General features: G+C 46.3%; 1 protein-coding gene across 1 annotated transcript; it reads right to left on the bottom strand.

Moving 5' to 3' along the window:
- Nucleotides 1-48,539: 48,539 nt before the first annotated feature.
- On the bottom strand, nucleotides 48,540-143,641 carry LOC143960266 (solute carrier organic anion transporter family member 1B3-like). The gene is made up of 15 exons (XM_077468673.1): nucleotides 143,482-143,641; nucleotides 131,029-131,156; nucleotides 119,572-119,713; nucleotides 119,353-119,485; nucleotides 119,149-119,258; nucleotides 104,238-104,381; nucleotides 103,328-103,426; nucleotides 101,309-101,518; nucleotides 79,507-79,671; nucleotides 67,413-67,608; nucleotides 59,788-59,953; nucleotides 59,523-59,707; nucleotides 59,312-59,376; nucleotides 59,092-59,209; nucleotides 48,540-49,682 (listed from the first exon to the last, which is right to left on the bottom strand). The coding sequence occupies exons 2-15, from the start codon at nucleotides 131,140-131,142 to the stop codon at nucleotides 49,469-49,471; spliced, it is 2,061 nt and encodes a 686-aa protein (XP_077324799.1). The 5' UTR covers nucleotides 131,143-131,156; nucleotides 143,482-143,641; the 3' UTR covers nucleotides 48,540-49,468.
- Nucleotides 143,642-144,179: the final 538 nt, after the last annotated feature.

The raw sequence follows: 144,179 nt of genomic DNA, 5'->3' as shown, positions 1-144,179 counted from the left end.
TCTGACTGTCTCTGACTGACTGTGGCTCTGAGGCTTCTTTATTACATCTTTTATAGACAGAAAAGAGCAAACATCAGCAAATGTAAAAAAAACAACATTTTCAAAGTAAAGACAATTCTCCGGGTGTTATCAGCTGATAAGACAATCTTCTGGGCGTAGACTGCTTTTTAGGGCTGATGCGGCCTCTTCTTGATGAGTATGTGACAATAGATGACGAATCCTTATTTTACAAAGAAGGATAGAAAAATACATGTATTTAGTAAGACATAAGGTCAACCATTTTGTTTTGACACCCCTTAATCCTTACAACAGCAAAGAGTCCACAACAGAATGAGACAATATAATATATATATATATATATATATATATATATATATATATATATATATATATATATATACACACACACACACACACACACAACATTCCAGTGTGAATGTACAGTGAGTCTGATTAGTAAAGATCATAGTGGAGTTCTCAGTCACCCTTTGCCCCTAATGGACACAGGGTGATTACACATAAGAGGGTCTGAGGAAGCTGACACGAAGTTTCCAGAGCTCTCCAAGGTAAGCTGAGTTGCACAAGCCTCCCACCCAAACTGACTCCAGTCACAATCACATATGGTGCTTAAGGGGCGTGATCACCCTTTGGATTCTTGGTTTGCACATATTGCAATACATGTTCAAGTTGACCAGTGTTAGGTGTGACCTCAACAAGTCACCTATTTGTCAGGTTATGTTACCGTTTCCCAATTGTTAGTTAGAGTTCTTATCCAAGCAAAGAGACACGGAGATATTATTCAGTATTTCTGCTCAGAAGTCCGTCGTTAACTCTGACTGTCTCTGACTGACTGTGGCTCTGAGCTCTTTATTACTTCTCTTTTATAGACAGAAAAGGGCAAACATCAGCAAATGTAAAAAAAACAACATTTTTGCAAAGGAAAGACAATTCTCCGGGTGTTATCAGCTGATAAGACAATCTTCTGGGCGTAGACTGCTTTTTAGGGCTGATGCGGCCTCTTCTTGATGAGTACGTGACAATAGATGACGAATCCTTATTTTAAAGAAGGATAGAAAAATACATGCATTTAGTAAGACATAAGGTCAACCATTTTGTTTTGACACCCCTTAATCCTTACATTTCCCCCTTTGACATCACCCCTCCCTCTTGCCCTGGGTCCACCTGAACAAGTTCTAGTCGGCCTATATCCAGAGTACTCTCCCTGACCGCGAGTTGTCAGAGGGGTATACACCCATCCCCCTGGACAGTACCAACATCTAAAATTCAGGAAGAGTGGCTTTTCTGACAGATGGGTGATGTCAAGAAACTAAATCTACCTATCTTCACAAAAGTTCCATCTTTTCCGCATCATTTACCTTGGCTTTCTTGCAAAAGCACATAAACAACTTAAAGCATGCATAAAAGAAAAATACGAATAAGAGCACCACTATAATCGTCATTGCTGCCTTCTTAACCCAAGAGAATAACCCTGAGAAACTAAAAGTTCCACCAAACGGATCCCAGTCGCGACCAATATTTCGGGCCTTCTCTTGTAAATTCTTTACTTCCGTACGGTGTTGTGCAATGATGTCATAATAGTCAGGTACCTCAATGCTGGTGTTATGTATCCAAGTACAGCACTCATAGTCCTCAGTAGTTTCACAGAGTCCTGTCAATGCTGCACTCATACTTTCAATTGCTAATTCATGTAATTCTAATTGTTGTCTGATGGCTCTGGTCTCCAGATTTAACTTAATAATATCATCAGAGTTTTTCTCCAAAACATCATTAATAATTCCTGTATAGTTATTTAGTCTTTTCATTAAGTCTATACCCCATCCTGTCCAGGACGGGAACCAAACCCATGCCATGTCCTTCTTCAGGAATATTTCTCTTTTACTACGATACCTGAGGGGATATCTAGGATGCATGCTAGCTTCTAATAGGTGATCACCTCGTTCATCACCTACTACTCCCATTACTGGTACTAAACTTGCGAGGTAGCACCATCCCTGAGCTCTTCTAGGTATCCAAGTATAACATTTATCCTCACAACAGATGTATATATTATTTCCTAGAGCTACTGATCTTGAACTGATATCATTTCTATAACGAGAGGTGTATCCATAGAGGGATAAGTTGGATACTAACCACCTAACATTATTATCCACAATGTTAGTGAGGAAGTCAGATAATGTCTGGTGTGTGCTGGAATTACTGGGATAGAAGCTTCCATTTAATACGACAATGGACAAATTAAACTTGCTGTCTTGGCATTCTCCATTTCCTCCCGTTGTGTTCCCTAAGTTGAAACACCAATCAGGGAAAAAGGCGATACCATTTGACTTAAACATTACTGTCTCACTGGTATTTGTTCTAATTATGTTAATGCTACTGTTAGCAAGATCAGTATAGTTTATAGGAACTGCCATCAGTGGTATACTTGCTGTGCTGGGGTGTAATTTGCTACAAATCCAACATTTCTCATATCCTGACTTCTGGGCATAAGCATATTTAAACTTCAGTAATAACATTTTTTTAGAAAATCCTTCATCCTTGTATATTTTATTCTGTGAGGTAACCAAACTATTAGCCAGAATTACTGAAACAATAAAAAGATACATGTTGTCATTTGCCAACTGGCTCCTTTTTACAATGAGAAGCGTGGATCCAGGTAGGTTTCCCTTCCAATTTCACTGAGGTTGCTGTAATCAATAGCACCTGGAAAGGACCTTCAAACCTTGGTTCCAGTGTCTTTCTGGTATGTTTCTTTACATACACATAGTCTCCTGGTTGTAGATCGTGAGTACCTGTGACAGAATTAGGGTCTGGAAGAGAAGAATACACACTCTTGTGGATTTTAGTCAGACGTTGTTGCAACTGTATTACATACGTAGTTAAACTATCACATTGTAATTGCATACTTTGAGGAAAATATAAACCTAATCTAGGTGCACTTCCAAACAGTATTTCATATGGGGATAACCCTGTTTTTCCTGTTGGGGTGTACCTAATAGAGAACAAAGCTAAGGGTAGGCACTCAGGCCATGGTTTATTTAATTCTTGCATAGCTTTTTGTATTTTCAGCTTGATTGTACCATTTACTCTTTCTACTGATCCTGAACTCTGTGGGTGGTAAGGAGTATGAAAACTTTGTTGAACCCCTAACATTGCCATCACATTTTGCATTATTTCTCCCGTGAAATGTGTCCCCCTATCTGATTCTATTGTTTCTGGGAGACCAAACCTAGGTATCAGCTCAGTAATCAGTTTCTTGGCGGTGGCTTTTGCCGTAGCTGATTTCACAGGATAACTTTCGGCCAGCCTGAAAAATAGGCAGATGCACACGAGAACAAATTCAAAGGGGCCGCTCTTAGGCATTTGTATGTAGTCAATCTGCAGTCTCTGAAAAGGATATTGGGCCCGGACCTGATGTTTACGTGGGGTTTTCACTCTCTGTCCTGGGTTATTAATCAGACAGATTTGGCATGCAGCACAGTAGTTCCTTGCAGTACTACTGAATCCAGGGGCTAGCCATCCTTGGCTTACAATCCTATACATAGAATTGGAGCTGACATGAGTGGGTAAGTGAACAGCCGCTGCCATTGCTGGGTATAGAGAAGCGGGTAGACATATTTTGTCTCCTTCTCTCCATACATTGTCAAGGCCTGGTGCAGCTCCCTCCTTAACCCAACGGTCCTTCTCAATAGCCCCTGCTTGTTCCTGTAGTTCCATTAGCTGCTGCCATGTGGTTTCGGGCATACTCACCTGTACCGTGGCTAAGGTCTCAGGGCTTACTTCCCCTAGAGCTGCCTTCTTTGCAGTTAAATCTGCAAATACGTTTCCTTTTGCCTCAGTTGTTTTTGCGCTCGTGTGTGCCGCTATCTTCATGATGGCTACTCTTATAACCTTTTGAAGATTGTTCAGGACTCTTTTGATTCCTTCACCATGTTTAACAGGTGTGCCTGCTGCTGTAAGGTAACCTCTAGCTTTCCATATGTGGCCATAATCATGTGCCACACCGTAGGCGTATGCGGAATCAGTGTAAATGTTCCCTTCTTGTCCCTCCAAGTGTTCTAGGGCTTTCTCTAGAGCGGTTAGTTCCGCTTCTTGTGCCGACATGTGTGCTGGTAGTGACTTTGCCTCAATTACCTGTGTGTCCGTTACCACAGCATAACCTGTGTGATATTTACCTTTGTCATCGGCAAATCTACTACCATCTATGTACAGTGTGTGTTCTGCATTTGCAATGGGTATGTCTGTGACATGTGGGAACCCCGTGGTTTCTTGTTCCATAAGTTGGAAACAATCGTGTTCATCAGATGTTATGTCATGAAATGAAAGTGTGTCAGAATCCTGAGTATCTTGTGCTGTGTCTACACCATTATCATCATTACTCCCCCCTGTCAAATCTGTCTGTAATGGTAAAAGCTGTGCTAAGTTAAAAGAAGTGCATCGCTGAAAGGTAACATTGGGGGGTAGGAGCAAAGTGCATTGTAGACGCAGCTGCCTTGCCATTGATATGTGTTTTGGTTGGACCTGTGATAAGATGGCGTGTATGTCATGTGTGGTATGTACCACTACAGGATTGTCTAAGACAATTTCTGAGGATTTGTCAATGATAATTGACACTGCTGCAACTGCTCGTACACAGGACGGTGATCCTCTAGAGACAGGATCGAGAGCCGCCGAGAAGTATGCTACCGGCCTTTGTTTGATGTGTTGTTGTGTCAACACCCCTGTTGCGTGTCCCGTGATTTCAGCAATGTACAAATGAAATGTTTTGGTATAATCAGGGATCCCGATCGCAGGTGCCGAAATTAGTAACCTTTTTAAGGTGCTAAAAGATTCATGACCTGCTTCTGTGAGTACATAGGGTACTATTTTCAAGCAATCATATAATGGCTGCATCAGAGAACTGGCATGTGGTATCCATTGTCTACAATATGATACCATTCCCAGAAACATACGAAGTTGCTTAAAGTTGCGTGGGATATTCATTTGTCTTATGGCCTGGACTCGGTCTTCAGTGAGGTGTCGAGTACCCTGGGATATACAGTGGCCCAAAAAGACAACCTTTTTCTGACATACCTGTAACTTAGTTCTATTCACCTTGCACCCTTTTTCAGCCAGGAATTGTAACAATGATAGAGTGGCTTTTAAACAAGTATCGTTATCCGGACAACATAACAATAGGTCATCTACATATTGCAACAATACACAAGTGTCAGGCGGTAGCCATTCTCCCTATTTTTACCTTTTAAGGTTTAGTCAGTGGGGCATCGGACAAAAGACCGTCATAACCACTTATGGGTATGGTGTCACGGGACGTCATGTGTGGAGGGACTACTGAATCAGACAACAGACTGCGTGACGCTCCTGTGTCAACCAAACAAGGAATATGTTTACCTTCCACCTTCATCAACATGTGGAGCATTTTGTTCTCTGATTCAGCTAGGACTGGGGCAAGTCATGCGGTCGGATCGTCCCTATCATTGGTACGCCTCTGTCTGTAGTCCCTCGTGTCTCTGTCCGTGTTTCCTTCCTGTTCGTCTTTTATCCTTTTCCTACAGTCTCTTTTTATATGTCCCACCTTGTTGCAGTAATAACAGGTAAGAGGTTTACGGGAGGAATTCCCTCCTTCATTGACCCGGGCAACAGTGTTAACTCCCGGTGTCCTTCTGGGTTTAGTTTCTGCTAAATCAGCCTCTATGCCTTGTGCTTTCTGCAACAATGTTCCTCTGTCCCGTATGGCTCTCCATTCGGGAGTACATGCCTTCAGTTTGTCACCTATTTGGGGTACTAGTCCTTCCATAAACTGTCGATTGAAAGCCCTAATGGTGACGGGTAAGGCTAAATCTAGACCTTCGTCAGCCATCATGCTTTCCATGTTGAGGTAAAATTCTGTAACAGTCTGACCTGGGGCCTGTTTTATGGGCGCTGTCGAACCCCTTTCCTGCTGTTTCCCTTGGCAAAATTCTCGTAACTGAGCTATAAACAGGGGTCTAGAGTCTATATGACGGGGATGTATTCCTGGTGGATCTGCCGCTGGATCCCCTTGTGGTCTATGTGGAGCAATTTCATTCATAAATTGATTAAACATCGTTAGTGTCATTTTATGTCTACATATATCTTCCCCATCTTGCCAAGTTGCTTCATGTGTGTCTAGTAATTGTGTCACGAATCTACAGAATGCGGCAGGTTTTGCTACGGGATCAGGAGCATTCTGTATTAATGCCATAAGAGTGTCAGCCGACCAAGGTGTCCATGTCCTCAGAACGACTTGTCGGGTCACTGTAGGTGGCTGTCCTGCTTGACCCGCATTTGGATTATTTACTTGTATTACCCTAGTCCGACTATGGACTGGAGCTACGGGCTCTGGTCTTTGAGCGCCGCAATGCACACATTCCTGTGCCCAGTCTGGGTTCTGGATACCGCATACTCGGCATACCCATCCTCTTCCTCTTAAGGAAGGATAAAGTTTTGGTCTTTCATTACCTGGTGTGGTAGTGTTATAAGGAGGTGGAGTATCTCCCGTATTAACCCTATCGCCGGGAGCAGAAAGAAGACTTTTGTGTCGGACCTTCATATCCCATCCACCCTTTTCCTGACAATACTCCCATCCCTCCTCTTCAGCCCTGTTGGAAACCTTAATTAAACATTGTATTTGTGATACCCATCCGTTCTGCAATATCTCTCCCTGTCTGTCTTTCTTTATTTCTTCCCAACCTTCTACACTTAATCCATTTTCTCCATCCATCCCCAATTTCTTGAGAATCCTATTTGTGCCCTGTGCCTTATCCTTCCCATACAACATTGTAATTATGTCTTTAACAGCATAACATTTCTGAGATTCCTCCTGGGGTTTACCATGTGTCTGGCCCATTTTGACAGTCCTGCCTAGGTGGCGTTTGGATCACTTACTAAGTGTCTCGTTGCCTTCTCCTCCTAGGGTGCCAAAATACTAAAAACCTCTCCTAGATGAGATTTCTGAAATCGAATTACCTTATATGCTAGCCAACTGACAAATATTATGACCAGACTGACAGCTACAACATATACAAGCATTCCCTTTTGGTGGCCAAACACATATGACTAGGTCTCCGGGCTTTGTGGAGACCTTATTTCCCTTCCCATTACCATGGAATCTCTCAGCATTCGTTTCTTATTCCTGCTTTATTGAGGCAGTCAGGACTTATACTTTCAACCCGTTTTTAGGCTCATGAATCAAAAAGCGTATATCAAACTTAAGTGTCGGACCCCCAAAGTACTCTTACGAGTTAAGGGCGCATTCCGTTACCCATTGGGATGATATATGTTTCAATTCACACCATACAAACAGGGCTTATCTCATTCACAACAGACAGATGACAAGTAGACAGACAAGAAACAACGGTAACATAAGCCAAAATATTAAGTTCAAGACCCGCTTACTACAGAGGTTGGTGTTTACCTGAAGAACAATTCAGACAGATCAGGTGGGCACAAATCTAAGAAGCACAGAGTTTATAAGAAAATAAAGCTTTTCTTACCTGCGCAGGATTTGTCTGTGGTTCTTGATGTGCCCGACCATTTCGTTCCGTCCTTATGTTCGTTCGCCTCTTGTAGTTTCTTCAGCGAGTCCCTATTCGCGGCGCCAGAAATGTTAGGTGTGACCTCAACAAGTCACCTATTTGTCAGGTTATGTTACCGTTTCCCAATTGTTAGTTAGAGTTCTTATCCAAGCAAAGAGACACGGAGATATTATTCAGTATTTCTGCTCAGAAGTCCGTCGTTAACTCTGACTGTCTCTGACTGACTGTGGCTCTGAGCTCTTTATTACTTCTCTTTTATAGACAGAAAAGGGCAAACATCAGCAAATGTAAAAAAAACAACATTTTTGCAAAGGAAAGACAATTCTCCGGGTGTTATCAGCTGATAAGACAATCTTCTGGGCGTAGACTGCTTTTTAGGGCTGATGCGGCCTCTTCTTGATGAGTACGTGACAATAGATGACGAATCCTTATTTTAAAGAAGGATAGAAAAATACATGCATTTAGTAAGACATAAGGTCAACCATTTTGTTTTGACACCCCTTAATCCTTACACCAGCAAGGGCAAAGTGATCCTTCTCTGGCCACTTCCTAGTCTACTGTGCAAAATGCCAAATACTTGCTTATAGAATACTTTAATGGACATAAAGTGCCCTATGAAGAAGAGGGGAGTCACAGGTCAATGACCTGCACTATGCATTAGAAATTAAGTGATATCTGCGCTCCCCTATCTGCGTATGTCTGCCCCTTATTGGCACTATATATTATGCTTATATTTTATAAGTAAGTAAGCATTTGACAACTTTACCTCCTGTAAACTTTATTTGACAGCTACTAGAGTCTGTCATGCCCTTTAATCCAGCTTTGCCTCTTGTAATTTCAGTTCCTGGCTTGAGAGTAGATGGAATAGCAGCAAACTCGCTGGGCGAGACATCAGATTTCATGTTAGGTCCAACCAAATTCCAACTTTTTAGTACCTTGAGACAAAGTTCCTTCACAGGATTGGCTCATTCCTGCTGGAAAAAATTACCTCCAGCAGGGAAGCGTGAGCCTAGGCCTAGGGTTGCCAATTCACCTGGACAGTCTGGGTTTTGAATCACACTTCCGGGTTTCAGTTTGCCTGAAATCCAGACACATTATTCAGACTGGGCTGTGGCTCCCTAATTAACTGAGATAGTCACACACAAATATGTTGCCATCCAGGTGCAGTGGGCGGCTGTCTGGGGGCAGATTCAGCATCACTGGGGGCAGGGTGATAATGTCAGCAAGAACAGTTTGGTCACACCCACTGTTTACTGCAGTGCGCATTGTTACTACTCTCCTTGTGGCACCTAAATGTCTCCCACGTCTTTTATAAATCTATTTGTGTATACTACGAATAAAAAAATTGGCCCTGTGAAGCTAGCGTGTTCAGGTTTGGCTTGAAGAAAAGGTGGAAACCCTACCTAGGCCTCAGACTTTGACCTACTGTCTCAAGCACATGGGTGTCCTTTCTAGGCAGGAAGATGAACCATTGAACAGTAGGAATATAGTCCCAAATGTACTTGTACTAACTAGTAGCTAGTGGTGTCCCAGAAAAGCTAAGGAAAGTCTTTAGATAAATAGTATGCATGTTTATGGACAATGAATCATTGTAATATGGACTTACCCAGCATAATTGCATTAACCACTTGTCAACCACGCTATAGCCGAATGACAGCTACAGCACAGCCGGCGAGTTCTGGGATGCCATCATATGACGACATCCCGTGATCATGCCCGTCAAGTGGCATGCTTTGTGATCAACAGTGTCCTCTGGACACTGCTGATCACATATTGCGATAAAGAGCCAATTAGTGTCTCTTTTCCATGTGATCAGCTGTGTCTAATCACAGCTGATCACGATTTAAACAGAAGCCAGTTATTGGCACTCCTTTCCTTATGTTGACAGTGCGAGGATAGGAGAGGCTTGTCTAAAATGGACATGTATACTGATAATCAGGGCACTGGTTATCATTGCAGTCCCAACAGTACCCCCCAGTGCTGCCAATCTGTGCCCACCAGTGCTGCCAATCCGTGCCCACCAGCAGAGGCGGCTCTCTAATTAGGCAAATTAGGCGACCGCTTAAGGCCTCGCACTCACAGGGGCCTCGCGGCCGCTTAATTTGCCTGCGATCAATACTACTGCCACCAGCGGCTCTGCCTCTCTTCCCCCGCCGCCGGGACTCCATGGCCCCGGGGCGGACTGACCAATCAGGCACTGCCTGAAGGCCCCCTGGGCCAATCATGGAGCATCCGGGACTGGTGGCAACAAAGACCTCTAGACGTCAGCACCAGACTCCAGGTGCGATCTCAGCAAGGCATGCGGGGGTAGCCATAGGTCTGTGCCGCTCACCCGTGACCTGACCGCCAATTCAGCTCAGCAGCTCAGCCAGGGACAGAAGTTACACAGCAACGCAGCCCCCATGACTGTGAAGGGGAAGGATCCGATCTTCTGATGCCGCCTGGAGAGAAAGTAAAATGCCGGACCATGCAGCCCTCCTGCGCTCTTGGATAGGAGGAGCGGCGGAGCCGCTGCATATAGAAGAATTGCTCTTTCCATATTCCTCCTAAAGCCACTAAATGTTTGCGGGGGAGAGCTGAAACGAGCGTTCACCGGCTGCAGGAGGAATATGGAAACAACAATTCTTCTATATGCAGCGGCGCCGCCGCTCCTCCTATCCAGCTTTTTTTTTGCTGCCCCCTGGCTCCACCCCCCACGACCTCCTCCGGCCCGACTCTGTGCTCTCCACCCCCACACTCTCGGCCCCCCCATCCAATGCTCTTTGTCCCCCCATGTGCTCCCTTGTTCTGCCCCATGATCTTCCCATGCTCTCAGTCCCCCCATCTGCACCCCACCCCACCATGCTCTCAGTCCCCCATCTGCTCTCAATCATGCTCTCAGTCCCCCCATCTGCACCCCACCCCACCATGCTCTCAGTCCCCCATCTGCTCTCAATCATGCTCTCAGTCCCCCCATCTGCTAACCACCCCACCATGCTCTCAGTCCCCCCCATCTGCTCCCCACCCCACCATGCTCTCAGTCCCCCCATCTGCTCCCCACCCCACCATGCTCTCGGTCCCCCATCTGCTCTCAATCATGCTCTCAGTCCCCCCATCTGCTAACCACCCCACCATGCTCTCAGTCCCCCCCATCTGCTCCCCACCCCACCATGCTCTCAGTCCCCCCATCTGCTCCCCACCATGCTCTCAGTCCCCACATCTGCTCCCCACCATGCTCTCAGTCCCCCCATCTGCTCCCCACCATGCTCTCAGTCCCCACATCTGCTCCCCATCATGCTCTCAGTCCCCCATCTGCTCCTCACCCACCATGCTCTCAGTCCCCCATCTGCTCCCCACCCCACCATGCTCTCATTCCCCCCATCTGCTCCCCACCCCACCATGCTCTCAGTCCCCCCATCTGCTCCCCACCCCACCATGCTCTCAGTCCCCACATCTGCTCCCCACCCCACCATGCTCTCAGTCCCCCATCTGCTCCCCACCCCACCATGCTCTCAGTCCCCCTTCTGCTAACCACCCCACCATGTTCTCAGTCCCCCCATCTGCTCCCCACCCCACCATGCTCTCAGTCCCCCATCTGCTCCCCACCCCACCATACTCTCAGTCCCCCCATCTTCTCCCCACCCCACCATGTCCTCAGTCCCCCATCTGCTCCCCTCCCCACCATGCTCTCAGTTTCTCCATCTGCTCTCCAACCCACCCCACCATGCCCTCAGTCCCCCCATCTGCTTTCCACCCCACCCCACCCTGCCCTCAGTCTCTCCATCTGCTCTCCACCCCACCCCATGCTCTCAGTATCCCCATCTGCTCCCCACCCCACCATGCTCTCAGTCCCCCCATCTGCTCTCCACCCCACTCCACCATGCTCTCAGTCCCCCCATCTGCTCTCCACCCCACCATGCTCTCAGTCCCCCCATCTGCTCACCACCCCACTATGCTCTCAGTCCCCCCATCTGCTCCCCACCCCACCATGCTCTCAGTCCCCCCATCTGCTCCACATCCCACCATGACCTCAGTCCCCCCATCTGCTCCCCACCCCACCATGCTCTCAGTTTCTCCATCTGCTCTCCACCCCCACCCCACCATGCCCTCAGTCTCCCCTTCTGCTCTCGACCCCACCCCATGCTCTCAGTCCCCCCATCTGCTCCCCACCCCACCATGCTCTCCGTCCCCCCATCTGCTCTCCACCCCACCATGCTCTCCGTCCCCCCATCTGTTCCCCACCCCACCATGCTCTCAGTCCCCCATCTGCTCTAAACCCCACCCCACCATGCTCTCAGTCCCCCCACCTGCTTTCCACCCCACCATGCTCTCAGTCCCCCCATCTGCTCTCCACCCCACCCAATGCTCAGTCCCCCCACCTGCTTTCCACCCCACCATGCTCTCAGTTCCCCCCATCTGCTCCCCACCCCACCATGCTCTCAATCCCCCCATCTGCTCCCCCCCACCATGCTCTCAGCCCCCCCCCCCACCATGCTCTCAGTCCCCCCACCTGCTCCCCATCCCACCATGCTCTCAGTCCACCCCACCATGTTCTCAGCCCCCATCTGCTCTCTGCCCCCCCATGCTCACCACTTCACTTTGCTTTCCAGCTCCCCCAGTGCTCTCTGCCCCTCCCTAGTGCTCTCCACCACACCGTGCTCTCCAGTTCCCCTGGCTCCGCCCCCATGATCTCCTCCACCCTCTCTGTGCTCTCCACCCCACCATTCTCTCTGTCCCCCCATGTGCTCCCTTGCTCCACCCTCTCTGTGCTCTCCACCCCACCATGCTCTTGGTTCCCCCATGTGCTCCCTTGCTCCACCCCCTATGATCTCCTCTGGCCCGCTGTGATTTCCACCCCACCATGCTCTCAACCCCCAACTGCTCTCCACCTCACCTTGCTTTCCAGCTCCCCAAACAGTGCTCTTCAGCTCCCCCAGTGATTTTTGCCCCCTCCCATGTGTTCCCTGGCTCCCCCAGTGCTTTTCACCGCACTGTGATCTCTGGTCCCCCCACAGTACTCTCTGCCTACCTCCCATGCTCTCCACCCCACCATGCTTTTTAGTTCCCCCCCCATGCTCTCCGCCCCTCCATGCACTCCACCCCACCATGCTTTCCAGCTCCCCCTCACAGTGCTCTTCAGCTCCCCCAGTGCTCTCTGCCCCCCATGTGCTCCCTGGCTCCCCCCAGTGCTTTCCGCTGCACCGTACTCTCTGTCCCACCACGTGCTCCCTGGCTCCTCTCCCTAGTGCTCTCCACCCACCATGCTCCTCAGCTCCTGTTCTCTCCATTCCCATTCTCTTTGCCCCCCCCCCCCCAGTGCTCTCTGGCTCCCCCAGTGCTCTCTGCCCCCACACCAGTGCTCTCTGCCCCACCAGTGCTCTCTTGCTCCCCTAGTGCTCTCCAGCTCCCCCCTACTCTCTGCCCCCCCCGCTCTATACTCACCTAGTGCTCTCAGCCCACCTGCTCTCTACCCCCCCGAGTGTTCTCTGCCTCACTCCCATGCTATCCGATATCCCTGTGCTCTCTCTCGGCCCCCCTCACCCCCCCCCCCCCCCCCCCGCAGCTCTGCAAGGTTCCAGTCTCCTTTCTCCCACCGGCTGCTGCAGGGGATCTGTAAGGATGGAGAGTGAGGAGGGGACCAGTCTCATGGACTGCTCAGTCTAAAATACCTGGGCCCCTTTTTTTTGTCCCAGTCTGAGCCTGGTGGGGAAGGTGAGCAGCATTGGCAGCAAGGACCCATATCCCTGGAGGGAGAAGAGCTCTGAAGACCTCCCAGGACCGGAGGACAGGCTGACTGGGGTCCAGAAACCAAAGACGAGCAGAAGGTGCTGGTGACCAGGGACCACTCAATCACACAGCAAACATCCTCTGGAAGGAGAACACTGTCCCCACCCAGAACAAGAATGGACCCTGCATGCTGCTGGCCATCATGAACATCCAGCTGGCTTGGAAGGTACTGTAACAAGCATCACACCAACCTTCCCACAGACAGGGACTGCAGACTGGGACATGGGGCACAGGAGAAGCTGCAGACAGGGACAGGGCTAGGGATCTCTCTATCACCCCTCTCTCTTTCTCACCTTCCCTTCTCTCCCCCCCCCCCCCCCGGCATTGGCTGCATATGTCTGATGGGTGCCCTGGAAATGATGCTGATCACCTGTGTGCTAGATCTGTGCATCTTTTTGCAGACAATTTTTATTTTTCCCATTATGGGCGTGAGTGGGGCCTTATGTCCAAGTTTTGCCTAAGGCCTCACAAAGCCTAGAGCCGCCTCTGCCCACCAGTGCTGCCAATCAGTGCCCACCAGTGCTGCCAATCAGTGTTCATCAGTGCCTCCTCATAAGTGTCATCTATCAGTGCCGCCTACCATTGCCCATAAGTGCTGCATACCAGTGCTCATCAGTGGTACCTACCAGTGCCCATCATTGCCCCCCATCAGTGTGTCTATCAGTGCCCATCACTGCCACCTATCACTGCTCATCTGTGTGACCTATCAGTTCTAATCAGTGTTGCCTATCAGTGCAGCCTCATCAGTGCCTCCTCATCAGTGCCCATCAGTTCTGCCTCATCAGTGCCCATCTGTGCTGCCTCATCAATGCCCATCAGTGCAGCCTATCAGTGCCCATCAGTGCAGCCTCATCAGGGCACATTAGTGAAGGAGAAAAATTACCTGTTTTGGGCTGGGAAGCTACACTTTACCCTCCTCAGGGGATATGAAATAGTCGCCACACAAGCAGCAGCAGCAGCAGCAGCAGCAGCAGCAGCAGCTACCATTTCTTTAAAGCGGTTCTCCACCCTAAAGTGGAAGTTCCGCTAATCTGATCCCTCCCCCCCTCTGGTGCCACAATCGGCACCTTTTAGGGGGGAGGGGGGTGCAGTTACCTGGACAATCCAGGTATCTGCACCCACTTCCGGTGACAGACCGCTGCAGACCGCCGCATATGCCCCCCCCCCCCGTTGTGTTCTGGGAAAGACAGTTCCCAGGACACAGCGGGGACCAGCAGAGACGCGCAAGCGCGACTCGCGCATGCGCAGTAGGGAACCGGGCAGTGAAGCCGCAATGCTTCACTTCCCGATTCCCTGACAGAGGATGGCGGTGGGGGCAGCAGAGAGACGAGCGATCGCTGGTCATCTGCCACCGACATCGCTGGACCCTGGGACAGGAAAGTGTCAATTTATTAAAAGTCAGCAGCTGCAATATTAGTAGCTGCTGGCTTTTAATATTTTTTTTTTAGGTGCAGAACTGCTTTAAAGGAAACCACTTACTAAGAGTCATTTTACAAGGGCCAGTGACTCTTGCAACATCAGATTTGACTTAAAACCCAACTCCAGTAAAACTTAAACTCCTCCTTTGCATTAACTGCTTGTTCATGTCTAGGGAAAAGGAAGAGCATTTTACTTACCTAATTCTGCCCTCCTTTAGCAGACATCACTCCCCCATGCTCTACTTTTAGACTGTTCCTCAGTGTCCCCATGTCCAATGCAGTGCTATTGACCCAACATTAGTGTTTAAGGCTTCAGGGGGGGCCTTATACTACCTAAGCATAGGGGAGCAAAGTGGGGAAGAGTCTGTAGAGACTGAGATCTAGCAGCATGGAGGGGCCTGCTTTTCCAAATCCCCTAGACCTAAGGGAGCAGTTATTCCTTAAAAGAGAAGTTTTTTTTGTTAAATCAAAAAGAGTTTTATTGGATTCTTACAAATTATTTACAGACAATAGGGACATATAATCACTTTCTCCACAATAGAAAGGCACGGAATGACATTGCAAGTGATAATGGAGGGCGGGGCATGACAGTGTGACTAAGGGACACTGAGGGTTAATATTCTGGGCAAGGAAGAGAGGAAGTCAGGTGGCTGGATATCAGTTAACTTTGTGGAGGAAGGGGAGGAGCCTTATAAAGGGAGTGGGAGGAGTAAAATTCAGTCCGTGTTGAGAATCTGGAAGAGGAGGCAGCTTTTCCCACCCTCCCTCCCTATAGATGTTTATTTAAGGTTTTTACTGGTCTTTGGTATGGTGTTTTCGCTCTGTTTGTTTCTTTCAGGTGTCGTTTGATGGACGTCATGACAGCAAGCTGTGGTCTTTTGAAGTGGCGGTGTTCTTGGTGGTCTTTGACGGTTGACGGTAAATCAGAGGTGATCTGATGGGGTGGGGGGCTCATCAATAGTATCGGCCCCTCCGATGTATTCCAGAACGGTGGATGGAATACTGGTATGTGTCACTGCGGGAGGTTGTCTCCGACCAGCTACAGGTGGAGGCCTGGTAAAGTTAAATGGGTACCGCAGTGACTTTTGGTGTTTGGTGGAATTATAGGTCACCGTCAGAGATCACCAGGATGGGCAGGTTATGGTTGTTGGGTTAATGTTGTATATATATATATTTATTGATTATTTATATATATATAAATATATATATATATATATATATATATATATATGTATATATATATATATATATATATATATATATATATATATATATATATATTATATATATATATATATATATATATATATATATATATATATATATATATATATTTTGCTGGAGTGTTGATAAGTTGTTAATAAAGGCTGTTGTGGCCATTTTACTCCAAAGAGAAGGTGTGGTCTCATCTGTTAATGGGTTTAAAGGTAACGGAAGGTAAAAAGGGGTGGGGACTAATTAAGTTGGGGGTTACAAGGGAACATTTAGGCTACACTGGTCATGGGTTTATATGCAGAAATCAATAAAATAAAGCAGAAACAGAACATGTTATACAACAATATATATATATATATATATATATATATATATATATATATATATATATATATATATATATACCATGTAGTACTACCGGACAGTCCTTATTACCCAGTGTGCCAAGACTACTTTATACATTGCTTAATCTTTACCACGCCCCCTACACCAGCAGCCTGTCATGGATCTGCCACCTAGGGGTTAAAATAATGCAGACAAATTTCAGTGATTGGCAACAGGCTGCCTTATTTAAACACATCAGCAGCACTGTGTCTTTGCTGTCTGATCTGCAGCTCATACCTGTTCCTGTGACTTCCTGTTCCTGGGATCCGTTCTGTTTCCTGTGTTTGACCTGGCTTGTTTGACTACGATTGATCTCTGTTATGCTGACCCTGGCCTGCCTTGTAACCATGCTCAGCTCTACACTGCTTGATATCCTGTTGCCAAACTTTGCCTGCATCCTGACCATTCTCTGCCTGTCGTCTACATCTGATCATCTGTTACCAAACCCGGCTTGTCTGACTACGTATTCAGTGTCTCCCCAGCTTACCAGCCTGCTTCCTGTTTCCTGCTGCACCAGCTGAAATGACAAGGCCAAAGACGAACCAGACACCCATACACCGCCAGGCTCTTGCAGCCACTGTTGCAACATCGGTGGCCCTTCGAGCCGGGGTTGTATGAGACAGCCTTCCCACTGCACGTCAGGCTCATCCGGCAGGTATGTAACACAGCCGGTCCATAATGAGATCGGCCAAAGCCAACCCAGGGACGTTCAACCAAGGGGCCCAAATATTTTCAAACTTTCTCATGCTGCCCCTGTGTTGATATATATATTTCTCCAGTCTAATAGTGTCACCCATTTGTTGCAACCACTCTCTCACTGCGGGTGGTTCTTCTGATTTCCAGTGCCTCAGTATAAGCTTTCTGGCCTGGAATAGAGCCCTGGTTATCCCCAACCTAGAGGGGTCCTCCTCTGAAACCTCATCCATGATACCCAGTAAACAGAGTTTGGGGTGAGCCTTTAACTGTACCTGGAAGGCACTCTTAATAATGTCCAATACCTTCCTCCAATAGGTGTGTAGTTTGGGACATCTCCACAACATGTGGATCAGGTCACCATGGTCTCTCTTGCATCTACTACATGTGGGATCCTCTCTTACCCCCATTATTGCCAGCCTAGCTGGAGTATAGTGTACTTGAAGAAGAATGTAAAGTTGGGACAACCTTTGGGCCACATTGAGGGAGCACATGGGAATCGCCAAAAACTCTTCCTCCCACTGGTCCTCCTCAAAAGCACCCACATCCCTTTCCCATTTAGATATGATCCCTGCAGTGTTGTCATGGAGAACTAGTCCTGGAAATGTTGGCCGTACGCAGAGCACACCGCCAAATCTCCTGTTTCTAATAATAACATTTCCGTCTTAATGATATAATGCTTTAGCTTACCTTCCAACCCACTCATCCAAGTATTCAGACATCACCCGCATTCCTACATCCTCATCTCAGGCTGGCTGCTTCTCAGCAGCCCCCTCTGGTTCCCCATTAAAGAGACATCACCAGCATTCTTACATTCTCCAATTGGTCAGCATGTCTGACCTCTCTCACCTGAACAAATATTTTATTTACATTTGAACAGGAAGCCACGCCCCTGAGGGTTTGTCTCCGACAGCTAAACACCTCCTACAAAGCTTGTGACCTCACAGCAGCAACACAGGATGTGAACGACCATATAAGGACAATACATTGCAATACAATACAGGAGAAAGTGGTGTCTTCACAGACAGTCAATCAGACATTTTCCTTCAAAAGAACCAATCACAGACATGTATACATTCAAATAGTCAGTGACGCAAACTGACTAAATGCTTTCAATGATGCGAACCATACAAAACCAATAAATGATGACTACAATTCCGTTGATAGAAATCCTTAATATACATTGTTCCAGAGAACAATGTATACCTGGATTATTCTACGCCTCCTTGTGAATGGAAGGTTATCCACAGATGCACACTGCGATCTCCGCATGTGGTAATCAGACACTGCAGGGACAATGAGCGCACATCGGCCTACAACCAATCTTTGCAGAGCAAGCATATGCCCCCAGACGATCGTCTGTACAGTGTACAGGGGCCCTTTCGCTGGCGGACATACCCCCACTCCGCAAACACCTCTTTCCAGTCCCAGGAAGTTATCCACTACCTAATGGATCTCAACCAGCGCCAGTCTGCCCCAGTCAGCTCTTTTAGAGCGGGCTATGGGAGAATGAACAGAGGGGGACTCTTATCACAATACATATAAAAATACATCTAAAATTTTCCACAACAAACTTTGGTAAGGAGCATGGAGTAGCTGCATGAAATGAACCCCTTATTTGTAGATATTTGTAGATACTTCTCTTATATAATTAAAAATGGCTGTGGGATTCTGAATCCATGCATCCCCATTGGTTTGGGCCCCTACTGCATGTTGGAGCTGGAGATAGTAGAACTGCATGGAGGCTGGTAAATTTAATTCTGACTGTAATTCAGCAAATGAAAGCAGTTTCCCATCTCTAAATATTTGTGTCAGGTAATTGATGCCATATTGCTGCCACAAGGAGGAGTTTTAGTTTCAGCTTTAATCTTCAATAGATTCAAACTGCTCTGTACCAAAGACCAAGTGATCTCTCCATGAAAGCCTCTGGTGATCAGGGGTGGGAAGCAGAGGGTGAGTGGACACTCCATTTTCCCTGCAGCAGCAGTGCAGGCGCTGTTATGTAGTCAGTGCTGCACTGCCCCCGGGTATCCTCACTCTCAGTCTCATGCTTCGATCTATGTCAGTATGGTCTCCTGCTTGGAGGCGAATAACCAGAGGTGCTCTCTCTCTAAGGCCGCGTACACACGCGGGGACTGTTCGCTCAACTTTTTCCGCTGAACAGTGTTTCGGCGGACAGTCCGCTCGTGTGTGGGCTTTCAGCGGACAGTTTCAGCGGACAGTCTTGTAAGGATTAAGGGGTGTCAAAACAAAATGGTTGACCTTATGTCTTACTAAATACTTGTATTTTTCTATCCTTCTCTGTAAAATAAGGATTCGTCATCTATTGTCACGTACTCATCAAGAAGAGGCCGCATCAGCCCTAAAAAGCAGTCTACGCCCAGAAGATTGTCTTATCAGCTGATAACACTCGGAGAATTGTCTTTCCTTTGCAAAAATGTTGTTTTTTTTTACATTTGCTGATGTTTGCCCTTTTCTGTCTATAAAAGATGTAATAAAGAAGCCTCAGAGCCACAGTCAGTCAGAGACAGTCAGAGTTAACGACGGACTTCTGAGCAGAAATACTGAATAATATCTCCGTGTCTCTTTGCTCGGATAAGAACTCTAACTAACAATTGGGAAACGGTAACATAACCTGACAAATAGGTGACTTGTTGAGGTCACACCTAACATTTCTGGCGCCGCGAATAGGGACTCGCTGAAGAAACTACAAGAGGCGAACGAACATAAGGACGGAACGAAATGGTCGGGCACATCAAGAACCACAGACAAATCCTGCGCAGGTAAGAAAAGCTTTATTTTCTTATAAACTCTGTGCTTCTTAGATTTGTGCCCACCTGATCTGTCTGAATTGTTCTTCAGGTAAAAACCAACCTCTGTAGTAAGCGGGTCTTGAACTTAATATTTTGGCTTATGTTACCGTTGTTTCTTGTCTGTCTACTTGTCATCTGTCTGTTGTGAATGAGATAAGCCCTGTTTGTATGGTGTGAATTGAAACATATATCATCCCAATGGGTAACGGAATGCGCCCTTAACTCGTAAGAGTACTTTGGGGGTCCGACACTTAAGTTTGATATACGCTTTTTGATTCATGAGCCTAAAAACGGGTTGAAAGTATAAGTCCTGACTGCCTCAATAAAGCAGGAATAAGAAACGAATGCTGAGAGATTCCATGGTAATGGGACGGAAATAAGGTCTCCACAAAGTCCCGGAGACCTAGTCATATGTGTTTGGCCACCAAAAGGGAATGCTTGTATATGTTGTAGCCGTCAGTCTGGTCATAATATTTGTCAGTTGGCTAGCATATAAGGTAATTCGATTTCAGAAATCTCATCTAGGAGAGGTTTTTAGTATTTTGGCACCCTAGGAGGAGAAGGCAACGAGACACTTAGTAAGTGATCCAAACGCCACCTAGGCAGGACTGTCAAAATGGGCCAGACACATGGTAAACCCCAGGAGGAATCTCAGAAATGTTATGCTGTTAAAGACATAATTACAATGTTGTATGGGAAGGATAAGGCACAGGGCACAAATAGGATTCTCAAGAAATTGGGGATGGATGGAGAAAATGGATTAAGTGTAGAAGGTTGGGAAGAAATAAAGAGAGACAGACAGGGAGAGATATTGCAGAACAGATGGGTATCACAAATACAATGTTTAATTAAGGTTTCCAACAGGGCTGAAGAGGAGGGATGGGAGTATTGTCAGGAAAAGGGTGGATGGGATATGAAGGTCCGACACAAAAGTCTTCCTTCTGCTCCCGGCGATAGGGTTAATACGGGAGATACTCCACCTCCTTATAACACCACCACACCAGGTAATGAAAGACCAAAACTTTATCCTTCCTTAAGAGGAAGAGGATGGGTATGCCGAGTATGCGGTACCCAGAACCCAGACTGGGCACAGGAATGTGTGCATTGCGGCGCTCAAAGACCAGAGCCCGTAGCTCCAGTCCATAGTCGGACTAGGGTAATACAAGTAAATAATCCAAATGCGGGTCAAGCAGGACAGCCACCTACAGTGACCCGACAAGTCGTTCTGAGGACATGGACACCTTGGTCGGCTGACACTCTTATGGCATTAATACAGAATGCTCCTGATCCCGTAGCAAAACCTGCCGCATTCTGTAGATTCGTGACACAATTACTAGACACACATGAAGCAACTTGGCAAGATGGGGAAGATATATGTAGACATAAAATGACACTAACGATGTTTAATCAATTTATGAATGAAATTGCTCCACATAGACCACAAGGGGATCCAGCGGCAGATCCACCAGGAGTACATCCTCGTCATATAGACTCTAGACCCCTGTTTATTGCTCAGTTACGAGAATTTTGCCAAGGGAAACAGCAGGAAAGGGGTTCGACAGCGCCCATAAAACAGGCCCCAGGTCAGACTGTTACAGAATTTTACCTCAACATGGAAAGCATGATGGCTGACGAAGGTCTAGATTTAGCCTTACCCGTCACCATTAGGGCTTTCAATCGACAGTTTATGGAAGGACTAGTACCCCAAATAGGTGACAAACTGAAGGTATGTACTCCCGAATGGAGAGCCATACGGGACAGAGGAACATTGTTGCAGAAAGCACAAGGCATAGAGGCTGATTTAGCAGAAACTAAACCCAGAAGGACACCGGGAGTTAACACTGTTGCCCGGGTCAATGAAGGAGGGAATTCCTCCCGTAAACCTCTTACCTGTTATTACTGCAACAAGGTGGGACATATAAAAAGAGACTGTAGGAAAAGGATAAAAGACGAACAGGAAGGAAACACGGACAGAGACACGAGGGACTACAGACAGAGGCGTACCAATGATAGGGACGATCCGACCGCATGACTTGCCCCAGTCCTAGCTGAATCAGAGAACAAAATGCTCCACATGTTGATGAAGGTGGAAGGTAAACATATTCCTTGTTTGGTTGACACAGGAGCGTCACGCAGTCTGTTGTCTGATTCAGTAGTCCCTCCACACATGACGTCCCGTGACACCATACCCATAAGTGGTTATGACGGTCTTTTGTCCGATGCCCCACTGACTAAACCTTAAAAAGTAAAAATAGGAGAATGGCAACCGCCTGACACTTGTGTATTGTTGCAATATGTAGATGACCTATTGTTATGTTGTCCGGATAACGATACTTGTTTAAAAGCCACTCTATCATTGTTACAATTCCTGGCTGAAAAAGGGTGCAAGGTGAATAGAACTAAGTTACAGGTATGTCAGAAAAAGGTTGTCTTTTTGGGCCACTGTATATCCCAGGGTACTCGACACCTCACTGAAGACCGAGTCCAGGCCATAAGACAAATGAATATCCCACGCAACTTTAAGCAACTTCGTATGTTTCTGGGAATGGTATCATATTGTAGACAATGGATACCACATGCCAGTTCTCTGATGCAGCCATTATATGATTGCTTGAAAATAGTACCCTATGTACTCACAGAAGCAGGTCATGAATCTTTTAGCACCTTAAAAAGGTTACTAATTTCGGCACCTGCGATCGGGATCCCTGACTATACCAAAACATTTCATTTGTACATTGCTGAAATCACGGGACACGCAACAGGGGTGTTGACACAACAACACATCAAACAAAGGCCGGTAGCATACTTCTCGGCGGCCCTCGATCCTGTCTCTAGAGGATCACCGTCCTGTGTACGAGCAGTTGCAGCAGTGTCAATTATCATTGACAAATCCTCAGAAATTGTCTTAGACAATCCTGTAGTGGTACATACCACACATGACATACACGCCATCTTATCACAGGTCCAACCAAAACACATATCAATGGCAAGGCAGCTGCGTCTACAATGCACTTTGCTCCTACCCCCCAATGTTACCTTTCAGCGATGCACTTCTTTTAACTTAGCACAGCTTTTACCATTACAGACAGATTTGACAGGGGGGAGTAATGATGATAATGGTGTAGACACAGCACAAGATACTCAGGATTCTGACACACTTTCATTTCAGGACATAACATCTGATGAACACGATTGTTTCCAACTTATGGAACAAGAAACCACGGGGTTCCCACATGTCACAGACATACCCATTGCAAATGCAGAACACACACTGTACATAGATGGTAGTAGATTTGCCGATGACAAAGGTAAATATCACACAGGTTATGCTGTGGTAACGGACACACAGGTAATTGAGGCAAAGTCACTACCAGCACACATGTCGGCACAAGAAGCGGAACTAACCGCTCTAGAGAAAACCCTAGAACACTTGGAGGGACAAGAAGGGAACAATTACACTGATTCCGCATACGCCTACGGTGTTGCACATGATTATGGCCACATATGGAAAGCTAGAGGTTACCTTACAGCAGCAGGTACACCTGTTAAACATGGTGAAGGAATCAAAAGAGTCCTGAACAATCTTCAAAAGGTTATAAGAGTAGCCATCATGAAGATAGCGGCACACACGAGCGCAAAAACAACTGAGGCAAAAGGAAACGCATTTGCAGATTTAACTGCAAAGAAGGCAGCTCTAGGGGAAGTAAGCCCTGAGACCTTAGCCACGGTACAGGTGAGTATGCCCGAAACCACATGGCAGCAGCTAATGGAACTACAGGAACAAGCAGGGGCTATTGAGAAGGACCGTTGGGTTAAGGAGGGAGCTGCACTAGGCCTTGACAATGTATGGAGAGAAGGAGACAAAATATGTCTACCCGCTTCTCTATACCCAGCAATGGCAGCGGCTGTTCACTTACCCACTCATGTCAGCTCCAATTCTATGTATAGGATTGTAAGCCAAGGATGGCTAGCCCCTGGATTCAGTAGTACTGCAAGGAACTACTGTGCTGCATGCCAAATCTGTCTGATTAATAACCCAGGACAGAGAGTGAAAACCCCACGTAAACATCAGGTCCGGGCCCAATATCCCTTTCAGAGACTGCAGATTGACTACATACAAATGCCTAAGAGCGGCCCCTTTGAATTTGTTCTCGTGTGCATCTGCCTATTTTCAGGCTGGCCCGAAAGTTATCTTGTGAAATCAGCTACGGCAAAAGCCACCGCCAAGAAACTGATTACTGAGCTGATACCTAGGTTTGGTCTCCCAGAAACAATAGAATCAGATAGGGGGACACATTTCACGGGAGAAATAATGCAAAATGTGATGGCAATGTTAGGGGTTCAACAAAGTTTTCATACTCCTTACCACCCACAGAGTTCAGGATCAGTAGAAAGAGTAAATGGTACAATCAAGCTGAAAATACAAAAAGCTATGCAAGAGTTAAACAAACCATGGCCTGAGTGCCTAGCTTTAGCTTTGTTCTCTATTAGGTACACCCCAACAGGAAAAACAGGGTTATCCCCATATGAAATACTGTTTGGAAGTGCACCTAGATTAGGTTTATATTTTCCTCAAAGTATGCAATTACAATGTGATAGTTTAACTACGTATGTAATACAGTTGCAACAGTGTCTGACTAAAATCCACAAGAGTGTGTATTCTTCTCTTCCAGACCCTAATTCTGTCACAGGTACACACGATCTACAACCAGGAGACTATGTGTATGTAAAGAAACATACCAGAAAGACACTGGAACCAAGGTTTGAAGGTCCTTTCCAGGTGCTATTGATTACAGCAACCTCAGTGAAATTGGAAGGGAAACCTACCTGGATCCACGCTTCTCATTGTAAAAAGGAGCCAGTTGGCAAATGACAACATGTATCTTTTTATTGTTTCAGTAATTCTGGCTAATAGTTTGGTTACCTCACAGAATAAAATACACAAGGATGAAGGATTTTCTAAAAAAATGTTATTACTGAAGTTTAAATATGCTTATGCCCAGAAGTCAGGATATGAGAAATGTTGGATTTGTAGCAAATTACACCCCAGCACAGCAAGTATACCACTGATGGCAGTTCCTATAAACTATACTGATCTTGCTAACAGTAGCATTAACATAATTAGAACAAATACCAGCGAGACAGTAATGTTTAAGTCAAATGGTCTCGCCTTTTTCCCTGATTGGTGTTTCAACTTAGGGAACACAACGGGAGGAAATGGAGAATGCCAAGACAGCAAGTTTAATTTGTCCATTGTCGTATTAAATGGAAGCTTCTATCCCAGTAATTCCAGCACACACCAGACATTATCTGACTTCCTCACTAACATTGTGGATAATAATGTTAGGTGGTTAGTATCCAACTTATCCCTCTATGGATACACCTCTCGTTATAGAAATGATATCAGTTCAAGATCAGTAGCACTGGGAAACAATATATACATCTGTTGTGAGGATAAATGTTATACTTGGATACCTAGAAGAGCTCAGGGATGGTGCTACCTCGCAAGTTTAGTACCAGTAATGGGAGTAGTAGGTGATGAACGAGGTGATCACCTATTAGAAGCTAGCATGCATCCTAGATATCCCCTCAGGTATCGTAGTAAAAGAGAAATATTCCTGAAGAAGGACATGGCATGGGCTTGGTTCCCGTCCTGGACAGGATGGGGTATAGACTTAATGAAAAGACTAAATAACTATACAGGAATTATTAATGATGTTTTGGAGAAAAACTCTGATGATATTACTAAGTTAAATCTGGAGACCAGAGCCATCAGACAACAATTAGAATTACATGAATTAGCAATTGAAAGTATGAGTGCAGCACTGACAGGACTCTGTGAAACTACTGAGGACTATGAGTGCTGTACTTGGATACATAACACCAGCATTGAGGTACCTGACTATTATGACATCATTGCACAACACCGTACGGAAGTAAAGAATTTACAAGAGAAGGCCCGAAATATTGGTCGCGACTGGGATCCGTTTGGTGGAACTTTTAGTTTCTCAGGGTTATTCTCTTGGGTTAAGAAGGCAGCAATGACGATTATAGTGGTGCTCTTATTCGTATTTTTCTTTTATGTATGCTTTAAACTGCTCATGTGCTTTTGCAAGAAAGCCAAGGTAAATGATGCGGAAAAGATGGAACTTTTGTGAAGATAGGTAGATTTAGTTTCTTGACATCACCCATCTGTCAGAAAAGCCACTCTTCCTGAATTTTAGATGTTGGTACTGTCCAGGGGGATGGGTGTATACCCCTCTGACAACTCGCGGTCAGGGAGAGTACTCTGGATATAGGCTGACTAGAACTTGTTCAGGTGGACCCAGGGCAAGAGGGAGGGGTGATGTCAAAGGGGGAAATGTAAGGATTAAGGGGTGTCAAAACAAAATGGTTGACCTTATGTCTTACTAAATACTTGTATTTTTCTATCCTTCTCTGTAAAATAAGGATTCGTCATCTATTGTCACGTACTCATCAAGAAGAGGCCGCATCAGCCCTAAAAAGCAGTCTACGCCCAGAAGATTGTCTTATCAGCTGATAACACTCGGAGAATTGTCTTTCCTTTGCAAAAATTTTGTTTTTTTTTACATTTGCTGATGTTTGCCCTTTTCTGTCTATAAAAGATGTAATAAAGAAGCCTCAGAGCCACAGTCAGTCAGAGACAGTCAGAGTTAACGACGGACTTCTGAGCAGAAATACTGAATAATATCTCCGTGTCTCTTTGCTCAGATAAGAACTCTAACTAACAATTGGGAAACGGTAACATAACCTGACAAATAGGTGACTTGTTGAGGTCACACCTAACAGTCTGCTGAACAAAGTTTTTCGGAAATTCCGAAAAACTGTCCGCTGAAACTTTGTTTCAGCGAACAGTCCCCTCGTGTGTAGGCTTGTTCGTCAAACTAAGTTCCGCGCATGCTCAGAAAGGATTTACACGCCGAAGTTTGCATTGCAGTGTATAGGACGTCGTATTTTTCGTCCCGTCGTACGTGCCGTTCACGTCATCGCGCACGGTTTCAGCGGACTGTTCGTTTGTCGTGTGTGGGCAAGTCCGTCCATGCAAATTTTGAGCGGACTGTCCGCTGAAACTGTTTGACGGACAAAGTTGAGCGAACAGTCCCCGCGTGTGTACGCGGCCTAAGGCTTCATGCACACTGGCTTAAAAAACGTTTCTTCTATAGATGTTTTGTGTTCTGCATGTCGAAACAGTTCATCGTTATCCTATGTATCCATGCACATTTTGACGATTACAAGTATATTTTGAGCTCAATATTTAGAGGCAGGGAAAAATAACCCTTCTGGTTTGCGTTTCTGATTTGAGCTTACTGGCAGAAAAAAATGTAAAACTGGTCTAAACTTTGTACAAAAAATGTTCTATATGAGCGTTTTTTACTGCCAAGAGAAAATACTTTTTTTAAGCACAGTGTGCATGGACCCTAACTCCCTCAGTGCCAAAAGACAGAACTTTCCTGGTTAGTTTAAAAAAAGTCCTTCAACTCCTTCAACAGTGCATATTAAGATCTGTAGTTTAAGGAGTCTATCCATTCTATTATATGGCTGCCATTTCAAACTACAACTACCAGCATTCTCAGTGCTCTGCATAGAAGTCAGTTGGCTTGCTTGGCTTTACCTCTCTTCCTGTTGGCCGGAGGAGAATGTTGCAGCATAACATCAGTATCTCAGTAGAGAGAGAAGAATAAAACTGGAGAGTGCAGAATCTGGTGAAGCTGTGCATGGTAGTCAATCAGCTTCAAACTTCAGCTTGATCAATGAAGATTTTACAAAAAAACAAAACAGGAAGCTGATTGGTTTCTGTGCAGAGCTGCACTAGATTTTGCACTTTGCCGTTTTAGTAAAGCAACCCAATGTCACCTTCTGTATATTGCTGTAGCCCAGCATATGGCTTCATACCTTTCTGTAAATATTTTTTTTTTTCATTAAAAGATAGTTAAAAAAAAACATAAACGCGTAGGTACACCAACATATTTTTTTTTAAAAGTCAGCAGCTACAAATACTGCAGCTGCTGACTTTTAAAACATGGACACTTACCTGTCCAGGAGCCCGCAATGTCTGCACCCAAAGCCGATCTGTCGCTCGGCTCTCAAGTATTGCTGCCTCCATCTTCGGTAAGGGAATCAGGAAATGAAGCCTTGCAATCTGGATGGTCCCTGCTGTCTCTGGGACCCATGTGTTTCCCAGCAGACAGTGGGGGGGGGGGGGGGGGTCTGCTTTAAACGTGATCTCTGAATGCACTTACTAGAAATTAAGGAACTTTTCCGTAAAGTCAAATCTGTTACATTCCTTGTCTGGGCGTGGCAGCGAGACATAAAGTTCAGAATTACAACAGTGACTTGTTGGAAAGTGCTGAGCAGTGTATTCTAGTAGCATAGGGGTTCCCGCTGTCAGAATACAATAACACAGCAAGAAGGATTCCCCCATCCAACTCGCTTGTGTGGCTTGGGGAATAAGTTCAGTTTTTTTGATCAGCTGCTGGCTGATGGATAAAGGAAGATCTATGCATGGCCAGACTTAGCTACTCATTTTATCAACCCAGTGACAATCGATCTTATGCCGCGTACACACGATCAAACAAACCGGTGGAAAAGTCCGGCGTACTCAAGTCTGCCGGACAATCCCCCCGTGTGTGGGCTCCGGTGGAATTTTTTTACCCAAAAGTCCGGCGGACTAAAAAAGTCATTTTGCACCAAAATATGTCCGCCGGACTCGCAGTCCGGCGGACAATATGTGTGTGCTAGTCCGTCGTACTTTTGAAATTAATTCATTTTGAGCGCGGCTCCAGGTAGCCGGGACCAGTGAAGGAAGTGTCGCTGGCACCTGGTATGGAGTTAAAGGCATCCTCTGGGACTGTGACATCATAATGGGCGCGGACATCATCCGGCGATGTTTCTATATAAGTCACCGCACGCCATGTGCCTGTCATTGTGGCCAGAGACAGTGACGAGGCAACAGCTCAAGAAGAGAAGAACAGAAGAAGAGAAGAACAGAAGGCGGCGACAGCGGCGACAGAAGACCGGGCCACCGCTTGTAAAAGAGCTAGAAGAAGGCGCGGAGGCCTGGCAAGAAGAACCGAAGAGGGGTACAAGACCCCCGAAGAGGGGGACAAGACCCCCGAAGTCGGAAGAAGACCCCTGGACGGCGGCGAAGAAGAAAGGCGGGCTCCTTCGCTAGTAAAAGAGCTAGCAAGAGATGAAGATAGTGGAGGAGTCCGGCGAGAAGACCCCCGAAAACGGAAGAAGACCCCCGGAGCTGTGCAATAAACTATCTTAACCCTTGTGTGTTGTGTTTTTTTTTACATTTTCTTCACAGGTGAATGGGTAGGGGTACATTGTACCCCACACTCATTCACATAGGGTGGGGGGCCGGATTCTGGGTTCTGATAAGCCCCCCGCCCGCAGACCCCAACAACCAATGGCCAGGGTTGTCGGGAAGAGGCCCTTGTCCTCATCAACATGGGGACAAGTTGCTTTGGGGTGGGGGGGCCGCATGGCCCCCCTTCCCCAAATCGCCCCCCCCCCATGTTGAGGGCACGCGGCCTGGTTCGGCTCAGGAGGGGGGGGGGGCGCTCGCTCGTCCCCACCCCCTTTCCTGACCGGCCGGGTTGCGCGCTCAGATAAGGGTCTGATATGAACCTAGGGCGGGGACCCCCACGCCGTTTTTTTCGGTGTAGGGCTTCCCCTTTTACTCCATACCAGATGACGGGGCCAGCGACACTTCCTTCGCTGGTCCTGGCTACCTGGAGCCGCGCTCAAAATGAACGGACTTTCCTCCATGTGTGTGGGCGAGTCAGTTCATTTCAAAAGTACGGCGGATAATCCGGCGGACTAGGTCACGTGTGTGGGCAGGTCCGCTCGTTCGGACAGTCCGGCGGTCTATTGGTGCACCCCCCCCCCCCCAATATGTAATACGATTTTGTTCTTCTTCTTGCTTTTTTGCTTCTTTTGTCTCTGTTTTAATTTTTTTTTATTATTATTAAAAAAAAATATTTGAAAACCTTTTCAATAAAAATTATCTGGTTAAATAGAAATCTGTACTGCACAGACCAGTTTAGTTTACACAGTTACTATCATATAGATTCCTGGGGAATTTTGCATCAAATTCAGACCACAAAGATTTCCGCTTAGGTTATGAAATCTGTAAAATATTGTTAAAGCGGAGTTCTGCCTGGGAAAAAAAAAATGGAAAGTCAGCAGCTACAAATACTGCAGCTCCTGACTTTTAATATAAGGACACTTACCTGTCCTGGGAGCCCGTGATGTCCTCACCCAAAGCGCCCACCCCCCCGGCTCTGGGTGCAGGCGCCGACATCTTACTAAGGGAAACAGTAGGTGGAGCTTTGCGGCTTCATAGCCTGCTTCCTAATACGCATGCGCAATCTGAATGGTCCCTAGTGTCTTCTGGGACCTGTGGGTCTCCCAGAAGACAGCGGGGGTGGGGGTAGGAGGAGGGGCCGGACATTGCATAGATCTATGCCCAGAAGTGGGAGCAGATACCTGGATTTGACAGGTATCTACTCCATCCTCCCCCCTCAAAGGTGCCAAATCTGGCACCGGGGGGGGGGGGGGGAAGAATCATTTCAGTGGAATGTTCCATTTTTGGGTGGAACTCCACTTTAAAGTCTAACTAAAGGCACCACATGCAAAGATGACCCTGCCCACATGCATACCAGGTTTAGTTACCAGGGTGCAGGAAAAGGTAAGCTATAATGAGCAAGACCCTCATACCTTATGTTCCCTATATATATGCACACCAGGTGTGCTGGGTGTCGCTGGGCACACTCTAATCACCTAGTGCACATTAGCATTATCGCTCTTTGCTGGCGGGGAGATGGGAAAGATCTTCCTTTTACCCGCTCTAGCATACGCACTTCTCTTTCACATCAGGGAGATTGATGTACTGGGGCCATATACATGTAGACATATTTGAACTTTGGAGAGCACAGCCTAATGCAATAGGCTGAGCACACCTATGTCCCTATTAGATTTTACCATTTCCCAACCAGGCCATAGTCAAATGACGTCCTCGGTTGGAAGTGGAATACTGGGGTTATGGCTGCCATAACCCTAGTATTGTTTTTTTCAGCCGGCGATTCTCTAACCACTAAAAGGGATCTAAGCAGCTGATTAGCTGCTGGATCACTTTTATACTCTAGGGCCACTGCTAATAAAATATATATAATGTTTGGGGGTTCTAAGATAATTTTCGAGCAAAAATACACAGATTTTTACTAGGGCTGTTACTGATTACATTTTTTTTTTAATCGATTAATCGACTAATTTCGATTAATTATAACGCACATACAGATCCAACTACTTTTAGCTAGTCTCCTTGCAATGCAACTCTGCATAAGTCAGTGGTAACAGTGGTGTACACTATATACAATCATCTGACACTAGTTAGTTTCCACAATCCATGACTTAACTTCACAGTTCACACAAACGTTTTAAATTCAAACTGTAGCACTGACTTAATTTTTTTTTTTTCCACAGTAGCGTGACAATCCCTCCACCTCCGGTCTAACTAATCTCTCTCACCTTATGGCATGGACCCCTGTGCAAACAGGTGGTCATGCAAGCGGGTATCAAAAGAGTTAACACAGACCATAAACTTCTCTCACAATCTCAGGTCATGGGTAGAAAGAAAAGATCTAAGTGCTCACCGCTTAAGTATAAGATTTAATTTTTGTGTTCAAACACAAACTACTCTATATAAAAACACAGCATGTAAAGCCGACAATCGTGTTAGTTCCGTAGGGAAGCAGCGGGTGGCATCATACGTAGCTCCTCCCCCGTACACGTTGCGTTCAATCAGAAACTTCAATGTCACCGGACTCCTCCCCCCTTCCCTTTGTTAGCAGACGGATGCACTTGGGGAAGGGGGGAGGAGTCCGGGGACGTCACCGGATCTCCGGCGGAACTCCCTGAAGACCTGGAAAGTCGGCAGAGAGGTGAGTACCGGTCAAAATTATTTTGACCGATCAAAAAAAATTTGATCAATCAAAAAAATTAACGATTAATCGAGGAATTCATCTTTAATTTTCACAGCCCTAATTTTTACATATATGAGAGAAGTGTCAGAATTGGCTCAGTGGGCAATGAGCAAGACTCTTTATACCTCCCTCTAGCACACAATTCTGGGAAGAAAGGGAGAAGGTCACATGTCCCTTTATACCTAGAAGTACTGGAATTTTCCAAGGACTCTGTAAGACACACTGAGCAGTGGGGGGAGTGTGGGGAAGGTATGTGTCAGCAAAGCATTTTACTCCCCGTTAATAACCTTCCCAGAATTCTTGAACTTTTTAAAAAAAACACTGGCTGTAGAAGGCTAGTTCAAACATTCCTATTTTGTATTGTGTTGTAATGTTTGTATTACATGGTGTTTCCCTTCTGGGGTCAGTCACAAGGTCAGGAAGTGAGGGGACATCTAACAAGCGGCGGGGGGGGGGGGCACAGGCAGCAATTCTAGCTCTTCCGCACTCCATCTAAAGCAAAATAGAAACTTGACCTGGAGTTCTACTTTAAAGGGTTACTAAATCTAACAGAAAGAAGTATGATTTCCTAATAGTCTTTTTTTCTTGGCTTTTGTCCACCAATTACCCAATCAGGTTCCGGGAACATTTCTATTTTCTCTAGTTCCCCTTTACCCTCGTTGGGTATTTGCAGTGTACACAGGCCAGGGTATGAGTGACCCATTAGTAAATCATTTCCTATTATGGGAAAGAGCTGAACTCCTATTAACAGCTGTGTTTGTTTTCACAGGAGTACAGAAATTGACATCTATGTAACTTTTACTCATTACGATTCAGCCATTCCCCTATTACGCATGCCTGGCCTTTTAACAAATGTCAGAATTGTCAGATTGCTGCTCTATGCATACAGGAGTGATTTTAGGTTTGTACACAAAACATAACTACATAGTACCCCAGAGACAAGTGACAGCTCAAAGTGTTCCTCGTTGGCAATTTATAACAGCCAGAGATCTTAAAACTCAAAATTCATCAAAACTCCATGTAGGAAAGTCAAGCTAAATGCCCTTCCACACTGAGCCGCCAGGGGCATCGGCGGTAAAACAGTGCTATTTCTAGCGGCGCTTTACAGTTATTTTTGCGGCACTATTCGGCCACTATCGGGGAGCTTTAACCCAAAAAATGGTTATAACCACCTGCAAAGCGTTGCTACAGTGGCACTTTGCTGGCGGTTCGGTGGTGCTGCCCATTGATTTCAATGGGCGGGGATGCTTTAGGAGCGGTGAGTTCACTGCTCCTAATGCGCTCCAAAGAAGCTGCTGGCAGGACTTTTTCTGACGCCCTGCCAGCACACCGCTCCAGTGTGAAAGCCCTCGGGCCTGCACACTGGAGTGATTGGAGCCGCTGTTTCAGGGCGTTTTGTAGGCGCTATTTTTAAAGCTAAAAAGCACCTCAGTGTGAAAGGGGTCTAAAGGTGGAAGCTTTGCGCAGACAGAGTTAAATGTAAAACATGAGATTTCACTAACTTAAAACTCTGCAACAAGAAAAACCAAAACCCTAAACCTAATGCAGACCTTAACCCCAGCACTAGAGTTGCCACCTCATCCCTTTAAACCCTTTAACCTGTGTAATTCATATGTGTTCATGTTTAAAGGGATGAGGGGGCAACCCTACCCAGCACTGACATTTTGTTTAAAAAAAAAAGGTATGTGACCACCTTGCCAGCATTGACATGGTGGTTTTATGAGTATTGTCAGTAGCAGACAACAATAGCTGCTTGCAATCCAAGATGAATATACACATCCACAATAAGATTTTTTTAATGTAATATGACAGTGGCATATTGCAGCACTGTTGGGCACTGATGAGGCAGCACTAATGGGCACTGATAATGCGGCACTGAAGGGCAATGAAGGGGTGGCACTGATGAGGAGACACTAATATGCAGCACTGATGGGTACTGATGAGGTGTGGACTGTGTCAGTAGTTTTTTTTTTTATTATTTTTTTTTTTTATTTTAATAATTTTTTACAATTTGAATTTCTTTTTTACAATGCTTTCTTTTTTGGAGGAGGGGGGAGTGGACAGTGCCAGTGTTTTTTATTTATTTATTTATTTATTATTATTATTACAATTTAACCTTTAAATATTTATTCATTACAATTCTTTCTTCTTTTTTTTCAGCCTTGTTGGGGGGTGGCTTTGGTGAGCTATCAGGGGATCTAAACAGACCCCTGACATCTCCCTTTTGAGACAAGGAAATGACTAAGGACCCTTTCTCATCAGCCTCAGCTGCACTGAAGAGGAATAGCCAGGAGACAGAGGCTGATGTTCATTCATGAACTGAAGCATCAAAAACACATGCTCAGTTATGAATGGACAGAGTCAGTGATCAGTGCATTCAAAAAAGACAGGAGCAGGTAAATTACAGATTTACCGGCCCCTTCCTTCGCTCTCCATCCTGACAGATCCAGGATGAGTGGGGACCAGAAAGCTGGAGAAGGACCCAGGGAGCCGAAGGAGGGCCCGGGGAGCCTGAGGAGGACACAGGGGACCGTCGGGGATGATTTGTGTGGAGATGGGGGCAATTACAAGCACCGATCTCCCTGTAAAGTTTTCAATGAAGCTATACAGAGAGATCAGTGCTTGTAACTGCCCCCACCGCTGCACCAATCATCTGTGAGGCTGCCCGCCCCCCTGCTACACCGAGGACACTGGGTTCTGGAGAATTACTGAAAGACAGAGACGCCCTAGTGGAGGATGGTGGAATAGAAAGTTAAAGGCTGCCGATATGGTGTTGATGCTGCTGGTTATATACAGATTTCTGTGAGCTCATTTCCTACTGGATATACATTACAGATAGGACTGGAGTTTAGGATTTGACATATTGGAGAAGTGGTTAACTAATGTTGATATATTAACCTACATCTATGTATGGACTCCTGTCATTTATAAATTTAATTTTTTCAACCGTCTAGTTATTGGAGACTCACCGTTTCCTAGTTTTTGACCATTTTCCTGGACTTTATTAGTTACTATCACATTATCGTCAGCCTGTTTGTGTGCTAATACACCATTGCTTAAGATCACTATTTATTTCTTATTTTTGTTTTGTTTATTGTGTATTGTGAACACAAATAAGTTTTGCAGCAGGTCTATTTACATTAGCACTTTTAATTTGTAGTTTATACACTTTGAAAAATTTTTGTGTTTATTTCTGAATATACTTCACTTTGATTATCACTTGTTTATTCGTTTTTTCCTGCCTTTTTGTGACATTTTTTTGTAGTAGCGCGAAGGCTTTTTTCACTTATCATTCACAGGACTTAACAAAGTATGAATAGTCAGTTCCATGAGATCTAACTTTCAGGCAAGTCAATATTTCATTTGAGGGGAAGGACACAGCTTATTTTGTACACCTGGAAGGAGAGAGTTAGCATTAAGGTTGGTGTCACCACTGGTTTTGTTTATAAAGCTGTACCAATTTGATTTGTATCCAATAAGGTTGTCCCGATACCACTTTTTTAAGATCAAGTATAAGTACCGATACTTTTTTTCCAAGTACTCGTCGATACAGATTACCAATACTTTTTTTAATGTCATGTGACAGTGGCACATGTGTCAGTTGTTTTTCGTTTTTGTTTTTACAATTTTATTATTTACAATAATTTTTTTTAATTTTTTTTTACAATTTATTTTGTTTTTGTTTTTTTGCTTTCTTTTTTTTAAGGGGGGGGGGGGGGGCAGTGTCAATGTGTTTTTTATATTATGTATTATTATTTTTTTACATTTTTTTTTATTATTTATTGCAATTTATTTTTTTGGGTATTATTATTAGCCCTGTTGGGGTGCTTTGGTAAGATATCAGGGGTCTTAACAGACCCCTGACATCTCCCCTTTGAGACAGGGAAAGGGACTGAGGACACAGGTTTCCCAGTCCCCTTCTCAGCAGCCTCAGCTGCACTGAAAATGAATGGAGAGGGGACAGAGGCTTCCTCTTCATTTATAAACTGAAACATTGTAAACACAGGTTACGATGTTTCAGTTATGTGAATGGACAGAGTCAGTTAACACTGACTGTTTATTCGGAAAAGGAACGAGCCAGATTTACAGGCTCCTACCTCCACTCTCCATCCTGAAAGATCGAGGGGGCAAAGGAGGAGAACGGAGGGGGGCAGCAGCACGGAGGGCTACATGGAGGAGAATGGAGGGGGACAGCAGAACGGAGGGGGACACAGAGGAGAATGGAGGGGGACAGCAAAACAGAGGGGGACAAGGGAAGAGAACAGAGTGGGACAGCAGAAAGGAGGGGGACATGGAGAAGAACGGAGGGGGACAGCAAAATGGAGGGGGACAGAATGAAGGGGGACATGGAGGAGAACGGAGGGGGACAGCAGCACAGAGGGGGACATTGAGGGGGACAGCATCAGAACAGAGGGGGACTGGAGTAGGATGTAGGGACAGTCATCGGCGATCAGTGTGACTTTGGGGGCAGTTACAAGCACTGATCACCGCTGTGTAGATTTCACTAAAGTAGCTGAAAGTGGGGGGGGGGGGGGAAGCGGAGAAACGGCTGTCAGGCTTTATTGAAATCTAAACAGGGTGATTGGTGCTTGTAATGCCACGTACACACGATCGGACTATTCGGCAGACTTGGTCCGGCGGACTCTGACAATCCTCCCGTGTGTGGGCTCCGGGTGACTTCTTCTTCCCAAAAGTCTCAAAAAAACTACCGAGTCCAGCAGACAATCTGCCCATCTGTGTGCTAGTCCACCGGACTTTTGAAATGAACGGAATTGCCCACACCCGAGGAAAAGTCCGTTCACTTTGAACGTGGCTCCAGGTAGACGGGACTAGCGAAGGAAGTCAATCCATCGGTGAGATTGACATTTTGCTAGCCCCGTCACCTGGTATGGAATTAAAGGGGAAGCCCTACGCCGAAAAAACAGCGTTGGGGTCACCCCAAAGTCCATAGCAGACCCTTAAGCCCCCCGCCCGCAGACCCTGACAACCAACGGCCAGGGTTATCAGGAAGAGGCCCTTGTCCTCATCAACATGGGGAAAAGTTGCTTTGGGGTGGGGGGGCCGCAGGGCCCCCCTTTCCCAAAGCACCCCCCATGTTGAGGGCACACGGCCTGGTATGGCTCAGGAGGGGGGGTGCTCGTCCTCACCCCCTTTCCTGACTGGCCGGGCTGCGTGCTCGAATAAGGGTCTGCTATGGACTTTGGGCCCGCTGGAAAAGTCCGGTCGTGTGTGGGCAGGTCCGTTCGGAAAGTCCAGCGGACCTCAACTGCAAAGTCTGGTGGTTTGTCCGCTGGATTAAGTCCGCCGGATAGTCCGATCATGTGTACATGGCATAACTCTCCCTCCTCACCGATCACCCTGACTGTCCAGGTGTCAGGTGAAGCATCGGAGCATTTTCCCGAGTAGAAGTACTCGGGCAAATGCTTGGTATCGGTACTGATACCAGTATAGGGAGGCCTGGAAATAAGCTAAAAGCCAGCTGGGGGGCCGGGCATGACAGATGCTAGGGGAAAGAGCGTAGGGGGTTAAGAAGAAAAGAAAGTTTAGGGGTGTAGTGAAGAGATGAATGGAAGGGGGCAGAGCTGTATAAAGGGAAGGGGAGGGGCTTAGAAAGCAAGCGTGGAGCAGGCGTGAAGAGAGTTGCCCACCCACTCGCCCATTTTTGGTCGTATAGGGAATGATGGTATTTATGTGTTTGTTGTCGTTCTTGTTGTCTGTGTTTTGCTTTTCTTGTAGGTTTCGGTGATGAGGGTCGTCATAGCAGCTGTAGCGGCGGTGTCTTTTGGTCTTTGATGGGGCAAAAGAAAACAGATTATGGAAGTGTGGGGGGGGGGGAGCTCATAGGTATATGGGCCCCCTTTTGGTGTATCCCAGCGGAAGGGTAGGTTGGAATACGGGATTTGGTGGCACTGCGGGAAAGGTGGTTGTCTCCGGGCTGATAAACGGCCGGAGGCCTGGTATGGTAACTGTGGTCCTGCAGTGTAATGGTGGAGAGTGTTAAGTTTAAAAAGGTTGAACGTGGTACCGTCAAAAGACCAACTGACTGGGAGTTTTCAAATTGCCGTTGCTAAACAGTGGTTATATATATATATTTAATAAAGTTATTTAAGTTATTGGTTGAAGAGTTGTTAATAAAAGGCTGCTATGCCCATTTATACTCCAAAACTCTTGTGTGGCCTATTTATTGGGAGAAGGGGGGGAGTTATATAGAGTTAAAAGGTAATAGGGAAAATTAGAAGGTGAAGAGGTAAAGGTAAAGCCAAGGGTAAAAAGTACGGAGAGGTTATGTCCCGAAGGCATTGGTCATGGTATCGGGACAACACTAGTATCCAATCAGGCAGGTCTTTGCACTACATTGTTGTTGGTGAATCTAAAGAAAATTTTATAGTGAGATTGTAAAATGTGTGGTGAACTTAAAGCGTAACAAAAAACATTCCCCCTGATGATCTAGACACATTGCAAGGATTTTAACTAACTTTGTTGCAGATTCCTACCTTTTGTTATTCTGAAGATATCCCTGTATGTTTGTCTGTGTTCGTGTGGTTATTGAATCTAATAGGAGTGGTTTCATAATTATCAATCAGCTGCTGCACCTGCAGGGCTCCAATGAGGAAAGCTGCTGGGCCTGCATGCTTTTAGACATAAGACATTCTTGTTGGGAGTATCTCCCTAATAAAGACATTTTTGTTGCAGGAGATGCCTGAAATCTGACTTGCATCTTAGGGCAGATTTCTGGGTAAATTGGTGAGCCAATCACACAAGCAGGAAATTATGTTTCTGGGGGGACATTCTGTACACATTCTGTGTACAGAACACCTCCAGGCAGCCATATTGCATTGCATTTTACAGAATATTACAGCACTGCAGATTGAAAAGGAAAGGTAATTTTTAATAACATTTGTTCAGAATATGACATGTGTCGCAATTTTTTACGCTATATTATTTTTATTTCATTTGCTATTTGTTTCCCCCACTAATGTGGAGTTACCCTTTAATGCATTAATGTACAGAACGGACTGTCCAGTGATGGTGCAGCAGTGGAAAAAAGGGGATGAGTAACATTTCCTTTTAACCACTTGAGATCTGCGCTATAGACGAATGAAGGCTACAGCGCGGATCTGCATTGCCAGCTCCTCAGTGCCCACCTGTGCCCCTTACAAGTGCCACCTAGCAGTAGGCAACAGTGCCACCTACCAGTGCCCACCAGCGCTACCTGTCAGTGCCCACAGTGCCAACTATCAGTGCCCACAATCAGTGCCTAAAGAACAGTGCTGCACATCAGTGCCACCTATCAGTGCCCATCAGTGTCACCTACCAGTGCCCATCAGTGCCACCTATCAGTGCCCATCAGTGCCACCCATCAGTGCCACTCATCCGTGCCACCCATCAGGGCCCATCAGTGCCATCTTATCAGTGGCCATCAGTACCGATGTATCTGTCCCCATCAGTGCCACCTTATCTGTACCTATCAGTGCCATCTTAACTGTGCCTATTAGTGCCCATCAGTGCAACCTATCAGTGCCCCCCAGTGCCGCCTCATCAACGCATATTAATGAAGCAGAAAAATTACCTGTTTACAAACATGTTATAACAAACTATTAAACATGATTTTTTTTTCCATCTTTTTTTTGTTTGTTTAACAAAAAAACAAAAACCCATCTTTGATTAAATACCACCAAAAGAAAGCTCTATTTGTGGGAAAAAAATTATACAAATTTAATTTGGGTACAATGTTGTATGTCCGCGCAATTGTCATTCAAAGTGCGTCAGCCCTGAAAGCTGAAAATTGGTCTGGGCAGGAGGGGGGTTTAAGTTCCCAGTAAGAAAGTGGTTAAAAAGAACTCTGATTTATACTGTGACTGTATGAATATACTGTCTCCTTCCCCATAACATCCCTTACAGCCCGTTCACACCTGAACGTTTTGTAGCCCTACGCCTGAAGCTACAAAACGCTGGAGGGGAAAAAATCCATTATTCTCAATGGAGATGGTTCACATCTCCACTCCATGTCGCCTGAAGCCCTACGCCTGAAGCTCAAACAAGTTCCGGACCCTTTTTTGTCGCGCGAATTGGGCTGATTTGGGCGTTTTCATTCCCATAGAAACTAATGGAAACGCTCGATTCGAGCGTTTAGCGCGACAACAAGCGTTTCTACGGGCGTTTTGACGCTGTATCTGCTCAAGAAAAAATAAGCAGATGAAAAATATTTTTCCTATTGGCTGAAAAAAAAACGCTGAAGTTAAAAAACGCTCGTTGTCGCGCATTGTAGTGTGACAAAACGCTCGTTGTCGCGCGACAAAACGCCGGGAAAAACATTCAAACACGCTACGCTCAGGTGTGAATGCAGCCTTACTCCTTGGTCAAACACATCCATCTTTAGCTTTTAGATATTAATACACAGCACACAGCACAGCACACTTCAACTCCATAATTATCGGCAGCCCTCAAATTTTCCACTCGCCTACTCATATTTTGCAAGTGGAAAATGAGGGATTGTGAGCTGGGCTGCCTGGGAGTGGGGGGGGGGGGGGTCGAGCACCGCAGGTGGGTGGGGTTGATTGGGACATTCTCCCAGTTATCGCCCCGGTAGAAAAGAGCATGTAGGAAGAGGAGAGCCACGGGGTCACCGAGCGGTATAGCACGCTGTTACAGCTTACATGAACTTGCCTCCTCTGCTCGCTGTAACACGCAGCCCCACCTCCTCCTAACCCCCTGTGCCTATGATAGACAGAATGCGGGTCCAATGCTGAAATGTGTTCTGTCTATCACAGGCACAGGGTTGGGAGGAGGCGGGGCTGTGTGTTACAGCGAGCAGAGTAGGCAAGTTCATGTAAGCTGTAACAGCGTGCTATTCGCGCTCTGTGATCTCGTGGCTCTCCTCTTCCTCCAGTCATGATCCAGCTGCCCTCTCTCTTCCTCTGTCCTGGAGAAGCTGCAATGTTGGCACAGTGAGGCTGCAAAGTTGGTACAGTGAGGCTGCAAGGGGCACGGTGAGGCTGCAATGATGGGCACAGGTCACTCTGTATTGATGGGCATAGGTGAACCTACCTTGATGGGCACTGGTGAGTCTGTGCTGAGGGGAACTGATAAAGTTGTTGTTAATATTTATTTGTGTAACTTAATTCTGCATAAAATATTTAGGTGTAATTTCATGAGATAATTTATGAGGGCGTGATTAGGGGCAGAATTGGTGGGCGGGGCAACTGGTAGCAAGTAACCCTTAAGGCCTGGCTAGTAGCTCAGGACTTGAAATTGTAAGCCCTGATTTACACAACAGATAATAGCAGTTGGTGTAATGTGGACCAATAATGCTTTTACATTTCTCAGCATCCATTGTAGCATTCCTGACTGGTAAAAGTGCAGAAGTCCACATGCAGTCATTTGAAATGATTGTTGCAATAGCGAGGTTTAAAAATCAGCCCTAAAACTAAAATCCATCCACTGAAGAATGGCCATAGCAACCCATTGTTTGGGGATTGTTGAAGCAAAACTTACATAGAAATCTGTGTGCATGTGAAGATAATTCAAATCCAGTACCAGAGCCAGCCCAAGACATTGTGCTCCCTGGGCCGCAGAATGAAATTTGCCCCCCCCCCAAAAAATAATAATCACGCCCACCAAAAGGCCCCCATATTCATAATTTTTTTTATTATAATGATAGCTATAATTACATTTATCAGAAAATTAGATTGAAAATGCCATAAATCTATTCCCTATTTTGTAGACGATATACGTTTTATGCAAACCAATCAATATATGATTTTTTTTAAGCAAAAATATGTAGCAGAATACATTAACTGATGAAGACTTTTTTAGCCAATAGCTATAGGAGGGGTTCTCACCATCCCTGCTAAGTTTAACTTTATACAGTAAGTCTTATTTTCAGTCTGATGCGTATTATATGTGAAGTTGCGTATCAAGAACCGGAATTGTCATAATATTGAAGCCTATCGAGATTTCCATAATTAGAGGATTCCACCATTATTGTTAAGTTATTGATCAGTAATTTAGAGCTGCACTTTTTTTTTGTGTTTTGGGACCACATAACAGTGCTTAGCGGCAGGCCTTTTACTGACACGTTTTTTATTTTACCTCCAGTAGTTTATTGTAAATAGTAGTGTGGTGATTACCTATCTTACTAAAGATCAGCATGTGGAATTAATAAACATCAACAGATTTCAGTTACGTCCCACGAGGCTGGCCGCCCCATGGACAATGTGCCTGGCTGCTGAGTTCATAGCGCCATCCCTGCACTCAGTGTACTTATTGGCACTGACGGGCAGCAATGATTGCCACTGATAGGTGGCACTGATTGGCACTAATAGAAAGCACTGATTGGCAGCACTGTTTGGCACTGATAGACAGCACTGATGGGTCCTGGGTGGCATTGATAGGTGGCACTGATTGGCAGCATTAATGGCACTGATAGGCTGCACTGATTGGCACTAATAGGCAGCGCTGATTGGCAGCATTTAGTGGCAGTGATTGGCATCACTGATGGACACTAATTGGTAGCACTGATGGGCACTGATAGGCAGCACTGATAGTTAGCACTGATGGGCATTGATAGGTGGCACTCAAGGGAATTGATTGACAGCACTGATGGCACTGGTAGGCGGCACTGATAGGGGACACTGATGGGAACTGATTGGAAGCACTGGCATTGATTGGCACTGGTAGGAGGCACTGATTGGAAACACTGATTAGCACTGATAGGTGGCATTGGTTGGCACTGATTGGCACTGAAAGGTGGCACTGATTTGAAACACTGGCACTGACAGGTGGCATTGATTGACACTGACAGGTGGCACTGATTGGCACTGGCAGGTGGCAATGATTGGCATTGATTGACACTGACATGTGGCACTGATTGGAAACACTGGCACTGACAGGGGGGATTGATTGACACTGATTGACACTGGCAGGTGGCACTGATTGGCACTGACAGGTGGCACTGATTGGAAACACTGATTGACACTGACATGTGCCACTTATTGGCACTGGCAGGTGGCACTGATTGGCGCTGATGTGCACTGACTGGTGGCACCGTTTAGCACTGACAGAGGAGAGGAAGTTTCACACTAAGGCTGATATTGAGGCTTAGTGAAACTGTGTGTGACACTGTAATGTGATGTAACTTCATGCAGAGAGAGACCAGCTGTCAAAATTCAGCGATGATGTTGGAGGTGGGCGGAACAGCAGCTATCAAACACCAGCCAGTGGGATGGGCGGGCCACTATGTGCATGTGGCCCGCTCCCTTTCTTAAGCAGCCCAATCATTGTCTGGTGTTTGATAGCTGCTGGGTCCCACCCACCTTCCTTGTGGCATCAGAGGGGGGCGGGGTCACCCGTTTTATATCACTGGGTGGCCCCCCTCAGCTATATAAGAACTGTCACAGAGAAGAAGCATCAGTTGGGGGGAGCCTCCCATGGAGAAGGAACGATTGCGGCTTTTTTTTTTTTTAAGTCCTTCGGGCGGCATGAATTTACATCGCAGGACATTTTTATTTTTTTATTTTTTAATAAAGCACTTGTCCCAATCAGTCTCTTGTCTTTTTTACCATTTTTGACACTTTTTTGTGAAATGGTATGGGTACAATATACCCCATTACCAATTCACATGGGCGGAGGATGGGATAAGGGAGTCCCCTTGTTAAAGGGGGCTTCCAGATTCCGATAAGCCCCCCGCCCGCATACCCTCACAACCACTGGGCAAGGGTTCTCGTTCCCCCCTCTTTTTCTTTGGCCTGCCAGGTAGCGTGCTTGGATAAGAGTCTGGTTTGGATTTTGGGGGGGGGCCCTACGCCATTTTTTTTTTTAATTGGCGCAGGGGTTCCCCTTAAAATCCATACCAGACCTGAAGCCCTGACAATATTTAAAGGAATATTTCATTTTTAGCGTTTCATTTTAAGCATGAAAAAAATCTTCTATTCAGCTCATCCCTACATGGTACTGTACGGCATGTGATGGCACTGTATGTCATGTGATGGCACTGTACAACATGCAATTACACTGTACAGTGATGTGGAAGTATAGAGCTTCATATTTCTATCAAGGGGTTTCAAGAAAATCATTGTGAGGGCTTTCTAATTAGATTACCATGCCCCATTTCAATGTATGTGTGCATATATAAATAAATAAATAAATATATATATATATATATATATATATATATATATATATATATATATATATATATATTTATACAGGAGGAGGATGTACACAATATAGTTTGTGATCATGATGAGATATGAGCCCACCTTACAAGACTTCTTTTATTTTCCTGTTTCTTAAAAGCCGTTTGATTTCTTCAATAGGCAGGTGATAATTAAGTTGCCCTTTGGTTAGTAGAGACTTTGTGTCACTACCTGGTCAGGTGTCCTTGACATGCTGATGTCGGAACTCATTATGCTAGGATCAAAGACGGTTGCTTAGCTAACAACCATAAACATGGTAAACAGAGAGGCACCGAAGAGAGTCTAATGCTTATGTGAGAAGCATGATGGCCAACCAGGATCAGGATTCAATGCCACTTCTGAACCAATGAAAGTAGTCCAGGGGTGTAATTGGTAGGGATGGGTAGAGAGGGAACATAAAAATCCTGTCCTATGATTTGTCTTAATACATTGATAGCATTTGCAGGTCCAATGTAGGTTAAAATGACATGTGATGGCACTGTACGGCATGTGATGACACTATACGGCATATGATGGCACTGTATGGCACGTGATGACCCTGCACGCCATATGATGGCACTGTACAACATGTAATGACTCTGTACGACATGTGATGGCACTGTACAACATGTGATGACACTGTACGGCATATGATAACTCTGTGTGACATGTGATGACTCTGTGCAGCATGTGATGGCACTGTACGGCATGTGATGACACTATACGGCATATGATGGCACTGTACGGCACGTGAGGACCCTGCACGGCATATGATGGCACTGTACAACATGTAATGACTCTGTACGACATGTGATGGCACTATACGACATGTAATGACACTGTACGACATGTGATGGCACTGTACAACATGTGATGACACTGTACGACATATGATAACTATGTGCGACATGTGATGACCCTGCACGGCATATGATGGCACTGTACAACATGTAATGACTCTGTACGACATGTGATGGCACTGTACGACATGTAATGACACTGTACGGCATGTGATGGCACTGTACAACATGTGATGACACTGCACGGCATATGATGGCACTGTACAACATGTAATGACTCTGTGCGACATGTGATGACTCTGTGCGGCATGTGATGGCACTGTACGGCATGTGATGATGCTATACGGGATATGATGGCACTGTACGGCACGTGAGGACCCTGCACGGCATATGATGGCACTGTACAACATGTAATGACTCTGTACGACATGTGATGGCACTGTACGGCATGTAATGACACTGTACGGCATGTGATGGCACTGTACAACATGTGATGACACTGTACGGCATATGATAACTCGGTGCGACATGTGATGACTCTGTGCGGCAGGTGATGGCACTGTACAGCATGTGATGGCACTGTATGGCACAGTATGAAAATTCAAGTAGATGTGAATGGAAGGTTTCATTGTCTCATATAAAAATCCAGATAGTCAATGAAAGGATTCATTCACAATGTTAGGTCTGATTTTATTTCATTTTACTATACCAGTAATGCATGGAATGCCTGTGTGCTGTCACATCCATTTGTGTATTCTGCTTTACAAATATATTGTTTTCACTCTGGTAGATATGTAGAGGACATTTACACACAAAGCACTATCAGTGACTCCTCCTACCTTAGTCACTGACTGAAATGCTGTTATCTCTGCTGATTCTTCTGACCATTGAAACATGCAGTGGGGGAGAAGGGTGGGGGAGGAAGGAGAGAGAAGGGAGGGGGAGCAGCTACACTCTGTCAAGTCTCGGGATCGAGCAGAGAGAGAACATCAATCAAGCAAAATGACAGGAAAGTGGGTGGATCCAGACTCCAGAGCCAGACCATTGTTGGTATGACGCTGTATGAAAGTCTGTAGCCCCTCCCACAGGTATTTATCTAAATTTTAACAGAATGGGGGAACTTCTGCGGGGGCTGGAATGATTTTTAGATATCAGCAGCTCACATAGAATAGATGTAAGCAAAAAAAGGAAACCCATACTTCTCTTTTAAGCTACAGTAGGTATACATGTATCAAAATTTGACCAGTTCAGCAGAAACCAAAAATGTGCAGCCCTGTTTGTTCAACAGAAGCCAGAAGTTTGTATCTGACCCCTAGTGGTCAAGTCACCACATACCACATTTAACACAGCTGATTTTTATGGACACACTGCTGCTGTAATTGTTTTTATTCCCTTGAGCTGAATTGGTTCAGTGTGTTCTGCAGCTGATAGGTTGGCCAGTGTTTTGTTTGCATGGGAGCTGTGATGCACACTGCAGGCTTTCCCTCTCCCCTCCTTCCCACACATTATGGGGGTGGGGGATTGGGCAGGCAGCTTCACCATGCATCGGCGCCACACGCCCCGCGCCATATGTGCGACACCCAGTAGGCGTCCCTTCACGCAGGCGTGTGCTATTTCAGCTTGCCTGACACATGGTGAGCAGGTCCGGCTGCTGCCATGCTGTCTCTCCTTTGTTGTCATGGCAGTTCCCCTTCAGTGACCATTTCTCATCAGCCCCAGGCTGCACTCCAATTTTGGTTCATATCCCATCAAGACCTACATGGGTAAATACATAGCAAGCTCTTGATTTCTTTTTAATTCCTCTATAACAAGCATTATTACTATTTCTTTACTCTAGCTTTCATTTTTTTTCCTGATTTCCGGAATCTCATCTCCTCTTTCCTTATTTTCACTATATGGACACCTTATTTTTTCACTCTGTTCACTTTGATAATATGCGCCACAATATACTTCTATATTGTGGTGATGGGTCTACTCTATATGATATTTCTTTTTAATTTTATTTTTATTTATACCAATATGGTAACAAACCACTTACCGTATTTATCGGCGTATAACACGCACTTTCCCCCCCCCTAAAATCAGGGGGAAATCGGGGGTGCGTGTTATACGCCAATCCCCAGCTGTTGCTACCCGTTTCTGACGTTCTCTGTGGCTTCTGGGTATTTTCAGCCGTTCTCGGCTATTTTTGGGCTCACTCGGCCGTTCTCGGCGGCTTTGGGAAAGCCGAAAGCCGCCGAGAACGGCCGAGTGTGGCCGAAAATAGCCGAGAACAGCCGAAAATAGCCGAGAACGGACGAGTGCGGCCAAAAATACCCGAAAGCCGCCGAGATACACAGGACATCCACTCTGTATCTCGGCGGCGCCATTTTTAAACGCCAAACACACTGACAAGGCTGCAATGGACTGACAAAGCTGCAATGGACTGACAAAGCTGCAATGGACTGACAAGGCTGCAATGGACTGACAAGGCTGCAATGGAAGGCTGCAATGCAAGGCTGCAAATGACTGACAAGGCTGCAATGCAAGGCTGCAAATGACAGTGATAAGGCTGCATTGATGGGCATTTAAATGAAAGGTTTTTTCTTTTAAATTCCCTCCTAAACTTGGGGTGCATGTTATACGCCGATAAATACGGTTCTTTATTATATACAAAATAGAAACCCCATCCACAGCTACATCAAGATTTTTCCATACACACTTTTTGGGGGACTGCGTATGTGCTCCTGGTTCATGCTTGGGTCTTTTCCTCAGCTCCCGTGCTGGACATATTTATCTGGCTGACCTCCGGCAGGTGGTATTGCATGGTCTCAGTATCAGTTATGTGAGTACTTTCAGTTATGGCCGATTATTTGTTCATCATCATCCTTAATCCCTCCACCCCCCAGTTGGTGGTTATATCAAACTATAATGGTGATTTTTTTTTGTATATGGATGCACTCGCTCCTGATGAGTGGATAGAAGTCCAGGAAACATTGTTAGGCTTATTTTGATGCATTCATTTTATATTTATGATTCTAGATGGTTTTAGTGCTTTACCACCCTGATATAATGTTAGGTCTACTCCATTTGGGGGACTGTGATGTACAATATTTACTTTCTGTGTCATGTTGGTGACTATCCTCAATATGTATGTTGATACTTTGTATTTTATATGCCAATGTGCTATTATGCATTTATATGGGTTGATCCATGCCCTATCTTTGGTCTAATAAAGAATATAATTTTTTACATATGTATATGGTTTTGTCTGGCTCTACCCCACGTACCTCATCCAAAGTACCACCCTCCCCCCCTCTTTTTTGCATAAGCAACCAGGCATGGAGGCACAATATTCCCTGTTGCGTCTCATTCCAAAGTCCCACATATTCCCTTTTTTCTTTGGCTTCTGTTGAATGATCCTGTAGTAAAACAATATTCGATCAGCGCATGCAAACCATGGCTGTAGTGCTGATCTATGTGTTCAGTTCTGACAGTCCTCACTGTCAGGGTATAAAATGTGTGGATGCGGGGATCTGTGGGGGTTCTTTTTTTTTTTTTTCATTCAACCCGCTGGTTAAACAAATAAAAACTCTGTGTTTATGCCATGCCTAATACAGTCTTCCTCAAGTTGTAAAAACCCTAGATTGTCTCTAGCTAAAAAGTGACAGCTCTTTGTAGCTCTGCATACAAAAAAAAAAGAACATCCACAGTTTTAATAAGTTTGTATTGGGGTTACATAGCAATTGTGTGCAGGAGTACTAATAATTATGTCACAATATATAATATTTTAATGGCCATTATTATTACCATTACCCTTTTTTCTTTTTACTGACCACTACACCCCCTCCTTTAGCACGTGCTAACACCTGAGATGCTGAAAAAGACAGGTGAGCTACTGAAGACAGAGGGGGTTCGCTGGGAAATGAAGGTTAAGACTGGGTTCACACATATGCAAATTGGATGCGGCTTACTGCCGCATCCAATTCGCAGAACCTTTGAAAATATCTTCTTTTCAGTGGGTCTGGTTCACATATGTGTGTTGCATCCGCACTGCACAAAAAAAGTGTATGTTTTTTAGGGAGTGTAGTGTGAATTGCAGGCACATAATCTTCAATGGGAACACATCTGATTTGCAGATGTGTTCCATTGTGAACAAGAATTCTCTCCCCCTCTTCCTACACCTACCCCCTCTCCCTGGTCTGCTGATCCTCAACTACAACAGAACCTCTGAATGAATCGATTTTTATCTTTGCAGGGAAACAGGAGCTGCAATTCGCACCGGACTAGTGTGAACCCAGCCTAAAAGCGAATTCCCTCTACTAATGCCTCCCTCTTCCCTGACAACGTCTGTCCACAGCACTGGTCGCTAGTAAAGTACTCTCCTGTTATGTGGCCTTGATTTAAACACACTTTGAATCAAAAAATGTAGGAAGATCAAAATGTTATTATATGGGGGCCAAATTATCTGAAGTTTAGCCCTCGAAAGGAAGAGTAGAGTTTTTACCACGTGCCATTAATACATGTAGGCAAAGGCAGGGAGATTGTGCCCACTAACTGGGATAGCCAAACTGGAAGTTTGAACAAGTTGTAATATATCTGGGGAAGAGGGGGGAAGTCAAGTCACAGTGGAGATGCATCACATGCGGGATTCCTTCTCCACCTCAAATGCTGCACATTCTTCTTTAGTGGCGTCTTCTGTGTGTTCCTCCTTCTTGGTGCTACCATTTTCCTGCTGTGCCCCATTTTCTGGTGATTTTTTTAAAGTTCTCTTCTTAACCATACATATAAACCAAATAAATAAGATGAAGGATGGAGCTCTGATCCCAGCTGTGAGACCAAGAAAGGTATTTCTGTGGATGGGAATAAATAGGGTTAAATAGGATCTCCAAACAAGTAAAAACTGAATTACAAACACAAGTATGGGAAATATTTGCTTGCTAGTATAGATTGAACATATATGTGCAGCAGCCAGGCAGGACAAGTGTTGTTCTGGGAGGGCGTATAGGAACATCATCCCAGAAGCATGCCTTGCCTCCAGGGGGCCTGCAGCGGCTTGATCTGTGACGGATCACACAGCAGATCACAGATCAGGGTACAAGGTCACTATGTATGGCAATGGTATCATGTGATCGCTGTAGCCAATCACATTGACAGTGGTAAACAAGGCTATCATTAATGATGCTAATGTTTACAGCTGTGATCTCTGTGATTTTTTTCACAGCAATCACAATGTACAGGGCCCAACATAGCAGCTCTTGCCAATCATAAATATCACAGTAGTATTCAGTGACAGGAAAGCAGCTGAACACTGTCCAATCTGATTGCTCATACAATCATCATGGCTGTGTAAGCAGTTTCAGTGTAAAAAATCACACCTTCCCCCCAGAGCAATACAGTGTCACTACGGTGACACTGCACTGCGCTAGTGACAGTATGTAAAAGAAAAAAAAAAGTAAATTTTTTTTTACATACTGTACTGTCACCAGAGCAATGGAGGAAGTGCTGTGTCAGTATAATGTTATTGTATTGCTATGGGGGTGATCATGTACAATGGTTAGCTGCTCTGATATCACTATACAGCATGTGCTAGACATATAGACAGTAGACATGTGCAGAAAAGAAAAAAAAAATGTTTAGTTTCTGATAGATTTGTTATGTTACTAATTTCGTTTCGTCATGGAATTAGTTTAGTTTGGTTTCGTAATTAGTTTAGTCTTGCTTAGTTTTAGTTAAAATTCATTTAATTTTCATTGCAATTTGTTTCCTTTATTCATTTTCTAACGAATTCCAACTTTTCAGAATGATCAGAATTCGGATTGGTTGAAAAACGATCGACCGATTTGAATTGTGTGTGAAGAAATAGCTGGTTGTTAAGCAGCGGGCAGGGAAAGCCAGCCGGCTGCATCCTTAACAACCAGGAGTCATCATCGGTCGTCAGTGGGCTTCCCCACTGACAGATGAATGTAAAGAAAAGAATGCCGGCAATAGACAAATGTTTAAAAAAGGGCGTGGGGCCCCCCCAGTCCATACCAGCCCCCAGGGTCCCCTCCAAAATCCATGCCAGACCCTTATCTGAGCATGCAGCCCAGAAAGGTTAGGAAAGGTGAGGAGGGGGGGGGGGGGCAAGCGACCATCCCCCACCCTCCTGAACCATACCAGGCCTCATGCCTTCGAAATTGGAGGTGGGTGCTTTGGGGTGGGGGGGTGCTCTGCCCCAAAGCACCTTGTCCCCATGTTGATGGGGACAGGAGCCTCATCCCCACAACTGTGGAAACTGGTTATGGGGGTCTGCGGGCAGGGGGCTTATCGGAATCTGGAAGCCCTCACTTGCGTCTGACATATGCGAGTAGAGGAGAGCCGATCGGCTGCTCTCCTGAGAGGGGGGTCTGCACTGATTGATTATCAGTGCAGCCCCCCCAAGGACGCCCACCCAGAACCCACCAGAACCACCAGATGCCCACTACTGATGACCACCAGGAATACCAATCTGTGCCCAAAAATTATGCCAATCTGTGCCAAAAAATAATGCCAATCAGTGTCCATCAGTAATGCCTGCCAGTGCCTCCTTGCCTCCTTTATAGTGCTACCCATCAGTGCCCATCCATGCTACCTATAAGTACCCATCTCTGTAGCCTTTTAGTGCCCATCAGTGCTGCCTATCAATGCTCATCAGTGCCGTAAATCAGTGCCACCTATTAGGGCCCATCAGTGCCACCTCGTCGGTGCCACCTCATCAGTGTCGCCTAATAAGTGCCCGTTAGTGCAGCCTCATCAGTGAAAGAGAAATCATACTTATTTACAAAATTTTATAACAGAAACTAAGAAAAACATATATTTTTCAAAATTTTTTGTCTTTTTTTTGTTTAGCAAAAAATAAAAAACCCAGAGGTGATCAAATACCAACAAAAGGAAGCTCTATTTGTGGGAACAACATGATAAAAATTTAGTTTTTGTAATTTAAAAAGCGACTGAAATCGACAGCATGTGTTTAGATTTTTGCAAATTCCCATTGGCTTGCAGCGCTTCCCACCTTGGGCTCGGGGGAGGCTGCAATGATGGGCACGGTGAGGATGCATTGATGGGCACAGTAAGGCTGCAATGATGGGCACGGTGAGGCTGCATTGATGGGCACAGTAAGGCTACATTGATGGGTACAGTAAGGCTGTAATGATGGGCACAGGGGAGGCTGCATTGATGGGCACAGGGGAGGCTGCATTGATGGGCACAGTAAGGCTACATTGATGGGCACAGTAAGGCTGCATGGATGAGCACAGTAAGGCTGCATTGATGGGCACAGTGAGGCTGCAATGATGGGCGCAGTGAAGCTGCATTGATGGGCATGGTGAGGCTGCATTGATGGGCATGGTGAGGCTGAATTGATGGGCACAGGTGATGCTGCATTGATGGGCACGGTGAGGCTGCAATTATGAGCATGGTGAGGCTGCAATAATGGGCACAGTGAGTCTGCATTGAACCATTATCACACATTGTGTTTTTTTTGTTGATATAGCATAGAGGTTAAATTATTTTGTTGTTAGATCTGTTCTATATTTATTTTTTTGATGTATGTGAATTTTGGAGGTGTCCTCGTAAACTATCACTTTACAATAAATGTTGCACTTTATTTGTTAAAAAAGGAGTGCGTATATTACACACACTTTTTATTTTTGAGGTTGGGTGGGGAATCTTGGGTGAGTTTCCACTCTTTTTTTTCCCAGGACTTGACCCCTGGGTATAGAACCGTGTCAGTCAGTCCGAGCCTGACAATCTGCCAGTGAACAGCGTGAGCTTGGCGAGTGCCCAATGATCTATTAACCATTGCTGCAGTACTACACACGCTACACTCCGCCACTGAGAAGGACAGCATGTGTTTTGATTTTTGCAAATTCCCATTGGCTCGCAGCGCTTCCCACCATGGGCTTGGGGGAGGCTGCAATGACGGGCATGGTGAGGATGCATTGATGAGCACAGTAAGGCTGCATTGATGGGCACGGTGAGGCTGCATTGATGGGCACAGTAAGGCTGCATTGATGGGCACAGTAAGGCTGCAATGATGGGCACAGGTGAGGGAGGCTACATTGATGGGCACAGGTGAGGCTGTATTGATGGGCACAGGTGAGGCTGAATTGATGGGCACAGGTGAGGCTGAATTGATGGGCACAGTGTCAGGGCTGGCTTAGCCCTTCCTCCTCTGGGCTGGCCGATCAGCTGTCGGCTAATTGCCAGCTCTCTTCTCTTTCCACAGTTACCAGCTGTTCCCGATGATGCTCGTCTGACCTGCCTATTTAAAGCCTTCCAGCTCACTTTTTCCTTTGCCTTCGCGTTAATCACATCACAAGGAACCATCTCCTGCTGTTTGTTTCAAAGACTGGCTTGCTGACATCCCTCCTGGCTTCTTATCCTGCTTGCGGCTGCTCTCCTTGGATCCCTGACTTCTGGCCTGGCTGATTACCCGATCTGGTTAATGAACTTTGGACTGGCTGACTACCCGATCTGGCTATGCTTGACTACGCTTTTTTCTATTTACCTTTTATTTTTATTAATAAACAAGTGTGATTTGATTGTACTTCTGTCTCAGTCTGTTTCATGGTTTCTGACAGTACGCGAAGGCCATGAATTCAGAAGATACAGTCAATCCACTTGTTGGTAATATTTTTCAGATTGGATGGGCAAGATCACTGCATGGATCAGTTTGCCTTGGCATTACAAACGCTCCTGAATCACAAGGCTCACCTGGAATCCCCCACGGTGGCTGCTCCGGTACAACCTGAGTCGCAGGCCGTCCCTGCTGCTGCGCCAGTCTCTGTGCAGGCACCCGCCCCGAGTATTACCTCTATAAGAGGTATGTCTGGTTCTGCTCCGCTTCCCCAGCAATTTAGGGCGATCCAGTTCAATGCAGAGGGTTTCTCAATCAGGTTGAGATATACTTCGAAATGCTGCCCCAGGCGTTTTCCACGGACAGAAGCAAAGTAGGTTTTGTGATATCTTTGCTCTCTGAGAGAGCCTTGGCCTGGGCTAACCCTCTATGGGAGATGCAAAAACCTGTTGTCTTGAGTTACCCTCAGTTTGTGACCTCCTTTAAAAGGGTTTTTGACGTTCCCGCACGCTCCGCTTCTGCTGCCAAGTGCCTCATGTCCATCAAACAGAGTACGAGAACTGTTGCCGACTACACCATTGAATTCCGTACTCTGGCAGCAGAGGTTGCTTGGAACAATGAGGCCCTCGTGGCTGCTTTTTCTCATGGTCTCTCGGATTCCATCAAGGATGAGATAGCAGCCCGAGATATACCCACTGAGCTGGAGAGCTTGATCTCGTTTGCCATCCTCATTGACTCCAGACTCAGAGAAAGACTTTCCCTTAAGGAGCGCTTGAGGAAGGCTCCTGTACGTTTAGCTCCGAGCTTTGTAGTCCCACCCATGCCTCCCTCCCCTCCCATGCCTCCTGGTACCGAGTTGGTCAGTGAAGATGAACCCATGACCCTGGGCTTCACGCGTCTCTCTGCGGATGAGAGAGTCTTTAGTAGAAGGGAGACATTGTGCCTTTATTGTGGCCAGGCAGGTCACTTTTTGAAGTCTTGTCCTACCCGTCCAGGGAACGCCCGAACCTTGACGTCCTGGACAGACCTTAGGTGGCGTTGTTTCGTCCCCAGTTATCCAGAAGGATAAGCCCCTGGTTTTGGTCACCCTTTCTTGGGCTGAGTGGTCCATCAAGATACAGGCTCTATTTGACTCTGGGGCTGAAGGCCTGTTCATTGATGCTGCATTTGTTTCGCAGCACTCGATTCCGCTGCAGCTGCGTGACACTCCACTTGCCATTGAGGCTCTTGACGGGAGACCTTTACAGCCTGCCCATGTGACTCATGAGACGGTTTCGTTGTCCATGGCCGTAGGGGCTCTTCACCATGAGATAACCCAATTCCAAGTTATTTCCTCACCCAGATCTCCGCTGGTTATTGGTTATCCTTGGTTACAGAGGCACAACCCTTCTTTTGATTGCTGAGGTTCTCTCCTGGTCACCACAATGCAGTGAGACATGCTTCCTGAAGGTATCCAAGGTCCTGTGCACTGCTATACATCTACCAAGTATGTAACATTGCTTTTTATTCACATTTACAAATACATATTCTTTCACTTTATGTACCCATTTTGTTTGTTATAAACTCCTTTTTTAAATAATTGATGCATTAGGCCACGTGCCTACCTTTTCATTCTTTACAAACCACCACACATAGCTGCAACAAATCTCAGAGGACATCGTTGATAAATTCCTTGAAAACTGCCAGGGCGTTGAAAAGACCAAAAATGGCATTACAAGGTTACGGTAATGACCTGTTCTGGCAGTAGGCGCAGTTTTCCATTCTCCCTCCTTGATCTTCACGAGATTGTATGCCCCTCTCAGATCAAGCTTCGTAAAAAAAAACGTTGCTCCCTTGAGGCGGTCAAATAACTCTGTAAACAATGGATAAGCATTCTTAATCATGATTGAGGCCCCTAGAATCAATACAAGGTCTCAGTTCACCCTTTCTTTTTCGCAAAAAAGAAACCAGCACCAGGAGATGAGGATTTATGGATGAATTCTTGAGAAAGTGAGTCGGCAACATACTACTCCATGGCTTTGTCCTCCAAGCCACAAGGAGGTATAGCACCAGGTTGAAGGTCAATTGCATAATCATACGACCAGTGTGGAGGCAAACTACCAGCTTGGCCTTTGTCAAAGTCAATGCTAAACACGCGGTACTCCTCTGGCAGTGAGGAGAGTGAAGAGGTGCCTTGGTGACACTTTCTGAGAACATGTCTTCCAGCATTGTGGTGACCAGGAAATAACTTCAGCATGAAGCCAATCAAAAGAGGGGTTGTGCGCCTGTAGCCAAGGATAGCCAATAACTACTGGGAAATGAGGTGAGAGAATGATTTGGAATTGGATTAACTCCTGATGAAGAGCCCCTACGGCCATGGTCAACGGAGTAGTCTCATGAGTCATATGGGCATGTTGTAGAGGTTTCCCATCAAAAGTCTCAATGGCAAGTGAAGTGGCACAAAGCTGCAATGGAATCGAGTGCTTAGACACAAAGGCACCATCTATGAACAGGCCTATAGCACCAGAATCGAAAAAAATGTTCTCGTACTTTGTTTGATGGACATGAGGCTCTTGGCAACAGAAGTGGAACATCAAGTATCCTTTTAAAGGAAGCCACAAACTCTGGGCAACGCAGGACGACGGGTTTTGCGTCTCCCGTAGAGGGTTTGCCCAGGCCAGGGCTCTCTCAGAAAGCAAAGAAATCACAAAGCCCACTTTGCTTCTCTCTGCGAGAAATGCCTGGGGCAGCATCTCAAAGTATATCCCAACCTGGCTGAGAAACCCTCTGCATTGAACTGGATTGCTCCCAAATAACTGGGGAAGCAGAGTGGAACCAGAAATACCTCTTATAGGGGGAATATTCAAGCTGGGAGCCTGCACAGAGACTGGAGCAGCAACAAGGATGGCCTACAACACAGGTTGTACCAAAACAGCCTCAGTGGGAGGATCCAGGTTAGCAGTGCGAATCAGGAGCGTCTGTAACGCTATGGCAAACTGATCCATGAGTTGATCCTGCTCATCCAATCTGGAAAAAATATTACCAATAAGTGAATTGCATGCATCTTCTGAGTTTATGGTCTTTGCCTACTGCCAGGAGCCATGAATCAGACCGAGACAGAAGTGCAGTAAAAATCACACTTTTTAATAAAATGGTAAAAGGGTACAAACAGAGCAAACGTAGTCAAAACATAGCCAGGGTTTGCTAACCAGAGCGGGTAGTCGGAACAAGCCAGTGGAACAGGAATCCAAAGATCAGTGTAGCAGAGGCAGTAAACAGGATCACGAACCAAAAGGGAAGTCAGCCAGGCAGAAGTCTTTAACAGGATAACACGGCACAGAGTGTCCAGATATGTTGACCAGGCGAAGCACAGGACATCTGATCCAGGCAGTTTAAATACCCGGCAGGGCTAGCTGATGAGCAGGAAATGAAGAGCAGGTGAGTCGCTGTGGAATGAAGAGTATTGGCAATTAACCGACAGCTGAGCACAGAGCTCTGAGAAAGAAGGACTGAGCCCAGCCTGACAGTGACATGTGACGTCAGAAGGGTGCAAGACCAGCGGGTGATGTAACCGTGTGGCCTCGCCCCTTGCCTATATAGGAGTTGTCAAAGCGAAGAGAGCACATACAGCAGGTAGCCTCTTAAGAGGCAAAGCGCTTTTTGACATTTTTCTATTTTTTTGGTTGGCAGGGCGGCAGGGTGGACGATGGATGGACATCGAGGGACATTATTCACATGGAGGGGTCGGGATCTGGGGGCCCCCTTGTTAAAGGGGGCTTACAGATTCCGATAAGCCCCCCACCTGAAGACCCCGCCAGCCACAGCCCAGGGTTGTCGGAAAGAGGCCCTTGTCCCCATTAACATGGGGAAAAGGTGCTTTGGGGTGGGGGGCACAGAGCCCCCCCTGCTCCAAAGCACCCACCCCCCATGTTGAGGGCATGTGGCCTTGTATGGCTCAGGAGAGTGGGGGGCACTCGATTACCCCTCCCTTTCCTGATCTGCCAGGCTGCATGCTCAGATAAGGGTCTGGCATGGATTTGGGGGGGACCACTCATAATTTTTTTATTTTGGCATGGGGTTCCCCTTAAAATCCATACCAGACCTGAAGGGCCTGATATGGACTGGGGGGAGCCTACTCCATTTTTTTAAACATTTTTCTGTTGCAGGGCAATTGCCAGCATTCTTTATCTTTATATTCATCTGTCAGTGGTGAAGCCTGCTGACAGATGATGACTCATGGTTGTTAAGGATGCGGTTGGCCAGCTTTCCGGCTCGCTGCTTAGCAACCAGCTATTTCTTTATACAGAATTCAAATCGGTTGATCACTTTTTGACCGATTCAAAATTCTACTTGACCTGATGAGTTGGAATTAATAAATTAAATGAATTTTAAACTAAAACAAAACTAAATTTAACGAAAACTGAACAAAATTAATTCAGAAACTAAAGTAAACGAATTCCATAAGGAAACAAAATTTTGAAACTAAACAAATTTTTCTGTTCTGCACATGTCTAAAAAAAAAATTACAACTTCACAAAACTCGCCATACCTCCTACTAAAAATCTGGGCTGTCTACTTTCCAAAAAACGGTAGTTGTTCTGTCCTGGCATTTTAGGCCCTCACGAAATAAGGCAGTCAGTACATCTGGATTGATCAATGTTCAAAATATATATACCATAATTTGTAGACTCTATAACAGGGGTAGGCAACCTTGCCCTCCAGCTGTTTTGAAACTACAAGTCCCATGAGACATTGCAAGATCCTAACAATCACAGGTGTGACTCCTAGAGGCAGAGGCTTGATGGGATTTGTAGTTTCACCACAGCTGTAGTGCTGAGGTTGCCTACCTCTGATCTATAACTTTCACACAGACATTAATATACACTGATTTTGATTATGTTTATCAAAGAAATGTAGCAGAATACATTTTGGCCTTAATTTCTGCAGAAAGATTATTTAACAGAAACAAATTAAAACATGTTTTTGTCAAATTCTTCAGTCTTCTTTCGTTCATATAGCAAAAAATAAAAAACCCAGTGGTGATTAAATTCTATCAAAAGAATCAATTTTTTTTTTTTAATTATAAAAATATCACACTGCTGCCTTGCACAGACTCATCATTGGATCTCACCTTCTTATCCAGCCATGTGCTCTAACTCTGTGCTCCCTCCCACAGTCCCATAGCATTGCCTATGGAAGTTCCCTCCTTTACCTCCCGCTCCCTGCATTACTCCCAGCACCTCCCTCTGAGTTCACAAAAGCCAGAACTACAAAGAAGGCATCAGGTATCAATGCGTGTTGACAGTATTGACTGTCAGTGCGCATTGAGAACAAGAGTGGAAACAACATTGGGCAGTATCATTGGGCAGTATACATGTTGATTTGTGGCAAAACCCCCAGGGACAACGAACATTTTCTTATGGACTAAACTGTCCTAATCCAAGTTCTAGGGATACATTTCTGGATGCTAACAAAGCTTAACAATTAGTGAATTTTGACTGGTATGTTTAGCTTTTAAGTGATGGAAATTCTTTACATTGCACCAGAACATTTACCGTACCTCACTTTTAGCAACTGTTAAATAGAATTGAATGTCTTCAGTAAAGTTTCCATCGAGAAAGATGGAGATCAAAAGACATTTTTTGGTTTAAAGAAGAGCATGCAGGTTCCATTAAAGAGCTCACCGGAAGGATTCGGTATCATACATACGACAGGCCCCTTTTCCTCCACAGAACCTTGTCCCCCATTTCAGGCAGGTTTTGTCTAATAGGGCTCCAAAATAAATAGGAGCAGGAATTCCAGCTGTGATAGGGAGACAAAACAACACAGATTACCAGAGCTGACTTCTGAGCCCGATCTAGGAAACAACCTCATCAAGAAATCAATCATGGCATTCATACCCACCGAGTGTTCTCATTAGTAACATAGAGACTCCCATCCCCAGTGACTTAAGCTCTGGACTCACTGACCTGTAGAAAATAAATTGAGATAGGTCAGTGCATTGTATACGCTGTACATTAGAAGGAACGTGGGGGCACAGTTTACAGATGACCTTTGAACAGAATTGTCCTGTATGACCTGAATAGGCAGCCACCTAGGGGGCATATGGACTCACCAGAGGATGATGACAAAGTATGCAGATCCACCGATTGCATATATAAAGGTGGAAAAGATCTGTATGATGATGTAGGTTACAAACATACTGGCGCAGTTGTCAGTGGGTGGACACACCCCCAGCCTGACAGATGAATTGGCTGATGGGAAACCCATAGATTCGATACACGAGCAGTTATGGTAAACCTACATGGACACAAAGCAGATAAAATGATAATAGAACCCGCTTTACCTCCAGAGCAGAGGATTATGGAAATTGAACTTACAACAGCCTTCCCTGCCCCTGAGGATGATTTGCAACCAGCCAAACATGCGGACAGGTACGTTAGTTTATTCTGCCCACACACTGGATCCCACCGGCTGGACGAACAGTGGCACTCCGAGTTACAAGAAGAGAAAAGGCTACTCTCACCAAATGTATTCACTTTACTCCTGGAATGAAATGAGAAAACAATGTTGTTCTGATCGCCATACAGTATATATGCATTTATCTTACTGTTGCTTTAAATTGGTATCCATTACTGGCAGGAACTGTAGTACATTATCCTCACTTCCTGTCCAAAAGACATATTGCCTAAAGAGGAACTGCAGTATGCTCACATAATTTGTAATAAAAACATCTTTGCCATTCTGAAGCTTCCCTCCAACCACTTTGCATATTATTTTATATATACTGTGATTCTGTACTTGCCAAATATGCTGCAGAAATCTCAATTCACTGAGTCTGGCTGTAACCATTTTAACTGTGGGCAGCTGAAGCTGCTGCCTGTTCACTTCCTGGATTTACACAGACACACAGAGGCTCTGCAGCTCTCATTGGCCCTCTTATGACTAATACCCCCTCCCTTCCTGGCAAACATCTCACGAAAGTTAGAGAAAGAGCTGTGCATGATGTCACAAGCCTAGGCTTTTTACCAGACAAGAAACTGGAAGTGGGCTGTATAAGGTATATACTAGGGATGCACCGATGCCACTTTTTTGACACCGAGTACGAGTATCGATACTTGACATCATGTACTTGCTGATACTGATTACTGATACCTATTGTCTAAGAAAAGGGGTGGTTGGAAGTGGGGGGGGGGGGGGGTTGTTGTTTGGGAGCCGGGTGATGGCAGGGTGGGAGGGGAAGGGGAAGTGAGGGCAAGGTAGTTGAGGGTGGGGTGAAATAGGGATTGTGGGGTGGGAGAGTTTAGATGGAAAAGGCTGTGATCACTGGGGACTGGGGGGGGGTGGGTATAGGAGGGTTATTGGGAGACATGGGGCAGAGGTGACAGCTGGTAGAGGGAAGGAGGAGACAACAGGCAGAAGTGACTGCAGGCATGGTACAGGAGACAGTCAGAGATGGCAGGCATGGTACAGGAGACAGACAGAGACTGCAGGCATGGTACAGGAGACAGTCAGGGACTGTGGGCATGGTACAGGAGACAGACAGAGACTGCAGGCATGGTACAGGAGACAGCCAGGGACTGCAGGCATGGTACAGGAGACAGTCAGGGACTGCAGGCATGGTACAGGAGACAGTCAGGGACTGCATGCATGGTACAGGAGACAGTCAGGGACTGCAGGCATGATACAGGAGACAGACAGAGACTTCAGGCATGGTACAGGAGACAGCCAGGGACTGCAGGCGTGGTACAGGAGACAGCCAGAGACTGCAGGGATGGTAGAGGAGACAGTCAGGGACTGAAGGCATGGTACAGGAGACAGCCAGGGACTGCAGGCTTGGTACCGGAGACAGGGACTGCAGGCATGGTACAGGAGACAGTCAGAGACTGCGGGCATGGTACAGGAGACAGTCAGGGACTGCAGGCATGGTACAGGAGACAGGGACTGCAGGCATGGTACAGGAGACAGTCAGGGACTGCAGGCATGGTACAGGAGACAGTCCGGGACTGCAGGCATGGTACAGGAGACAGCTAGAGACTGCAGGCAGGAGGAGGCGGGGAGGGCACTGTCCGGGGGGGAGGAGGAGGCGGGGAAGGCACTGTCCGGAGGGGGGGGGGGAGGCGGGGAAGGCACTGTCCGGAGGGGAGGAGGAGGCGGTCCGCTCCCAAGCGACGTCACTTCCGGTAATGGGTTCCAGTATTGGAGCATTTTCGCAAGTACCGATACTCACGAAAATGGCTAGTATCGGTGCCGATGCCGATACCGGTATCGGTGCATCCCTAGTATTTACTTATGTAAGGTGTTTTACTATCCAAAGTTAAAACAACAAGGGAAGAGGATTTAGTAGATGGAAAGTTGAAAAAATGACTGAAGGTCCGCTTTAATACCTTCTGCAGTGAAGAAGCATTGGAATATATCCACTATCTCTTAAAACTGGCCTTGGAAGCATAATGCCGCATACACACGATCAAACTATCCGGTGGAAAAGCAAAATCCCAGAGGATGCTGGGACTGTGACATCATAATGGGCGGCGATGTTCCTATATAAGTTGCCGCACACCGCACCCCTGTCACTGCGGCCAGAGAGAGCAACGAGTCAACATCTCAAGGAAGAAGAAGAAGAAGAACAAGAAGAAGAGAAGGCGGCAGCGGAGGCCCAGCAAGAAGAACCGAAGAGGGGGACAAGACCCCTGAAGAAGAAGAGGCAGAGACAGAAGACCAGGCTACCGCTAGTAAAAGAGCTAAAGGAAGAAAGCGGAGGCCCGGCAAGAAGAACCGAAGAGGGGGAAAAGACCCCTCGAAGAGGGGGACAAGACCCCTGAAGTCGGAAGAAGACCCCCGGGTGGCGACGAAGAAGAAAGCCGGGCTCCTCCGCTAGTAAAAGAGCTAGCAGAAGATAGCAGAGTAGTCCGGCGAGAAGACCCCCGAAGACGGAAGAAGACTCCTGGAGCTTTTAACCCTTGTGTGTTGTGTTTTATTTACCGTATATACTCGAGTATAGGCCGACCCGAGTATAAGCCGAGGCCCCCAATTTACCCCCAAAAAACTGGGAAACTTATTGACTCGTGTATAAGCCGAGGGTGAGACATCCCTGTGTCCCGTCCATCCCTGTGTCCATTCCTGTGTCCCGTCCGTCCCTGTGTCCCGTCCGTCCCTGTGTCCCTGTGTCCATCCCTGTGTCCCTGTGTCCATCCCTGTGTCCATCCCTGTGTCCATCCCTGTGTCCATCCCTGTGTCCCGTCCGTCCCTGTGTCCCGTCCGTCGCTGTGTCCCGTCCGTCGCTGTGTCCCATTCGTCGCTGTGTCCCGTCCGTCGCTGTGTCCCTGTGTCCCGTCCGTCGCTGTGCTGTGCTGTCCGTCCATCCCTGCCTACCTGTGCCAATCTGCAGCCTCTCTGTGTGCCACGCTCTCCTCCTGGCAGACGGCGGCCATTCCTCTGTTCAAAAGCCGCGCCTCCCTCTCTGTGATATGCGGAACACTCAATTTCCCAGCAGTCAGTGTTCCGCCTATCACGGACATCCTCTCATCCTCGTCCATAGTATGAGAATGAGCGGATGTCCGTGATAGGCGGAACACTGACTGCTGGGAAATTGAGTGTTCTGCCTATCACAGAGAGGGAGGCGTGGCTTTTGAATAGTAGAATGGCCACCGTCTGTCTGCTCGATACGCTGATCGGGCAGGCAGACGGCGATGACTCGAGTATAAGCCGAGGGGGGCACTTTCAGCCTCAAAAAAGAGGCTGAAAATCTCGGCTTATACTCGAGTTTATACGGTACATTTTTTCACAGGTGAATGGGTAGGGGTACATTGAACCCCATACTCATTCACATAGGGTGGGGGGCCGGTATCTGGGGGCTCCCTTATTAAAGGGGGCTCCCGGATTCCGATAAGCCCCCCGCCCGCAGACCCCGACAACCAACAGCAAGGGTTGTCGGGAAGAGGCCCTTGTCCTCATCAACATGGGGACAAGGTGCTTTGGTGTGGGGGGGGGGGCTGCGTGGGATGGCTACAGTTGGAGAGGGAGCCTTTCCTGCCTCTGCACCAGCCCATTGTCTCTAGCACTCTACGGGACCTGGCTGTCACACTGACAGCACAGTCTTGCAGAGTGGTTCCACTGATGTAATCAGCAGGGCCCCTATGTCAATGTTGCATGTGCCCCGCTTGTATCAACAATGCTGACAACAGCTCCAAATATACAGAGGTCAACGGACCTGTGATCACAGTGAAAGCGTTCTGCTCTTCATTAATTTATGAGTGTGGCTTGGCAGCTGCATCCCTTATTCATAAAGTAGTGTTTTGTGTAAAATGTAAATAAAAATAAAAATAAAATAAGTCAGGTTAGTTTTTACTACATCTTTCTACATCTTTCGTTCTCTTCTTTCTCTTCCCTTTTTTTTTCTTTGCAATATTTTTTACCATCTCTTCGTAAATGTTTGTAAAGGGAGGATTCATTGTTTTTTGTACAGTGACTTTAAAAAAATTCTTTGTAGAAAAAACATAATTTTGATACCCTTAATAAAGGGACTAATGGTAAAATAAAATTTGCATTTTAGATGAATTATAAATGTTCTTATTTCCGGCATGTGACGGACCGCCTGGCACCCCGCCTGGGTGCCTGCACCAATATACATGCCAGGACCCATAGTCAGTAAGCAAGAGGCTACCCTGCAGCCCCCTCCAAAAGCTCCTGTCCCGGTTTAGTCTGTCACATTTCTCCCTCATCAAAGATAGACTAACCAGATCCCAGACCTCCACCTGTTCTGGACCTGCATTAGTTGGGCAGAGTGAACCCCCATAATCGGTCCAGATGATTTCCATTCTTGGCTGCAGAGAAGAGCTGTCGTCGGTAGGTATGGAGCAAAGGGCATGGTTCCTCTTTACCTTTCCAGGTATGCTGCTGGGGAGAGTGTGCCGACTGCCCTGACTCCCTGGAGCCGCGATAGGTGCTAGTGCCAGTGCCTCAGCTCGAGACCCCACATCCTCCATTCTGACTGACTGTTGGGGAGTCAGGACGGATTCCTTCGCTCCCAGACTGTGGATCTGCCACTGGGAGGGAGGACGACCACCTCTTCTCCCAGACTGTGTGGATCTGCTGCTGGGGGGTGATGATGGCTTCCTACTCTCCCAAGTCCTTGAACTGCTGCTGCTGGGGAGATGAGATGGCTGCTCCATCTCCTGTACTCTAATCCAGCTGCTGGGAAGACATTTCTCTGGTACTGTCTCCTAGGTGAACATATTCTTGCTGGGAAGAGAAGACTGTTTCCTCTGCTCTGGCTGACTGTTGGGGAGGGAGGACGGCTTCTTCTACTGTCACACTGTGGATCTGCTGCTGGGTAGGGGGACAACCACCTACTCTCCCTGACTGTGGAACTGCCGCGTGGGAGATGAGTCAGCTGCTCTATCTACCGCACCCTCAGCCGGCTGCTGCACAGATCCATTCCTCCATCCAAGCTCGTCCTGTGCAGAAACAGGTTTATCAAGGTCAGTCAACATTTGCTGCATCTACCATAAGAGCTCCACTTTCACAGTTGGGGGTGGAGGCGGGCAAAGCACACTGTTACTCTCATTGCTGACACTTCAGCTGGGATTTCAAATCTGTTGGCTGGTAGGTCCCAACAGTCCCTGGCAAAGGATGCCCTGCCCAACTGCTGAGCAGAGCCTAGCAGCCGTCTGTAGGCGATCTCCAGCTCCCATTCCTGAATGGCTAGAACCTCCAACTCTTCTCTTCTTCGGATGTTCAGCATTCGATCTCTATAATTCATGATTTCCTCCAAACTATACTCCAGATAGCTCCCAAAGTCAGGGTCCAGTACAACAGCCCCAAGCTGCCATAGCCAAAGTCTTCCATCAGGCTGTCATCCACTGTCCAATGGCACACTTGGACTACATGCCAGCGGAGGGCTCTGTAGCTCTCAACCAGCAGCATCCCTGCCGGAACCAGCCTGCTTTACTCAGCTGCCCACTGCTTGTGTGATTTTTCTCCCAATAACAGTACCCGCACTTTGTACCTTTCCTGCATGGGGGGAGAATTTTTCCCTGGTGGCGCTGCTCGCAGTCTATAACTGTCTTCCAGAGTTCCTGGTGGACAGAATCATACCATTCCAGCAGGACCTAGATGGACACTGGTCCGCTGTGCTGCATTTCTCTAAGCCTCCTTCCGAATTCCTCTTCCATGGTGGCTGATATCTGTACGGCCCTTCTTCTGCTAACCAGACCTCAGATCCTGGTGGTGGTTTGGATGTCCCAGACTGTAGGAAGCATCACGCTGCTGCCAACTGTGAACCACTTTGGCACCCTGCTTGGGTGCTTCCTTCCTCCAAACAGTGCCTCCAGACTAAGAGCTAATACCAGCCCTTTTTACCCCAAGCTTCATACACAGACAAGATTTTGGATAGAACCAAAGGAATGACTGTTTATTGAAACTCAGACATACTTTATACCCCACAGGAGAACATTTCCCTTTTGAGGATATTAGCATGAAAATACAAACTTTAAACACCAATCGGTCTGTCACATTTCTTCCCCACCAAAAGTAGACTAACAAGATCCCAGAGGTCGACCTGGTCTGTACCTGCATTAGTTGGGCAGAGTGAACCCACATACTTGGCCATAGGGAAGGATTGACTTTAGTAGGTGTGGGACAGAGGTCATGAACCCTCGGAGAGGAGCCGACGGAGGAGAGGAGCTGACTTCAGCTTGGAATAGAACTCCGGAGTAGTTGCTGGTGCTGGGCAGAGGTAGGTAGCACTCTGCCCTGATGCCAGCGCTTCTGCTGGGGACTCCACATCATATGCTCTGGCTAACTGTTGGGGAGGGAGGCTGGCTTCCTCCACTTCCAGACTCGGGCCTGCCGTTGGAGTTGAAGGATGGCAATCTTCTCTTCCTGGTCCCCCCAGAACTGCTGCCGGACGGTGCGGGCAGAGGGCCATAGCACTTTGTCCTGATACCAGCGCTTCTGCTGGGTTTGCAGACAAGGGTACCCAGAGCTAGTCAGCACTCTGTCCTAGAGCCAGAGTTTCAGCTGGAGGAGTTTGTTGTAACTCCACAGATGCTGCTGGCGTGAAATCCCATGTCCTTGTCAGTTGTGTGGGAAAAAGGCCGGCTGCTTCTTCTCTCAGAAAGGCTGAGGCTGCTTTTGCTGCTGGGCAGAACTCAGTGATGTTTGGCCCTGATGCCAGCTTGCCAGGTTGTTCCTCCCTAGCAGAAAAGTCTATTAACTCCCCAGCCTCTGGAGCTTGTAGCGGGGAATAGAGGTTCACCATCTCGTCTTCCTGGAATCCTGGAGCCACTGAAGGTGGTAGGCAGAGGTTGGCAAAGTTCTGCCCTGATCCCTGCACTCCAGTTGAATGTTCCTCCAATGAGAAGTCAATTAAATCCATGTTTTCTGGGATCTGTTGCTGGGGAGTGAAGTCCTTGCTATGCCCACCCATGCTAATTAAAACTAAAGTTTAACGGTTTAACTATATTGTATTACCACTGGTTCCCATCCTATTCAGTTTTCTATTGACCAGTTAGTGGTAACTCATGTCATTTCTAAATAATGTCAGCCCAGCCACTGTACGAGCAGAAATGTAAGGAGCATCCCTACAACTCCCTCCTCCTTACTGGTACAGTGAAAGCACAGGAAAGTGTTCCGGGCATAGTTTGTATTGTTATGCAAGGACCATCCTCGCAACTCATGAGGAATGAGATACACTTTGGTCGTTTGTCTTGGGTGCGGGAGGACCTTGTTCAAGCACTGGATGAACCCTCAGAGAGATGCTATGCTTCTCCCTGTGTAGAGATAGCTTGGGATTTAGCCTGCCTAGACCTACAAACGTGAATGAACCCATCCAAGCTCTGAAATCCCAAAGATTAGGAAAATACATTTTTGCAGAAAAGTAACAAAGAGCTTTGAAGCCTAGAAAAATTATATTCTTAAGGATTATATGGAGATTGAGACATTATGCATTTTAAACCAAAATAACCACGCATTATCTTTCAAAAGAAATTATTAATCGACTTGCCCATTATAAGTCACAGTGATCCCAGCAACATCATGGTTCTCACAGCCAATGATAAACACAGAGAGAGACATGATAAAGGCGACAAATGATGTGATAAGCGTCATTTTAGATGCCGACAGTAAACCGAATTTGTACTTCTTCATGATCAGCCCTCCCAAGAACATGCCAATAGCGGCAGCTGGTAAAGTGGATACTCCTGCAAGTGAGAAAATCCAGTTGTTAGAAGTTTATCAATTCAGATGGAAGAAATTATCAGTACCTAAGTGCAGGCAAAATAGTCTTCTATTAGTAATTATCTTCTATCACCTACCAATCAATATTTTAATTCATGTTATATTTGTGCACAATGTGTTTTTCACCTTTTTTTTTTAACTTAAATTTAAACCCTCCATTTTTTAATCACTTACTAAGCTGCAGCATCTTTATCTTTTATTCCTTGTCTATGTAGCACCTTCCTAGATAGGTTGCTGGGATGTTAGGAAATTTAAGTTCCTTTTGGCTCCTCTGTTATCATTGGTGCAACTATTGATTGCTTTTGCTATTCTAGAAATCATAGGCTGCGGGTTTGATTATTTCCCCCTGCATTCTAGATGTTTCTAGAACATAGTAGGCTGTAAAGTCAAATGAGCAGCCTGAATATTTTTTGTGCTTCAGCCAATCCATGGAGGGGTGTGCAGAGCAGATGGCTGGCACAGGTTTGGAACAGCAAAGGTTTGGAACAGCAGGGTCTTCCCATTGAAGGGATTCCACCTATCTAGGTGGTAGTGGCAACCCCCCTTCCTTCAGCAGTTCTACTTATTCAAGCTGATGTTCACTGAGGTCCCATCTGTAGTGGGCCTATCTCTAAATCCCTCTGGAGTTAAAGATCTGGTCTGGAGAACTCACTGAAGAGTGCACGGTGGAAGCTGAAGGGTGCATGGCTATCCTGTGGCATTAACATTTCCTCACTGAAGAATTTCCGACTCTCACCCTCTGCTTCCTGCTCCCACTGCCACTGTAACCACAGTAGTCTTCTGTGTTTTTCAATGACAGCTGGTATGGAGTGGATGTATATAGAGGGAGATGTGTGCAGAGATCCAGGGGTGGAAATGAGATGTTGCACTCTGTATATAGTGCACCCGATCCCTGCACTCTGTATACAACACATCCCTAAACTCTGCACTCTGTATACAGTGCACCCCTGAACTCTGCACTCTGTATGCAGCACACTCCTAAACTCTGCATCCTATATGTAGCTCACCCCTGAACTACGCACCCTGTATAAAGTGCAGCCCTGAACTCTGCACTGTGTATACAGCATATTCTTGAACTCTGCACTGCATGTACGTAGCGTACTCCTTAGCTCAGTACATGGCATAATCCTGAACTCTTCATTCTGTACGCAAAGCACCTCTAAACCCTGCACTCTGTACATAGTGCACTCCTAGAACACAACCAGCCCTTTGACATGCCGTCCATAGAGAGAGCCATGACTCCTGCGTAAATGCATACACATAATAAATGAGTGGACAACTTCTAATAAAGGAGATGACTACTTCCAAAAAATGAGAGGACTACTTCTAATAATGCAGGGGACTACATCTGATAAAGGAGGGAAAATCATCTAATAAAGGAGAAGATTCATTCTGATAAAGAAGAGGATCACTGCTACTAAGAAGATTTAGGGAGGCCCGCAGTGGATGGACTAGGAGGGAAGTAATGGAGGGCCGGGCATGACGGGGATGTTTAAAGAGGAAGTAAACCCTGATGGGTGTACTTCCTCTTTCATTCCCTGCAAAGGCAAAGCATAATGGACTACTATGCTTCGCATAGTAGCCCATTATGTGTCACTTACCTGACACAGGAGCCAGCGATGTCACCGCTGTCCCCTGTAGTCCGGCGCATCCATCTTTTCGGTGGGGTCTCGCAGCTCCGCCGCTGTCATTCGGAGGAGCCGCGATGACGTCACTCCCGCGCACGCGCACGGGAGCTGACACGCGCGGCAGCTCCATTGTTGGAAATGCCGCACTCAGTGCGCCTGCGCGCCGCTGTCTACGGCGCATGCGCCGTAGACAGCGGTGCCTGTCTTCGGGCAAATATCTCCTAAACCGTATAGGTTTAGGAGATATTTCTTGGACCTACAGGTAAGCCTTAATGTAAGCTTACCTGTAGGTCAAAGTGGTTTGTAAGGGTTTACAACCACTGTAAGGAAGCTAGAGGGTTAAGCCTCAGGGTGAATAGGCTGAGGGGGAGGAGCTGGTGGAGAGTGTGAGGGATGGGGGAGGAGCCCTATAAAAGGTGGAGTGGGCGGAGCAAAGTTCAGTTCGACGGAGGGGACAGAAAGAGGAGGCAGTTTTTCACCACTGCTCCTCTGAAGATGGTGGACATCGAGACCATGCTGGCGGGACTGTGGCGGCAAGCGGAGGAACGCGGACCGGAGTGGCTGCGGGAGCACCTCGGGGGCCTGGCGGGGACATCGGGACCGGACTTGAGGAGGGGTGAGTCATTGCAATGCGCGCGGAGGTCGCGGCCTCCGGCGCGCTTTTCACCTGGGCCTGACCCTCGGCCGCCTCGTGTAGTAAGAAGCCCTGGGGAGGACCGATTGCTCCCCCCAGCCAAAACGGGCACAGGGGGACTCAGGGGGCCCAGAGCGGTCTTCACGCCGCGGCCCGGGGGGGTGGGGTGGGCGGGTCACGCGGCCGGCGTGCTGCTGAAGAGACCGTGGGGGGGGGAGGGGGGTTGCTGCAGCAGGACACAGTGCTGGGGGAGGGATGGCTTTTGGGCTGGCTCTCGCAAGGATTCAGCGGCCCGGAGCAGGGGGACAGCAAGTCAGCTTGGGGAGGTACGTGGACCGCCTGCAGGCTGCTCCACCCAGAGGGATGAGAGGAGCGCCCGAGGGTCCACCGTCCCAGGGGCTGGCAGGGTTGGCTCGCTTCGCCAGGCTGCCACGGAGGGATCAGCCGGGGGCGTGGAATCACCTATGCGGGTTGTGGCTGCAGCTTCCGGGGTCTCTTCCCCCGAGGGACTTACACCCCCGCCTACATGGGTTCAGGAGGACCGGTCCGAGGGGGAAGTATCGGATGAGGAGGAGCTGCCTGTTCCAAGGGGAGATGTCGCCAGTCCGGCTGTGAGGAGTGTTCCTGGACAGCCAGGTGAGTCCCCTGATGCGTTTTTATTGTCTAATGCATTGCAAGGTTTGTTGGGGGTGGTGCAGGCGGGCACAGGGTGGCCAGTGACGCCTGTGGGGTGCGGCACGGGTGTGGTGGGGGTTTCTGCGGTGGCGGTGCCGGGGGCAGGGGTGCGGAACCGGCTGGACAGATGCGGGACCTGTTGGAGGGATTGCGGGCCTTGGTGGGGCGTTTCGACCGGGGGCCGGCCTCGCCGCCGCCGGTGACCACATGGGTGGCTTCCCCGGCGGGGGAGCTCGGGGTGGCCTCTGGGGCCACGGGGGTTACGATGCCGGTGGCACCGTTGGTGCCGACTACAGAGGGGGGGAGGCGGGGCATCTGGGGTTGACGCGGGCGAGACAGACTCGGTGGCGCGGTCGGACATTGTTCGGTTGGCCGACGCAGCGCGGTGTGAGGTTTATGTGTGTTTTGAGGGGCTGCTGGGGGCCCACTTGAAACAGGAGGTGCGGGACAAGATCTGGAAAGGGGAGTATGTCGAGATTTTCTCGCTTCTCCCATTGGAAAAGTTTAACTTGCACAGGGTTAAGCCTGATGATTCCAAGAAGGAGGATGAGGAGAAGCGGCGGTATCGGCTGATACCGCGCACTTTCTCTAATTGGCTGCAGGCGTTTGCCATTTTGGCGAGCGTCATTGGGGAGAAGAGCCCGGAGCATTGCTCGGCGCTTTTCTGTTATATGGATGCGATTGGGGAGGCCCATCGGGTTTATGGGGGGGTGGCGTGGCTCCGGTACGATGAGCAATTCCGGCATCGCAAAGCGGTGCGGCCGGAATTGCGCTGGGACCACAAGGACATCAGGTCGGGATGAGGCTTATGTCGTCGGCGAGGGCCCCGCCTCAGTTTCTTCAGGGGGGGGCCGGGAGTGCGCCTACCTCGGGACTGCCGGCCGGGAAAAAGTGGGGGGTTTGCTGGCAGTACAACGAGGGAGCCTGCAAGTTCGGGGGAGTGTGCAAGTTCAAGCACGAGTGTTTGCGGCGGGGCTCACATGTTGTCCCGGTGCTTCCGTAAAGGGAAACGAGTTGGGGATGCTGCTCAGAAGAGGGAGGACGCCGGTGATGCTGGCAAGGATGCTCCCTTTTCTAAGTAGGTATCCGGACGGGGCCGCGGGTCGCGAAAAACTTGAAGTCCCCATTGGAACATCCGGGGGTGGTGGATGACCAAAGGAGGTGGCGCTCGGACGCATGGGGGGGGGGCCGTTTGGGGAAAAGCCGTGGCCCGACTTGGTGGTTTCCCCGTTGGGGGTGGTCCCCAAGAAGGAGCCGGGGAAGTTTCGGCTCATTCATCACCTGTCTTTTCCAAAGGGGGGCTCAGTGAATGATTTCATTGACCCTGAGGTGTGCACGGTGTCCTACACGTCGTTTGACGCTGCGGTGCGGTGAGTGCGGCGGTATGGTCAGGGGGCGCTGATGGCCAAGGCCGATGTGGAATCGGCGTTCCGGCTGCTTCCGGTTCATCCTGATAGCTTTAGGCTGTTGGGGTGCTACTGGCGCGACAAATATTTTGTGGATATGTGCCTATCAATGGGTTGCTCGATCTCGTGTGCGTACTTCGAGACGTTTAGCTCCTTTTTGGAATGGGTGGTGAGGGACGCTTCGGGTCTGGAGTCGGTTATCCATTATTTGGATGACTTCCTCTGTGTGGGCCCGCCTGCCTCCGCTGTGTGTGCGATTTTGCTGTCTACGTTGCAGCACATCGCAGGCAGGTTTGGGTTCCCTTGGCGGCCGATAAGACGGAGGGTCCGACGTCGGAACTGAGTTTCCTGGGGATCGTGATCGACTCCCGGGCGATGGAGTGCCGGCTGCCGGAGAACAAGTTGGTGGAACTGCAATGGGAAATTAGGGACATTCGGGGCCGGCGCAAGGTCCAGTTGCGGACGTTGCAGTCGCTTTTGGGTAAGCTGAACTTCGCTTGTAGGATCATTCCCATGGGAAGGATTTTCTGCCGGCGGCTGTCGGCAGCTACGGCGGGTGTCAGCGTTCCCACACATTTTGTGCGGTTGGGGAGGGAGCATCGGGAGGATTTGCGGGTTTGGCACGAATTTTTGGGTTCTTACAATGGTAGGGCCATGTGGATGGCGGGCCCTGTCAGCAATTTTCACTTGGATTTGGTCACGGACGCTGCCGGTTCTACTGGGTACGGGGCATTTTTCAGGGGCAAGTGGAGCGCGGAGCCTTGGCCGGAGACTTGGAGAGCAGCGGGTTTTTTGGGCAATCTGGTTCTGTTAGAACTGTTTCCGATTGTATTGGCATTGGAGCTGTGGGGGGAGGAGTGTAGGAATCTGAAGTTGCGCATTAATTGCGACAACATGGGGGTTGTGCAGGTGGTGAACCGTGTGTCGGCTTCATCCCCTCCAGTTATACGGTTGATGCGGCAGTTAGTCCTTCGTTGTTTACAGTTGAATGTTTTTGTTTACGCTGTACACATACCGGGCGTGGAAAACGAGTTGGCTGACTCCCTGTCTCATTTTCAGTGGGACAGGTTCAGGGAGCTGGCTTCGGGCGTGGAAGCGGACGGGGCCTATTGCCCGGAGTGGATTTGGAGGCTGCCATTGGAGTCGCCGCCGGATGGATCCGGCAGTCTGTGAGTGCGCCCACCTGGGCGGCCTATTCCAAGGTTTGGTCTGAATGGTCAGGTCTGGTTCGGGAGGCAGGGGTAAGTGATCGGGGCTCCGATTGGCGGTTGTTGGTACTTTATTTTGTGGCCAGGAATATGGAACGGGGGGTGTCGGTGTCCGCGATCGGACGGAAACTGGCGGGTTTGACATTTTTGTTTAAGCTGTTGCAGGTGGAAGACTGGACTAAAGATTTTTGGGTGTGTCAGGCGCTGAAGGGTTATCGCAGGCAGCACAGGACGAGGGATACGCGGAGGCCGGTTATGTTCACTACCTTGCAGGCGATCTGTGCTCAGCTGGGGTGGGTGTGCTCTTCGGAGTATGAGACGCGGCTGTTTACAGCAGCGTTTTCTTTGGCCTTCTATGGGGCGTTTCGGATTGGGGAGTTGGTTAGCCCGTCCAAAAAAGTGGCCGGGGGTTTGTTTGATGGGGATGTTCAAGTGGCAGTTGATAGGGTGGGGCTCTGGCTCCGCAGGTCAAAAACGGATCAGAGCCGGGATTCAGAGTGTGCCCGGTGGCGGCGGTGTGGGATTTTCGGGCAGTGAGACGGGGGGGGGGGGGGGGGTCCTGTCGCATGAGGATGGGTCCTTTTTGTCTAAGTACCAATTTGTTTCGGTGTTTCGGAAGTGCTTGCGGGCGGTGGGTTTGGATGGTAAAGTATTTGCGTCCCATTCGTTCCGGATCGGGGCGGCCACGGAGGCAGCCTGGTGCGGTTTGGATGAGGCGGCGGTTCGCCGGATAGGGAGATGGGAATCTCGGCGTTTTCATTCATATGTTAGGCCACAGTTGGTGTTGGTTTGATTGTCTTCTAAAAAAAAAAAAAAAAAAAAAGAAAAAAAAAAAAAGGTATTAAGTTCTTAAGGTTGCCCACCTGCACAAATCTTTTGGGCTTCGTTTCGGGTTTGGGGGGCTGGCGTGGTTGTTGTCCTGTCAGGGTGGATGCACTGTTACTGGGTGGAGGCTGTTTTACGCTGTTGGTTTTTCTTTTCAGATTGAGGTCCGGCTCGCCTCGTCTGGATCGTGGGGCACTCCTACGTATGTTGGGGGGCCAGGAGAGGAGATCAACGGCCTGAGGGCAGGCAACTTGGGATTTCAAGGAGGGAGGCATGCTTGCGGTGGTTGGGTATCCCTGGGATACGGTGGGGTCGGTTGGTGGAGGAGATTGAGAGACATGTGTCTCGGGACGGTTCCCCCGGCGGTGCTGGTAATCCATGCGGGGGGGAACGACCTGGGGGTATGGAAAGTTAGGGATTTGATTGTGGACATCAAGTCCGATTTCATGCGGCTGCGCTTCCGTTTTCCAGGTACTGTACTGGTGTGGTCGGACATTGTGGTGAGGACAGACTGGCGCTGGGCTCGTTCGGTGGCAAGCATACATAGGACCCGTATTAGGGTCAACAAGGTGGTGGGGAGGTTTGTGGCCCAGCAGGGTGGGATCGTGGTTCGCCACTGCGAACTGGAGTGTAATGTGGGCATGTACCTGAGACGGGATGGGGTACACTTGTCGGATGTGGGGATTGACTTGTGGTCATTGGGATTGCAGGATGGTATCCAAAAGGCCTTGCGGGTGTGGGGTGGCCCTCAAGGGTAAGGGAGTCACCCTTTTTGGGCTGTGGCGGTATGTGTCTGGTGGTCTTTGACGGTTGGCGGTAAATCAGAAGTCATCTGATATGGGGTGGGGGGCCCATTGCTAGGATGGGTCCCTCCGGTGTATTCCTGAACGTTGGATGGAATACCGTTATGGTTGTCACTGCGGAGGTTGTCTCCGAGCGGTCACAGATGGAGGCCTGTAAAAGCTGGAAGTGGGTACCGCAGTGAGTTGTTTGGTTGGTAAAGTTATGGGTCACCGTCAGAGATCACCAGACCGGGCATGTTAGCTATATGCTATTCGTTACCAGATGTGTGTTATGGTTATATGTATATGGTTATATTTATATTGTTTGGTTATTTATATATGGATATATATATATATATATATATATATATATATATATATATATATACATATATATATATATTTTGATTGGAGTATTTGAGTATTGTAATAAAGGCTGTTATGGACATTTTACTCCAAAGCAAGGTGTGGTCTCTTACTTTATGGGGTTATAATGGGGTGGAGGTTGGAGTGGAATGGGTAACAGGTAAAAAAGGGACCTTTAGACTACCCTGGTCAAGGGAGGCCCGCAGTGGATGGACTAGGAGGGAAGTAATGGAGGGCCGGGCATGACGGGATGTTTAATGGAGCTAGAGGGTTAAGCCTCAGGGTGAATAGGCTGAGGGGGAGGAGCTGGTGGAGAGTGTGAGGGATGGGGGAGGAGCCCTATAAAAGGTGGAGTGGGAGGAGCAAAGTTCAGTTCGACGGAGGGGACAGAAAGAGGAGGCAGTTTTTCCCACCCTCCCTCCCTATGTTTAGGTTGTTGGGGTATGCTGGTGTTGTTTCTGTTCTTCTTTTTCAGGTGGCGTTGATCGGATGTCATGACAGCTGTGCGGAAGGAATTGGACGTTGGCGGTGTGTGTCTGGTGGTCTTTGACGGTTGGCGGTAAATCAGAAGTCATCTGATATGGGGTGGGGGCCCATTGCTAGGATGGGTCCCTCCGGTGTATTCCTGAACGTTGGATGGAATACCGTTATGGTTGTCACTGCGGAGGTTGTCTCTGAGCGGTCACAGCTGGAGGCCTGGAAAAGTTGGAAGTGGGTACCGCAGTGAGTTGTTTGGTTGGTAAAGTTATGGGTCACCGTCAGAGATCACCAGACCGGACATGTTAGCTATATGCTATTTGTTACCAGATGTGTGTTATGGTTATATGTATATGGTTATATTTATATTGTTTGGTTATATATATATATATATATATATATATATATATATATATATATTTATTTATTTTTTTGATTGGAGTATTTGAGTATTGTAATAAAGGCTGTTATGGCCATTTTACTCCAAAGCAAGGTGTGGTCTCTTACTTTATGGGGTTATAATGGGGTGGAGGTTGGAGTGGAATGGGTAACAGGTAAAAAAGGGACCTTTAGACTACCCTGGTCATGTCTAATAAAGGAGGAGACTAATTATAATAAAGGTGATGACCACTTCTAATAAATGAGAGAACTACTTCTAATAAAGGAGGGAACTTCTTCTGATAAGAGTGGATTGTAGCGGAGTTCCCTTTACATCCTTTTCAGCAAGTCCCTTTAATTCCCAGCCCAGAAAGTCCAATTCCACAATCCCCAGGATTCCTTGACAAACTCAAGTCAACTTAAGTAAGCTGTCAGAGCACAATAGCTTAGAGGGGGAGAACACTGTACTAGCATTGGATCGTTAGTACAGCGGGATCTCCTGAGCTCTTCAGTTTTTATTCGGTCAGCACACTGTGTTGAACCACAAGAAAACTACAAGACTACAACACCAGACTTTAGGCGATATAAATTCCACTGTTTTCCACACTCAGCTCCTGCACACTGGTAAATGAACGATCTGTGAAAGAAGAACTTTCAAAACAATTCATTGCATCAAGTTGAATATTAAAGGGGTCAGCTGCTAAACTACTTCCTTAGTTCACTAGCAGTTTTCACATGCCAAATACCAGGACGAATATTAGGAAGTAATGGAGGCATTTTCTATAGGAGATCAAAGGCCGAGGTAAGGCCTGTCCTAGAATATAAAGAAATCTTTTTCTTTTCTACAACAGAGGAACATTTATGGTATATTGGTACATAGGGAAGCTAGAATTTAGGGAAAAAAAGTGAACTTAGACTTTAGGCTACCCTTTCTTGCGCCAGTCACTCAGTCTCAGTGCCATCTGACCAGGAACTATAGCATTGTTTTCCAAGATGTAAGAATAATGGCATCCCCATTAGTCTGCTGTTTTGCAGGTCAGGAACGCACATGATTTTATGAGCGTTTCTATTTCCATGGGAGCAGGGGCGGACTGACCATTGGGCTACTCGGGCACTGCCCGAGGGCCCCATGCCACTAGGGGGCCCCATCAGGGTTGCCAGCCTCAGTAAAACCCGAGATTATAGTTGCCCCACCTCTCCAGTACCTTCTCAGCCAATAGAAACATGTCTGTGTATACTATGTGTGTGATATTATACTGTGTGTGTGTTTGTGTATACTATGTGGCCCCATAATCTCTGATTGCCTGGGGGCCCCATAATCTCCTATTGCCCGGGGGCCCCATGAGTTGTCAGTCCGCCCCTGCATGGGAGTGTGAAATTAGCCTTATACTTTGTTATCTGTGTATCTGTGGTCTGTATTGTGCTGCCACCTAGTGACCTCTGAAGGTAAACTACCCCTAAGTGGTAGTTATTAGTTATTAGACTGGCCCCCAACATCCACAGACTGGCCCCCAACATACCACTGGCCCCCGACATACCACTGGCCCCTGGAATCCACAGACTGGCCCCCACATCCACAGACTGGCCCCCGACATCCACAGACTGGCCCCCGACATACCACTGGCCCCCCACATCCACAGACTGGCCCCCACATCCACAGACTGGCCCCGACATCCACAGACTGGCCCCCGAAATACTACTTGCCCCCCACATCCACAGACTGGCCCCCACATCCACAGACTGGCCCCCGACATACCACTGGCCCCGACATCCACAGACTGGCCCCCACATCCACAGACTGGCCCCCACATCCACAGACTGGCCCCCGACATACCACTGGCCCCAGACATCCACAGACTGGCCCCGACATCCACAGACTGGCCCCCACATCCACAGACTGGCCCCCGACATACCACTGGCCCCCACATTCACAGACTGGCCCCCCACATCCACAGACTGGCCCCCGACATCCACAGACTGGCCCCTGACATACCACTGGACCCCACATTTACAGACTGGCCCCCGACATCCACAGACTGGCCCCCGACATACCACTGGCCCCCACATTCACAGACTAGCCCCCGACATCCACAGACTGGCCCCAGACATACAACTGGCCCCCACATTCACAGACTGGCCCCCGACATCCCCACAGTGACAGACTGGCCCCCGACATTATCATACCATGACTGGCCCCCGACATCCGACTGGCCCCCGCCCCGACATCCACATTGACAGATTGGCCCCCGACATGCCGCCGTTGCCGTGCGGAGACATTTAACTGTGGTGCTGCCAACTGCACTTTACACACACACACACACACACACACACACACTGGCAGCGGGGGTGGGCGGCGCCACAGGTAATCTATTGTAGACCAACTTCTGGTCTTCTTAAAAATGGCGGCCGGCGGAGGCAAAAAAACGGGAAATTAAATTTCCCGGGACAAACCGAATTTCCCGGGACATTTCCCGGGACAAAATTAATTTGGGACAAATGTCCTAATCCCGGGACAGTTGGCAACTATGAGGAAGCACCAGTGGGGACTCTTCATGAGCTGAAGGCTATGAAGTGGCTGGGAGGACTTCAAGAGAGAACTCATCCAAGAGAATCTGTGTATGAATCTGTGAGTAAAGTTAAGTTACTAGAGACAGCCTGTCTAACAAAGTATAGATGTGCTGGTTCAGCTTAGAGGCATTTTTTCCCTGTACCGCTGTCTGCCTAATCTCACCTATTTTTTGCTAAGGAGTCTGCCAATCTGCCTGTTGCCGATTGTTATTAGGGTGTCCTGTGCCCTGTCCCCTCTCTCCCACATTTTTTCTGTTTGAAGCATACAAGTGACTGGCGCCCAATGTTTTTTTCTTGTTCATCACCCGCCATGCCCAAATACCCTTCACCCTAAAGAATTATGTTAGCTCTCCCTACCTCTGGCAGTCACTATCAGGCTCCCAGAAAATCGGGGTAGGTGCTACAACAAGAACAGAATTATATTGATGTTTACTAGTCCATGTATGTTGGGGCTGCATTCGTTTTATTTTTTTAGACATTTTTCCTTCATCTTCCCTAGGTTATCCAGCCAGTAACACACTTCCTGTCTTAGGGTGAAAACACTCACTAGCTGTACTTTATCGATGGAGGAGCAATGTTGCCACCCTAGGAGAGGACTACAGAACACCACCCCTTTCCTCATTTTCATAACATAGAATGGAGGTGTGAGTCCACAGAGAAAGCTATGAACAATGTAACTAAATAGTCAGCACGGGTAGAAAGAACAAAGTTTCAGATAATAAGATTTTCAGCAGGTCATCAGGTATTGTCTTTCACTTAGAAAACAGATATTGCAAAACACTTTCAATGTGATTTTTAACATCATTAATGTTCGCATTCAATAAATATTATACCATGTGACTTCCCTTAGTTCCATATCCTTCATGTATTAGTGCCATATTATGGGGCATGTGACTGCATGGTTTGGGACTCACCGGTGATGAAATTAGACCTGGAGATGGACTGTGCATACTGCTGCTCCATGTATTTTGGTTTGTACGTTATGAAGCCGATGAAGCTGTTTGTTTGCAGCAATGTAATGCCCATCAGCAATATATACAGACGGTTACATGCCAGCCTTTTCAGTGCCAAGAGGAATCCTGGAAGGAAGACACACAAAGGATTAACGTGATTGTAAAGTCTATTTTTTTTCCTATAAAAATAATAAACATGTTATACTTACCTGCTCTCTTGCAGTAGATTTGCACAGAGAAGCCCATGTCCTCCTCTTCTCAGGTGCCACTTCTGTGACCCTGGCCCCTCCCTCCTGTTGCATGCCTCTACAGCAAGCAGCTTGCTATGGGGGCACCCGAGCCTAGTCACAGCTCCGTGTGTCCGTTCAGACATGGAGTCCTGACCCGTCCCCGCCCCCTCTCTCCACCGATTGGCTAGCTGACTTTGATTGACAGCAGCAGCAGCCAATGGCACTGCTGTTGTGTCTCTCGGACGGCTGAGACTAGGGCTGTAACTAACGATTATTTTCATAATCGATTAGTTGGCTGATTATTGTTTCGAATAATCGGATAATAACCTTAAAAAGAGGGTGGTGTGCTTCCAGAGGATGATGGGCTCATCACCCAATGGAAGCAATACTTCTTGGAAAATGACCACACAGCATCTGTTGCTGCAATATGGGATTCATTTAAAATGTACGCCCGTACTACCCTGATCTCACACATAAACAAAATCAAATCAGATTCCGCTGGAGTGTTCGACAGGGCAATAGCGGAGCTTGTCTCCACTGAACGGGAATACGCAGCCAATCCCACCCCAGCGACAGCGGCCCAGCTTAAACTGCAGACTAGAGTGGTGACTCAACTCCAGTATACGGAAGCTCGTCAAAAGCTCTTCTTTACTAAGCAGAAACTCTTTGAATATGGTGAAAAGGCAGGCAAGCTCCTTGCTTACCTAGTGCATAGCGAAGACAGGCCCCCAGTTGTCATTACCCTACATGGCCCGGGGGGGAGTCAGATCACGGACCCATGCAGTGTTACCTCTCAATTCAGAGAGTTTTTTGCGGATCTCTATAAAACAACAGTGACAGACCTGACAGACGTACGGACCACTTTCCTTCACAGCATTACCTTCCCCCAGTTGACGAAAGAACAAAAAGATTCACTTGAGGCACCCCTTACCACGGAAGAAATAGACGCCGCGATCTCCAGCTTTGCTAGATCCAAATCCCCTGGATCTGATGGACTCCCTGTTGAATTTTACTCCCAATTTAGAGAATTACTAACTCCCAAACTGCTTGCACTATTCAATCACCTATTTGATACCTTCACCCTGCCCCCCTCCATGCGGGAAGTGACAATAGTCCTCATCCCCAAACCGGGGAAGGACCCGGGTTACCCCGAATCCTATCGTCCTATTTCTCTACTGCAAGTAGATATAAAAATACTAGCTAAAGTACTGTCCCTTCGATTGAACCAAGTCATTCTGTCCCTCATACATGCAGATCAAGCAGGCTTTATGCCAGGCCGCAACACATCCTTTAATCTACGCAAACTGTATATTAACCTCCAGGCTACGCACGCAGAAGTTGGGTCAAGGGTGGTGGTGACACTGGACACGGCAAAGGCGTTCGACTCGGTGGAATGGAGTTATCTCTGGAGCTGCTTGGAGGGCTATGGCTTTGGACCACGTTTTATTAAGTGGGTTCAACTGCTGTATCAGGCGCCCACGGCCCGGGTGGTGGCTAATGGCTGGCCATCTCGAATGTTTGGCCTCGGCAGAGGCACGAGACAAGGCTGCCCTCTTTCACCACTGTTATACGCCCTGGCTGCGGAACCCTTGGCCATATCCATCCGAGCTAACCCAGAGATCAGGGGACTGAGCCATGGCACCCTGACAGAAAAGATCAGCATGTATGCTGACGACACACTGCTATACCTGGCGGACTCGGGCCCCTCTCTGCAGGCGGCTCTTGAGACAATCGAGAGGTTTGGGACCTTTTCTGGGTTAAAAATTAATTGGGGGAAGTCCCAAATTCTTCCACTTGACAGCTTCCCACCGACTGAGTTTCAGGACAGTCTGCCATTACGACGAGTCAGTGTCATTAAGTATCTGGGGGTGTGTGTCTCCAGATCGCCGGCGGACTATACACATTTAAATTTAAGCCCTCTAATTTCCCACATTCAGTCCAAACTGCGGGCCTGGGCCCGACTGCCACTGGGGATTTGGGGTCGGATAAATCTTATTAAAATGGTCCTTTTACCTAAGATACTCTATATCCTCTGGCACTCCCCGGTGTACTTACCCCTGAAGCATTTTAAGTCCCTTGAGGCCCTGCTCAAACCCTTTGTGTGGGGAAACAACAGACACAAATTAGCTTGGCAGGTGCTTAAAAGCCCCACGGACCTAGGGGGCACTGCCCTTCCCGATTTTAATCTCTATTATATCGCATCACAGTTATCCCAACTGTATCATATTGACAAGACGGACAGGGAGCGGTTTCTCCAACTGCTCTGCCCGAGATGGGCTCGACGTCCTGGAGACTCAATTTACGCATTGGCGATGGGCTCTAGCGGTGCGGGTCAGGGGGACAACAGACAGACCTTGCTATACCATTACAGACGCATTTGGGACTTAGCTTCCGCCAAGCTAGGGATACCACTCTACAATGATTATACTCCATTGTGGTACAATAAAACTTTGTCGGAATTTCTAAGACTTCCCGATACGGACCTTTGGTTTACATATGGTATTCTCTATATGCACCAATTGTTTGTCGACGGAACCTTTAAAACTTTTGCCACGCTTAGCGCAGAATTTTCACTTCCCAGATCCATGCTCTTTCGGTTTCTACAGATGAGACATGCGGCTCGGGCTCAGTTTTTGGAATCCGCACCACAGTCTGCCCCTAATGCACTTATGGCCATAATCAAGAGCTCTGATCCCCGTAAATTAACCTCGTCCTTCTATGACATGCTTACTACCCCAGTCTCCACCAAATTGGCATACAAACTCAAACCTCTCTGGGAAAGGGTGATAGGCCCTCTGGAGGATGCGGAATGGGAGGAGGCTTTGGAATCCTGTAAGACTGTCTCACCCAAACTTAGTGACAGACTGACTCAAATTTATATTATCCACCAGGCATATCTCACCCCCCTGCGGGTTGCCAGATATAGAAACTCTCAATCTACCCTCTGTCAGATGTGTGGGAAGGAGGTGGGTACATTCTTTCATTTAATATGGTCGTGTCCCAAAATACAAGGCCTCTGGGCGCAAGTTGTCACCTTTCTACATGATCACATGGGCTCTCCGGTCACATTGGACCCAAAACAATGCCTACTTGGGGTGCTTCCAGAAACCACAGACAAATACACGAAGGCATTCTTGCATGAGACGCTGTTCTCAGTGCGCAAAGTTATTGCCCGAAATTGGATGCGTCCCATACCCCCTGGGCTGGTGGAGTGGAAGGTGGAGGTCAATAATAATTTACCATATAAAAAGGTTATGTATATTAACAGAGAATGCCCGACCAAGTATGACAAAATATGGGATCGTTGGTTACGAGACCCCGACACCTGCATGTAAGGTACCTTGAATATATGTTTCCAGATGAGTAGTTTGCCCCTCACTGGGAGTATAGCCAGAGGTCAGACGGACCCATATGGCTGGCACTGGTTATCACCCTATACCTACTCTTGTCCTCTTTTACATACGATGTTACTCGAGACTCTGGTTTTGGAATTTCTGTGCTTTACTCACTGCTATCAGTGACACGTAGGATATATGGAATAATATGTATACGCTTCTTGCCTGTTCTTTATTATATATATGGGTATGTATGTATGTGTATATAAAGTTAGTTAGCATAGGGAGGGGGAGGGGTGTGGAAGAAGTAAGGGGATAAAAAAAGAGAGCACCCCCTGATGATGTAGGATGGAGATAAATGCCCCCTTTAATCATATATTCCTTTAAAGAAGTGGACTTTTTCTCCAATAAAACCTGTTAGGATATTTACGTAAACTAAACATAGAATGACACACTTGAAAACAATGAAATTATGTTCTGAATAGACGTAAAGTCAAATTAAGATAATAGTATAGCAAAATACAGATTTAGGCTATAAACACTTCTTCTGAAGGCAAATGATTTTCTTGTTTTTTATCTGTGTGTATAATATAATGTTAAGTTTTACATGATAAATACTATTTGAGTAATAAAGCTTGTTAGTAAAACTTAAAAAAAAAAAAGAGGGTGGTGTATAATTTAGTTAATATGTAAAGTTTAAAAAAAGTAATTTTTTTCTTAACCATTTGCCGACTGACTTACGCCAATATATGTCGGCAGAATGGCATGGCTGTGCGAAATCCTGTATGGATAGGTTGTTCCCTTTAAGAGCAGCTGCACGGCGGGGGACCCAATGTGAGTGGCTGGCAGGCGCGATTGCCACCGGCCACACACGATCGTGGGCATGAGAGCCAACCTGTTCTGTCAGGGGAGAGGAGACATATTATGTGTTCCTATTAAGTAGGAACAGCGATATGTCTCCTCCCTCAGTAAGTCCTATCCCCATACAGTTAGAAACACTAACTAGGGAATACAGTTAACCCTTTGATCGCCCCCTAGTGTTAACCCCTTCCCTACCAGTGACATATAAACAGTAATCAGTGCATTTTTATAGCACTGATCGCTGTATAAATGTCAATGGTCCCAAAATAGTGTCAAAAGTGTCAGATCTGTCCGTCGCAGTACTGCTAAAAATCGCGGATCCCCGCTATTATAGTAAAAATAAATAAATAAGAAAAATTCATTGAAAATGCCATAAATCTTTCCCATAGTTTGTAGACACTATAACTTTTGCGCAAACCAATTAATATACATTTATTGCAATTTTTTTAACCAAAGATATGTAGAAGAATATATATTGGCCTAAACTGATAAAGAAATTTGTTTTTTAAAAACATTTTTGAGGATATTTATTATAACAAAAAGTAAAAAAAATATATATTTTTTTCAATATTGTCGCTGTTTTTTATAGCACAAAAAATAAAAAGGTGATCAAATACCACCAAAAGAAAGCTTTAATTGTGGGGAAAAAAAGACACAAATATCGTTTGTGTATAGCATTCCATGACTGCGCAATTGTCAGTTAAAGCTACGCAGTGCCCAATTGTAAAAAGTGCTCTGGTCAGGAAGGGGGTAAAATCTTCTGGGGCTGAAGCAGTTAAATATCTATATGCAGTGGTAAATATAGATAAACAACTTTATGGTTAGGGAGCAAAATCTCTAAACCACTCTGAGCAGAACAGACAGAAGAGATATCCTTTGTTTACCAGTCTTTCTCAACCTTTTTACCCTAGATCAGGCTTTCTCAACCTTTTAACCCTAGAGGAACCCCAAAAATAATTTTCATGTCTTAAGGAACCGTATAACCAAATCATCAGGGATCAATAGGAACGATGCTCCTTATATTAGTGGTCAATAGGAAGAATGTCCCCCTTAAAGTTGTGTTTAGAAAGCCACCCTTAAAGACAGCTAAAAAGATATTTGGTGTCATGCTGCTGGCTTTGCTAAGTGATGCTGAACCTTGAACTCTGTAGGCATCATCAAATAGGTGGTTCATCAGCCACAGCCCAAGGAACCCCTAGCAACCTCTGGAGGAACCCCAGGGTTCCACGGAACCCTGGTTGAGAATGGCTGCCCTAGATGAACCCTTGAAATCTTTTTCAGGTCTTGAGGAACCCTTACTAAAACTCATTGGTGGTCATTGAAAAAAAAATATGCCCTTTACATTTGTGGCCATGCGGAATAAGGCAGCCCTTACAGTGGTTGTCAAAATGCAATTCCTACGGATGGCTTAAAAGATTGTTAGCTCCATGCAACTGGCTCTACCAAGTGGTGTTGACCCCAGATCTATGCAGACATCTTAAGATATGAGGTCATTCAGCCACAGCTCAAGGAACCCCTAGCAACCTTTGGAGGAACCCTAGGGTTCCAAGGAACCCTGTTTGAGAATGGTGGTGTATACTATTAGAGATTGAATCTGGTAAAAAACATCAGAGATCAACATTTTTATTAAATGAAAAAAAAAATAGACTGTTTTGCCGATTTTCAGACAGGACTGTAATATATTATATACTGGCCATACAAAAACTATGTCTTCCTTTAAAAAAAAAAATGTAATTTTAAGAACGTTCATTCGATTTTCTAATCGTTAGTGGGGTGAAATCTCTTCTTTTGGACCACAGTGACGGGACAATTTGAAGGAGCAGAATAGAAAACTTCTTGGTCTTCAGAATTTTCAGACAGTTTATGTGGTTTTCGTTCAGAAATTACATTCATTTTAAAACTGAATGTTAAAAGCAAAAGTAATTTTCAAATGACATTCTTTCATTCAGCAAATGTACAAAGATTTTTCGTATGAATATTCTCATCCGAAAATCGATAGATGTATGGCCAACATAAGGCTCAGGTCACACCTATGCAGTTTGCTTTTGATCCCTTTCTGCAGTGCTTTTTGCTGTGCGTTTTACACATTTGCACATGCGATTTTGCTGCGATTTGCATTTTGCATATTTTATCCTTTTATTTTGGCCAATTTGTTGTTGGGCAGAATAAAACATGCAAATTGCTGAAAAAACACATTACATGCTTTTCTGCAGCTTCTCCTTTGAAGTATATTCAACCAAAAAAAGCACTGTTTTGCTTTGAAAAAAGTCCTTGACACTTTCCAAATACACAGCGGCTTCAAAAATTTAGATGTGAACACTTCCCATAGGTAACAATGTTAAAAGAACTGTAGTGCGTTTCTGCAAAAGCACCAAAAACGCATAGATGTAAACCAGGCCTAAGCCCTTGTACGCACGGTCGGAAAATCCGTCGGAATGTGTCCTATCGGACCGTGTTGTCGGATAATCCGACTGTGTGTGGTATGCATCGGACTGATTCCGTCGGAATATCCATCGAACCCAATTTTCCAATTTGTTGGAAATATTTTCCGACCAACTAGTTTAATCGGACATACTCCGATCATGTGTAGAGAATTTTGATCGGACCAAGTGCCACGCATGCTCAGATCAAATTCCTACATCAAAGCTATTGGCTACTAGCCTGAACATAGTCCCATCGTAACGAAATTACGTCATCACGTTCTGAATGATCGGATTTTTCGACAACTTAGTCCGACCGTGTGTATGCAACAGTTTCGGACAAGATCCGACGGACAAAATCCGACGGATTTGGTTGTCGAAATCTCCGACCGTGTGTACAGGGGCTAAGACGTTTAATAGCAGCAGCATGTTTATTTTTTTGTATCACCTGTCATAATGGGGTTAAAAAAACGAAAATAAGCCCTTTACAATACAAAAAGCGCAGATATTCGCTAATGTAAAGGGGCTCATTTAAACTGTGAAACAGTGAAAGTAATAATATACATTACTTATATCATATATATGATAATAAATACACCCAGAAGCAGGGGCGGATCCAGAGTCTAGTCTCGGGAGGGGCACTGCCAGAAAATAAGTTTGTTTTTTTGCGGGAAATTTATGAGGGAAATGGCTGGTGTTGGCGCTTCAATCATCATGGCACCATAGTTGTTATGGTGTCAGGATGATTGAAGAGCATTATTTATATCATTACACTGCAATATAAAATGAAATAGTTCAACTCACCTTAATGCAGAATCAGTGGGAGCCCTGAGCGTGTCACTTGCCATGTCATCTGACACACGTTGCGGATTGTCCAGCTGCCACGTCACGTGCCACACGTTGCGGATTGTCCACCTGCCACATGTTGCAAATTGTCACTTGCTACGTCATCTGCCCCGCGTTGCGGATTGTCCACTTGCCACGGCACCTGCCAAACGTTGCGGATTGTCCCTTGCCACGTCACCTGCCACACGTTGCGGATTGTCCCTTGCCACGTCCCCTGCCACACTTTGCGGATTGTTCACCTGCCACGTCACCTACTACACGTTGCGGATTGTCCACCTGCCACGTCACCTGCCACATGTTGCGAATTGTCACTTGCCACGTCACCTGCCACGCGTTGCGGATTGTCCCTTGCCACGTCACCTGCCACACGTTGCGGATTGTCCTCCTGCCACGTCACCTGCTACACGTTGCGGATTGTCCACCTGCCACGTCACCTGCCACATGTTGCGAATTGTCACTTGCCACGTCACCTGCCACACGTTGTGGATTGTCCACCTGCCACGTCATCTGCCACATGTTGTGAATTGTCACTTGCCACGTCACCTGCCACACTTTGCAGATTGTCACTTGCCACAAGTTGGGGGCGGAGAAGGAAGAATACTGGCGCTCAGCCACTTACAGTGGACGCTGGACATTTTAACAGTCTGTCTAAACTCTAAACTGCAGCAACAACTGTTCCCCTATTTGAGGCTTCAGCTCCTGTCACATCCGCTCTGAGACTTGAGTCCGACGTGACTCACTGACGTCACTCGTCTAAGACTCAAGTCTCAGTGCAACTGCGAGTGCGACTTCAACTGTTCTCACCCTGGCCTGTTACAGTGAGTCACGTCGGCTCTGAGAGTGAGACTGGAGTCCGACGTGACTCACTGACGTCACTCGTTGCTAGACGCCAGCCGGCCCAGGCGTTAGCAACGAGTGCAGGGAAGAGGCTCCACCCACCTGTTCCTCCTGCTCCTGGTATTAGTCGAGTCTCTCTCTCTGCACCACTGATCGGCTGATGTGAGAGAGACTCGGCAGAGGCAGCGACAGAGAATGGGAGACATGTCATGTCAGTGCAGACAGTGCTACTATTTCGGGGGGGGGGGGGCAATTGTCCCGTTGCCCCCCCCCTGGATCCGCCCCTGCCCAGAAGTAGGATATACGGGCATTATAATTAGGAGTCAGACATGAAGCTATATAAAAGGTGGAATGGAGATGGAAATCTTATATTAAGGTAGTACTAAAAGCTGAGACCTTTTTTTTATCATGGATATGATCATTTTAAATATAATGCAAATACTGGTAAAGGTTAACTTTAAACGTAATTGTAATGCTTTCTATTACCTCCAGTCTATCAGCCTCCACCTTCTTTGGGTTCAGATGCAGATCTTCCCTGCACAGACTCTTTAAAGAGATTTTTTTTTTTTTTTAAAACAACAAACATGTTCTACTTACCTTCTCTGTGCAATAGTTTTGCACAGAGCAGTCCTGATTCTTCTCTTCTGGCATCCACCACCGACTCTTCTGGCTCCTCCTGCCTTCAGAGTGCCCCAATAGCAAGCTGCAAAGTGTAATATAGAGTGCCCCTATAGCAAGGTAAAAAAAGTCTGCCTTTAGAACTACTCACTTTCTGCCAGGACTACATGTCCCATGAGGCATTGCTCCTCACAAATTCACATTCGAAGGTTAAATAAAGGCAAAACTTTTTGTTTAATTTTGGATAGAGTGGAGAGGGAGAAGATCCCTATTAGTTTTGATTGCTGTCTATGCCCCTGTTAGGGAGATTTACTCTCTCTGTATAGTTTACTATTTTCATTAACCACTTCAATACCGGGCACTTTCACCCCCTTCCTGCTCAGGCCAAATTTCAGCTTTTAGCGCTGCCGCACTTTAAATGAATTGCGCGACATGCAACACTCTACCCATAGGACATTTTTTTTATCATTTTGTTATCTTTTTTTCCACAAAACAGATATTTCTTTTGTTGGTATTTATTCACCACTGGGTTTTTTATTTTTTGCGAAACAAACAACAAAAAAAAAGAATGACGATTTAAAAAAAATAAATAAAATAAAATAAAAGAAAAACCTCTGTTTCTGTTATACAATTTTGAAAATAAGTCATTTTTCTTCTTCACTGATGTGTGCTGATGAGGGTGCACTGATGGGCACTGATAGACTGCATTGATGGTTGTGACGAAAACGGATATCAGATCCGTGCCCATCGCACCAACCCGTGACAAAGGAGTGGCCAGTCTCACACCGCGCTGTAACATGCGTAACAATGCCACTCCCAGCTGCGCCCTGCACAAAGATTTTCCAGCTCGTGGGACCACAATCTAGGTGCCAGCAGTCTGAGAGCAATTGTCACTGGGTTAAAGTGTAACTCCTTTTTTGCTGAGAAAAAAACATTCCCGTCTGGGTGATCGATGTACATTGCAAGGATTATAACAACCTTTGTTCCAGATTCCTACTTTTTGTTATTCTGAAGAAATCCCTGTTTGTTCCTCTGTGCTGAGTGGGTCTCATGGGAGTGGTTTCAAAATTATCAGTCAGCTGTGCAGATGCAGAGCACTAATGAGGAAAGCTGCTGGGCCTGCATCCCCTTAGATGTGCTTTCCTATAGGGAGTATCTCACCAAAAATAAAATTTTTGTTGCAGGGGATGCCTGAAATCTGACTTATCTTAGGCAGACTTCTGGGAAAAACGGTGAGTCAAACACAATAGGGAAATTATGTTGATGGGGGGTGGTCAGTACACATTCTGTGTACAGAACAAACACCTCCAGGTAGCCATATTACATTGCATTTTCAGAAAATTACAGCGGCTGCAGATTGAAAAGGAAAGGTAATTTTTATTAACATTCAATTACAATATGACTCGTGTGGCAATTGTATGCACTATATTATTTTTTTCTTTATTTGCCATTTTTTTCCCCACAAAAGTGGAGTTACCCTTTAAGTTAATTAAGCTATTAACCCTTTAACTACCACCACAGACTTTTACTGAAGAGTCAGAACATCCACAAGGTTAGCAATACCAACTACGATTTTAGAATAAATGTCTGTAACACACACTGTCACTGCAGACAGGTACAGTATCTCACAAAGGTCTTTGTAAATATTTTATTATATCTTTTCATGTGACAACACCGGAGAAATTACACTTTGCTACAATGTAAAGTAGTGAGTGTACAGCTTGTATAACAGTGCAAATTTGCTGTCCCCTCAAAATAACTCAACACACAGCCATTAATGTCCAAACCGCTGGCTACAAAAGTGAATACACCTCTGAGCGAAAATGTCCAAATCCCCGGTGTCATGTGACTCATTAGTGTTACAAGGTCGCAGGTGTGAATGGGGAGCAGGTGTGGTAAATTTGCTGTTATCGCTCTCACTCTCTCATACTGGTCACTGGAAGTTCAACATGACACCTCATGGCAAAGAACTCTCTGAGGATCTGAAAAAAAAGAATTGTTGCTCTACATAAAGATGGCCTAGGCCAGGGGTGTCTAAACTTTTTCAAAGAGGGCCAGATTTGAAGTGAACATGCGAGAGGGCCGACCATTTTACCTGACAAAATTCGGTCTAAGTGTGTCCATCCGAGCACTAATTCACGGCCCAACAAGAATTCTCTTGCCTTTGTTGCGCTCGTTCCCAACATACAGACGAATGCTCTGCACTTTAGGGGGTACCGTTAATTCTTAATGGTACCCCACACATTGGAAAATGTAGGGTGCTTTCGGTGCAGTGCAATTTAAAAAAAAAAGCTCGGGAACTTCTTTCCCTGCATTTTTGTAAGTAGGGAAGTCCATTGAAATTAATGGGCTGCCCTACCCACAGTACGCAGCCACGCAGATGTTGCATTTAAGGGCTTAAAACAGGTGGTGAGGAGGCAACATAATGCCTCTTTACTGCCATTCAAATGCCTCTGAAAAGAGATCTGTGCATGCATTGCTTTTCAGAGGAGCAACAGTCCTGGCTAATATCACACACAAGCCCTACAAAAACAGTTTCAATGGTGTAAGATGGGGGGGGGGGGGGGTCCGGATTAAAAGTAACATACACACATGCAGACACGCATACAGACACATGCATAAAGACATACAGACACATGTGCACACACACAGACAGACAGACACATGCATACAGACATACATACAGACACATGTGCACACAGATACAGACATACATGCACACATACATACAGGGCCGGTGCTACCACTAGGCAAACTAGGCAGCCGCCTAGGGCGCACTTCTGCCTGGGGGCGCCGGGCCATTGGTGTTCCTACTCTCTTCTCTCTGCAGCAAGCAACGAAGTCTCAGCATCAGCAGGCAGCCACTTTCGCACATAGTGTCAGAGGTGCAGCCTGACTCCCGAATGAATGGAAGCAAGTAAACATTCATTGAAGGGCGTTGGTGAAGCTGCATTGATGGGCGCTTCATTAAAAAAGGTGGGGTGTGCATGAGCAGGGGAAAGGGGGTGGAGTCAGGGGTGGAGCCGGGGGGGCGGCAAAATGAGGTTTCGCCTAGGGTGTCAAAAATCCTTGCACCAGCCCTGCATACATATATAGGCATACACACACACACACACATGAATAAAGCCCTTTTTAACACTAATTTAGCTTGTAGCATAGTACAGTACCTTTGCAGCTTCCTCATTCAGCCGGGTACTGCACTGTAGGGGGAAGCAGAGAGCACAGCACACTCCTCTGCACTTTACTTTCACTTTTGAAGCTCATGGAGCTTCTCATAGTGCTGGGGATCGGCTCATCTGACAGCCCTGATCCCGTAGCACACCAAATTGAGAAAGACCAGGCGGGCCGTTCAAAACCGGACCACGGGCCGCAATTGGCCCGCGGGCCGGACTTTGGACATGCCTGGCCTAGGCTATAAGAAGATTGCCAAGAACCTGAAACTGAGCTCTGCAGCACGGTGGCCAAGACCATACAGAGGTTTAACAGGAAAGGTTCCTCTCACAACAGGCCTCGCCATGGTCGACCGAAGAAGTTGTGTGCACATGCTCAGCATCATATCCAGAGATTGTCTTTGGGAAACAGACGTATGAGTGCTGCCAGTATTGCTGCAGAGGTTGAAGCAGTGGGGTGTCAGTGCTCAGACCATATGCAGCACACTGCATCAAATTGTTCTGCATGGCTGTTGTCCCAGAAGGAAGCCTCTTCTAAAGATGATGCACAAGAAAGCCCACAAACAGTTTGCTGAAGACAAGCAGACTAAGGACATGGATTACTGGAACCATGTCCTGTGGTCTGATGAGACCAAGATAAACTTTTTTGGTTCAGATGGTGTTAAGCGTGTGTGTGGCGGCAACCAGGTGAGGAGTACAAAGACAAGTGTATCTTGCCTACAGTCAAGCATGGTGGTGGGAGTGTCATGGTCTGGGGCTGCATTAATGCTGCTGGCACTGGGGAGCTGCAGCTCATTGAGGGAACCATGTATTCCAACATAAACTGTGACATACTGAAGCAGAGCATGATCCCCTCCATTCTGAGACTGGGCTGTAGGGCAGTATTCCAATATTATAACGACCCCAAACATCCCAGAAAGATGATCACTGCCTTGCTAAAGAATCTGAGGGTAAAAGTGATGGACTGGCCAAACATGTCTCTAGACCTAAACCCTATTGAGCATCTGAGGGCATCTGTCACGATCGATCGACCGTCCCAATCGTACATAGGAAACTCACCCGCAGGTTTCCTGTACAAGAAGCTCGTCGGTGTCCTCGGACGCGGGCTGGCGCGAACGAACGCACGCGAGTGCACGTAGTCCCTAACAGGCGCACGCGGGTGCGCGTTGACACAAACGAGCGCACGCGGGTGCGCGCTGAACCGAACGGGCGTACGTGGGTACGCGGGGTCACGAGCGGGAGCACGGTTACCGGCGGGGGCACGCAAACTCGCCGCGCGACCGTTCTTGGCGCCCAACAGGCTATTTAGGGAATCAGCTTCTGTTCTCCCGTGCTGTCCTGTCTACAGCGTTCCTGTGACTTCTGCTACCAGTTCCTGCTTGTTCCTGATACTGTACCCGGCCTGTTCTTGACCTTGTTTGATTGCTGCCTGCCTCCGACCCTCTGCCTGACTGACCACGTTTCTGCCTTCTGCTGTGTACCTCTGCTGCCCGCTAGTTGCCGACCCGGCTCGCCTCTGACCACGCCTGCTGCACCCACCTGAACATCAGCACCTGCTATTCCTGCTGTTCCTGCCTGACTGCCAGTGCCAGCTGTTTCTGCCGTCCCTGCCCGGTTGCCAGTGCCAGCCGCTCCTGCTGTTCCTGCCCAGCTTCCAGCGCCGGCTGCACCTGCCGTTCCAGTCAGTTACCTGTTCCTGCTGTGCCCGTTGTCTACTGCCTTCCGTCCTCTGCCTGACCGCCTGCACCAGCTGGTGGTGGATCTCCGTTGCTGCAACCCGGCTTGGCCCTTGTGCCCTCCGAACTCTTGAATCCCTGTCTCCACCTCCAGGGGCTCTCGAGCCGGAGGCTTACGAGGCGCCGCTCCCTGCACTGTTGGGCTCTCCAACCAGGTACGTGACAGTACAGGACAGCCATGTCCGAGCCCACGCAGGGAGCCTCCCCAATGGACGAGCTTTGCCGCCATCTAGCCGGCCTTACCCAGGCCGTGAAGAACTTGCAGGAAGGCTACGGCCGTCTGGAAGAACAGGTCCAGGCCCTGTCTGCCTCAACTCCAGCTGCCCCCGGACCCTCAGCTCCACCTTCAGTGGTAATGATGCCGCCTGAACCAAGGGTCCCTACTCCAGATCGTTTCTCTGGCAACCGGAACAAGTTCAGGGCCTTTCGAAACTCCTGCGAGCTCTTCTTCGCTCTACAACCCCGGACTTTTTCTCTCGAGGCAACAAAAGTGGGGTTCGTCATTTCTCTACTGACCGACGAACCTCAGGCCTGGGCACATCGTCTTCTGGAACGGAAGGATCCCTCTCTGGACTCTCTAAATGCCTTTTTCCAAGCGATGTCTCGGTTGTACGAGGACCCCCAGCTTGCTGCCACCGCAGAAGCAGCCCTGCATGCGCTCCAACAGGGTCGCAGGCCGGTGGAGGATTACGTGTCTGAGTTTAGACGCTGGAGCTCCGACACTGATTGGAATAACTCGGCCCTCCGCTACCAGTTTCGCATGGGCCTCTCGGAATCACTAAAAGATGAACTGGCTCGCGTGGGTATCCCTGAAACCCTCGAAGCGCTCATTGACCTCTCAGTCCAGATCGATAGGCGCCTAAGAGAACGTCGCCTAGAGCGTTCTTCTTCTACCTTTCGCCCTGTCTGGATGTTACCACGGGTTCCTAGTTCCAACCCTCCGGTCCCTTCTGCTCCTGTTCCACCCTCTCCGGATTCTTCAGAACCCATGCAACTGGGACTACTTCGCCCATCTTTGACGCCTGAGGAGCGCCAACGCCGAAGAGCCGGCAATCTTTGTCTCTACTGTGGAGAACCGGGACATTATGTTCGCACTTGCCCTGCCAAATCGCGTAAGTGCCTTCTCATACCTCCTGCTTCCCCTTCTACCTTGCCTAGTAACACCTCTCATCTGGCTGTGCCTCTTCTTTTGCAGCTCTCAGGAAGGACTATCAGCATCAACGCAATTATTGATTCTGGGGCCTGCAGCGGCTTTATGGACTTGTCCTTTGCCTTAAAGAACAACATTCCTCTCCGGCCTAGGGTAAAAGGACTTTCAATTTACTTGGCCGATGGTTCCACCCTTAAGTCCGGACCAGTGACCCAGGAGACGTCCCCTCTTTTTGCCATCATTGCCGGAACCCACCAGGAGGTTCTGTGTCTGGACATTATTAAGTCTCCACTTTTTCCCGTTATCCTTGGCATGCCCTGGTTGAAGGCCCACAACCCTCTCATTAATTGGTCCACTGGAGGAATTGAGTTCCCATCTGCCTACTGCCGTCAGCACTGTCTCCCAGTCGCCAACACGGACTCTTCCGCGCTGCTTTGCTTAGAAACGGACACCGAGATCCGACAGGCTGTGCCCAAGGTTTATCACAACTTTTTGGATGTGTTTAGCAAAAAGGGCGCTGAGACTTTACCCCCTCACAGACCATATGACTGCCCTATCGAATTGCTCCCGGGGGCAGAGATTCCCTTCGGAAGGATTTTCCCCTTATCTGAGACCGAGCTGGGAACCCTGAAAACCTACCTGGACGATAATTTGAAGAAGGGTTTTATCCGGCTATCCACCTCCCCGGCAGGTGCAGGGATCTTCTTCGTCCAGAAGAAGGACCATTCCCTGCGCCCATGTGTGGATTATCGGGCACTTAACAAGGTCACGATAAAGAATCGTTATCCCCTACCGTTAGTGCCCGAACTATTTCAGAGACTGGGGTCGGCCGAGGTATTCTCCAAACTAGACCTTCGGGGTGCCTACAATCTCTTCCGCATTCGTAAGGGCGATGAATGGAAGACCGCCTTTCGTACTCGTTTCGGGCACTACGAATATTTAGTTATGCCCTTTGGACTATGTAATGCTCCTGCTACATTCCAACATTTTGTAAATGATGTCTTCAGAGATTACCTTGACCTATTTGTGATAGTATATCTAGATGATATCTTAATCTTTTCCTCCTCCCTAGCCGAGCATCGGGAACATGTGAAAAGTGTCCTAGCCCGACTCCGTCTTCATGGTCTGTACGCCAAACCGGAGAAGTGTGTTTTTGAACAGCAAAGTATTCAATTCCTTGGTCTAATTATTTCAGTGAAAGGAATAGAGATGGATCCCCAGAAGATCTCAGCTATCCTAGACTGGCCCGCTCCCTCTGACAGGAAAGGGGTCCAATGGTTTGTAGGATTTGCTAATTTCTACAGGAAATTCATCAAAGGATTTTCCTCCATCATTTCCCCCATCACCGAGCTGACCAAACAGGGTCAAAAATGTCAATGGACTTCTAAGGCACAAGAAGCCTTCAAGACCCTAAAGGACCTGTTCGTATCTGCGTCAATCTTAAGACACCCTGATTCAACCCTGCCTTATATCCTGGAGGTGGATGCCTCGGAAATTGCGGTTGGGGCAGTGCTCTCCCAGAGACAGGGGCCTAAGTCACTTTTGCATCCGGTCGCCTTCTTTTCCCGCAAGCTTTCGGAGGCGGAGCGGAATTACGATGTCGGTGACCGTGAACTGCTGGCAATCAAGGCGGCACTGGAAGAATGGCGCTACCTTCTCGAGGGCGCTTCCCACCCGATCCTGGTCTATACTGATCACAAAAATCTAGAATATCTTAAGTCGGCCAAGAGACTGAAACCAAGACAGGCCCGGTGGGCACTCTTCTTTTCTAGATTCGTGTTTCACATCACGTACCGTCCGGGATCAAAGAATGTTAAACCCGATGCCCTCTCTCGAATGTACAGTGAACCAGTGGAGCTCCCTACCCCTGATACTATCCTTCCCCCAGGAAACTTTCTCCTGCTTCAGGAGGACCTACTTTCCCGAATTAAGCAAGCCTCCAGCGATCCGGTTCTCCCACCTGACATTTCTTTAACCTTCAGAGATGGTCTTTTTTGGCATCGGGACAGGATCTACGTTCCCCAAGAATTACGTGTCGCAGTTCTCAGCTCCTGCCACGACCATCCACTGGCCGGCCACTTCGGGGTGCTCAAAACCACGGACTTGCTTCAACGCACGTTTTGGTGGCCACAGATGAAGAGGCACTGCAGGGAATACGTGGAGGCATGCACCATATGTATCCGGAATAAAGGTAGCAAATCAAAGGCTTGGGGCCTCCTGAGACCACTGCCCATCCCGGATAGACCTTGGAGGATGATATCCATGGACTTCATCGTGGAATTGCCTCCTTCTGAGGATTTCTCCACAATCTTTGTGGTGGTAGATAGGCTTACTAAAATGGCCCACTTTTTGCCTATGAAGGGGACCCCTTCGGCCGCGGAGATGGCTAAGACTTTTATTAGAGAAGTGGTAAGGCTCCACGGTATCCCTGCCAACATTACTTCAGATAGGGGGGTGCAGTTCACGTCCAGGTTTTGGAAAGCACTCTGTGGGGCCCTGAAAATTGAGCTTCGCCTTTCTTCGGCCTATCACCCGCAGACCAATGGCCAGACTGAGAGAACCAACCAAACGCTAGAGCAATATCTGCGTTGCTTCTCTTCCTTCTCCCAGGATGACTGGGCATCGCTCTTGCCATTAGCAGAGTTTGCATATAACAACTCCATCCATTCCGCCACAAAACAGTCCCCGTTTTTTGCAAAAATCTACCCAGTAATCTCCCTGAATGCTCAGTACCGGCGGTACAGGAAGACCTTAATTTTTTCGAGACCAACAATAAGATCCTACAAGAGACTCTGGCTAAAACTCAGGAACACAACAAAGAGGTCTTTGATAGGAAGAGAAGAGGGGAGCTCAATCTCCAGGTCGGGGACCAGGTCTGGCTGTCCACTTTAAATCTGAAATTAGCTTGCCCATCCAAGAAGCTGGGCCCGAAGTTTGTGGGACCATTTCCTATTGTAAGGAAGCTGAACGACGTGGCTTTTGAATTGAAACTCCCGGAGTAGTTTCGGATCCACCCGGTCTTTCACGCTTCGTTACTTAAGCCTACTGTCCCAGACCCCTTTGCCGATCGGAGTGCCAACCCCCCGGAACCTGTGATAATTGATGGAGAATTGGAATACGAGGTTGAATCCATTCTGGACTGCAGGAGAAGACAGAATCGGATTCAATTCCTGGTCAAGTGGAAGGGGTATGGCCCTGAGGAAAATTCCTGGGAACCGGAATCCAACCTACATGCGAAGAGGCTAATCCTTGCCTTCAAGAGGTCTCATCCGGATAAGATGGCACGGTTGGGCATCCGGAGGCTGCCCCTTGGGGGGGGGGCAATGTCACGATCGATCGACCGTCCCGATCGTACATAGGAAACTCACCCGCAGGTTTCCGGTACAAGAAGCTCGTCGGTGTCCTCGGACGCGGGCTGGCACGAACGAACGCACGCGAGTGCACGTAGTCCCTAACAGGCGCACGCGGGTGCGCGTTGACACAAACGAGCGCACGCGGGTGCGCGCTGAACCGAACGGGCGTACGCGGGGTCACGAGCGGGAGCACGGTTACCGGCGGGGGCACGCAAACTCGCCGTGCGACCATTCTTGGCGCCCAACAGGCTATTTAGGGAATCAGCTTCTGTTCTCCCGTGCTGTCCTGTCTACAGCGTTCCTGTGACTTCTGCTACCAGTTCCTGCTTGTTCCTGATACTGTACCCGGCCTGTTCTTGACCTTGTTTGATTGCTGCCTGCCTCCGACCCTCTGCCTGACTGACCACGTTTCTGCCTTCTGCTGTGTACCTCTGCTGCCCGCTAGTTGCCGACCCGGCTCGCCTCTGACCACGCCTGCTGCACCCACCTGAACATCAGCACCTGCTATTCCTGCTGTTCCTGCCTGACTGCCAGTGCCAGCTGTTTCTGCCGTCCCTGCCCGGTTGCCAGTGCCAGCCGCTCCTGCTGTTCCTGCCCGGCTTCCAGCGCCGGCTGCACCTGCCGTTCCAGTCAGTTACCTGTTCCTGCTGTGCCCGTTGTCTACTGCCTTCCGTCCTCTGCCTGACCGCCTGCACCAGCTGGTGGTGGATCTCCGTTGCTGCAACCCGGCTTGGCACTTGTGCCCTCCGAAACTCTTGAATCCCTGTCTCCACCTCCAGGGGCTCTCGAGCCGGAGGCTTATGAGGCGCCGCTCCCTGCACTGTTGGGCTCTCCAACCAGGTACGTGACAGCATCCTCAAATGGAAGGTGGAGGAGTGCAAGGTTTCTAACATCCACCAGCTCTGTGTCATCATGGAGGAGTGCAAGAGGACTCCAGTGGCAACCTGTGAAGCTCTGGTGAACTCCATTCCCAGGAGGGTTAGGGCAGTGCTGGAAAATAATGGTGGCCACACAAAATATTGACTCTTTGGACACAATTTGGACATTTTCACTTAGGGGTGTACTCACTTTTGTTGCCAGCAGTTTAGACATTAATGGCTGTGTGTTGAGCTATTTGGAGAGGACAGCAAATTTACACTGTTAGACAAGCTGTACACTCACAAGACCTGTCAAACTGTCCTGGCATACTTTTTTTTATATGGGATCAAAGGGGTGTTGAGACCATTTAAGCTTCTGAGGAGTATTTTCCGGTATGTCACTATGGTTATGACTATGTCCCAGGGACAGTTTTCTCTAGGTACTTATATCTATGTACCTACTGGGTGCTAACATGCACATCATTGTCCAGCTTGATTATAGCTTCAAAATATTTATAGATATGACAGGTTTCAGATGCCCAGTTCGCCTAGGAGATGAATTGGGCTGGCTCTGCTCCCAGTACTCCTAGGGCGGAGGTGTTAGGACTCAAAACACTATAAATTGACTGAAGGAAGCAGGGCCATTTTTAAGGCAGGGCAAAAGGGGCAGCTGCCCTGGGCCCTGTCATTGTTGTGGGACCCAAAGCAGCTGCCTCATACTTGGCAACTTTCCCAGTTTAAATTCCCTTGTTCCTTGAGATTTTAGTCCCATGCCGTGTCCTGATATCTCAGTGTGAAGTTCTGTTACTAATGCTGCCCAGCTCTGCCCTATTGTTGTGTATAGATGACTCACCTGCAGACCCTGTGTTTATGTGTAAATACCGACATTGGTATGTAAATAGTGACGGCATTCATATGTAAATAGAGGCAGACTGGCAGGATGCATATGTAAATAGAGGCGGTATTCATATGTATATCATGCCCCCTTGAAGTCATATCCACCATCACCTATACTGAATGCTGCCCACTGGGGAGGTGAAGGGGCATGCTTGAAAGTCTGCACTGTACTGCCACTGAGCCCAGGAGTCCTAGGATCTCTAGGTGTTTAATGTCTATTAATGGGTCCCCTCATCTCCCCAGTCCATGGTGTACAGGCAGGGAGGAGATGATGTGCTATAACCTCTAGCAAGCAATCAGTAAGCAGTAAGGTTGTGCAGTAACCTATAGCAACCAATCAATGAGCAGTATTGATGTACAGTAATCTCTAGCAACCAATCAACAAGCAGAAATGATGTGCTGTAACCTCTAACAACCAGTCAGTGAGTGGTAATGATACACTGTAACTTCTGGCAACCAAACGCAATCACTGTCTGATCTGATTCAGTAAACTGATTTTGAGTCTTGCTGCTTTTTATTATATGTCTCAAAGCAGGTGGAGAGCAAAACTGCATGGAGGGGCGGGGGCCCAAAACATTTTATTTGCCCAGGGTCAAATCAATATTAAAGACGGCCCTGGAAGGAAGTAAATACAATATGTCCATATTCTGGCTGTGCTATTTATATTTCAGGAGTTATGAAATGTACTGGAGTTTCAGAGTTGTAACTTATACCCTGTCTGCAGAGATGTGTATTGGATGCAGGCACCGGCATTTCGGCTTTGGATGCAGGCACCGGCATCTCAAGTAAGGGAAACAGGTAGTGAAACTGTAAGGTTTCCTACTGCGCATGTGCACACTGCGCTGTGCCTTGTGAATGGTCCCATAGACTTCTGGGACCTGTGATGCGTCCCAGAAGACTGCAGAGGAGGGCGGCTAAACGCTGCGGTGCGAAACCAGGTACTCGCTCCACCCTCCCCCTAATAATTACCAAATGTGTGTGTTTATATATATATATATATATATACTGTATATACATACTGAATATACACAGACTATGGAAAATTGGTTACTCACTGTATACATTTTTGCTCATGTGCAGAATTCGTATAGTTCTCATTAATAACTCCAATAAAAATATATGATTAAAAAAAAAAAAAAAGAATGATACACAGCATCACTCAATCAGGAAGACTGAGGAAAGGTTGTAAGTGCAGGGTGTCATGTCCTCCTGTCAGAACCCAGTGTGTTCATGTAATGGATGATGCAGGGGTGCTCTCTGCATCATGCAGGACCTCACACTGCTGGGAGAAGACCAAGGAAGAAGTGAACAAAGAGAGTCACATGACCACGCAGAAGACATCAGAAAAGGCTAAATATAAAAGTGTTTTTTTATAAAAGTTAAAAAGTTATAAAAAGTTAAACATAAAAAAAAAAGTTATAAGTTAAACATAAAAAAAGTGTTTTTTGCTCACCTTTCATTGTAGACTTTTTCTGAGGCTCTAGCTTTTCCTTCTCTTTAAATGTCAGTAAGTTAACAGACTTCTGTACCTCTGGCCTTTTCAGATTCCTCGGCAGGAAGCAAAAAGGAATGGCTGACAACAGACTGATCGTCCCTGCAACCAGGCATCCCATCCACCAGGCACCCACCCAGCGCGTGTCCTGCGGGGAGATGGTCACCTCATCTGCAAACGGAACATTGACTAATAGATGTATTTGTACAACCTGATGCTACCTTTCAATTATTAATGTAATTACACTTTAAGACTGGCATTTTATTTCTTCCAACTATTTATGAATAGGAGCTAACCACCCACGTGATACTTTTATTAACCTTGTAGCACCTAGGTAGGTGCTAGAAGAGAGTATTGTTTTTAGTCTTTCTGCTTACCAAGAAGAGGGTCCGGTAAAATTTTGTGTGCTCTCTGCCTACCAGGGAGCCATATCTATTGGTTAGGTCTGCTCATTGTACTCAGGTGCAGCTCAGCTTGTTCTGACTGTCCCCCACTGGTCCAATAGGGAGGAATTAGGAGTGGACAGTGGGTGTAGACCTGGCAAGTGGGTGCACAGGCTTTGTTACAGCCCTGGCAATTGGCAGATGGAAAGTGCTGCATTGCATTGTGGGCTACTGTTTATAAGGCCAGAGTACATGTGCTCAGAGTGAGTTGACCTGGGGAACAGAGCCCAGGAGGGAGAGGGGCTGCTGCCTCTCCTTCGTGGAGGCAGTTGTATGGCCCTTGGTGGTCAACCCAGGGGCCTGGAGAGAGAGAAGCTGAACCCAGAGGTCCTGCAGAGCTGACTGGAAGGGAGACACCAGGAAGCATCTGATTCTGCCTACTGTGAGTACAGATTTGTGTCTTTGGGGCCTGTCGAGTGAGCCTGTTCAGCTAGAAGAGTCAGTGGACGGGTGTCAGTAAAGTGTCCTGAAGATAATTTAGTGCAGCTAGTCTGCTGCTAGTGAGAGCAAGAAGACTTAACCCTTCCATACATGTAGTTGTATGGTTCAAGCAGTGTGTCTGCTTTCACAGGTAATCCATTGAGGCCAAGTGAGAGTGGTCCTCATCTACTGTGAATAGTTCAAGTTGGAGTATTCCACTCATCCCTTCTCCCATCCAAGTTCCAAATGAAATACAAAAACCCAAATATCCTGGACTGGTCTTTAAGTAACGAGCAAGTGGGAGTAAGGGTGGAACAAGTGGGAGCTCCTAAGCAACGAAGCAACTCCTAGCAACATAGTGGGTAATTCTCAGCATCCACGTGGGAACCCCTAGCAGCAACATAGTGGGTAATGCTCAGCAACCAATGCGAGAACCCTTAGCAACATAGTGGGAAATCCTCCACGACCAAGCGAGGATTCACAGCAGCGTATGGGGGTCCCTCTGCACCTAACCATTGGCAATCAGCTGCAGGTAACCAGTGAGAGACCAATGAAGTCAACATTCATTAAGCCCTATAGGGACAGTGCTACAACATTAATTCATGTCTGTAAATAATAAATGAAATATACTTAACGGACACTAAAACACTTTTAATGGAAAGTCATTTAAAAAAATGTTTTTACCCCAATAGAGCTCTATACATAGGTGTGCACACAGGGTATACCAGATATACCTGGGCACACCCTAATCCCTCCATGTGCATTAGCATTATCGAGGGGCAGCACCAGGTGGGTAGTTGGAGGTGCTAATGGCCAGTGTAAATGCCCTATTATATTAAAGGCTATGTTCAACTCTAGGAACACGTTACACCTGTATTTAGGGTTAAACTCAATATGCTCCCAATCAACTGTCTCCCACCACCAGAGCCTTCCTCCTGTAAGAGCAGGTGGTGTTCACATGTGTTTGAGCTTTGGGATGCACACCTGAATGCAATAGGCTGTGCAAACCTATGGTTTCTCAATAAGGTTAAAATTATGTTACATTTGTTTTAAAGTTCACTAAAGTAGAAATAAGAAAATGTGTTACCATACCGTGATTTCGGTGCTATAAACTCACCCATATCCACAAAGCCAACATCAACATAGAGTTTGGCAAACAAGGAACCCAATGTGAACCCGACCATGGGCCCAAACAGGCCCACCGCATGAAGAAAAGCTACAGGGTAGAAATAGAAAATTAGTAAACACTGTCTTCTGCACCATAAGATAGAATATAACTAGTAACCAATTTTAACCTGCCTGCTGACATTTTTTTTTTTTTTTAAACTTTAGTTCTGCTGTAACAATTCTTTTGTATACATTGTATATATATATATATATATATATATATATATATATATATATATATATATATGTGTGTTCTTTGTTTTTTAGTACTGAAAATATATATTGAAAATGTATATTTTTTCTAATCAGTAAAATAGAAAATATTTAATATTGTAATTTTTAGCCTATTGGTTGTCGTCCCTGGTTTAAAAAGATCAATAGCTAGAGCTAAACAGTGACTTCACCCCTTATTTTCATATATATCTGCTTGAGTTTTCAATCGAAGACAGAGTGCCTAAAAGGAGATACCTACAGCTGTACCCTCTCATTAGAAAACCCAGTGTTCTAGGAATTCTGTATTGTGATTTCTGTATTGTGATAAAATGGTAAAAAACAACTCTAAAATGGATCAACTTTAACAAACAGATTAAGGGTACATTCACACCAGATGCGGTGGTACTGCAGTGGGTGGCTATTCCAGCGCAGTCTCACCGCATGATACGGCAAAATTCCTTGTCTTCTTATCTGCCCGGTTCACACAACAGCTGGTGTGAGCATACCTTAAGATCATATTAAGGCCAAAACCATTATAGTTTTTTTCTTAAGGTGTAGGATTATTTATCTAGTGTGCTGTTGAGTTATGTATGATGTATGTACTGTATTTACAGGATGTCATGTATAGCGGCAACAAAGGATTTTACCCAAATAAAGAGCTGTGTTTTCACTTTCTGCGAAATCATCAATGTATGAAATACCCAGAGGGGTGATGGGAGTCTCTCCAATTCCACGCAGCATGTTCCCAATTAAGATGTACACCCACATGTAGTTGGTGTCCTTGCCACAATCTGAAATACAATGGAACCACAAGATTGAATGGGCCATGAACCCTAGTGAAAATATCTCTTGACTGCTGGAAGTAGAAGGTTATTGGCTGCATACTGGGCCATGCTATCTGAATATGCAATCAAGTAGATGTTATGAGTGGTAGAGGGGCCACTTTAGTTTGGGGGGGGGGCAGGGGTCAAGGGGCAGTCTCTACCATGTTCCCATTCTCCCATCCTACTTTCTTGTCATTGTCTATTTTATTGGCGGGGTTTACCTCGCTATTGATAAAATGAGTTCTTATTGATCCCATCAGCGGGATTTGGGAAGTCAGATGTCTGACAACTTTTGGATAGGATGGCCTCTGGGAACTTGGAGCTCAGCTGTGACTGGTGAAGGTTTAGTTATCAGCTGGAAATTCCTTGTTTGTTATTATTCTTGATATACATATGCTGTGTAAAATCAATAAAGCCATGGCCTTGACCTCCCAACATAAACAGTTTCAGTATTTATTGGGATGGGGAAGGGCAAGGTGCTTTCATTTTTGGTTATAAATAATAATACATTTAAAAAAAAAAAGATGTGCTGTAAATACCTCCCAAACAAACTTTCAATTACTTTATCTTAGCCAGCTGCTATTACAATACACACCCGTGTTTTAAAATAACCATACATATATCAGCGCTAGTTTATATATTCAATAACATGTAAAAGTGATTATATCAAATACCTCTCAAGTATATGCGAATGTTCTCTGATATAGGGCTCTAATAAGTAAAAGAACAAATAAAAATAATTAAATGCAATAGAGAAGTCTGTGATGTATCAATAGTCCATAGTGTACAGTCCTTCTTCAACTCCCCAAAAAATTCCACCAAATGCCCAGTGTTATCTTGAAACAGACTGAAGGCATATGATTTATTCAACGGTACAGACAAATGGCAACTGCTTCAACCTATAACTTAAGTGGTTAAGCCACTGCAATGAAAACATCCCATCCACTCTGTATCATAACATTATGTGCCCCTGTGTCTGTGTTATATATAAAAGCTGCAATCTGTACCTTATATCAAAGAGTATCCCGACACTCTCCTCTGCCCGGCTGACAGCTATAGTGGGAGGGGCCAAGAACTCCCACTGACGTCAGTCAGAGAGGAGAGAGAGCCGAGGAGTGCCAGGAGATGCTCTGATATAAGGTATAGATCGGCAGCTTTTTTTTATATAACAAAGACACAGGGGCACATAATGTAATGCTAAAGAGGGGATGGGATGTTTTTATTGTAGTTATGATAGCAGCAGCAGGGGAGGGGGTGGGCACTGTCACGAGCAGGGCTGCGGATGACGGAACTGACCCGTTGTCAGAGCTCAGCAGCCATGATAAACAGTGGTCAGTTTACAGGGGGAGGGTATAGCCAGGCAGGATCAGCCAGGCTTAAGTGATAGAAGGGTCCAAGTTACACAGCACAAGCACTATGCTGTTATTCATGCTTTAAGGGAACAGGATTTTTTTTATTTTTTTTAGGGAAACACTATACTTTAACAACAAGGAACAGCAAAGAAAAATTCCCAGCTCAATTTACAAGCCAGTGTACCCCTCTGCCTTTAAGGAGGAGTGGACTACCTCCAGACATAATAATGGCCGCCCTCAAGCTATCCATTATTATCTAAGTGCTCTTACTATGGAGGCTCTGAAAATTTATAGTTAGGACTGCAGATAATATTGAGGTGCCATGATGTGGCCTCTGCAGCTTACACATATATTTGCAAATGTGTGCAAAATAAACCTCTGTTTTTAATGTGAACTGTTGGACAGTAATACACTACTGATGCTGCACTGATGGGCACTAATGAGACTGCAATGATGAGGCTGCACTGATGGGCACTGATAATCTGCACAGATGAATACCGATATGCTGTACTGATGGGCACTGATGAGACTGCATTGATGGGCATGGATGAGGCTGCATTGATGGACACAGATGAGACTGCATTGATATGCTGCACTGATGAGGCTTCATTGATGGGCACTGATGAGGCTGCACTCTGCACTGATATGCTGCACTGATGAGGCTGCATTGATGGGCACGGATGAAGCTACACTCATGGACACTGATGAGGCTGCACTGAGAGGCACTGATAGCCTGAATTGATGGGCACTGATAAGGCTACACTGATGGACACTGATGAGGGTGTATTGATGGGCACTGATGGCCACTGATGAGGCTGCACTGATGGGCACTAATGAGACTGCACTGATGAGGTTGCACTGATGGGCACTGATATTCTGCACAGATGGGTACTGATATGCTGTACTGATGGGCACTGATGAGGCTGCATTGATGGACATGGATGAGGCTGCATTGATGGATGCGGATGAGACTGCACTGATATGCTGCACTGATGAGGCTTCATTGATGGGCACTGATGAGGCTGCACTCTGCACTGATATGCTGCACTGATGAGGCTGCATGGATGGGCGCTGATGAAGCTGCACTGATGAGGCTGCACTGAAAGGCACTGATAGGCTGCATTGATGGGCACTGATGAGGCTATACTGATGGACACTGATGAGGGTGTATTGATGGGCACTGACGGCCACTGATGAGGCTGCAGTGATGGGCACTAATGAGACTGCAGGATGAGGCTGCACAGATGGGTATTGATATGCCGTACTGATGGGCCCTGAGTGGCTGCATTGATGGGCATGGATGAGGCTGCACTGATGGGCACTGATAAAGTTGTTGTTGTTAATATTTATTGTTGTAACATAATTCTGCATAAAACATTTAGAGCGGAACTTCAGTCATTTTTTCATCTTTCTGTCTATTAAAACTTCTTCCCTTGTTGTTTTAACTTTGGATAGTAAAACATTTTTTTCTGCCAGTAAATACCTTACACAGCCCACTTCATGTTTCTTGTCTGGAAAAAAGCCTAGGCTTATGACATCATGCACAGCTCTCTCTCACACTCTCATGAGAGTTTGCCAGAAAGGGAGGGTGGATGAGTAGCCAATGAGAGCTGCATTGCTGGAGGTGTGCCTCTGTGTAAATCCAGGAAGTGAACAGGCAGCAGCTTCAGCTGCCCACAGTTAAAATGGCTGCAGCCAGACTCAGTGGAGGGAGATTTCTGCAGCATATTTGGCAAGTACAGAATCACAGTATATATAAAATAATATCTATATATATATATAAGTGGTTGGAGGGAAGCTTCAGAAAGGTAAAGATGTTTTTATTACAAATTATGTGAGCAGACTGCAGTTCCTCTTTAAGAGTGTAATTTTATGAGATCATTTATGTAGGTGTGTTTAGGGGTGGGGCAGGGATTGGTGGGGGCAACTGGTGGAGAGTACATCTAAAGGCCTGGCTAGTAGCTCAGGACTGGAAATTTTGAGCCCTTATATACAGCACGTGCTCCTAATATGGAGGCTATCAAATTTTATAGAGTTAGCACTGCAGATAACAGTGGGGTGCCGTGGCCTCTGCAGCTTACGCATGTATTTGCAAATGTGTGCAAACGAAACCCCTGTATTTAGCCTCTTCAGCCCCGAAAGGATTTGCCTCCTCAATGACCAGGCCATTTTTTGCGATACGGCACTGCATCCTTTTAACTGACAATTGCGTGGTCATGTGACGTTGTACCCAAACAAAATTGATGTCCTTTTTTCCCCACAAATAGAGCTTTCTTTCGGTGATATTTGATAACCTCTGTAGTTTTTATTTTTTGCTCTCTAAACAAAAAAAAGAGACAAGTTTGAAAAATGATTTTTACCGGCGATGTGCGGGCAGGAGTGAGGCACTGTAAACCCAAAAGAAGGGGTTAACAAGGGGTTAAAAGTTCCCTAAAAGCACTGCTGCCAAACCGCTTTGCAGGCGCTTTGGCAGTGTTGCCCATTGATTTCAATGGCAGGGGTGGTTTAGGAGTGGTGTATACAACGCTCTCGCACCGTCCCAAAGATGCTGCTTGCAGGACTTTTTTTTCCATCCTGCAAGAGCACCGCCCCATTGTGAAAGTACTCGGGCTTTCACAATGGGGGGGGCAGGGGAGGCAGTTTACAGGCGCTATTTTTTAGCACTAAAACAACTGTAAAGCGCCTTCAGTGTGAAAAGGGGTCTAAGTGTGTTCTCTGGGTGTTTTCTAACTGCAGGGGGGATGGGCTGCCTGGGACATGACAGAGATCACTGTTCCCGATCACTGGGAACAGAATATTTCTGACATGTCCCCTGTCAGAATGGGGATCCACTTGTTTACACTGGCAGATCCCCATTCTGCCTCTGCCTACAGGTATGGTGATTCCCGCGGCACTGCCAATCTACCGCAGTATATCTGCGTAAGCTGATCGGCAAACAGTTAATGCAAAGTGGTACAGAGTCTTTGGCTTGGTGTACACTTTTTTTTTCACCTATTTGCAAAGATGACAAATTGGCCCTATTATGTGGTCCAATTCTGGGCCTTTTATCTTATCAACAAAAATTACCATCCTATCTATTCCTGTCCACCAAAGGGCTATCACTGAAGAGCCGTACACAATGGCCACATATCAGGCAGCATCGGCTGGTTCAATAGAAACCAGCTGACATTTAGCCCCTATGTCCAACAGAAGCTGGCCGAATGGCCAATGTGCTGGCTGGTGTGTTCTGGCGGGGGGCATCCACCTGTCAGAACACAATATCTCAGCAGGAGAGATAGCTGTACTAACATTGGATAGTTAGTACCATGGCTCCTCCCAAGCTCTTGTTTTTTTTTTTTTGTTCAGCCCGCTGGGTTGAATGAAAAAACAACTCTTAATGTGTACCAGGCTTAAGGCCTGGGAGAAACCGTCTGTTTCTTTCCAGGAAGTAAAATAATGTATGACCACCTTTATGATTAACAAAAAGATGTCCAGTATTTTAAATTACTCCATTAACCACTTAAGCCCTGGACCAATTTGCAGCCAAAGGACCAGGCCCCTTTTTGCGATTCGGCACTGCGTCGCTTTAACTGACAATTGCACGGTCGTGCGATGTGGCTCTCAAACAAAATTGGCGTCCTTTTTTTCCCACAAATAGAGCTTTCTTTTGGTGGTATTTGATCACCTCTGCGGTTTTTATTTTTTGCGCTATAAACAAAAATAGAGCGATAATTTTGAAAAAAAAAATGCAATATTTTTTACTTTTTACTATAATAAATATGCCCAAAAAATATATAATAAAACATTTTTTACCTCAGTCGAGGCCGATACGTATTCTTCTACATATTTTTGGTAAAAAAAATCGCAATTAGCGATTATTGATTGGTTTGCGCAAAAGTTATAGCGTTTACAAAATAGGGGATCGTTTTGTAGCATTTTTATACATTTTTTTTTTTACTAGTAATGGCGGCAATCAGCGATTTTTATTGTGACTGCAACATTATGGCAGACACATCGGACATTTTTGACACATTTTTGGGACCATTGTCATTTATACAGCAATCAGTGCTATTTAAATGCACTGATTCCTGTGTAAATGACACTGGCAGTGAAGGAGTTAACCACTAGGGGGCAGTGTAGGTGTTATGTATGACGTTATGTGGTTTTTTTATTGTAGGGGGCGTGGCCTGGCATGTGACCTCACTGATCATCTTTCCCTATAATAGGGAACAGACAATCGGTGACAGCCACACTAGAAAGCACGAGGAGAGGTTTGTTTACACAGACCTCCCCTCGTTCTTCAGCTATGTGACCCGATCACGGGACACCAGCGGCGATTGGGTCCGCTGGTCCCGCGGCCACGGTCACAGAGCTCAGGTCCAGGTTGGGAGCGCACCGCCGCCAGCTCGCTCACGACCCACGGCTGGGCACTTAAAGAATTACGTACAGGTACGTGATTGTGCCCAACCGTGCCATTCTGCCAACGTATATCGGCGTGAGGCGGTCCTTAACCACTTAATAACCGCCCTATAGCCGAATGACGGCTTTAGGGCGGTTTCTTAACTGTGGGAGGCCGTCATATGACGTCCTCCCAGAATTCCGCTCTCGCGCGCCCCCTGGGGCGCGCACTCGAGAGCGTCCGTGACCGCCGGGTCCGCAGGACCCGGCGCATCACGGATCGCGGTAAACGGCCGCTCGTCGCGGCCGTTTACCACGTGATCGCTCCGTCAAATGACGGAGTGATCACTTGTAAACAAACTGGCGTCATGTTATGACGCCGGTTCCTCCCTCCCCCTCTCTGTACCGATCGGAACAGCGGAGGGGGAGGAGATCGGTGTCAGCAGCGATGTGGGCTGCATCTGCAGTGCCCACATCGCTGCTCACCGAAAATTAACCCCTCAATTCCCTGCAAATACTCTGCAATACCCTGCCATTACTCTGCATTACTCTGCAATACCCTGCAATACCCTGCCATTACTCTGCATTACTCTGCAATACCCTGCATTACTCTGCATTACTCTGCAATACCCTGCAATACCCTGCATTACTCTGCATTACTCTGCAATACCCTGCATTACCCTGCAATACCCTGCATTACTCTGCATTACTCTGCATTACACTGCAATACTCTGCAATACCCTGCCATTACTCTGCAATACCCTGCAACACTCTGCAATGCTCTGCAATGCTCTGCAACACCCACCAATACCCAGCAACACTCTGCAATGCTCTGCAACACCCGCCAATACCGTGCAACACTCTGCAATGCTCTGCAACACCCGCCAATACCGTGCAACACTCTGCAATGCTCTGCAACACCCTCCAATATCCTGCAATGCTCTGCAACGCTCTGCAACGCTCTGCAACACCCGCCAATGCCCTGCAACACTCTGCAATGCTCTGCAACACTCTGCAATGCTCTGCAACACCCACCAATACCCTGCAACACTCTGCAATGCTCTGCAACACCCGCCAATACCCTGCAACACTCTGCAATGCTCTGCAACACCCGCCAATACCGTGCAACGCTCTGCAATGCTCTGCAACACCCTCCAATATCCTGCAATGCTCTGCAACGCCATACTCTGAGATACCCAGCCATAGTCGGTGATACCCTGCAATACCCAGCCATAGACACCCCCCCCCCCTCCCGCCGCCCTCCGGTGCTTCTACCGACTCGCCAATACTATCAAATCCAGAATCTTTTTTTTTTTTTTTTTTTTTTTTCAGGCTTCCCAGCTTAGAGGTGAGATGCGGGTCTTATTGACCCCACATCTCACTGTAAAGAGGACCTGTCATGCCATATTCCTATTACAAGGGATGTTTACATTCCTTGTAATAGGAATAAAAGTGATCAAAAAAATTATTTTTGGGGAAAAAAAATGTCAAACTAAAATAAATAAAGTAAAATGAACAATAAAATTTTTTATTTTTTTTTAAAAGCGCCCCTGTCCCCATGTGCTCGCATGCAGAAGCGAACGCATACGTAAGTCCTGCCCACATATGAAAACGGTGTTCAAACCACACATGTGAGGTATCGCTGCATACGTTGGTGCGAGAGCAATAATTCTAGCCCTAGACCTCCTCTGTAACTCAAAACATATAACCAGTAAAAAAAAAAATTAAATCATCGCCTATGGGGATTTTTAAGTAGCGACATTTGGCGCCATTCCACGAGCCTGTGCAATTTTGAAGAGTGACATGTTAGGTATCGATTTACTCGGAGTAACTTCATCTTTCACATTATGCAAAAATTGGGCTAACTTTACTGTGTTTTTTTTTTTTTAAGCACAAAACAGTTTTTTTTCCAAAAAAAAGCATTCGAAAAATTGCTGCGCAAATACCGTGCGAGATAAAAAGTTGCAATGACCACCATTGTATTCTCCAGGGTGTTTGCTAAAAAAACATATATAATGTTTTGGGATTCGATGTAATTTTCTAGCAAATAAATGATGATTTTTACATGTAGGAGAGAAATGTCAGAATTGTCCTGGGTGCTCCAGAACGCCTGATGGCGCTCCCTGCATGTTGGGCCTCTGTATGTGGCCGCACTGTGTAAAAGTCTCACACATGTGGTATCGCCGTACTCGGGAGTAATAGCAGAATGTGTTTTGGGGTGTAATTTGTGGTATGCATATGCTGTGTGAGAAATAAACTGATAATATGACAATTTTGTGAAAAAAAAAAAAAAAAGTAAAAAAAATCTTGATTTTGCAAAGAATTGTGGGAAAAAATGACAACTTCAAAAAACTCATCATGCCTCTTACTAAATACCTTGGAATGTCTTCTTTCCAAAAAGGGGTCATTTGGGGGGTATTTGTACTTTTCTGGCATGTTAGGGTCTCAAGAATTGAAATAGGCCGTCAGTACTTCAGGTGTGATCAATTTTCAGATATTGGCACCATAGCTTGTGGACTCTATAACTTTCACAAAGACCAAATAATATCCACCAATTTGTACTTATTTTTACCAAAGATATGTAGTGGTATAAATTTTGGCCAAAATTTATGAAGAAAAAATTACTAATCTGCTAAATTTTATAACAGAAATGAAGAAAAATTCATTTTTTTACAGAATTTTCTGTATTTTTTCTTTTATAGCACAAAAAATAAAAAACCCAGCGGTGATTAAATACCACCAAAAGAAAGCTCTATTTGTGTGAAAAAAAGGACAAAAATTTCATATAGGTCCAGTGTTGCATGACTGAGTAATTGTCATTCAAAATGTGAGAGCACCGAAAGCTGAAAATTGGTCTGGTTATTAAGGGTGTTTAAGTGCCCAGTGGTCAAGTGGTTAAGCAGTTAAAGTAAGTTCATTAACATTAAAATATAGGAACCATGGCTTAATTATTCCCCACCCTCCTTACACGCCAGGCTAGACTGTTTATAGTATGACACTTGAGACTTTCCAGAGTTTGCAGGGACTTACCATCTCTTCTTTCCCTACCTCCACCTGTTCCGAACTCTCTGTCCTCTTCATCACCTCTTTCCTGTTCTCTTTGGTTTATATATGAAACTGGGATATCTGGTCTTAAAGCGGTTCTTCACCCTAAAGGGGAAGTTCCGCTAGTATTATCCCTCCCCCCCTCCGGTGCCACAATCGGCACCTTTCGGGGGGGAGGGGGGTGCAGTTACCTGGATAATCCAGGTATCTGCACCCACTTCCGTCCAGACCGCCGCATGGCTCCGCGCACCCCCGCATGGCTCCGCCCCCCGTTGTGTTCTGGGAAACACACAGTTCCCAGAGACACAGCGGGGGACCATAAGAGAAGCGCAGCGCAACTCGCGCATGCGCAGTAGGGAACCGGGCAGTGAAGCCCTCATGCTTCACTTCCCGATTCCCTGACAGAGGATGGCGGCGGTGGCTGCAGCGAGACGAGCGATCGCTCGTTATATGCCGCCGACATCGCTGGAACCTGGGACAGGTAAGTGTGATATTATTAAAAGTCAGCAGCTGCAATATTAGTAGCTGATGGCTTTTAATATTTTTTTTTTAGGTGCAGCTCCTCTTTAAGCCCGGTTCACACTGTATATTTTTTTTCATTCAACCTGCTAGATTGAGCGTAAAAAAAACCTGACAGATTGCCGTACCAATACAAGTGATGTTGGTGCAGCGATCTCTCCCACTGTGCTTTTGTATACTGACAGGAGGACTCCCCTCTTACCAGAATACACTGATAAGCGCTCACAGCCATTGTCCAGGAGTGCTGCTCGAATGCTGGTTGTCTAGCATATCTCTTTGAGCAATGCCGGTCATTAGATTGGCTTCTGTCGGACAGACCGCTGTGCACACTGACCAAAGTTTTGCCAGTTACTGCTGAATCGGCCAATTTTCTTTTGTTTGTTTTGTTTCTGTTTGTTGCTCTCTTGTTTGATTGATATCCTGTGCAAATGACCTAGTCTCCCAGCATTGGGCGAATTTGAAGCTTTGTAATGCCGCATACACACGATCAAACAATCCGGTGGAAAAGTCTGGCAAACTCAAGTCCGCCAAACAATCCCCCCGTGTGTAGCCTACGGCATATTTTTTTGACCCGAAAGTACGGCGGACTTAGAATACCGTGTTGCACTCCAATCTTCCCGCCGGACTCGCATTTTGGCGGACAATCCGGCGGTGTGTATGCCAGTCCGCCGTACTTTTGAAATGAGCGGACTTTTCCCGCACGGAGAAAAGTCCGCTCATTTTGAGCGGGTCTCCAGGTAGGCGGGGCCCGCGAAGGAGACGTCGCTGGCCCCGCCGCCTGGTATGGACTTAAAGGGGAACCCCAACGCCGAAAAAAATCGGCGTGGGGGTCCCCCCCAAGTCCACAACAGACCCTTGTCCGAGCACGCTACCCGGCCGGCCAGGAAAGGGGGGACAAGTGAGCGCCCCCCCCCCCCCTCCTGAGCTGTACCAGGCCGCGTGCCCTCAACATGGGGGGTGCCTTGGGGAAGGGGGGGCCTCTTGTGCCATGTTGATGAGGACAAGGGCCTCTTCCGACAACCCTGGCCGTTGGTTGTCGGGGTCTGCGGGCGGGGGGCTTATCGGAATCCGGGAGCCCCCTTTAATAAGGGGGCCCCCGGATACCGGCCCCCCACCCTATGTGAATGAGTATGGGGTACAATGTACCCCTACCCATTCACCTGTCCGCAGACCCCGACAACCAACGGCCAGGGTTGTCGGGAAGAGGCCCTTGTCCTCATCAACATGGGGACAAGGTGCTTTGGGGTGGGGGGGCCGTGCGGCCCCCCCTCCCCAAAGGCACCCCCCATGTTGAGGGCACGCGGCCTGGTACGGCTCAGGAGGGGGGGGCGCTCGCTTGCCCCCCCTTTCCTGGCCGGCCGGGTAGCGTGCTCGGACAAGGGTCTGTTGTGGACTTGGGGGGGACCCCCACGCCGATTTTTTTCTGACTTTACGAACGGGCTACTTGCCCACACACGGCACTTTTTGAGCGGACTAATACGGCGTACTAAGTCCGCCGTACTATCCGCCCTACTTTTGAAATGAACGGACTCGCCCACACACGCGGAGGAAAGTCCGCTCATTTCGAGCGCGTCTCCAGGTAGGCGGGGCCTTAAAGGGGTATGGACTTAAAGGGGAACCCCAACGCCGAAAAAAATCGGCGTGGGGGTCCCCCCCCAAGTCCACAACAAACCCTTGTCCGAGCACGCTACCCGGCCGGCCAGGAAAGGGGGGGCAAGCAAGCGCCCCCCCCTCCTGAGCCGTACCAGGCCGCGTGCCCTCAACATGGGGGGTGCCTTGGGGGAGGGGGGGCCGCACGGCCCCCCCACCCCAAAGCACCTTGTCACCATGTTGATGAGGACAAGGGCCTCTTCCCGACAACCCTGGCCGTTGGTTGTCGGGGTCTGCGGGCGGGGGGCTTATCGGAATCCGGGAGCCCCCTTTAATAAGGGGCCCCCGGATACCGGCCCCCCACCCTATGTGAATGAGTATGGGGTACAATGTACCCCTACCCATTCACCTGTAAAATAAAAGTACAAAAAAAACACAACACACGAGATAAAATACTTTATTGCACAGCTCCGGGGGTCTTCTCGCCGGACTCCTCCGCTATCTTCTTGTAGCTCTTTTGCTAGCGGAGGAGTCCGGCTTTCTTCCTCGCCGCCGGCCTCTTCTTCCGACTTCGGGGGTCTTGTCTCCCTCTTCGGTTCTTCTGCCGGGCCACCGCGCCTTCTTCTAGCTCTTTTACAGGCGGTGGCCCGGTCTTCTGTCGCCGCCGCCGCCTTCCGTTCTTCTTCTTCTTCTTCTTCTCCAGGAGATGTTGACTCGACGATCTCTCCGGCCGCAATGCCAGGGACGCGCTGCGCTGACACTTATATAGGGACAAGGGGCGGTGTCACATGGCTTTATGTCACATGGGTTGGTGTCACATGGTAACCCCGCCCCCTAACGATGTTACAGTCCCCATGTGACATCAACCCATGTGACCAACCCATGTGACATAAAGCCATGTGACACCGCCCCTTGTCCCTATATAAGTGGCAGCGCAACGCGTCCCTGGCATTGCGGCCCGAGAGATCGTCGAGTCAACATCTCCTGGAGAAGAAGAACAACAAGAACGGAAGGCGGCGGCGGCGACAGAAGGCCCGACAGAAGAACCGAAGAGGGGGACAAGACCCCCGAAGTCGGAAGAAGAGGCCGGCGGCGAGGAAGAAAGCCGGACTCCTCCGCTAGCAAGAGAGCTACAAGAAGATAGCGGAGGAGTCCGGCGAGAAGACCCCCGAAGACGGAAGACCCCCGGAGCTGTGCAATAAAGTATTTTATCTCGTGTGTTGTGTTTTTTTTGTACTTTTATTTTACAGGTGAATGGGTAGGGGTACATTGTACCCCATAATCATTCACATAGGGTGGGGGGCCGGTATCCGGGGGCCCCCTTATTAAAGGGGGCTCCCGGATTCCGATAAGCCCCCCGCCCGCAGACCCCGACAACCAACGGCCAGGGTTGTCGGGAAGAGGCCCTTGTCCTCATCAACATGGGGACAAGGTGCTTTGGGGTGGGGGGGCTGCGCGGCCCCCCCTTCCCCAAGGCACCCCCCATGTTGAGGGCACGTGGCCTGGTACGGCTCAGGAGGGGGGGGGCGCTTGCTTGCCCCCCCTTTCCTGGCCGGCCGGGTAGCGTGCTCGGACAAGGGTTTGTTGTGGACTTGGGGGGGACCCCCACGCCGATTTTTTTCGGCGTTGGGGTTCCCCTTTAAGTCCATACCCCTTTAAGGCCCCGCCTACCTGGAGACGCGCTCGAAATGAGCGGACTTTTCTCCGCGTGTGTGGGCGAGTCCGTTCATTTCAAAAGTAGGGCGGATAGTACGGCGGACTTAGTACGCCGTATTAGTCCGCTCAAAAAGTGCCGTGTGTGGGCAAGTAGCCCGTTCGGAAAGTCAGACGGACAGTCTGGCGGGAAGTCCGCCATACTAAGTATGTCGGACATACCGCTACGTGTGTACGCGGCTTTAGTGTCTTTGAAAACTCAATAAAAACAATTGCACAGCATATATAGGCTAGCACTAATTTATGTATGGTCATTTTTTATTATGGCTTATTACTTTATTACAGTTGAGCTTCTTAGCATTTAATGTACACAGCTCAATGTAAACACTTCTAGTGTGAAAATATTAATATCATACAGATATTCTCAGGATAACAGTAATGAAACAAAATGACCAAATGTTTGCTCCCAAGTCACAGCCAATAACAAACAGATGCCACCAGGGGGCATCAATGTCTGTCCAATAAAGAGAATATTATAATTCACCCTGAATATGAAATAAAGAGGAACTAAACTCTCTTATCATTTTCAGCCAAGGAAGCTGTCTGTCATCTTGGCCTCTGATCTTCAACTGCCATGATGCTTCACATGTGATCAGTTATGACACCAGCCATTTGATGGTGGGACAGTTTGGTTGAGAGCACAACCAAAATGACAGTTACAAAAAAAAAAATTACAGTTGGCATGTGCCGGGAATTTAACTGTTTTTTTTTTAATCAATGGGTTTATTTGCACTTTAATATCTAGCACAGTCCTCTTTGTCTCAACTATCCTGTCAGCTTTAGGAATTGAAAAATAATCATATAAAATTACTGTGTATATAGTTCAGGTTCTCTTAGCCCTTGTACACACGGTCGGAGATTCCAACGGAATGTGTCCTATCGGACCGTGTTGTCGGATAATCCGACTGTGTGTGGTATGCATCGGACTGATTCCGTCGGAATATCCGTCGGACCCAATTTTCCAACTTGTTGGAAATATTTTCCGACAAACTGGTCCGATACGACATACTCCGATCATGTGTAGAGAATTTTGATCGGACAAAGTGCCACGCATGCTCAGATCAAATTCCTACATCAAAGCTATTGGCTACTAGCGTGAACGTAGTCCCATCGTAACAAAATACCGTCATCACGTTCTGAACGATCGGATTTTCCGACAACTTGGTCCGACCGTGTGTATGCAACAGTTTCGGACACAATCCGTCGGACAAAATCCAACGGATTTGGTTGGCAGAATGTCCGACCGTGTGTACAAGGGCTTAGTAGTCCAGGCTTTGCAGTGATGCCTGGTTCACACCTATGCAGTTTGCTTTTGATCTATTTCTGCAGTGCTTATTGCGGTGTGCTTTGTGTTTTTGCACACAGGTTTTTTACATGTTTTTGATGTGCGTTGCTTTTTTGTGGGCCAATTTGCTGTAAAAAATGCATCAAAAACGCCTAAAAATAAATCTCCATTGATGTATGTTGAGACAAAAATGCACCGTTTTCCATTTAAAAAAGTCCCTGAACCTTTTCAAAAACGCAGCAGCTGAAAAAAAGTATACAGTAGATGTGAATGTATCCCATAGGAAACCACTTTAAAGAGGAGGGCCGGTTTAAAAAAAAAAAACATTAAAAGTCAGCAGCTGCAAACACTGTAGCTGCTGACTTAATAAGCACACTTACCTGTCCAGGGCGCCCGTGATGTCGGCCGCCCGAGGCTGACCCATCCCTCGGCTCTCGGGTCCCGGCGCTGCCATTTTGACTAAGGGAAACAGGCAGTGGAGCCTTGCGGCTTCACTGCCCGTTTCCTACTGCGCATGCGCGAGTCGCGCAGCGCTTTGTGAATGGGGGGCGCTGTGTTCTGGGACACACAGTTCCCAGAACACAGCACGACCCATTACCCAGAAGACGCAGCACAGAGGAGAGAAGGCAGAAGATCTCCGCGGAGGAGGAAGAGGCAGATTAGGAGGATGTGCCTAGCAACAGGCATTTCTGGTAAGTAAAAAAAAAAAAAAATCCATTTTTTTTCTGATTTTTTTAAAATTTTTAATGTATTTTTTTTTCAGGGTGGCCCTCCACTTTAAATGAACTGTAGTGTGTTTCTGCAAAAAGCACCAAAAAAATACAAGGTGTGAACCAAGCCTTAGATTTCTTACCTATGTTCGGAGGTGAAAGAGGCATCTGATTGGCCATACATGGTGAAACGCTCCTAGTGATATTGCTGAGTGACGATGCGGGATGAGCCCTTGCCGATTCATATTTATACCTGTGAAATCACAGAGATATCTGTTACCCCCTTTCAGACAAAAATAAATGGCCCCTATCGCACACCACGTAGAACTATGCTAGTTATCACATACGGTCCCATGAAGAAGTGCGGCATGGCAGAAAGGAAACTCCCCAGTGCCATCACAAGACAGCCTGCTGCGATGATCCGGGGTCGGTGAAGCTTAGCCCCAAAATAGCTGACAATGGAGATCACCAGTAAATTTCCTGATGGCAGAAGACAGGAGGGATTAGCACAGTGGTAAAGTGCAAATCATTAAAAAAACAAAAAAACACCACAATCAGATATTTACCTATTTCAAAACTTCCATCCACCATTCCAACCGTGGAGGAGGAAAGGTCAAAGCGGCGCTCAATCTGCGTAATGGAACTTTTCATGTAACTCCCCGCAAATGCTTTTGCAAAGTATGTGAAGCATAGCGCAGCCAGGAACATCTGAAACATGAAAGAGATGATGCATCATTTAATGTATCTTCCAACAAAAAAAACAGCTAACAAAACTACAAGTCAAACTCTTTAATCTTCCAATTAACAAATGCAGTAAAATCAGCACCCATAAATACAGTAGCATTAGCACCCATAAATACAGTAACATCAGCACCCTAAAATGCTGCGCCAGCGCCTCTGACACTGTACAGAGGAAGAGAGGGAGTAGGATCACCAGTGTCCGGGTGCCCTAGGCTGCCTAGTTTGCCTAGTGGTAGCACTGGCCCTGTGCGTGGCACATATGCAGAATCTCACATGTTGACTTTAAGACGCCTTTCACACTGAGGCGTTTTTTCAGGCGCTACAGCGCTAAAAAAAGCGCCCATATAGCACTTGAAAAAAGCCTCAGCTGCAAACCCAGTGTGAAAGCCTGTCAGCAGCTTCTTTGCAGCACTGTAGAAGCGGTGAATACATAGCTCCTCCATAGCTTGAAATCAATAGGGCAGTGCTGCAATACCGCCGGCAAAGCGCCGCTGCAGCAGCATTTTGCAGGTGGGTTTAACCCCTTTTCAGCCGCTAGCGGGGTGTTAAATTCGCCCAGCTAGTGTCCGAATAGCGACGCTAAAACGATGGTAAAACAGCGCTAAAAATAGCGCCGCTTTACCGCTGACACCCGGGGCGGTTCTATGTGAAAGGGGTCCAAGTCATATGCAATTGTGTGTGTGTTCCAGGCCCAAGCAGAAGCAAACAGCCAATCAAATATAGTGTTCAATATGGCTTAAATAAACATGCTTAGCCATTGATATCATAAGTAAAGTGTAATAAAGTGATTTGTGCAACAGCAGGTACTACTTGCACAAATCACTTTATTACACTTTATGATATCAATGGCTAAGCATATTTATTTCATCCAAATAGTTTGAGCACTATATTTGATTGCTTGCTTTGCAGTTGGCACTGGTTACTGGTACACTGTACACATGCTGCATGCACATGATGATCAAGATCCTGGTGACAAGTACTGTACTAGTACCTGCTGCTGGTGCCTGGGAGTGTTCTAATTATTTTTCTTCTCTCTAGTGACGTCTCTCTCTTCTCCTGGTCTCCAGCCTCCAGGTTCTCCTTCCTCACCGGCATCACAGGACGTCACACAGACCCGGGAGAACCCCGAGAAGATGAAGCAGACAGCAGTTGTGCAGAGGAGGGTAGGCGGAGCTTTAGGCCCCGCCTCTGCCAGTTACCCTATGGCTACGGGCAGTCACTCTGGCCAACTCATCGTCCGTCATGGGGGCGCCTGTTGCTTCCCTCCTCAGGCCGGCCGTGGCACTGGGGACTAGATTGTGCGGGAGGCGGCCACGAGAGAACGGATGGGATGGGAGGGACTTTTTTTGTGCGGGGGCGGCTTTTTTTCCGCCCCCCCCCCCCCCCATGGCGCCCATGGCACTTGCCATGGCTGCCATACCCTAGATACGCCTCTGCAAACATAGCCTCTAATTTTCCCATATTTTCTGCTTAGGCAAAATTTGCTTGAAAAAAAAAAAGAACTTTCCAATTTGCTTAGTGATGACATTTTTATTTATTTTTTTTCTGTGTATTTTATGTAGCACCCTGCACTAGGTTGAATAAATGTAGTTTTTGCCTCTGTTGTACTCAGCTTTTTGTTTTTGTTTTCTAGGTCTGGTCAGGTTTATTCGTAAGCCTGGGTGTTGCTCCAGCCAGTTTCCAGAAATAGAGTAAGAGGATCAAACTTTGGGGCTATCAATATCTATCTGATCTCAGCCAATCCTTGGGAGGGGATGCCTTGAAGGTGTGGCTGGAGAGAAGATAAATGTTTGAGAGAGTCTGTTCAGGGCTATTGTCTCTGTCCTGAGGCCTTTGCCCCTGGGAGGCTGCCTGTGTTACTGCAGAGCTATTGTAATCAGGCCTCAAGAGATGCTTGGCTCAGGGCCTGAACCAAGCATCTCTTATTGGCCACTTTATTAGGTACACCTTGCTGGTACTAGGTTGGACCCCCCTTTGCATTCAGAACTGCATTAATTCTTCATAGATTCAACAAGGTGTTGGAAACATTACTCAGAGATTTTGGTACATATTGACATGATAGAATTGCCCAGTTGTTACAGATTTGTCGACTGCACATCCATGATGCAAATATCCCGTTGGGGTCTTCTGCTGCTGTAGGCCATCTGCTTCAATTTTCGAGGTGTTGTGCATTCAGTGATGGTATTCTGCATACCTTGGTTGTAACGAGTGGTTATTTAAGTTACTGTTGCCTTTCTATCATTTTGAACCAGTCTGCCCATTCTCCTCTGACATGAACAAGTCTCTTTTTTGGGCCATTCTCTGTTAACCCTAGAGATGGTTATGCATGAAAATCCCAGTAGATCAACAGTTTTTGAAATACTCAGACCAGCCCGTCTGGCACCAACAACCATGCCATGTTCAAAGTCACTTAAAGAGGAGCTGCACCTAAAAAAAAAATATTAAAAGCCAGCAGCTACTAATATTGCAGCTGCTGACTTTTAATAAAATCACACTTACCTGTCCCAGGTTCCAGCGATGTCGGCGGCAGATGACGAGCGATCGCTCGTCTCGCTGCTGCCACCGCCGCCATCCTCTGTCAGGGAATCGGGAAGTGAAGCATGACGGCTTCACTGCCCGGTTCCCTACTGCGCATGCGCGAGTCGCGCTGCGCGTCTCTTATGGTCCCCCGCTGTGTCTCTGGGAACTGTGTGTTTCCCAGAACACAACGGGGGGGGGGGGCGGAGCGTCTGCGGGGGTCTGCGGCGGTCTGGCCGGAAGTGGGTGCAGTTACCTGGATTATCCAGGTAACTGCACCCCCCTCCCCCCTGAAAGGTGCCGATTGTGGCACCGGAGGGGGGGAGGGATAAGATTAGCGGAACTTCCCCTTTAGGGTGAAGAACCGCTTTAAGTCCCCTTTATTCCCCATTCTGATGCCCAGTTTGAACTTCAGCAAGTCATCATGCCTAAATGCATTGAGTTGCTGCCATGTGATTGGCTGATTAGCAATTTGTGTTACCGAGCAATTGAACAGGTGTACCTAATAAAGTGACCTAATAAAGTAGCTTTATATTCTATATATATATATATATATATATATACTGTATATATATATATATAATATTATATACACAGTATCTCACAAAAGTGAGTACACCCCTCATATTTTTGGAAATATTTTATTATATCTTTTTATGTGGCAACACTGAAGATATTGCACTTTGCTACAATGTAAAGTAATAATAATAATAATAATAATAATAAATTTTATTTATAATGCACTTTCCATCAAAAGACCTCAAAGTGCTACATAATTACAATAAAAACAAACAAACCGCTTAATTTACAAAACATTTGCTAAAAAGAAAAGTCTTCAACCCCTTTTTAAAATTTTCAGTAGACTGAGAAACCCTCAGACTATCAGGCAAAGCATTCCACAGATGTGGGGCAGCAGCACAAAAAGCCCTATCTCCCATGGTTTTCAACCTAGTTTTTGGAACCTCTAAACAATTCAAATTAGTTGAGCGAAGGGAACGCGGTAGATTTTGCAATCTAAGAAGTTCCTTAAGATAAGGTGGAGCTTGTCCATGTATGCATTGATGCACAAGAAGAGAGACCTTATACTCAATCCTTGTAGAGACCGGCAGCCAATGAAGAGATTTTAAAATTGGAGTGATATGCTCATGCTTCCGCACTCTCATTAGGATCCTCGCTGCAGAGTTTTGAACGTATTGCAACCTCTGCATGCTCTTTCTCGGAATCCCAATGAGAAGTGCGTTGCAATAATCCAGCCTGGAGGAGACAAAGGCATGAATCAATCTTTCAGCATCGGAAAAAGAAAGGATAGGACGAAGTTTAGAGATATTACGAAGGTGGTAGAAAGAAGTCTTGCATACTTGATTTATATGAGCTTCAAAAGTGAGTTGGGAATCCATTTTTACACCAAGATTAGTGACAACAGACGAAACTGGAATTTTAGAGCCTGAAAAGGCAATACTTGTTATCAGCGATGATTTAATCTGGTGAGATGTTCCAATCATAATAAACTCAGTTTTGGAGCTATTTAGTTGCAAGAAATTTTGTTCCATCCACTCCTTTATCTCCTCCAGACAGGCGGTAAGGACTGATAGGGGTGACTGCACTGAAGGAGTTTCAGCTGTAGTGAGTGTACAGCTTGTATAACAGTGTCAATTTGTTGTCCCCTCAAAATAACTCAACACGGAGCCATTAATGTCTAAACCGCTGGCAACAAAAGTGAGTACACCTCTAAGTGAAAATGTCCAAATAGGGCCCAAAGTGTCAATATTTAGTGTGGCCACCATTGTTTTCCAGCACTGCCTTAACCCTTTTGGGCATAGAGTTCACCAGAGCTTCACGGTTTGTCACTGGAGTCCTCTTCCACTCCTCCATGATGACATCACGGAGCTGGTGGATGTTAGAGACCTTGCGCTCCTTCACCCTTCATTTGAGGATGCCCCACAGATGCTCAATAGGGTTTAGGTCTGGAGACATGCTTGGCCAGTCCATCAACTTTACCCTCAGTTTCTTTAGCAAGGCAGTGGTCATCTTGGAGGTGTGTTTGGTGTCGTTATCATGTTGGAATACAGCACCATAAATTAATTGTTTTGAGTCCCGAAAATGGCCTGAGCACTGTGGGAGTTATTTACAAAAAGAAAATCCACTTTTCACTACAAAAAGTGAAAGTGCACTGAAACTGCACTGAAAGTGCACTTTTAGTGCAAAGTGGATTTGCCTTTAGTACAGTTGTCACTGTAAACACCAACTTTCTCCAAAAACTGGTATTGAGCATTGAAAGAAGAAGCCACACATTGTTAAGTATAAAACATTTTACACTTTTGAACAAACCAACATATTTGTTGTATAACATTTTTATGTTTGACAGTAAAAATAGCCTTTTTTGGGTTAAACAGGCATGTTTAAAACCATAAAACATACACAACTCAGGAACTTACAAAGTTCAACTTTGACAATGTGAAGGCAATATGAGATATTAGTATGTCCAAACTGTGTTGATCTTGCCTTCATCAGATGGAGTGATGTCACCCCTGTAAAAGCCAAATTTTGAAGATGCACACAATCTAGGAGTCAAATGGGGATTTCCCTCCTGATCCTATGCCTAATGTCAACATGTGCTAGCTACCCTCATGGTTGATCAATGGATGTGTTTTCGGGGTGCAACCCCTTCCTCTCATCCACTTTAGTTGCGAGCAAGCTGTTGCACCCACAAAACGCGTATATTGACATCCCGTGATGGCAGATAGCACATGTTGACACTCTGTTTGCATCTTCAAAATTTGGCTTTAAAATGACTTTAAAATTGTTTTAAAAATAAAAAATATAATGCTAAACTTGAATAATTTTGGGGTGTTTTTGATTCTGCCTAAAACATCAATGATGTTTTTGAGTCTTTTTTCAACATCATTGATGTCTTCCTTGATCTTCTCTAATTCACGATTGCATGCCATTATCTCCACTTGCACTGGTGAAATTAGATTTTTCTTCCACAATATCCACATCACCTAAAATAAAAAACACACACCATGTATTATAAATATGCAGGCATACATCTATTACCTGAAGCTGTGGTCCCAGACACTGATGTTGTGGTCACTATTTCGCCCACTTCATAAACCTCTCCTTCCACATCCTCAGGTTGTGGTGTGCTGAGTTCCTCTTCTCAGGGCCGGGACAAGGGGTGGGCAGGAGGGGCGGCTGCCCCTGGCGCAATATATTGCAGGGGTAGGGGCACCCTGAGCCTAACCCTAAGGGAAAGGGGGGTGCAGTTTTCCATCTTTGCCCTGGGCGCTGGATGACCTTGTCCCGGCACTGCCTCTTCTTCATTCGGTGTGGGGTGGTTCCTGGTGTCCTCAGATGTCCTGAGTCTTTTCTCCCCTATGTGATTAAAAAAAATGTATAATTAGCACACAGATATTTGAGGCCAGAAATAGAAATATGAAACATTGCTTTTAACTATTTTTTCCCCTTTCCAAAGCTGGAATACTTACCTGTTTTGTGCAAGTTTCACACATGGAGACACCTCTATTATCCACTGGAGCACCTGTGTGGGACACCTTAAAAAGTTTGTTATGGTGTTCCACACTAGTGCTCCTGCGTCCAGATGTGTAAACATCTGCTGAGTGTCCTCTCCTTACACTGAATCAAGTTTTCATTTCATTCTAGTTACAAACCCATCTAGACAACAACAATGTACTAAACTTCTTTTAATACAAATAGGCATGACCAAATGTAGTTAACCTGCATCTGCCAAAAACATCGCATTAGTGGCGAATAAACTGTTTACTACGACCGATTACTGTGCCCACAAACCTGAAAGTTGGCATTTTAAACTGTACAACAGTAAAGAAAAGCACATGGAGCAGCATGCAAGTAATAATATTAATCGGAACACAGGACAAATACTTACTTTTTAGAAGCACTTTCCTTATCCTTCTGTATTTATTGTGATCCCTTGATTTCAAGTCTGACCAGCTTTTCCTCAATTGCTCCTTGGATCGTCGTAACCCAAAATTCCTGTGCAGGCTTTTCACAACTTTAGTCATGATCTTGGCCTTTCTCACATTTGGGTTTGGGTAAGGTCTATACTTGCCATCATAGTCGGCCCTCTTCAAGATGTCCACCATCTCCACCATCTCTACAAAGCCGTATTTGAGGCCTTAAATCTCTTCCTGGATCGGGATGTTTCTGGTTCCAGGCTTTCATCGTTGCTGCTGCTGTCTGCATGCAATTGCTCTTTCTCTGCAATGTGCTCTCCCACTGCTCCGTAAGAGAAGGGGCAGGGAACATACTAGAAAGAAGGTCAGGGGCAGGCGGAGTTTCACGCATGCACAGTGTATATAAAGCGTAACACGCGTGCGTCGTACATACGATCTGTGAGCAGAGGAAGGTGTAGCGGAAGCACCAATCGTGAAAACCAAGGTACAATTTTAACTTGGGGCATCAGTGGCCTATACCGGTTATAGATTGAGGTCTATATTGGGACAAGATTAGGAGAGTTTAGCCTGACGTTAGGGTTTGTCTTGTGTTGTGTCTTGCAGATAAAATGGATTGATTCAACGATCACAACTTCCTCCCCCAATTCATTGATATGTACAGAGAGCTGCCCCGTCTGTGGCAGGTGAAACACCCCTTTTATAATAATAAAATAAAGAGGAAGGCAGTGTTGGATCAATTAATGGAATTGTTGAAGCGACAGATCCCCACGGCAACCATCCCCTATTTGAAGGCCAAAATTTGTGGCCTGAGGAGCACTTATAATAGGGAGTGCAAGAAGGTCCAGGATTCCCAGAGATTAGGAGCAGCAGCAGATGACATTTATGTACCCTGGCTCTGGTACTATGATAGACTGCGTTTTCTGTCAGAGCAGACTGAAATCAGGCCAACTCTTCCTTCCACTCTTCCTTCCACCTCAGCTGAGGCTACCGACGTCCAACCTGGGCCTTCCACTCAGGAAGAAATGGAGGAGCCCAGCTTGAGTCAGGTATAGCATTGTTCAACATATTTCTGGTCAAAAAATGAATGATGTTAACTAGATGTTATTATTGATCACTAATTTCGGATTTAACAAAGTGGTTTACATATCAATAGACAGTAGTAGCGAAAAATTATTGGGACAAGAATGAAAAATGCTGGGGTCAGAATGATAGTCTTTTCTATTTGTTAACATTCAATTTGCAACAGTCATGAGTTCAAAACTGTGTGTGATTGATGAACGAAAAACTAAAACTATGTCCCTTTTTCATACACAGGAAAGCCTCAGCCAGGAGGAGGCTGTGGAACATGGCAGCCAGGAGGTGGCCGGGGGAAATTGGCAGCCAGGAGGTGGCCGGGCCCAGGAGCCTGACCGAATCCCAGGTCCCTCCCCTCTGCCTGTAAACCAAAAAGGCCAAGGAAGGGGAGGAATGTGGAGGAGTCAGCACTTGGGTTAATTTGGCAGGCTGCTGTGGCCCTCAGAACCACCCCCAATGTTCAAGAGGCCTATGCCTGCCAGCAAAATGCAGGAAATGGAGTTGGGCCAATGCCTCATTTGTGAGGAAGTGATCTATCAGGTGCTAAATAAGGGGTTGAGGGGCGAACTCACAAGCAAAAGCCATGTTTGTGAGTTTGACCATCCTCCTCCTCCACTTCTTGCCACAACTCCAACACCAAAGACACAGCCTGGAAGCAAGCATGGAAGGAAGAGTGGAAATAAAACAAGAGAGTGATGGCCTGGGTTCAGTCTGGTCTGACAAAAGACGCATGCTGTTGTATGACCACAGCCTGGGGACATGTATGTCATCTGCTGCAGTTCCTGATCTCTCTGAGTCCTGGACCGGATTGTCAAATAGTTGATGTCTGCCCTGGGGTACAAAGGCTTTGCAATTTCAACAGTTTATCCAGTGTTGCCTTCCTCTTTATTTTGTTAGGACCCCTAATGTCTATTTTTTATTCACAAATACTTGGCTATGTGTTTTACTTCAAAAAGATATTACATTTCAAAAATACAATGTTAAATTAACAAGGAACACCAACGCCAACCAACCTCCTTGAGGTTAAAAAATAACAATGGTGTTGTGGTAACTTGACACACAAAACAACAAAAATATTATGGAGATCACTAGAAAAGAAACATTTAAAAAAATAAGGAGATCTTGATAAAAAAAAAGTCAATTACTATAAAACAATATTCTAAACATTATTCTGGAGATCTGGCGTAAAAAAAATAAATAAAGATTATTCAGGAGATCACAAGAAATAATAAAGAAACCAGTTTGTTAGAACTTTGTGTGAATATGAGCAGAAAAACAACTTCATTATTCTAGCATTATAAAGAAGAAGAGAATGTGCTACATTAAAAGATTAAAAAAATTGCAGTGTGACGAATGTTACGAACGTCATTTTTGCCAGACCGAGTGCTTCCGTCTCATACTTGATTCAGAGCGTGCATGGTAATATGTGCGTCGGAATTGTCTACACACGCTCAGAATTTACGACAATGGATTTTGTTGTCGGAAAATTTGAGATCCAGCTCTCAAATTTTTGTTGTCGGGAATTCCGATAGCAAATGTCTGATGGAGCCTACACACGGTTTGAATTTCTGACCTTGTGTACGTGGCATAAGTCTTGTAAGAACCATTAGGCTGACATGACATACAAGGTGGAGCTTTCCCACTCTAACTACTTAAAAAGCTACACATGTGTAGTCTCATTTCTCTTCCTGCAGCCATGCTGGGCCCTCCTGAGCTCCTGGACAGTTGCACCCTGTAATTACCCCATGATACATCAAGTGGTAGAGTCGATCCTTTACTTCCTCTATTGGCAGCGTTATGGCAGAGGGCAGACTATTGAAGTAATCAATTGCCTTTATTTTGTTGGAAATTACACATTATCTGCCCCCTGACAGATTAATTATTATCCTAATCTACATCCTACCTCTTCATCCTATCTAAGTCAAACAAACTCCCGAACCTCCGACCTCTGAGCTCCATTCCAATACTTGTGAAGGTCTGATGTGTAAAGAACACTGGACTATGTACAAAGGTGGATGAGACATTGTGACAGGAAAAAAATGTATATATATATATATATATATATATATATATATATATATATATAAAAAAGATAGAATGTGGCCAGTTCTGAACAGCCACAAAAGCCTGGGTGGCCAACCTGGTATTGAATTCGCTAATCAATGAAGTACCATATACCAGGGGCGTTGCTAGGGGGTGGCTATTGGGGCTATAGCTCTGAATCTGGGGCTCCATATCTCTGAGTCTCTTGCAGCAGAGTCCCTGCCTAACCAGTGGGTCGCGGCTGCATGAGAGAGGCAGATGGGAGGAGAGAAGCAAGCGGGTGGACGAGCAGAGCAGAGATGATATCATCTCTCTCTGCTCGCTCCACATCACCGTTCTTCCCCCCTCGCAGCCGGGCCTCTTCAGTGTGGGAGCGAGATGCGGCAGGGAGCAGAGAGAAGACATAATCTCTCACTGCCCACCACATATCAGTGATCTTCCGCCCTCACAGCGTGGGCCTCTTCAAGGTCGTTGGTGCGGTGGGGAGGAGTGAGATTACATCATCTCTCACTGCCCGCCATGCACCACCGCTCTCCTGCCCTCACTAAATGGACCAGTGCTGCCTGCCTGCCACCAATGTAGCGACAATGCACATTTGGTGGCACTGACTGTCATTGCAAGTGACAATCCACATCAGTTAGCGAGTGACAACCCACATCTGGTGCCAGGCAATGTGGCAAGTGACAATCCACATAAGGTGGCAGGTGATGTGGCAAGTGGCAATCTGCAAATTGTGTCAGGTGACGTGGCAAGTGACAATCTGCAAATGGTGGCAGGTGATGTGGCAAGTGACAATCCGCATCAGGTGGCAGGTGACGGGGCGTGTGACAATCTGCAAATTGTGGCAGGTAATGTGGCAATCTGCAAATAGTAGCAGGTGACGTGACAAGAGACAATCCACATCAGGTGGCAAGTGAGAATCCACATCTAGTGGCAGGTGATGGTGGCAAGTAACAAGCTGCATCTGGTGACAGACGATGGTGGCAAGTGACACGCCGCACCTGGTGGCAGGAGATGGGGCAAGTGGCAAACCCAGGACTGATTTTGCATTATGGTAAGTTGAATTATTTTGTTTTACATTTCAATGTAATAATAGAAACAATGCGCTTCAATCACCCTGGAAAAATTGCTTACCACACCGGCCTGCAAAAAGGTTAAAAAGGTTGGTGACCACTGCTATGGGCTCTAGCCCCAGATCTTTTACAGACCTAGCAACACAGTTGATCTCTACAGTCACTGCATTATGCTATAATGGTTTAGTAGTATTTCCGATTTTTAGCCAATCATCTTATTTTAACTCGATCTCCATAAAGTAATTTTTTTGTTTGCTTTAGTTTTGGATGGAATGGGGAAGGATAAGAAGCCCTGTCATGTTTTTATTAATGTTTTTGTTCCCGCTGGGGAAATTCAGCTCATTTGTCCTGGTGGTGTCACTGAGATAGAACAATAGAGAAGCCAAAAATCTTGAGTTTTCACTACAGGAGGTATAGAAAGGAAATCCTCCAATGGGGACAACTGTTTCCTAATCTATACAAGAATCTCCTGCTTCATTTTGAGTATATACACAAAATGAAACAAAGTACACAATTTCCAACCAGGCCACGCCCCAACGCGTTTCATTCTGACAGTGTCACTGGTTACTAGTAGGCTGTACAAACAATGCTGGTTTTCCTGCCGTGTGATTTAAATGTGTTTCTGTAGATATAGCTTTACCTTCAGTTTGCTACAACACAAGCTTTTCTGACTTTCTGGTAGTACATTTTGCTCCATGGAGGGAGGGTTGGTGTTGAGGTTATTTTGTTCATTGTCGTCTTTCTCTGCTGCCATCTTATCTGACTTGCCTGCAAGTGACAAATTATAAAAAATAGTGAAAGACATGCCAGACAAATCAGTTACTGGAAATTTACAGCCAAATATTCTGTGTTAAAAAAACTAATTGGAAGAAAAGATTGTTTGAGTTCTGAGCACAGATAAATCTTTCACCTTCTCAAGTAGATTAGTGAAACGATAAAAACAATTATTATAATTACTATTTTTATTATCGTTATCATTACCCTAAATCATCAGTCTGCAGCAGTTTAACATCTACAGTAGAATGAAATGGGTCGCTTGACATAGAATCAACAGCTTCCTATGCCGCGTACACATGAACGGACTTTCCGTCGGAATGAACTCTGACAAACTTTTCAATGGACTTTTCGACGGAGTTCCGATGGAGTTCCACTGAAACTGACTTGCCTACATACGATCACACCAAAGTCTGATCGTTTAACGTAATGACGTATGACGGGACTAGAAAAAGGAAGTTCATTAGCCAGTAGCCAATAGCTGCCCTTGCGTCGTTGTTGGTCCGTCGGACCTGTATACAGACAAGCTGTTTTCTCGATAGGAACTGGTTTCAGCGTAAAGATTTGAAACATGCTCTATTTCTAAAGTCTGTCAGATTTTTCGACAGAAAAGGCCAGATGAAGCCCACACGCGATCGAATTGTCCGACAGATTTGTTCTGTTGGAACTTTGCTGTTGAAAAGTCCGGTCGTGTGTACACGGCATTAGTCATAATAATGGCAGCACTTGTTTTTGCCAGCTGAAGGCTATGCATTGTGAACAAAGTTGCAAGAGGACCTCTGGCACATCTGATGACTGCATAGTTGTTATTAGGGGTGAGCCGAACACCCTCCAGTTTGGTTTGCACCAGAACATGCGAACAGGAAAAAAGTTTGAGTGAATATGCAAACCCTATTAAAGTCTATGGGACACGAACTTGAAAACACGAAAAATGAAAAGTGCTCAATTTAAAGGCTTATATGCATGTTATTGCCTAAAAACCCTAGGGGACATGTATAATGCAAAAAAAAGTTTTTAAACAGCAGTTTTTTCAGGAGCAGTGATTTTATTAATTAAATAAAATATTTACAAAAATGTGAGGGGTGTACTCACTCCTGTGAGATATTGTGCTAGAATGCCTGCACTGTATATATATTCTACACTGACTGCACTGTATATATAGTCTCTACTGACTACACTGTATGTATATATATATATATATATATATATATATATATATATATATATATATATATATATATATATTAAACTGCCTGCACACCACTAGCTAACCAACCTAATCTATCTCAAGCTCTTTCAATCTCCTCTACGTATCACACTACATACAGCTGCTCTGTAAGCATGTAAGCAGTCTTATATGGTGTGGGACGTGGACCCCTTAGCCATGATTGACCAAAGGCACCCTGCCTTTGGCCACTCATGGCTCTCACAGAAAATCGCCCTGTGATTGGCCAAAGCCAGGGGCGGACTGACCATTCGGCCACTCGGGCATTGCCGAGGGCCTTGGGCCGCTAGGGGGCCTCATCAGGGTTGCCAACCTCAGCAAAATCAGAGACAGTATGTATAAATCTGTGTTTTATTTACATCTGTCTCTGAAATGTCCCTTACCGACATCTTTTTGGTCTAAAAATCCAGAGATTATAGCTGCCCCACCTCTTCTGTACCTTCTCAGCCAATAGAAACATGTCTGTGTATACTGTGTGATTGTATACTGTGTGTGTGTGTGTTTATGTATACTGTGTGGCCCCATAATCTCTGATTGCCTGGGGGCCCCATAATCTCCTATTGCCCGGGGGCCCCATGAGTTGTCAGTCCGCCCCTGGCCAAAGCATGCAGGTTAGGTGCATGCTTGGCCAATCAGCAGCCATCAATGCCCTGCGATCTCTCAGTGCATTATGGGGTGCTCCATGGCGCTGAAATTTCCAGCAAACGCCCCATATGTTTGGTTAGTTTGCGAACAAACGAACACCCAATGTTCGAGTCAAACTGATTCGAACATCGGGACCATCCCTAGTTGTTATGAACATCTAATTTACCAGCCACAGCCTATGAGTATGAAGGGACTTTGTGATTTATATATGTTCTCAGGGAGTTGAGTGTCAACAATGAGAATAGTTATGGATGACGCAATTTTGTTGTGAAACGCGTAGGGATGAGCGGTGCGCTACTTATCACCTCGGTTTTGTGACGGGTTCCAGGAGAACGAGTCTGTCCGTGTGCGTCCGGCCGGCGCCACGGACTTAAGGCGCTTTTTTCTTTTACACACTTGTAAGTGTATTTTTATATTTTTATCTTAAAATAAAAAGGGTTTTACACCATTTTGAGTTTTATCTTTCCCCTATGGTTTTGATGCCCCTGGCTCTGAGTCTGTTTGGACTACTGAGTTGAGTGTCCGGGAGTGAGTTTTCTTTCCAAGAGTTCCTAAAAGAGCGAAGCCAGGAAGACATCGAGGAACCCCTTTTACCTTGTGGTTGGAAGTGACGTCCATTCCTATAAAGCCCCGTGTGACCCTCTGTAGTGGGGGGTCATTCATATCTGGTAAGCAGTAAATCTTATCGTGTGTTGGTGGTGGATTGAACACAACTGCTCCCATATTTGGATTTCCAGGAATAGTGTGGTTTTTACTCAGAGGACTTTTATTTGGTCTCACGTTAACCCCTTCTTGTTTTTTATACGGACTCATTGTTCATACACTGGGTGTTTATACTTTATATATTTATTTTTATTATAGGTGTATGTCACTGACTCTTATTATATGTGCCCATCAGCATTTGTGGGTTTTTGGGATCAGAAATTTTAATACTTACCGTATATACTCGAGTATAGGCCGACCCGAATATAAGCCGAGGCCCCCAATTTACCCCCAAAAAAACTGGCAAACTTATTGACTCGTGTATAAGCCGAGGGTGAGACATGCCTGTCCATCCCTGTGTGTGTGTCCGTCCATCCCTGTGTGTCCGTCCATCCCTGTGTGTCCGTCCATCCCTGTGTGTCCGTCCATCCATCCCTGTGTGTGTGTGTGTCCATCCATCCATCCATCCCTGTGTGTGTGTGTCTCCATCCATCCATCCATCCATCCCTGTGTGTGTGTGTCTCCATCCATCCATCCATCCATCCATCCCTGTGTGTGTGTGTCTCCATCCATCCATCCATCCATCCCTGTGTGTGTCTCCATCCGTGTGTGTGTGTGTGTGTGTGTGTGTGTGTGTGTGTGTGTGTGTGTGTGTCCAGCCTACCTTTGTCCCGAGCCTCCGTCCCGTGCCTTGCCTCCTTGCCTCCGTCCCGTGCCGTGCCTTGCCTCCTTGCATCCGTCCCGTGTCGTGCCTTGCCTTGCCCCCGTCCCGTCCCGTCCCGTGCCGTGCCGTCCCGTGCCCTCTTCGTCGGCGGCCATTGTAAAGTTCAAAAGCTGCGCCGCCGCCTTCGCCTGTGATAGGCGGAACACTGAATTTCCCAGCAGCCTGTGTTCCGCCTATCACAGACGTCGTATCATCCTCGTCCATAGTACGAGGATGATACGATGTCCGTGATAGGCGGAACACAGGCTGCTGGGAAATTCAGTGTTCCGCCTATCACAGGCGAAGGCGGAGCCGGAGGCGCGGCTTTTGAATAGAATGGCCGCTGTCTATCTGCTCGACACGCTGATCGAGCGGGCAGACAGCGATGACTCGAGTATAAGCCGAGGGGGGCACTTTCAGCCTCAAAAAAGAGGCTGAAAATCTCGGCTTATACTCGAGTATATACGGTATATGTTTTGTATCACGTATATGTATATACACATATAAGGTTGCTATACCCTATATAATATCTATTTCAATATTTACTTGTATATTTTGCACAAGCAGTTGGTTGTATTTACTAATATCTATTTCAACATTTACTTTTATATTATTGCACAAATAGTTGGTTGTATTTGCTTTGGTATCTATTTAGCGCGGCTTATGATTTTTCGTTTTCTTATTTGCATGCATGTGACATAGCGAAGCCGCAGCTGAACATCCTCACAGGAATTTCTTTACATATTTACACATTCACATATTCACATTTTAAACCTTAGCGCAGTTATTTTCTTTTTCCTATGGATATTTCTGTAGTGCAATTGGTTCAAGATGACACACATTTACATTTATTCTCTACAATGGTTATTTCCAGTCTTTGGTCACCTGTATATGTTCTACACGACATGGCCAATAGTTTGTGGACACCTCCCTTCCTGCTTGCCAAGATAACTTCCATTGTTTCTTGTTTACTCCCTTACCTTACTCTATGGGTCATCCCCATATACCCCAAGTCAGATCTTCAACTGTTATAATGTATTCGGAACAATAAGAATACGTTTTTACCTTATACTTCTTTATGATGAAGTGTGTTATTACTCTGTTTCAGGGGTGGACTGACAACTCATGGGGCCCCCGGGCAATAGGAGATTATGGGGCCCCCAGTCAATGCGAGATTATGGGGCCGCACAGTATACACACACACCGTATACAATCACACAGTACACACAAGATACACAGACATGTTTCTATTGGCTGAGAAGGTACTGGAGAGGTGGGGCAGCTATAATCTCAGGATTTTTAGACCAAAAGGATGTCGGTAAGGGACATTTCAGAGACAGATGTAAAAAGAAACACAGATTTTTACATACTGTCCCTGGTTTTACTGAGGCTGGCAACCCTGATGGGGCCCCCTAGTGGCTCGGGGCCCTCGGGCAGTGCCCGAGTGGCCCAATGGTCAGTCCGCCCCTGCTCTGTTTGTAAACATTTCTTATTGAAAAAGTAAAGAATTTAAAAAAGGACACTTGTGGGTTTAGCCAATCAATTTAGCATTATAATTCTACGCATTTTGAGTAACTGGGGGTGTGACCATTGCTTACATACTTTGTACTAAAAAGTGTCCCACTTTCCCATCCCACAAAGTTGGGAAGTATACAATATCTAGTGTCATGTTCCCAGCTAATTAAGGGCTGTTGTTTGAAAAAGAATAGGTCCAAGGTAGGTGAAAGGGGCTTCCTCAACCCTTTAGGAAACATTTAAAGCCCTTGCAACCCGATTCCTTCATTTTTTCTTTATCCCAGGGGCATTTCACCAATATGGCACTTTGTTGTCAACTTTTTGATGAAATTGAAACTCCCCTTTTCTCTTATCTATACTCTTCATATTGTGTGTCAGCCGGAAACATTGTATCAGAGATAAGGTTAAAGGACAATATTGGTGTACAGCCAAGTGACTCTTATAAAATAATAATTTTTTTACGTTAGGACCCCGTTCACACTGAGGCAGTTTTCAGGCGTTTTAGCACTAGAAATAGGGCCTGTAAAATGCCTGAAAACTGCCTCCCACACCGCCCAAATGTGAAAGCCCGAGTGGACATTAGAAAAAGTCCTGCAAGCAGCATCTTTGGGGCGGTTTGGTAACACTATATACAGCGCTCCCAAAACCTCCCTGCCCATTGCAATGCCTGAAAAGCGCTTTTGAAGTGCAAAAACGGGGACATTTTTAGCCCCTTCTTTGGCCACTAGCATGGGCTAAAAGGGCCCCTCTATCGGCCGAAAAGCACTTAAACAGCAGTAAGGCGCCGCTAAAACGAGCAGTGCTTAAACGCTAACGCGTGGATGGCCCCCAGTGTGAAAGGGGCCTAATGCCGCGTACACACGGTCAGATTTTCCGACGGGAAAAGTTCGATTTGAGCTTCTTGAGCTTCCGATCGTGTGTACACAAGTCCGTCACACAAAAGTTCACGCATGCTCGGAATCAAGCAGAAGGAGTCGCACTGGCTATTGAACTTCCTTTTTCTCTAATCATCATAAGTCTTGTACGTCACCTTGTTCCCATGTTCGTAATTGTTGGCCAGCATTTGTGTGACCGTGTGTATGCAGGACAAGTTTGAGCCAACGACCTGCGAACAAAAATCACAGTTTTGTTGGTGCAAAGTCCGATCATGTGTATGAGGTTCACCTTTGAGTGACCCAAATCGTGAGCTGAATCACCGCAATTCTGACCGCGATTGTCATCAGACAATGATCTTAGACCCCTTTCACACTGAGGCGCTTTTTAAGCACTTTTACTTTAAGATCCCTTTCACACTGGAAGTGTTTTTCAGGCGCTTTAGCACTGAGGTGCTGCTCTGGTGGGACATCAAAACAAGTCCTGCAAGCAGCTTCTTTGAGGTGCTTTAGGAGCAGTGTATATACACCCCTCCTAAATTGCCCCTGCCCATTGAAATCAATGGGCAGCACCGCCAAAGCGCCTGCAAAGCTCCACTTTTGTGTGTTCTTTTATTCCCTGCTAGTGACCGAATAAAGGGTTAAAAGCGCAAAGCACCACAAAAATGAAAGTAAGACCCCTTTCACACTTTATATGGCTAAAATATCACCTGCAAAGCGCTTCTCCTGTCACTCCAATATGAAAACCTGCATGCTTTCACACTGGATCGTTGCGCTGGCAGGACGTCAAAAAAAGTCCTGTAGGCAGCATCTTTGAGGCGCTTTAGGAGGGATGTATACACCCCTCCTAAAATGCCCCTGCTCATTGAAATCAAATCTGCAGCGGCACGTTTAATCCTTTTTAGGCCACTAGCGGGGGTTAAAAGCACCCCACTAGTGGCCGAAAAGTGCCGCCAAAACTACGGTAAAGCGCCACTTTACCGCCGACACCCTGGTGCTGGCAGTGTGAAGGGGGTCTAAAAAAAGCGCCCGAGAAGCTCACGAAAACTGTTTCCCATTAAAATCAATGGATGCTTTCACACTGGGGCGGTGCACTGATGGGGAGGTGATAAAACTCCTGCAAGCAACATCTTGGGAGCATGTTTGGAGAGCTAAAAAAAAAGTACCTTAAAGGCGCCCCTCTCCATTGAAATGAATGGAAAGCACCTCAAAAGCTCTTTAAAAGCACATCAAAAGCCCTGAAAAGCCTTTCAAAAGCTCCTAAAAATCTCTTCAAAATCTCCTGAAAAGCTCTTCAAAAGTTTCTTAAAAGCGTCAAAAAAGCACCGCAAAAGCGCTGAGTGTTTTACTGGCAGTTTAGATGCACCTCAGTGTGAAAAGGGTCTTAACCTTGTAAAAGTAGCAGTAATATCATCACTGTATTGCACATAACCTGCTGAGAGAAGAGCTGCCTTTAGCAGCGGCCCAGCAGGTCCACCCACTACAGGCTGCCTGCATAAAACCAAAGGAGAGGATTTAAACAAGACCAGTCATCTACACAAGGAGATAGACCAGCAGTGACCGATCTTTATTACAGGAATCACATCTACCTTGCAACTGTGCCGAGCCTATAGAGTACCTATACTGTACCTATACTGCATGCAGGTCAACTGGGACTGTGGTTAAATGTACCAACACTCTTAAAGGGCCCAATGGCCAGCAGAAGAACATCTCAAAGGACTGCCCCTCCTGTAATGATTATTATTATTATTATTACCATCCTGCTTTTCTTTTGGACAGCACATACCCAGTCAGTCTAGGATTAGCATTGCTATCGTAAATATGCTCTGGCAGTATAGTTCCAGCACTCGGCACTTTACTACATCCCACTGCTGCATTTGCCTTGCTATTGTTTATGCTGAGCTGGACGCCAAATGTTATCTTATGCCTAGAGCCTACTTTGTATGCTAAATGGTGTTATTACCATTGTTTATCTATTTATGCTTGCCTAGCTACCAACCTTATTAGGTGATAATATATTAAGTTTGCTTTTACTACCTAGTTTTGTGCATGTCCCTCTTGATATAGCACTACTATTGGATAGTAAGTATTATTTTTAGTGAATTCCTGTTATATTGTATTTTTGTCCACTCAACTTGGTGAGTCAGAAGAGCTGAGGTTCTTGAGAAGGTCCTATTCTATCCAATGGCTCCTACGGGGGGGGGGGGGGGGGGGGGGTAGTGCTACACAAGTAAGAATACACATCACTCCTATATTTAGACAAGATTTGTTTATCCCAGAATTCAGCTTTAAACAATGAAGCTGTCTGAATCAATAAACCAGCAAAGTGCTCGACTTTGCATTGAATGGAGACTAAGAAAGTCTAAAATTACACAACCTCTTAGGACAAATATAGACTCGGGAGGATGGGTGGTCATACCTGGAGTATGGAAATAAAGCCACAGTACTATTCCAAAACCTGACAACAGCCCTGGGACTGCCATATAATGGGTACTAAAAGGAGACTAAAGCCTGCCATGCATGAATCATTATTTGGCTTGTTCTGCAGGGATAGGTCCAATTTCAATCCATGTATGGGCAGACTGGTTGTACAGAAGTTGATCTACCAATCAGATTTTCCTTGTCAGCCTACCAGATTTCCCCATTCAATCAGCACCGCCGGCTATACCCAATTTTATTGCCAGTTCACACATATGCAATGTGGAAACCAGCGCAATTCTAGTGCCAGTTTCCGCATCGCATTGGACTCGCAGGCAGTTCACACTGCCCTATGCAAACTGCTGCAGGTGTCAATAGAAAGTTGACACCCCCAGATTGCTTCGCATATTGCAGTGCGAACTGTGCGAACTGTGAATTTGGACAGGAATCAGGTTGCATGGGTGTTCACACTTCTGGTGCCGACCAAAAAAAAAAAAGGGTCTTGCACAATTTTGGTCCGAATGTGATGTGAATTCAGCCAAACAATCTGTATGGCTGAATTTGCATTGCACAAACGTTGCATGTTATCTGCACAGCAGTGTGGTGCAAATCACATCTGATGTCTGACATGACACTGGTGTGAACCATCATTTAAAAAGAAATAGCGTCCCTTTTTTTTCTGCACTTCAATTAAACATCATATTAAAGACTTTCACGTATGCCTGTGTGGCTACACCATGGTCAAAGCAATGCTCTCTTAGTTGTCTCTTTATTTATCAGATAAGAGTCCCCGACTAACCTCTTTGGACTTTTTGGAAAACTTCCACAAAAAAAAAAAATCATGTTTTTTAAACACTCAGGAATAAACATTATGTCTATTGGTCAGCCTTGCAGCAAATGGAACACAAGTAATTGAAAAACAGAATTTATGGACTGAAATGTGATGGTCAAATGGGAGGCAGTGTTAATTTTCACGTGAAATTTTGATTTAGTTTTAGTTGTATTTTCGTTTTGTTTTTTTTTTTGTTTTGGTCGTATTTTAGTCAACTAAAATCTCCAATACATTTTAGTCGACTAAAATCAAATGGGTTGAGTTAAATTGTACTGCATTATTTAAGCATTTCTCTAGAAATGCCAAACTCATTATATACTCCTGGAGTAAAAATCAAATAACGTCATTATTTCTGGTATGAAGGTTTGAACACACACTACAGACATAGATTTAGCCTTTAAATTAAACAAAGTTTCATAAACAAATACAAATAATTATTTTTTGACAAACAGAAGTGCAACTTTAAAATATAGAAAAAAAGTAAGAAGCTGTAAACTCTATTAGCTGTAATGCCATTGCACATATTACCTGAATATATTAACAACATTAAACATTAAGGAAAAAAATAAGAAAAGCCTTTTTCTTAATTTTTTTTTTCTTTCAGCAACTTAGTAGATGCCCCTTACTTATTCTTATGTGGTAGTGCAGTGTTAATTTTGATGTCACATTTTTGATTTAGTTTTAGTCATAATCTTTTGACTAAAATGCCATTTTGGATTTAGTCATATTTATATTTGAGCAATCTGAATTGTTTTAGTTTTAGTAAAAGTTGATTCAAATATTTTCGTCAATGAAATTAACACTGTTGGGAAGTTGATTAAAACTTAATGATGTTCCATGAAAATAATAAGTGAAGGGGGTGGGTGGGATTTGCACTGAAATGGGGCGATATACCATTCTGTTGGGAGTTGAAGGGGATGTGGAATAAAATAGGGTGTTTCCTATGGGAGTGGTGTACACTGAAATGGGGAGATCTACAATTGGGGGAGATGAGGGCTGGATTGAAATAGGACAAGGTCAGATGGAAAGAAGGAGTAGATTTAAATAATAACCCAAAAACATAGAAGACTGATGGTAGAAAAAAAAGACCAAGTGCTCCATTAAGTTTGACCCATAAAACGTTTAACTTTTTGTCTGAGTATAGATCTATATTTGTTTTAAGCATGTGTAAAATTCAATTACTGTTGACCAGCTCACTACCTCTGCTGAAAGCCTGTTCCAAGCATCAGCCACTGTTTCTGTAAAATAATACTTTCTAAGGTTAGCCTTGAACTTTCCTCCTGCTAGCTTGAGGTCATAGAGCAATATCCTGTAGGAGTAATGGTGGAAGCAGGTTGGACTGAAATAGGGCAATGTGTCTTTGGAGAGATGGGGGAGCCGAAATAGGGCAATGGCATGTGGAATAGATGTGGGGGGTGGGTTTGACTAAAATAGAGTTATGTCCCATGGGAGTAATAGGGGAGTGTTATGAAATGGGGCAATGTGCTATTGGAGGAGATGGGAAGGAGCCAAATGAAATAGGGCAATGTCCAATGGGAGCATTGGTGGGGGTGGATCAAAATTATTATTATTATTATTATACCGGATTTATATAGCGCCAACGGTTTGCGCAGCGATTTACATAATGGGGGAAGACAGTACAATTACAATACAAGAGGGATCGGAGGGCCCTACTCATTAAAGCTTATACTCTAAAAGGGAGAGTTAAGTGGAACAAAGGGTAGTAGCTGTGGGGGATGATCAGATGGACAAAATGAAAATACAGCTGTTAGGCGTGGGTAGGATAGGCTTCTCTGAAGAGGAGAGTTTTCAGGGATCGTCTAAAAGCTAATAAAGTAGGAGATAGACAAACAGATTGAGGTAAGGAGTTCCATAGGCTTGGAAAGGCTCTGGAAAAGTCCTGGAGACGAGCATGGGAGGAGGTGATGAGAGAGCTAGAGAACAGGAGGTGTTGAGAAGAAGTGATGTAGCTGGGGGCAGAGTTGTGGACAGCTTTGTAGGTAGTTGTTAGCATTTTGAATTTAATTTGTTGGGTAAGCGGAAGCCAATGGAGGGATTGACAGAGAGGAGTAGTAGAGACTGAGCGGTTGCTAAGGTGGATGAGTCTGGCAGCAACATTCATGATGGATTGAAGAGGTGATAGCCTATGTAAAGGTAAGCCAAGGAGGAGGGAATTGCAATAATCGAGGCCAGAGATGTCCAGGGAGTGAATTAAGAGCTTTGTTGTGTCATTGGTTAGAAAGGGGCATATTTTTGATATGTTGCAGAGGTTGAAATAGGGAGATGTGCCAATGAGGGAGGAGTGAACTGTAATAAAGCTATGTCCCATGGGAGATATGGAGGGATGCCCAATGGGGAGGGGGGGGGGGTCAAGGGGATTTATTTATTTATTTTTTGCCAGTGACGCTCCCCCTGTTTTCTCAAATTCCAAACATTTTTTGAATTTTTCACCAAAACACAAAATAAAAGGTGTTTAAACAACAGGAAAATCGGTACGCAATACCTGCGGAAGTTCTTCTTTGACTTTCCACTAAAAGGGATGACTTATGGCAGAGTGGAGTAAATTACCAGTTACATTTTCACCCTCCCCCCCCCCCCCACCAGAAAAAGTCAGACAGTTTTTACAGTTTTTATAAACTGCCAGCATCTACAGAATAGAAAAAAAAACATCAGATCATGAATGCTCAAAGCTAACACAAACAACTACAGGCAAATTTATTTAAGATCTAAAGAGCATTTAAAGCTTAACAATCATCTTCTCTTATTTGGTTGATTTTGGTCTGTTAAATACACCATTGAAAGTGTTTTGTTGTATCTGTTTGTTAAGCGCAAAAAAATACCAGATGACCCTTCCAGAAATCCAGTGAGCTGATAACTGCTCTGCCTGTGCTGTATTGTTACAATTGCAATGTTCCCATGCTTGTCTGTGAACTGAAAAAAACACTTGCTCCTATGTTATGGAGAAGATGAGAGGGGCTAACTATTCTCTTGTCCTGCCTTAGGATGACAACATTGCCCCTTGACAGATACTGCACAGTCAATAAATGTTGTCACCCTATTACAGGAAGTTTGTACTGGCAAGATCACCAGGTGAAAACAAAAAAGTGTTAAAAAAGTAAAATTAATGCAGCCACAACATTTAAGAACTGGTGAGCTATAATATATAGCATATCTGCTTTTAGTGTAGATACACTTTAAGTACTTTTTAGTAAATCAAAGCACTTTCATTGCTGCCACGTTGCGCCTATTAGAAGGACAGAGGATATTTTATAGAGGTGACATAAATGCCAAAAATACCGCCAATCACACCTTACAACAAAATTTTCAAGCTGCACAAAAAAGACAAGCAAGGCCACATACATAAATCAGTATCTGCAAATCCAGAGAAATATATAAACTGTACCTACCTGGCTGAGGAGTCTCTATCCACTGAAGTCAGAGGGGATAGGAGGGCATCCGAGCTGTCCAGCTGGTGGAAATGATTAACTACATCAAAGAGTTCGGCGCTGTTTACCTATAGGAGGATCAGAGTGACCTGGAGACCTTCTGGAAGCACAGGAGAAGTATATACAGAATTCCAAAACACAAGATTTGGAATTTGGAATTTGTTAGACCCAAATATGTGCTAAAACTGGTGGTTTGTGGAACCAGAATATTCGGACCATGTCAGAAAGTGATTCAGAGAGATTCAGTCATGTCCTCCACCTTTACTACGAACAAAGAAAATATACATTTATTTATTACCTGTATTTACAACATACTGTATATGAACAATGTATAGTGATTTACATAATGTTTGTTCACATCAGTCCCTGCCCTCAATTTGCTTACAATCAAGGTCCCTGACTCACACATACTGTACTAGTGCAAAATTTTAAAAAGCAGCCATTTTACCTACAGAATGTGTTTGGAGTGTATGCAAACTAGACATGTTTGTTTCATTCCGAATACAAATTCAAATTAATTTTTGGTTATTTGGAGATTGGGATGTATCCGAATCTCTGAATGAAATAGTAAAAATTAATAACAAATTTAGTTGAAGTTCGTTAAAAATTTGTTTGGTTTATTTGTTTTTTTACAAATTCCAAATTTTCAGAACACGGAT

This window comes from Lithobates pipiens, unplaced genomic scaffold, assembly GCF_037356315.1.
Source record: "Lithobates pipiens isolate NorthernLeopardFrog02 unplaced genomic scaffold, aLitPip1_a1.2 Scaffold_8, whole genome shotgun sequence".
In the NCBI taxonomy this organism is placed as follows: domain Eukaryota; kingdom Metazoa; phylum Chordata; class Amphibia; order Anura; family Ranidae; genus Lithobates; species Lithobates pipiens.
The sequence above is the reverse complement of the archived record's forward strand: the minus strand, read 5'-3'. Positions and strand labels throughout refer to the sequence as shown.

Coding starts and splice junctions, on each gene's coding strand:
- LOC143960266 (XM_077468673.1), bottom strand. CDS start 131,142: ATGGCAGCAGAGAAAGACGACAATGAACAAAATAACCTCAACACCAAC. Junction 59,708..59,787: donor CAGGGGCAGGGAAGGCTGTT/GTAAGTTCAATT, acceptor GTGTCCATGTAG/GTTTACCATAACTGCTCGTG. Junction 59,210..59,311: donor GTTACTAATGAGAACACTCG/GTGGGTATGAAT, acceptor TCCCTATCACAG/CTGGAATTCCTGCTCCTATT.